Raw genomic sequence first — 103,301 nt, forward strand, 5'->3', positions numbered from 1 at the left:
AGGTGTAAAATTTTACTCTGCCATAAGCGTCATTATTGCTGGTGTGCATTTCTGGATAGTCTCATGTTGCCTTCTCTTTCAAGGAGAAGACTTTGCTCCCATATATTTCTCCTTCTTTTTCTTGCTGGCCTGCTGTTTGCTTCAGGCCTGTTCCTCTCTCTTGATGTGGACACATGTGTCCCGCAGGTTACGCCACAGTTTCTTCACTGCTCTTTGTTCAAACAACTCTCTAAAGGCTTTTCATAAAAAAGAAACTTGTTCAGGAAACTTAGACAATGGACAAAAGTTTCGGAGTTGGTGTGCAAAGGCCTTAAATCTCTGCAGCCAGGTTCTACCATCTGGTGGACAGACTGTGAGTGGAGGTTGCTATAGCAGCACATTAATGCCTGACGCTTTGGAATGACATGTTCAGCTTTCACACACAGGTGGAGTGTTAATGTGTCCACATACTTATGGCCAAGTTGTGTCTCTGGAACATCCGCCTCATTTTCCTGTTAGAAACCAGAGCAGTGACAGCTCAGTGACAGTGATTCATCCATGCAGGCAGGTGCAGGAAAGGTTCATGATGATGTCTCAGTAAGAGAGAGACCTGTCAATCATCCAGTGTGGAGTCAGTGTGGAGTGACGGCTGTCTCGGGTGAATTCGTACACAGTCCCGCTGAGCAGAAATAGCAGGAAAGCTTTTCCCTGCTGTAACTTCAGTTGTGTTGTACATCACAGTGTCACCTCTCCACAGAAAGCAAAAATAAGAATCAAGCCCAAGATATAAACCAGATCATAAATTCATGATCATGATAACTCTTTGTTATGGAAAGCCATAGAAAGAACATACATGGTGTGACAGGATGGAAAATGAACTCATGCTTGAGATGCTCATAAATGCAGAACATTTGATTCTGGCAGCCATGATACAAAATTTTACTTTTATCCCTGTCTTTATTCAAGAGTGTGGTGTTTCAATTTGAAAGCAAGATTCAGTAATTTAACTTTCAAGTTTTTTTTTCCCTCCCTCAAACCCCTGCCCTCACACTCAAACAGCTCCTGCTCTGCTCCTGTTCAGACTGTCTGCTTTCACTCAGACATATTGTTGCCGTCACAGATTTCCTGCGCTCCAGGATATTTTAAAGAAAAGGTGCCAGGCAGTTGATGGATTTCGCACATTTTAGGTGTTTAAATGTTAAAAGATTTGTATAGAGGTTTCACATTTTTACAATTGGAAGATTGTCAGCATTGACACTGGAGAGGGGCTGAAGAGCCACATGTGGCTCCGGAATCACAGGTTGCCTCCTTCTGTCGTAAAGCGTCTCATGCAGGTGGTTGCTCTTTAACCAGGTTCATTCACTTTATTAAATGTACTTCCCTTGTTTTTTTCAGCTTTTGACATTAAGGACAGTGAATAAACATGCTAGCGCCCCTTACTTTTTTACTATAATAGTTAGCTATGTTCAGCACACTGACGGGAGGCTGACATGCTCTACAGCTACTGTTATACTGGAGGACAAAATGTCATGTGATCTGAGAGCAGACACTTCACAAGTGCACAGAAAGACCTTGAGAACGAGGAGTAAAGCTCAAGCTGGAGCACAGGAAATCTGTGAAAGCAACACTGAGTGATAGCAGAGCAAACATAAGTGCAACAGAGGGTGTTTGAGAGAAAGAAAACACAATTTGAAGGTTGAATTAATAAATCTTGCTCTCAAATTTAAAAAAAACAAGCTCTTAGACAAAGATAGAGATAAAACCCTGTAAGAATTTCCACAAATGAAAGCCTCAGTCGTCCCTTTCTTTAATTATTGCTCCACCTGACCATCAGACTCAGAGTTAAACAGTCCGGAGTCAAACTAGTAAAACCTGATTTAAGGTCTGTGAGGTGGAGAAGCGGTTAGTATCCTTAAATGACCGTGAAGGTTTTTTATTCTCAGGAGCAGTGCAGCCGAGCAGCACCACAGGGAATCCAGTATGGCAGCAGTTGAATGATGTCTCTTCATGTTGTCTGTGGATGTAACGGCCTAGTGATGAAATATCAGCCTGATTTCACTGACAGGCCTCACGTCAGCAGCACTCAGCTTCACACAGGTGTCACACGCTGTATGTGCGATACCTCTGTGTGTGTGTGTGTGTGTGTGTAAATGTTTGATTGTCCACCTTCTACAGGTAAAATGTAAATGTATTCCCAAGTACACATCCTCTGTTTACCTTTTTTTTGCTGATATACTGCACTTTTTTTTATCATTTCACATTACTGTTATTGTCAGACATAATGTATGGAAATGAATATGTCACTTTGTTTCTTCAACGCTCACAGTTTGAAATGTATTCAGAAAGCGTCTCACTTGTCCGTGGTCACCTTGTTTTCAGGGTGAAAAGTTTCACCTGTCAGCAGTCTGTCATGCGCAAATGTTGCTGCTGCTTGTCTCTGCAACTCGAGCAGTCACATCACAATTCTTCGGCACCGGCGTCTGTTGCAGTCGTGGGTTTGCTGTGGTGGATTAGGGTCTCATTTATAATTGCGTACGCACAAAACAAGGCCTGAACGAGACGTGCGCCACCTCCCACAGAAAAGTTGCGATCTATAAAAACAGACTTGATGGGAGAAACGCTGCTTACAAACATTTTGGAGACAGGAAATTGGCAATGCAGATGGTGAGGTGGAAGCCTGATTGTAGACATTGTCACATATTCTTTTGGTGCACGCCATCAGGTAGAACCAGTCAGCCAATGTCAACCATAAAGGGATAGTTCAGATTTTTTGAAGTGTTGTTGCGTGGGTTACATGTGCATAGACAGTATATTTCATACAGTAGATGTCAGTCGGTACAGTGCCAAGGGGTTGGTTCGAAACCAGGGGTGGAGGAGCATGTTCTCCCTGTGTCAGCGTGGGTTTCCTCCAGGTGCTCCAGCTTCCTCCCACAGTCCAAAGACATGCAGGTTAACTGGTGACTCTAAATTGTCCGTAGGTGTGAATCTGAGTGTGAATGGTTGTCTGCTGTATGTAATACACTGGATATGAATAAGTACCCCATACGACCCCACTTAAATAATCCGAACTCTCCCTTAAAGTCACGGTGTGTTCTGACCTGGGTGTGATTTTTCTTTTTTAGTTGTCAAACTTTAGTTTTCTTTGCAAAATCCAAATGAAAAGTCAGTGTCAGACAGCTGACGGTATTGTAATGCCCTTTAATTTTGAATGTTTACATGAAGGTAAATAGGAAAGAGAATCTGACTGCAGCGGACGACACAGGGTGAGTTAGTTAGTGTTAGTCTTTCTGTGGAGCCGGATCCACAACTGTAAACTGCTGTAGTGAATGTAACGCCAAACAACCAAGGACTATTTACATTTCATTGTTCTGTTTTTTTTTTTTTTTTTTTTCATTTAATTGATTATTTAACCCATTAAATGTTTTTTTTTAATGTGGAAATGTCCCTCAGAAAGTCACAGAGCCAAAGGTTACATCTCAGCTAAACAATATTGGATTTTCGGTGATGTAACAGAAAGAAAAGCAGCAAATAATTTCATTTCTGAACCTGAACCAGTGATGTTTTTGTTTTTTTGCCCAACTATCGATTATCAAAATTGTTGCTGATATATTTATTATTAATTGAGTTATGGTTGTTGCAGTATTCACTGGTTTCCTGCAGCCTCTAAAGTGTGAATGCAGACGTCACCAGACTGCACCAACAGGCCACTGAATGCATTTTCCCAACATAATTTAAAAATGTTTCATATGCTTCCATTGTGTTAACCACGAGCTTTGGCTTTGCTTTACAATCATACATTTATTTTAAAGAGAGCTTGCCTCCATTATTCCATGTTCACACTCTGTATGTGATGAACTTGATCTGGATCATAATAATGCTTCCGGGGAGCAGGGTGACAGTTTTCACTCGTAGTTAGTGTTCACAGTAATCCATAGTAAAGCCAGTGCAGGCTGCTTGTTGACTGTAAATGAACTATAGATGCTGGTGTGCTACAGTACAAGGCTGAAATGTATTCAGAGTGAGATAAAGCTTTAAATATCCATTGCCAAGTATTTCTGTACCATATCCACTCGCTGATTGATGGTAAAGCATTATGATTTCTATGGATGCCATATCTTTCTGTTACCATATTCAGTTTTGTCTTTTTAATTGGCAACAAGCCGACTAATTTAAATATGCAGCAGGACAATCTTGCAGCAGGCTGTTGTATGAATGATGATGTAATGTTTGCAGGACTTGCACTAAATGTTGGTTAGACTGATGTGTTCGAACTTTGAATACAGGAAATGATATCTGCCTCCGTCTGTGCTCTGTGTGATTTTTATTTTGTATTTATTTGGGAGGGGACGGGCTTTTATTTGTGAGTCACAAGTGGCTGCAGCTACCATATGAAGTGCTACCCATGATGCACCAGTGGAACAGCCATCAGGAGCCATATGGGGTTCAGTATCTTGTCCAAGGGTACTTCAACATGTGGACTGGAGGAGCTGGGGATCAAAGCCCTGATCTACCTCTGAGCCACAGGAATGTCAACATGCTAACCAGCTAACAAAGGCTAATTTTGATTTCTGATGTTGTTGGCATTGCTCGCGTTTCATGAAAAAAACTTGCTGGAAAGTCTACATCACAGCAGATTGAAAGTGCCGTTTCCTGCTGTAGAGTGAGTGACAAATAGAATATTAATTGACAGACAGCAAACTAGCTTTACGACATGGCCAAACACAAGTATGAGGCTGAATGTATTTAACTGTGTGGACCTTGAACTAATGACTGAGGAGAAATCTGGACCCCGGGGCTGGACCAGTTGGGAACCACTGACCTATAAAGTATGACACATTACTGCACATTAAAACACACAATAAGTGATAAAAAGTTTCTCCTGAACATTTTCTGTCCACAGTGGAAAAAAATCCTGAAGTTTAAAGATAATATTTGCCTTTTAATAACAAGAGAAGGACTGAACAGATTAAACTAATATCCGTCAGCTTCTCTGCAATCTGCTGCCATAAACACTCAGTAAGTTGATAGTCTTTCTTCTTTATTCTATGTATATAGTACAGTCAGTAGTGTAACAAATGCTTTCCTTTGTAGATGTCATTCAGACGACCTATGAGATGGTAACTGGTGTCAGCCTCTGTGATGTAGGAACCAGCCAGGAAGGTGTTTTTTCTCACAACCTAGTTCAAACTGTGGGCATCAAGCCTTAAAGTAAATGTAATATTCTGTGGATATTTGAAATAAATTATATGTGAAGTACATTAAAGAAATTTAACAAAAATAACAAAAAAAATACTATCGACAATGAAGAAAGCAAACTTCTTTAAAGTACAAAAGTCTTATTGTCATGTTATTAAAAACAAACATAAGTCAGTCTTTATACATACATTTGTGACAGATGGAGAAATATTTGAGATCTTAATAATCCATTGATGATTTGTAAAAATGTAGTTTTGTAGATTTATTTGGTTCCGGTGGTACAAATTTAAAATATTATTTTATATAACTTAAATACAAGGCCAGAGTCAAAATCAGCAACAGAATTTTCAATCTTCAGATTAAAATAAAACATCCCTAAAAAACTGATCTCTAAAATCTAATCAAAAAATTCCAGTTTATGTGATATTTTCCTCGAGAAAGTGTCAGAGCTCCTCAAACTTAAGTACTATGACTTCTTTAATACATTTTTTAAATGATATCTTATACTATTATATTTTATGACTTTTCCCAACATACTATACTATCACCTTTTTTTTTCAACACACTATAGTTTGATGTTTTTCCAATTTTTCAACATAGTATACTATGACTTTTTTCCCCCACTTTTTTCGACATACTATACTATGACTTTTTTTCCCACTTTTTTCAACATACTATACTATGACTTTTTTCAACATACTATACTATGACTTTTTTTCCCACTTTTTTCAACATACTATACTATGACTTTTTTTTCCACTTTTTTCGACATACTATACTATGACTTTTTTTCCCCACTTTTTTCAACATACTATACTATGACTTTTTTTGCCCACTTTTTTCGGCATACTATACTATGACTTTTTTCAACATACTATACTATGATTTTTTTTCCCACTTTTTTCAACATACTATACTATGACTTTTTTCCCACTTTTTTCGACATACTATACTATGACTTTTTTCAACATACTATACTATGACTTTTTTTCACACTTTTTTCGACATACTATACTATGACTTTTTTTCCACTTTTTTCGACATACAATACTATGACTTTTTTCAACATACTATACTATGACTTTTTCCCACTTTTTTCGACATACTATACTATGACTTTTTTCCCCGCTTTTTTCGACATGCTATACTATGACTTTTTTTTCCACTTTTTTCGACATACTATACTATGATTTTTTTTCCCCACTTTTTTCGACATACTATACTATGACTTTTTCCCCCCAATTTTTTCGACATACTATGACTTTTTTTCACTTTTTTCAACATACTATACTATGACTTTTTTCCCCACTTTTTTCAACATACTATACTATGACTTTTTTCCCCACTTTTTTCAACATACTATACTATGACTTTTTTCCCCCCACTTTTTTCTACATACTATACTATGACTTTTTTCCCCACTTTTTTCTACATACTACACTATGATTTTTTTCCCATTTTTTTCGACATACTATACTATGACTTTTTTCCCCCAATTTTTTCAACATACTATACTATGACTTTTTTCCCACTTTTTCCAATAAACTATACTATGATATTTTCTCCCACTTTTTTCAACATACTATACTATGACTTTTTTTCCCAATTTTTTCAACATATTATACTATGACTTTTTTCCACACTTTTTTCAACATACTATACTATGACTTTTTTCCCCACTTTTTTCAACATACTATACTATGACTTTTTTCCCCCCACTTTTTTCTACATACTATACTATGACTTTTTTCCCCACTTTTTTCAACATACTATACTATGACTTTTTTCCCCCCACTTTTTTCTACATACTATACTATGACTTTTTTCCCCACTTTTTTCAACATACTATACTATGACTTTTTCCCCCCCACTTTTTTCTACATACTATACTGACTTTTTTCCCCCACTTTTTTCTACATACTACACTATGACTTTTTTCCCATTTTTTTCGACATACTATACTATGACTTTTTCCCCCCAATTTTTTCGACATACTATGACTTTTTTCACTTTTTTCAACATACTATACTATGACTTTTTTTCCCCACTTTTTTCGACATACTATACTATGACTTTTTTTTCCCCACTTTTTTCAACATACTATAGTATGACTTTTTTCCCCACTTTTTTCAACATACTATACTATGATTTTTTTTCCCACTTTTTTAAAAATACTATAGTATGACTTTTTTCCCACTTTTTTTGACATACTGTACTATGACTTTTTTTACCACTTTTTTCAACATACTATACTATGACTTTTTTCCCACTTTTTCCAATATACTATACTATGACTTTTCCCCCCACTTTTTCAACATACTATACTATGACTTTTTTTCCCACTTTTTTCAACATACTATACTATGACTTTTTTCCCCCCACTTTTTTCGACATACTATACTATGACTTTTTTCCCCCACTTTTTTCTACATACTACACTATGACTTTTTTCCCCCAACTTTTTCGACATACTATGACTTTTTTCACTTTTTTCAACATACTATACTATGACTTTTTTCCCACTTTTTTCAACATACTATACTAGGACTTTTTTTTCCACTTTTTTCAACATACTATACTATGACTTTTTTCCCCCCACTTTTTTCTACATACTATACTATGACTTTTTTCTACATACTACACTATGACTTTTTTCCCCCAACTTTTTCGACATACTATGACTTTTTTCACTTTTTTCAACATACTATACTATGACTTTTTTCCCACTTTTTTCAACATACTATACTATAACGTTTCTTTTTTGCACTTTTTTCAACATACTATACTATGACTTTTTTCCCACTTTTTTCGACATATTATACTATGGCTTTTTTTCCCACTTTTTTCAAAATACTATACTATACTATGACTTTTTTCCCACTTTTTTCAACATACTATACTATACTATGACTTTTTTCCTACTTTTTTCAACATAGTATACTATGACTTTTTTACCCCAATTTTTTCGACATACTATACTATGACTTTTTTACCCCACTTTTTTCGACATACTATACTATGACTTTTTTTCCACTTTTTTCGACATACTATACTATGACTATTTTTTCACTTTTTTCAACATACTATACTATGACTTCTTTCCCCCACTTTTTTCAACATACTATACTATGACTTTTTTTTCACTTTTTTCAACATACTATACTATGACTTTTTTCCCACTTTTTTCAACATACTATACTATGACTTTTTTCCCACTGTTTTCAACATACTATACTATGACTTTTTCCCCCCACTTTTTTTGACATACTATACTATGACTTTTTTTTTGCACTTTTTTCAACATACTATACTATGACTTTTTTTTCCACTTTTTTTCGACATACTATACTATGACTTTTTTCCCACTTTTTCCAATATACTATACTGACTTTTTTCCCCACTTTTTTCAACATACTATACTGACTTTTTTTCCCCACTTTTTTCAACATACTATTCTATGACTGTTTTTTTCCCACTTTTTTCAACATACTATACTATGACTTTTTCCCCCACTTTTTTCAACATACTATACTATGACTTTTTTTCCCAATCTTTTTCGATATACTATACTATGACTTTTTTCCAATTTCTTTTGACATACTATACTGACTTTATTTGATATACTATACTGTACTATGACTTTTTTCACTTATTTGGACATGCTATACTATAACCTTTTTTCCCATTTTTTCCAACATACTATATTATGTCCTTTTTTTCCTTCACTTTTTTGACATATTATACCATGACTTAATTTTCACTTTTTTCGACATACTGTGCTATGACTTTTTTTTTTCCGACATACTATACTATTACTTTTTTTCATACATACTATAATATGACTTTTTTGAAACATTTTTCGACATACCATGACTTTGTTCTTCACTTTTTTTGACATACTATGAGTTTGTATGACATACTATACTGTGATTTTTTAAAGATGTTTTATTGCTCACCGTACTATGACATTAAAACCTGTATGATGAGCATATGCGATATCTTCACATTAAAGCTGATCTAGTGACTTTCAATGAATCAGCCTGACAATGAAGTGAACATCCGTTTATTTTACTCTTAGTCTGAAAAACAGGCACATTAGCTGCTTCGAGATGATGCAGAGGACTGAACATCCACTGCACACACAGCTATGAGAGGGCAGACTGGTCAGCGGTTCATATCCCAAATTCCACATCAAAAAGTGACACAGATATACGAATATATACAGATATCACATTTTGTTCTCACACATAATACACACACTGAACAAAGATAGCGGGAGGCAAAAGGCTGCAAACTACTACTTCATTTACCACCTTTTTTTCCCCACAGCTTTACTCTAATGCTGATGAGGCAGATGTTGACCATTTTGTAAAATCTCGGCCTTCCATTCACATTTTCTGTAGGGACTAATGAGCTTGGAGCTGAGTGCCACAGACAGAGTAGGCAAGTCAGAAAGTTTTGAGAGACAGACCAACATGTTGTTGGTTTGTTTTTTTAATTTGTTGGCGATAACAAAAATACAGATTATTGCCGCCTCATCCTTTAATCTTAGGAGGAAATAACTATTTTCAGGACACAAGTTAATATTGGGATCTGAACTTCTCTCATAATATGGCACCTGAATAATCGAGAAAAACAAGTTACATTTTTTTTCCAATTATTCCTTTAAAATACATCCCTCACACACTTAACCCCAACCTGTAGTTCATTTAGCTTTAAATTATAAATCTATCTCCAACAACACAATCCAGCGTTGGTTTTCAGAAGCACACAAACTACATTGCTTGCTCTTTCATTTATATCTAAAAACTCCTGGTTTCACTGTTAGCATCCATCAGGAAATGTTCCAGAGTTGAGTCCTCTTTTTGCTTTGTCTTTAATAGTTTTTAGGTGGAAGGAGTTTTTAGGGAAAATATACTCCAGTACAGAGCCCTGAGGGACACACCAGGAGGCTAAACATACTGTCTCAATGTCTGAAGGCTCAAAAATGTCAACCCACATAGCAGCATAGATAAATTATAAAACAGGGTGCAGAGAAGGAAATTAAATTCTTGGTGGTTCAGTTTTCCCTCTCAGTTTGTGATCCACCTCCCCACATAGTTGTACAAGTAGTTGTGCTACTAGATTGTGACTTGGCTATGTCCCTGGGTTTATGATGGGGCTGTTGGCGATGTAGATACAGAAGCCAAATTCAGTCATTTTTTTTTACCCTAGTTTTGTGTTTTCATTTTTTTGCCAAAAATGATGGAAGTGGAAGTGGTGGAAGCTGTCAATACAATAAGCAAAGATTTTTGTTCCGTTTTTGGATTCGTCGTTCACCATGAAGGCATGCAAATTAAAAAAAAGTTTTCGTTGAGAATTTTACATAACGCAGGGTGAGTGTATTTTATCTTATAAATGAAAAGTTAAATTTGTAAGAAATGTGTTATTTCTACATTCTGCAATTACATCACCTTTCTTTAAACCACAGGAGGCAGTAAAACACTTCAGCTTCATGTTGAGTCACTCTCAGTATGCAGCTGGGTGTATGCATTTATTATCTTGTCTGCAACAAGACTGTTATTTTATCGACACATTTTGTGTTTACCTGAACCTGCGCTGGATGTGCACCAGGTAGACTTAAATGTAAAACACAATCGTCATGGTGGCAAAAGCTAAAACTTAACCAGAATTATAGCTTTATTTTGAAAACAAAAAGCTTTTTAACATTGGAGGGTCCACAGTGCCTAAACCAGAACATTTACATATATAACCTCGGAAAACAAATCATACCTCAAATACTGGAGCATATAGCAGATTAAGACACTATTTATTTATTTATTGAACATCTTCACGTGACTTTAATTCCTTTAACTGTTGACTGTTAAGGACATAACCCCTGCATGGTTTACAGTATGCAAAGTGTCATTTAATAGTAATAAATTCTCAATTTCAATGAACAGTTATATCAACTATTATCAGAAAGTCAAAGCTTGCTTTTACACCTTTTAGTGGAAAAATAAAAATTAACAACATGAGTAATTTCTAAACATCTTTTTCTTCCATCACCCTCATCCAGCACATTTCAACATAACAGTGCTCTTTATTTCTCAGGCATGAGAGTCCAAAAGTGCAATGTCCTTTGTAAAGGAGGTGGGAGTAACAACACTGCCATAATGTACAAGAAACCTTATATACACCAACGATGACATTTAAAGTCTCTCTTTGACCATGGAGTTTCTAAATGGAGTGCAGTTGTGGCAGGTAGCTTATAAACAGCTCAGTTTCAGAGTTTGAGTCAATATCTCTCCAACATATTCTCTTCTTTTGTCCTCAGACTCCTTTGACCAGAACCACAGTCTGCCCAGCCTCAGCCTTCTGGGAACTGTTGTCCGTGTTTTTGGCGTTGTCGGTGCGGGGGCGACGCAGGTTCAGAAAGCTGAAGCGTGCCTCCAGACTGAAGCTCTTCTTGGTGTTGGAGGTTGAGCTGTTGTTGTTGGAGGCTGGCGCATTGTCGAGATCTCCCTCTGCACCTTCTGCCCGGTCACCTGCAGCACAGGAGGAGGTCAGTGATGGTTAATGAGTACAAACATCAGCATGATGGGTAAAAAAAAAGTCATAGTATAGAATGTAAAAAAAAAAACCCAACAACCATAGCATAGTATGTCGAAAAAGTGGGGGGAAAAAAGTCATAGTAAAGTACGTATGTCCAAAAAAAAAAAAGTCACAGTACAATGTATGTATGTATGTATGTATGTATGTATATATATATATCTATATATGAAAAAGTGGGGGGAAAAAGCAGTAATAATATAGTATGTCGTAAAAAGTGGGGGGGGAAAGTCATAGTATAGTATGTCGAAAAAAGTCATTGTATAGTATGTCAAAAAAAGTGGGAAAAAAGTCATAGTATAGTATGTCAAAAAAAGCGTGAAAAAAGCCATAGTATAATGTCGAAAAAAGTCATAGTATAGTATGTCAAAAAAATGGGAAAAAAGTCATAGTATAGTATGTCGAAAAAAGTCATAGTATAGTATGTCAAAAAAATGGGAAAAAAGTCATAGTATAGTATGTCAAAAAAAATGGGAAAAAAGTCATAGTATAGTATGTCGAAAAAAGTGGGAAAAAAGTCATAGTATAAAAAAAGTGGGAAAAAAGTCATAGTATAGTATGTCGAAAAAAGTGGGAAAATAGTCATAGTACAGTATGTGGAAAAAGTGGGGGAAAAGGTCATAGTATAGTATGTCGAAAAAAGTGGGGGAAAAAGTCATAGTATAGTATGTCGAAAAAAGTGGGAAAAAAGTCATACTATAGTATGTCGAAAAAAGTGGGAAAAAAAGTCATAGTATAGTATGTCGAAAAAATGGGAAAAAAGTCATAGTATAGTATGTCGAAAAAAGCGGGAAAAAAGCCATAGTATAATATGTCGAAAAAAGTCATAGTATAGTATGTCGAAAAAAATGGGAAAAAAGTCATAGTATAAAAAAAGTGGGAAAAAAAGTCATAGTATAGTATGTCGAAAAAAGTCACAGTATAGTATGCCGAAAAAAGCGGGAAAAAAATCATAGTATAGTATGTCGAAAAAAGCGGGAAAAAAGTCATAGTATAGTATGTCGAAAAAAGTGGGAAAAAAAGTCATAGTATAGTATGTCGAAAAAAGCGGGAAAAAAGTCATAGTATAGTATGTTGAAAAAAGTGGGAAAAAAGTCATAGTATAGTATGTTGAAAAAAGTGGTGGAAAAAGTCATAGTATAGTATGTCGAAAAAAGTGGGAAAAAAGTCATAGTATAGTATGTTGAAAAAAGCGGTGGAAAAAGTCATAGTATAGTATGTCGAAAAAAGTGGGAAAAAAGTCATAGTACAGTATGTCGAAAAAAGTGGGAAAAAGTCATAGTATAGTATGTCAAAAAAAGTGGGAAAAAAGTCAGTATAGCATGTCGAAAAAAGCGGGAAAAAAGCCATAGTATAATATGTCGAAAAAAGTCATAGTATAGTATGTCCAAAAAAATGGGAAAAAAGTCATAGTATAGTATGTCAAAAAAATGGGAAAAAAGTCATAGTATAAAAAAAGTGGGGAAAAAAGTCATAGTATAGTATGTCGAAAAAAGTCATAGTATAGTAAGTCAAAAAAAAATGGGAAAAAAGTCATAGTATAAAAAAAGTGGGGAAAAAAGTCATAGTATAATATGTCGAAAAAAGTCACAGTATAGTATGCCGAAAAAAGCGGGGAAAAAAATCATAGTATAGCATGTCGAAAAAAGCGGGAAAAAAGTCATAGTATAGTATGTCGAAAAAAGCGGGAAAAAAGTCATAGTATAGTATGTTGAAAAAAGTGGGAAAAAAAGTCATAGTATAGTATGTCGAAAAAAGTGGTGGAAAAAAGTCATAGTATAGTATGTCGAAAAAAGTCATAGTATAGTATGTGGAAAAAAGTCATAGTATAGTATGTTGGAAAAAGTGGAGGAAAAAGTCATAGTATAGTATGTCGAAAAAGTGGTGGAAAAAAGTCATAGTATAGTATGTGGAAAAAAGTCATAGTATAGTATGTCGGAAAAAGTGGGGGGAAAAGTCATAGTATAGTATGTCGAAAAAAGTGGGAAAAAAGTCATAGTATAGTATGTTGAAAAAAGGGAAAAAAGTCATAGTACAGTATGTGGAAAAAGTGGGGGAAAAGGTCATAGTATAGTATGTCAAAAAAAATGGGAAAAAAGCCATAGTATAGTATGTTGAAAAAAGCGTGAAAAAAGTCATAGTATAGTATGTCAAAAAAAATGGGAAAAAAGTGATAGTACAGTATGTCGAAAAAAGTGGGAAAAAAGTCATAGTATAGTATGTTGAAAAAAATGGGAAAAAAGTCATAGTATAATATGTCGAAAAAAGTCATAGTATAGTATGTCAAAAAAATGGGAAAAAAGTCATAGTATAGTATGTTGAAAAAAGTGGGAAAAAAGTCATAGTATAGTATGTTGAAAAAAGTGGGGGAAAAAAGTCATAGTATAGTATGTCGAAAAAAGCGGGAAAAAAGTCATAGTATAGTATGTTGAAAAAAGTGGGGAAAAAAAGTCATAGTATAGTATGTTGAAAAAAATGGGAAAAAAAGTCATAATACAGTATGTTGAAAAAAGTGGAAAAAAGTCATAGTATAGTATGTCGAAAAATGGGGAAAAAAGTCATAGTATGTTGAAAAAAGTGGAAAAATGTCATAGTATAGTATGTTGAAAAAAATGGGAAAAAAGCCATAGTATAGTATGTTGAAAAAAGCGTGAAAAAAGTCATAGTATAGTATGTCAAAAAAAATGGGAAAAAAGTGATAGTACAGTATGTCGAAAAAAGTGGGAAAAAAGTCATAGTATAGTATGTTGAAAAAAATGGGAAAAAAGTCATAGTATAATATGTCGAAAAAAGTCATAGTATAGTATGTCAAAAAAAATGGGAAAAAAGTCATAGTATAGTATGTTGAAAAAAGCGGGAAAAAAGTCATAGTATAGTATGTTGAAAAAAGTGGGGGAAAAAAGTCATAGTATAGTATGTCGAAAAAAGCGGGAAAAAAGTCATAGTATAGTATGTTGAAAAAAGTGGGGAAAAAAAGTCAGTATAGTATGTTGAAAAAAATGGGAAAAAAAAGTCATAATACAGTATGTTGAAAAAAGTGGAAAAAAGTCATAGTATAGTATGTCGAAAAATGGGGAAAAAAGTCATAGTATGTTGAAAAAAGTGGAAAAAAGTCATAGTATGTTGAAAAAAATGGGAAAAAAGTCCTAGTATAGTATGTTGAAAAAAGTGGGAAAAAAGTCATAGTATAGTATGTTGAAAAAAGTGAAAAAAAGTCATAGTATAGTATGTTGAAAAAATGGGAAAAAAAGTCATAGTATAGTATGTTGAAAAAAGTGGAAAAAAGTCATAGTATAGTATGTCGAAAAATGGGGAAAAAAGTCATAGTATGTTGAAAAAAGTGGAAAAAAGTCATAGTATAGTATGTTGAAAAAAATGGGAAAAAAGTCATAGTATAGTATGTTGAAAAAAGTGGAAAAAAGTCCTAGTATAGTATGTTGAAAAAAGTGGGAAAAAAGTCATAGTATAGTATGTTGAAAAAAGTGAAAAAAAGTCATAGTATAGTATGTTGAAAAAATGGGAAAAAAAGTCATAGTATAGTATGTTGAAAAAAGTGGAAAAAAGTCATAGTATATGATGTTGAAAAAACTCAAACAAGAAATACTATAGTATATTAAAAATGGAAAAAAAAGTCAGTATAGTATGTCGGAAAAAGTGAAAAAAGAAAAAGTATAGTATAAAAGTATAGTATAACGAAAAAAGTCATAGTACAGTATGTCAAATTTTTTTTTAAAAAAAAAAAGCTTGTCAAATTTCAAAATAAGACATTTGTATTGTTTGTTGAGAAACCTCTTAAGTGAATTTTCAAGTGGACACGGACACACACACACACACACACACACACACACACAGCTCTCAGTTATTCATTAAGGCTGTCTGAAGTGTGGTGAACCACTTCCTCTATCTGCACGTGTTTTGTCTCCCTGTCACTTTGACTAATAGGCTGCTCTCATGGAGCAGGTGTGAGTCGAGCAGGTAGCAGCACATCGTACGTCTTTACCCAAAATAGATTCTCAGACATCATCCATCTCACTTCCTGTTTCTTTTTCTGTTCTTTTTTCTTCCTGTGTAACCGCTCATGTGTTGCACAATAAATAGAGCCATTTACAGCTGATGGTGAGGGGCTCTCAGCACATTCATTCACACCAACATCTCTTTATTTTTTTCTTCCGTGTTTTATTTTTATATCTAAATTACAGCAGGGCTGCACCTTACAATTATTTTCAGAATGGATTCATCTGAGGATTACATTCCTGATTAATGTTTATTCTACAAAATATGAGGAAATAGTGACACACACACACACACACACACACACCATCACCCACCTCTCTCCAGGTCGCATTCTGGTGATGATGCTCCGCTGCACTCGCTACGTGGCCCGAGCACCGGCGAGATGAGTCCAAAGTCGGACAGCGACACGGTGCTGGGAAGGTCCAGACTGCAGGGCCTGGACAGAGGAGCCGGGGAGGAGGAGGAGGAGGAGGGAGTGGGTGATGATGAGGCGGAGGAGGACGTGCAGGAGGAGGAAGAGGAGGAGCTGGCAAAGGGGCAGGGTGACAGGAGCTCCTGAGGACTGCTGGGAGACGAACCCAGGCTGCAGGTGGAGCGAGTCTCGGAGTCTTCCTCCGACATGATGCTGCTGCCGCCACACGCCTCATCGTCGAAACACACCGACGCCACTGCAGCAGGAGGGAGGGAGGGAGGGAGGAGAGGAGGGGAAGATGGAAAAGGAGAAAGGGAGACAAGGATAAAATATTTTTAGAGATGACAGAAAAGGGGGAAAGAATTGAGGGTGAAAGGAGGATGTAAAAAGTGACCATGAGGTAGGAGACAAGAGGAAACAGAGGAGATGGAGTGATGAGAGTGGAGGGAGAAGGCAGAGAGAGGATAAATGAGACGAGGGAGCATGAACAGTAAAGGGAAAGAGAAGGAACAGAGAAAAGGAGGGAAACAGTAAAGTAAGAGGTGAAAAAGTGCAAGTGTAGGAGGGAAACAGATCAGAGGAGGAAGAGAGGTGGAGGGAGGATGATGAGGAGAGAATAAGTGAGGAGAAAGGAGGGATGGAGGAATAACGAACAAACACAAAAGAGAAAAAGATGTGATGAAGATAAAAAAGTGTGAGTGTGCAAACAGCGAACAGAAATAGAACTGAGACGACTTTAAAGTGACACATCGCTCCCTGCGGAGGTGTTTCATTTTCCCCGACATTAATCAAAGCACACGAACGCACCGTCACTGTCTGTTGTTAAATTCAGCCACAGCGGCACTGTCAGGTTCACTCCGTATCACAGCATCGGCTACGGGATTAGACGCCTCCTATGCTTTTCTGTTACCATGGTAACACCACCCGATTGACTCCAAGCCAGCAGGACGCAGAGGGCACAACTCTATTTTATATCCTTCAACTGCTGCATGTACAGCCCTTCAAGTGATGTTAAAGTCAAAGTGGACGTTGGGCTGAGCAACATGAAGGTATTATAGTGTTTGAGATATAAGACTACATATCGTCTTGGAATTTGGATATCGTTGTATCGTGATAAATGGTGTTTTCTCCCTCATTTTAAAGGCTGAATTACTGTAAAATTCTGTAAATTTATCAACTTACCAGACTTTTCTATTTGATTAACGTTCATCTTAACGGACGGTCGTTATAGCCACATTATTGATGATTATTAATCAAAATCTCATTGTGTTAATATTTGCTGAAACAAAACAAAAAAACAATAGTCATCCCCACAACTTTGTTGCATCAAAGAGTATTCAGTCAGAAATAAATGGTCCTTGCATTCATGAAATGCTTTTGAAGAGATTTAAAAATATCAAGATATATATTGTATATTGAGATATAAGCACTGTTGAGATATATTGCTTCATATCCTTATAATCTGTACAACCTAAGCTAAAAGGTCCTGTAGTTCAATAAACCATAATAACTGAAAATATACTGAACATATTTTGTCATCAGATTTTCTAAAATAAAAATACAAAACATATTGATCCAAAAGATTTTTAAAATGTAGAAACTTAAATAAAATATGTCCTAACACTCCATAAGTTATTTGAACTCTATACGTTATTTGGTTTTTGAGTTATGCTCATTTTTATGAGCAGAGTGCAAAGATGTTGCAATGGATTCATCATTCATTCCTCTGGCACCACCGCACATTCTCGTGTGGTTCGCAATAACGTTGTGCATTAACGACAAGCTGAAGACAAAGGCCTTAGCTTCTACTGCAAAAAGAATGAATTTCCTGGCTTTTATGATTTATATTTTAGTTCTATATTTACAGGATTATGTAAACAACAGTGTCCTGTGGCCATTACAGGGAAATTCTGTACGTTTGCATCACACGTAAGGTCAGGTAGCATAAGGTGATGATGGGATGACGAGGAAGACAGAAGCCTTAAGCCTCATTCACATCGCAAGCGATACGTTCTCGAAGCGGTCCCCAAGTGCAGCGGCAGAACATGTGTATTCACACCAAAACCGAACCCACACGTCGCACAGCGGCCGCTGCTGTCCCGTCAAAATACAAACCACACCTGAACAGTTGGTGGCAAATCTCCAATAAACCCCAAAGAAGAAGAAGTGAGTTCGGACCCAAAGCCTAGGTTGGACAAGTTTGCGCGCCAGTGATTATTCCAACTCTTGGAGAATTAATATTTAGCACTACAAATGGGTCTTTGTCTGCTTTGTATTACTACTAAAGTTTACATGTTATGACCTCTCTTGGCAACCGTAGGTGTCGATTTTTTGTTGAATACAGCGACCATTCACTCGCAACTTGCGCAAAAAAATCAGCATCTCTTCTATTTTCGAGCTTGCTCGCGAAAGCAGCGCAACTCGAGCAGTGCGTAGAACGGATGCAGTGTGAATGCTCTGACCTGTTAACATGCTCGCCGAAATGAAAACGCGAGTGAACAGCGACCATTCATGAGCATTACGTGAACGCATCGCTTGCAGTGTAAATGAAGCCTTAGCTTTCTGCTGCTAAAAGAATAAATACTTGAGCTGTAACAGTTCTTATCTTAGATCTATTTTTACAGGATAATGCGAACAACAACCTCCTGCAGCCGTCAGCAGGATGTCTGTTTTTAAATGGTTAAAGATTTTCACGTTTTCAGGAGACTTTGAGGGTTAAAATTTCAACAAGGGTGAAGGAGGTCAGAATTAGGTCAAGTTTAGAGAAGGAGCTAAAGTTAGGCATGTAGTTGTGAGGGTTAATTTGGAGATGAAGGTCAGGAACTGCAATTCATTTGTACTTTCAAAGTGTCTCCTGTCTTCACAGCATGTTTGGAGTAAATTGCTCGAAACTCAATTCTGCATTTAAACTAATTTGGAGTTAAGTTGTTTACGTCCTCAGCTTGCTGCCGCCCTGCAGTCGTTGTTTCTTTTCTCTGAAGTCCTTTAAAGCTTTGACCCTTATCAGACTTTCCAAGAATCACAAACCCAACTAGGAATTCACTGAAACAGACAAGAGCTTTGTGTTTCCTCAAGAGTCTGTCTCTACGTCACCAGGCTTCTTGGTGGAAGAGCGGCTGTACAAGTGCTTATCGTTTCATCACCACAGCGCCAAGAGACCGTTTCAACAATCTGTTTCTGATGAAGGAAAAAAAAGTGCTGTGTCACATGTAACATGTTCTGTGTGTGTTATTTGAAAAATGACCTTACTGGCCTCATTGAACACTAACAGGAGGCTGAATGACAACAGAACGGCGACTAAATCTGATTCCAGCCAGGCCTGACATTTAGACCGTCACCAGGTGAGCAGCTGTTAGCGTGGAGGTCGAGAGCAGAGCAGCAGGATGGGAAGGTTTAACATTTACTAATCAACCTTTAATCTCATTAGAACAAACATCAGAGTCACGCTGGCGACCATAAAGACAGTCCTATGATACATTTTAATGTTTGTCGTGAGAGAATCTGAGAATACAGGAGGATGGGTAACTGTGCTGCTCAGTACTCACTGGATATTCCGTCTGACTCCATCTTAAAGTTGGAGATGTCATCCCCAGAAACACTGTCGCCCTCGGCGCCCACACCACGCCCCCGGGGGCCCATGGCGGAGCTCCGCCGTCGCTCATGGATCTCGTCGGAGATCATCTCCAGGTTCCTGAGGGCCGTCTTATACTCGCCTTTGGCCTGGGACAGCTTGGCCTGCCGCTCGTCCACATTCTTCTTCAGGTTCTGGAGGGGAGATGATCAGTGAGAGAGGAGGACGACAGACAGATACTCATCAACATGCAGCGACTGTGATCAGACTGCCTCATGGGTGACAAATTAAAAGAAAAGCTGACGTCCAGAACAGCTTTAATACTGTTTTCATAAATACGTATCGTCTGCACATTTCTGCTGTGATCCTCCTCATTCTACTAACGCTGTATTGGTGTAAAATGATTACTCAGGTTAAACCCTAAACTGCTGGGACTTTCCAGCGCAAAATATTGACAAATTATTGTAATTTTACTGAAGGCACACAGCGTACAATTCTTTGAGTACCAAATATGGACGATCTGCAGGCCTGAAATGTGACTCTGTAACATTTTTAGTTTCTCCGTGGAGGACCACAGCTGAGGTCATCTTAGGTTTACGACTGAGTCAAACACAGCTTTAAAACATAATTAAAAACATGGAATTACCACATTAGGCAGAAACTTTTTTTTTTTTTGCTTGCTTGCTTAAAGGGATAGTGCACCCAAAAATGAAAATTCAGCCATTATCTACTCACCCATATGCCGAGGGAGGCTCAGGTGAAGTTTTAGAGTCCTCACATCACTTGCAGAGATCCAAGGGGAGAGGAGGTAGCAACACAACTCCACCTAACGGAGGCTGACGGCGCCCCAGATTCAAACGTCCAAAAACACATAATTGAACCCACAAAATATCTCCATACTGCTCGTCCGTAGTGATCCAAGTGTCCTGAAGCCCCGACATAAAAAGTTGTTTGGAACCTCCTCTCCCCTCGGATCTCCGTAAGTGTTGTGAAGACTCTAAAACTTCACCAGAGCCTCCCTCGGCATATGGGTGAGTAGATAATGGCTGAATTTTCATTTGTGGGTGCACTATCCCTTTAATAAAGAAATGTTCTAATAAAGAACCGTGGATCGTCTGAGAGCATCAGAGCAGAAACAAGGATGACGAGTGCAAACTTGGCACCTTTCAGCAAAAATCTGCATTTTGAATCCAAAATGGGGCCTCTGTGTTAATCATGATGGAATTGAACTATTTGCTTTTTTGGAACATGAGACAACGGTGCAGACATTTAGCTAAAATGGATCTTTGTTACTTTAGATTTCTTCTTCTTAAAGTAGGCTCGTTATAAGCTGAACACTGCAGCCTGCCGTTCTCTTTTTCTGTGTAAAATGATGCAGTGAAAAGAAGGCAGATAACTGACTGAAAACATGATGGCAGCATCGACTCTTCTAAATATGTTTCTTAGTGACATGGAGGCTGTGTGTATCAGCTCTGCGTTTGGAACATATTGAACATGAGGATCACGCTGCATAGAAACTGTTTTTGGAATTAGAATCTACTTTAACTGTTGTAAAACAAGGTGACTACAGATACGAGGAGCCAGATGCAGACTTCTCAGAGTCACCTTGAAGTTAAGTTTAATCCACTTGCTGGTGGATTTTTCCTTCAGCTCGCTATGAAAACAGAAGCGGAGGAGGCAGAAAAAAATCAAAGCAGTGCTGCCTTTGTTGCTCATTAGCTGATGCTAATTAGATAACAAACTTTGTGTTGCACAGCGCCCACGCTGATGTTAACAGCCGCGGTGCTCTTTGTTTCTCACAGCTGCAGTTTGTGCTCGAATCAAACAAAAACAATCTGCCTGAAGCACAAAGACTTAACTGCAGCGTGTAAAAACAAAAATCAACACTGCAGCCGTGACATGGCGATACGAGCGTTTGGGTCGAGGAATTTGACCCTTGACGGAGCTCGAGCACAGCTACATAAACAGTGACAACGATAACAGCAAGCTCATAACCAAAGGGGTGATCAACAAGGTCGAGAGTGAAGTGAAACACAGCTGAGCCGGCGTCACGTACCTCCAGCTGCAGATAGTACTTCGCCTTCATCTCAAAGTAGGGCCTGCGGAGGAGGAGGAGGAGGAGAGGTCAGGAGAGAGAGGGAGAGGAGACGATTAGATCAGAGGGGAAAAATACAGAGTAACCCAGAAAAAGAGCAGTACCCACATCGTCACCATGGCAACCTGGAGGAGGAGAGGCAGATAAAGGGGCTGTGATGTTGGGATGAGCGAACGATGCAGAACGGATTAACATCCTGCTGAGGCAACGCACAGCAAGGCTGCAGCTCGTTATTCACTCCGAGCTATTATTCACTCAGAAAAATAACCACACACCAACAAACCCACTGAGACTCAGGTTATAAATAAGAAACATGTGTTTATACTTTATTCAATGTGTTTTCAGTGTTGACAGAATCGACATTGACAACTGTGGAGTCGGTGGAGGAAGAACTCAGGAGCCAGCTGCACAAAACACCTTAAGATTCTCATTAAAGTCCTGGTTAAGGTCCCCTCAAAATAAAATCAGTTGCACAAAACGTCCTTAAGTCTTCTCCTTAAGGTTGGCTTAAAATGGTCACTCAAGTATTTATGGTTCTCTCCTTGTCTTGGTCTTACACTTAAGGAATCTTTGGAGTAGTGCACTAAAGACCTTAGCAACCAAAGCAGCGTAAAAAAACTTAAGGTACTTCTGACTGAGAAGAGTGCTCTGTCCCCAGGAGAACTCAATGGATACACTTCTGATTTTACACTATAAATTTGACTGAATTATTTTCATTGCTTCTTCTTACAATTGTCTTCTGGTATTTAAGATCAAATTTAATTTGTAGTTTGTGCTTTCTATGATCATACTCCTCCAGACGTATAATCTTTTCCTCCTCTGACCAACATGGTTTTCTTATCTTCTTTTCTTCTGACATCAGGCGTCACAGGTCTGAGTCAGAGCAAACAAACAATCTCCATGGAAACTTTTACTGCTGTGAAATCTCTTCCAGTGCAGTAAATGAGTTAGCGTTTTTCCTTAACTGAGGAAACCTTTTAAGGGATTCTGTGCAACTGTGTATGTCACTCACCTAAGGAGAAATTGAGCCTTAGGTGTCATACTTAAGGAAAACACTTGAGGTGTTTTGTGCAACCAGTCGCATATTCTTTATTTAAATTTACAAAAATAATCCACTACGAGTAAAAGTCAGTGCAGATCAAGTTTTTTCAAGATCAACAAAGTTGCCGAAACAATAGTCAATGTTATGTCAACGATGCCTGATGTCCAGTGTAGTCAATGGATGATTAATTTCCTCCCAGTATAAAAACAATACTTGGACATTTTAACGACTGCATTACTCCCTAGATGTTACTTGATGTGACCACATTTTATTCACCTTCCTCCTGTTTAAGGAGGACTGGTAAGATATTCCTGAGCTGCACATTTGGTTTTAAGAGATTTGTGTTGCACTTCCAATTACTAACCAGTGGGTGGCAGTGTGTGGCATGACACGCTACATTATAGTAGCTGACATGCAACTCTAGCATCATAACCCATGCATATACAAGAAAATGGCTTTTAAATAGCTGTGCATTGTAGTGACCTTCACCACTTCCTGCTGCGTGGCGATACAGCTGGCAGCAGTAGTTTGGTAGAAAGAAAATAGTTCCAACATGAAACTGCTTGCAACAAGGTCCGTGGATTATCTTGAGTAACCGGGTCATGATTTCAGCAGAGAGACATCGATGTCAAGTTTTTCAAGTGCCGTCTAGTTCCATTATATTTGAGAGAAGACAGACATCTCTACGGCTGATATCTCCAACACTTGGCAACTCACACCAAAGTAATCTAGACGGACAAATAACATCACAGATCAGAGGAAAAATAGGGATTCTTGATTTTCGGGTGAACTGTCCCTTTAAACTCTCCATAAACAAAACCAAACCTCAGGATTAACTTTGACTGCTGCTCACTAAATCATGATTATGTAAATGTTATGTATAAGATTTCAGACACTTTAGGGGTTTGAATGACTGTTTTTATGCTGCTGAAGATTAAAGTTAAAGGGATAGTGCACCCAAAAATGTAAATTCAGCCATTATCTACTCACCCATATGCCGAGGGAGGCTCAGGTGAAGTTTTAGAGTCCTCACATCACTTGCAGAGATCCAAGGGGAGAGGAGGTAGCAACACAACTCCACCTAATGGAGGCTGACGGCGCCCCAGATTCAAATGTCCAAAAACACATAATTGAAACCACAAAATATCTCCATACTGCTCGTCCGTAGTGATCCAAGTGTCCTGAAGCCCCGACATAAAAAGTTGTTTGGAAAAAACGTCATTTAAATGCTGTTTTTAGCCTCATTGTAGCCTGTAGCTCTAACTGCGCCTCTGTGCACTGTGCTGACGTGTCTGCGCTTGTGCGAGACATGGGCACCACCTTCATGTGTGTTCATGTGCTTTTGCTGGTCTCACACGTGGGCGCAGTGCACAGAGAGGCAGTTGGAGCTACAGGCTACAATGAGGCTAAAAACAGAGTTCATATGATGTTTTTCCAAAAGAACGGACGAGCAGTATGGAGATATTTTGTGGGTTCAATTATGTGTTTTTGGACGTTTGAATCTGGGGCGCCGTCAGCCTCCATTAGGTGGAGTTGTGTTGCTACCTCCTCTCCCCTTGGATCTCTGCAAGTGATGTGAGGACTCTAAAACTTCACCTGAGCCTCCCTCAGCATATGGGTGAGTAGATAATGGCTTAATTTCCATTTTTGGGTGTTCCTGATTTAAGATAAAATAAAGCTCTGACACTGTAAATGATCACAATTGGAATAACAGCCTTGGAAATTTAATGTAAAGTATATTCTGTTCAGTGAGACACAGCGAGCCCTGTTCTGGATTATCACTTTACCTTTTAAATACTTTTTAGATACTGTTAATGTGTCACTGTCTGTACAGAGATGCACTTCTGCCTGAAATCATCAGTAACAGTCGGAGGCTGACACGGCGTCCACAGGCTCTGATTGATGACGTACAGACGTGAGGACTGAGGGAGGGTGTTATGTAACGTCTCGTTATTTAAACTATGTTTCACTGAAGGTTCAGTTCAGACACTGAACCCTGAGCTCCAAACACACTCTGAACTGTGAAGGGAGAGAGAGAGAGATGTGATGTCATCCTCACTGCAGGTCTGCACCTTCATTAACTGAGCTCACACTGGCTCCATCTGTGCGCAGTTAATGAGGGTTTGAGTGTTTGTGGTTTCAATTTACAGCAGATGATTTACAGTTTTTAGTTTGTGATGATAAACGGTTCAAATACAAAATATCCTGCCGTGCAAACTGTGTTGTTTCTTTTCTGCTTCTTTGAGGAAGGAACCAGGCTGCTCATTTGCATTTCCAACACCAGAATCATTTCCTGAGCTTCATTTACTCCAAACTGTGCCGATCAGTTTCTTTTTCCAGCAACAGAAAACAAAATTTGTATGCTTGCAAAACACAATCACCAAATGAATAGTACTTTTATATCTATTCACATTTTTAAAATGTGTTTAAAAATGTATCTTAGTGACAAATCAGTGAAGGACTCAAACATGTTTTACACAACAAACATATTTTAATCAGTGCAGCTGCTCTGTGAAGGGCAGCAGTCGACTTTGGGTATTTTTTAATATGAATAAATGGTAGTTTTGTTTCCCTCAGTGTTAAATACAAGTTGGAAATGAGCCCAGTCTTGTGCGGAAACACTGAAAGGCAAGGAGGAATATCACAGAGGAGAATTTGAGTTTTTATTCACTATATTTTCATCTTAAAGACATCACCTGGAACTATTCGGAAGTTTCGCCAAATAATTTTGGTAAACTTGTGATTCTGCAGGTGGGCATCACCTCGTGACAGACTCAGATTCAACCAGACTTCCCTTTAACACCTGACTGCTTCAAATAAAGAGACGTTTGGGGGAAGTTCCAGAGAGAAGTCACTTTCAGCTGAAAAGAGAAGAGCAACCTACTTTTGAAAAAGCGCTCAGGTACAAAAACCACATCACGTGGAACGGCTGGATCTGCTGCTTGGAAAACCAGAGACCACATCCTCTGGTTACAGATGGTTTCATTTCTTGAGACTGATTCATTCAGGTCTGAAGAACAGAGAGTGACTGTCTGGAATCTCCAGGGTCTAACAATTAATCCTGAGGGACTAGAGCTGATGACATCATGGTGATGGGGGATTTATTTCTTTGTCTGCAGCTCAACATCTGGCTGACGTCACCCAGCAGCAGTCAGCCGTGCACTGACAGTCTGGTTTAGAGGCTCTGCAGCTCGGTACCTCGCTGTGACCACATACCAGTCCAGCAAAGAACAAAGAGAAGGCCCAGCTGGAAACTGGAGCTGTGTGACTGCAGCGTGGCTCCAATCGCTCATTAACAGTTTGATTTTTTTCTTCTAAATACACTAAATAGTCTGCGGTTTTCTTTTGGGGGTGATAGAAAACTGAAGATCATTTAGACGTCAGTGCATTTTGACATGAGTTTGGATTAGAATTTCGACAAATTTGTATGCATTTATTTCCTGTTAAATGAACGATTGTTTTATAGACGTGCCTCATGATTGTTTTGCAACGTGGCCTGAACCTGAACGTATGACAACTTAATAAATTAGGGTTGATTGTTGTCATGTCCCAAGGAATGTATTTTGCGTAATGATCAATGTGCTTTGGTATTTTTATGGACATATCTTTAACAATCACCAAAACAATGTACGTCCAAAATATTCTGTTAATCCCAAACCATTCCCAGGCCTGGAAACCCCTTTTTCTAATTTCACAACTTTTCCAGGAATTTCATGACTGTGGAAAGAACAAGTCATATAATTGTCAAACATTTAGCCATGTGTGTCAAAGTAGGGAAAGTTTTTTTTTCTTTTGGTAAAATTGCATCTTCATTGTTGACTTTTTCTTGAAATATTTCAACTTCCTTCTCATAATCTCGTCAGGTTTTACAAGTGAAAATGCCAAAATGGCTGCCAGAGCTCATGTTAGTCCACTTTATTTTCCTCTCTGTCACAACATTAACTGGAGGGGCAGTCAGAGAGCACAGACCTCCAACAAGGTCAAATGTCTGATCTCACAATATTAATGAAAGGAAACAACTTGTGTATCGCCCCATGATTTGGATGCACTCCAGAATGGGTTCTCCCTTGACCAATGCTTCACCTCTCCACCAACTTTCATGAAAACCGGAGACCTGAGGACTCATTCATAAACATTGCGCACGCACAAAACGAGGCGTGAAAGACGTGTCCGCCACCTCACGTGGAAAAGATGTGATCGATAAAATGATGGGAGAATATTTGACCCATGCTTACCAATGTTTTGGAGACGGGAAATTGGCGACACAGATGGTGAGGTGCAGTGTGACTCTTACTTGGACTTGTTGATGGTGCGTTTGAGTTTCTTCTCCAGCTGCTTCATGCGGCCGATTGCTGCCGTATATTTGGCCGCCGTCTCCTTGTGCACCAGCTCGCTTCTCGTCTTCGTGTGCTCCGCTTCCATCACCTGTAACAGCCAATCAGAGCTCAGCGTCAGCCACACTAGCCTCACACTGAGGTTAGAATATGTTTTATTATCTGCAGCCCTTCAAAAGTGCCATCAACTGCATGTTGCATTTTGTTAAATAAATGAGCAGCAAGACCAAGAGGTTACACAGACTGTCCCATAAATGCATGTGTTCATTCAAACAATGTCAGATAAATCAGTCTCCAGATGTACAGCAGTTGCTACAGTCAACCAGCACCTCTGAAGATGGAAGGTTGATATTAAAAACCTATGAATATGTCAAAATAAAATGCTAAAAGATGCACACAAAAATGCAGCTACAATATTCTGCAAAGAAAACTAAAACAATCTTCTTCTGTTTTTCATGTCCGCTTCCACTTTCCCCCCTTCTCACCCGCTGGGTGGCGTGGTTCAGCATCTCTTGCCAGGCAGAGTCAAACTGCCTGTTGTCCTCCTCCAGGAGTCTCTGCTCGGCCAGGGAGATGGTCTCCTTCGCCGCCCGCAGGACCTCGGTGGCTCTCTGGAAGTCCTGAGTGGCCTTCTGGGCCTCCAGCTGGGCCTGGACACACACAGGGAGGTCATCCATCATCATCACCGTCAGTTCAGTGACGAATCATTGGACGACTGTGGTAAAGAGCATCACAGAGCAGTTGTGCTGTTGCATTTCTCTGCAGGATTTCTCTGGATTTAAATTTTAAAGTCATTCTGGGTCATTTCTGAGTGACGTTACCTGGAGAAACTTTTATTATTTGAAAATCCAATGGATCCTTTTCAATTGCTGTAATAACCTGTTTGTTGGTGCCTGAAGAAAACACATCGTCTCCATTATTAAGCCTGCAGGCCTCTTTTTCATCTACTGTATACTGGGGATATTCAGTCTTCATCTTGATTCATGGAGCACTGGAGAAAACCTCTTTCTACATGTTACATCAGTGATTCAGCTGCAATAATAAAGAAACATCATGTGGTTATGAAACCAGCTTAATGTTCACAGCTCAGCTGTAAATTCACTCCCACAGGCCTCCTCTAACATTCACACCCAACTCTCCAACAAACCCATGAATCCACTGTGGAGCTGCACACCATCAGCTCTTCATCCACAGAGCTGCTTTTATTTTTTGTACAACACATAACTTTACATAATCTCTTTGTTTTGGGAAAATACATCTTAAGTTCACTTTTGAATTATTGATTATTCTGTCGATTATTTTCTAGAATCATTGATCAATCCTTTAAATGTCTGAAAGTGGTGAGTTTTTTCAGTAAAGCTGCTCATTTATTACTGAGAGATAAAGGAAAAAGAGACCTTGGTAAAAATGAAACTGTAAAATCACCATCTGAAACATTTCTATCTCTCGTGGGATCATCATAAGGCCCAGCTGTCTGTCATGTGATCGTACAGAGGGCTGTAAATAAAACAGTGACAGATGAAGTGAGTGTAGAAAGACAATGACAGAAATAGTAAAAACTGTTTCCTGTGTATCACGTTAGCTCATGTTCAACATGAGCTGCAGCGCTCGGAACCAAACGCCACAGGCCGATGAAAACCACAGAGAGGCCGTGAGGGTTCAGTGCTGCTGCAGCCTCCAGTCTGAAACACTCACACTGACATTCAGTCCAGCTGGTACAGCTGCAAACTGAGGGCTCACACTGTCTGTCTGTGAGTCTGTGTGGAAGAGATACAGAGACACAAACTGTGTCCCAGTTCAGGGACACAGATGTTGTGACGAGGTCGGAGAACTTTTGAAGGACACACTGTTGTTTCCTCCTCTGGTTCACTCATGCTCATGCTGTTCTGTTGCAAATTAAATGACAATTTTCTGTTTCTATCAATCAGAGATGTTTTCCATTTTTATAAAATTTGGGGTATGTGATTAATAATGGTTCTTACTTGAGCCCTTTCATAGTCCTTAATCTACTTTGGTTTTGAGATGTGTGTTTTATAGATTTGTGGATCTCAGATTAGCGATGTCTTCAGCCTGATGCCTCTCAAAGCCCCATTTACTATGGGATGAAATTGTGATTGTCTGACACTGTTATAAGGTGCTTTGTGATTTTATATGGTTTTCTGTATTCAGTGTGTTGCAACCCTTGTTTGATTTGTAACAGCTTTGCACGTTAGCTACTGGAGGTAGCGTTAGCTCACAGACAAAACTGAACCTAAACTAAACCTGACATCAACCTTTGATTAACTAAATCCCACCAATTCACTGTTGAGTCTAAGTGGACGTTTGTGCCAAATTTGAAAAAAAAACATCCCCAGGTGTGCTTGAGATATCACATTCACAAGAATGAGACATACAAGGTCACAGTGATCTTGACCTTTGACCTCCAAAAACTAATCAGTTCTGTGTTGAGTCTAAGTTGACGTTTGTGCTAAATTTGATGAAATTCCCTCAAGGCTCTTCTTGAGATATCATGCTCACGACAGTGAGGCAGACAAGGTCACAGTGACCTTGACCTTTAACCACCAAAATCTTAAAGTTCATTGTTGAGTCCAAGTGAACGTTTGTGCCATATATGAAGAAATTCCCTCAAGGCTTTCTTGAGATATTGCATTCACAAGGATGGGACGTATGTATGATGTATGTTTGATTTAATAACAAGTTTATATGCTATTCACACTACACGAACACGGTAACAACCTCGAGCTGCAAATAAATAACTGCAGCAAACCTTATTTGCTTGTGTTGATTTGTGTCCCTTTGTATCATTCTATGTCCCCTCTCTAAACTCGGAGGTTTCTGCAGGTCAGTGAACGCAGCTCTGGCTGAAGTCTTCATGAGTTCATTTGTGAACAGCAGCAGTTTGGGAGTCGCTGCGTGGATATTTAGCGTATTTATCAAGCATGAAACCAGCAACAACCAACTTTTTTTCGTAAAAAATTACTAAAGTAATATTACATTTTCAGTATTGTTGCCACTTAATATTGTGTCAATCAACCAGCCGACTGTCGGACTATTCGTTGCAGCTTAAACTCTTTTACACACTCTATGATGGAGAAATGGAAGTTAACAGGCTGTATTTCACATCAACCAGGACATTTTTTGTCACTTGTCACAACTCATGTCACAAAGACAAGACCTGCCAGAGCGCACAAATTAGATTTTGTTTCCTACAGCTGAGGGCAGGAAGAGTTAATGATGCTGTGCTGAATCATCTGTACTGCAGATATTCATGAGCCTTCAGTCCTACTGTATTCAGGACATTCCATCACACAAAACCCGAGCATGTGTGTGTGTGTGTGTGTGTGTGTGTGTGTGTGTGTGCAGGATGGTGTCAGCAGCATTAAGATAATCCTCTCCTTTCCTCCTCTGATGTGTAAGCTGCAGCTGACTCTCACCCAGAATAAGTTGTTTCTGTGTGACTGACACACTGAGAGAGGATGAGTGAGTATGTAAATGTAACGTACAGTACAGGAAGTCAAACTTCTCTAAAAGCATCATGTAAATATGATGAATCATCAGCGATGTGCTGCGGTAATTCCCAGCTCACCTCTCTCTCTCAAAGTCTGACAACTTTTCTGAAGTTTTGAAGCGAAAGGCTCGACTCAGGAAGAACTCAGCGAGAAGTGGAGAAATAAATAAACCAGAGTGCAAAGAATTGCACAGAGAGACAGAATAACATGAATTTGAAGCAGCTGAAAACAGGCGACTGAATATTAAATCAGGAGTTGATGTTACTGACCCACTTTATGCCGGCTGAATAAACTTTGCTGTTTGTTTCTGTGTCTCCGTCTCTACAGGAGTTCAGCAGGGACTCAGACAGAGTCGACACAGCAACTCTACAGATTAAATGAATAACCATGAGGTGAGTATACAGGTGTGCATTAGTCACACTGAAAAAGTCTTGCATACAAATTTGGGTTCATGTGAGGTACCAGTTAACATCTAAATTCCAAAGTTTTATAACAGTATTTATTTCTCAAGTTTTCAAATTTTGTGACATAAAATTACAGGTTTGCAATGATTATTACCAAAGGTTTATGACAAAATCACTTGACGACACAGACACCTGTGTGCACGGCGATAGAGGAGAGGGAGAGACGCTGTGCTGCTGCCAGAGGAGCCGCTGAATGAGTTCCCTCTGAGCTGTAAGTCACTAAAAGAGTCTGAGAAGTCCGGGGCTGCTCATAAAACATTCAGGACGCCACAGTTTATTCCACACTACTGAAGCTGCTCCTCTTTTTGAAACCACCACAGAGTCGATAACAATTCGGCTTTCAGCCATGCTTGTCGTTGCCGTGGGTAACAGTGTGACGTCAAATGTCAGCAAGTGGAAATATTGCGAGTATCACAATATGAATTTTTCACATGATATTAAAAGTTACACCAGTGTTATCATGAAGGAGATGAAATGACACACTCCTAATATGAGACAATATGTGTTTTTTAAAAACACTTATTCTGGTGTGAGACCACTTTGAAGTTTATTTATTAAAATCAGTGGTGTCGGAAGTATCAGAGTATACTAGACTCCTGTACTCGCCGATACCTGAGCTAGCACCTGATCAGCAATATACTGGTTTTAAGGTATACTGTGATATAAAAGTTGATGGTTATCACACTTTGTACATTTGTGGAGACTTTTTCCACAAACATAACCCTAACCCTGAAACTGAAATATCTTCCAAGACGGTTATCATACTGTGAGAATCCACACTGCTGCAACCCTAATGGCAACAACTCTACACTAAACTGATGCAGTCGATGCAACATGAACTATGAACACATAAATGTGTCAGTCATGAGCAGCCTTAGTCCACAGATCCTGAATCTGTCCACCCCCAGTCTGTAGACGCTCTGACATCACCACATGCTCTGTGTAATGTCATTATCAATGGTCGTCAACATGCCAGCGCAGCAAGACACAAACAACCTCTGCCTTGTTGCCGTCATGTGTTCATCTTTGTGTTCCATGCTGACTGAATGTGTTACCTACCCTGATGTCTCCTGTCCTCTGTGTTACTGTCCGTTCACTTCAGCCTTTTTAACAGCGTAACATTTAACAGTATATCTGTGGCTCAAATTTAACAACGATAAAATGAGCTGCTTAATTTGTGAAATGTACAGCAGGTGTGACATGTCACTGATCAGATGGTGTTTTTCATAGAACGGGAAAATAATAAAGCATGGAGCAAAGAGAAGAGCCACAAAAAGAAAGACTGAGGTCAACGATGCAGCTCAAAGAGATGACCACGAGAGAGGGTGTCTTTAGTTCAGAGAATCCTGAAGACAAAATGCAATGTGAGGTAAGAAGAGGACGAGGTAGTTAGCGTAGTTAAAACAGGTCAACAAAACAGACCTGCACAATATTAAAGTGACAGCCTCCCTCTCCCTCTTGTCTAAAGAGGAAACGATGAGGCTGCTGTGGCGACTGTCTGTCTGATTAAAGTTGTGAAAAAAGATCTGAGTTGTTTTTCAGTTTGTCACCCGTCTCATCATTACAGCCTCACAAGGCCACTCGTGCTGCACAGTTTCACTCTTGTTTTCCTTCTCTACCTCCTCTTCTTCTCTTGTCACATTGCCCACGAGAAACCCATCAAGCACGTGCTCACCCACCGCCCAGCCTCCCTCACTCTGTCAGCACTAACATTCAAACGCTCTGCTTGGTCACATTAATGTCTCCCAAATAAACAATTTCCAATTTAAAATTCCATCCTTCACCAGACTTCATTAAAAACCACTCACATTAGCTTTGACTGGTGACCATGTTTATTCTTTAAAAGCAAAACTTTGTCTATCTTCCTCAAGTTTTATAAGTGACACCGACATGCACAAAATAAAAGCACGTTTGAAGCACAGCATCTTATTTTCAGACACTACAGAACAAATAGAGCACAACAACAAACAGCTAAATACTGCCTGAGAATAAAGCTTCAGCTTTTTTCTCTTCGTCCTAGTTTTTCACTGCAGCGTCAACATGTCCGCAACAGGCAAGTAAAACATCAATGCAGTCATCATTCAAAGCCGACAGCGCAGGAGGAGAGAGAAGATGGAGAGGATGAAAGGAGGGAGAGAGACGAAAGATGCAGGAAGTCAGAAAAGAATTATAAAGTTTGTCGCATTGTCAGCTCGCAGTTTAATTAGGTACGATTTATGTTCACGTCACTGAACAGTTACACTATGTGGCCAAAACTATGTGGACACCTGAACATTAAACCCATGTGTTTGATATAGTCAAATATGTGATTCCAAAGCCATGAGCTTTAATCTGCTGCTACGACAGCCTCCACTCTTCTGGTTTCTAGGGGACTCCAGGGAGACGCAAGAACGTAAACTAGCCTTGGTTCTTCTTTACTGTGAAAAGAAGGAGAAACTGGTGGAGTTGTGGAGTTGGTGCTTAATTTGGCGTGTGTCTGATTGACCAATCACTTATTGTGGTGAGAACGCCTAATTTCTTTAAAAGGTTCTTTTCTCATTCCCACAGTCGCCTCCCACTGAAATAGCACAGCTAACCAACATAGGCTGGCAGAGAGCAAAACATCAGTTCAGTCAGGAACATTTTAGTCAGAGGAAACTTTATTTCCATTTGCAGTATTATATTTGGCGATATGGCTCTGTTCTGGGGCCTCTCTGCCCTTCCACGCACAAACTAGGAAAGCCTGAGGAAGAGACAGCACACCTCTTTGCCCTTCCATGTGCAAATGAGGAAAGACATAGGCAGAGAGAGCATACCTTCCTCCCCTTCCACACGCAAACAAGCAAAGCCTGAGGTAGAGAGAGCACACCTCTCTGCCCTTCCATGCACAAACGAGGAAAGCCTGAGGCAGAGATAGCACACCTCTCTGCTCTTCCATGTGCCTACATTGAAAGCCTGAGGCAGAGTGAGCACACATCCCTGCCCTTCCATGTGCCTAAATGGAAAGCCTAAAGCAAGAAGAGCAGCAGCAAAGACCCCCAGGAACAGAACAGAGCAGCATCAATGACAAACAGAAATGACATTGATAAGTCAGACACAGCATGAAAAGGAGGAGCTGGGGTGGAGGCCGGTTGCAGAGCAGCTTGCAGAGGAAGCAGCAACAGTAGGCAGGTCAGAGCAGTTTAAATAGGGCGCCTTGAATGTGATCTGCCAATTGGTTGCAAAGAAAGGAATCATGTGATCTATCAGCTGACGCCCTTCCATCAATCAGCTGCTCCATCAGTTGATTGTGCTGTTTGAGATCAGCTGATGTAGCCGGGATGTGAGCTGAGCTTGACATCGTGTCCTGACTGAACTAACGCCATGCTCAATTTTTGGCCCAGAATTTCAACATCAGTGTATCCTCAAAAATAAAAGTATTAAAAACCTACAAAAACTAGACAGTCAACAACAATAACTGTTCCCAAGAACATACATTTGTTTTCATCCTGGCAGTCAGACAGGAGCACATATTAAACATCTGAGTAAATACAGAGACAACAGAGGGAACTTTGTACTAAAAAGACAAATTTTGGAAGGAATTCATTTTACTAAAACCGCTGAAGCCTCATTTTAGCTTTGGATACATTTTGGAATAAAATTTTACACAGAAGGAGGACTGTAGGTTTTGCTCCCCATAAATAGCAAGCAAAGACAGTTTACTGCTAATCTGGGAACAAGCAAACAATAAGAATCCTTCAACACTGCACATACTGTGACTTCATCTCCTCATCTGTCAATACCGACCGAACCAGACTCAGACAGTGTTCTTCAAACTTTCTGGCAACAGTTAAGGAAACTATTGCCTAAAACATGGCATACTGTGCCGTTAAGATGTGCCTTAACTGTCCACACTAACAAAACCAAAAGTACAATAAAGTTTGTGTACATGGCAGTTTCTCTAAATCTTGGTGTGATCTTTTAATCTCAGTGTGGCTTCACAGTTCACAGCGGACGTCACTGCTGCTTCTCTGTGGCCTGAATTTAGTGCAGAAAGGTGTCAAAACCACAGCAGGTCAGTTCTGCTTTAACAGGGTGTGAATGCTGCATCACACTTTGATGTGAAAAAATACCTTCAAGTCTCTCATTTCTCCATTTCTGGTCTTATAGTTCCTGTTTTTTTTTTCTTCCTCTCTGTCCCTCTTCCATCCATCAAACTGTTTTTCTGACCATCTCTCAATCGTGTGTTTCCATCAGTGTCTCTCTCTGCGGCCCTTTAATCTCTCATGCTGTCTCTTCGGCTTTCTCTCCCCTCCGTTTCTAACTTTATCCACCCGTCTCATTCCATCCATCTCCGTCGCTCGCTGCCATCTCTCCCTCTATCACATTCTCTCTCTTCTCTTCACCCGTCACTTTCTGTATCCCACTCAATTTCTTTTGCTCGTCACATTTCTGCCTTTCTGTCTGCCTCTTTTACATCTCTTTCCCTCCGTTTCTTGCTTAATTGTTCCCTCTCCATCTCTTGTTCTCAGCATCGTCTCCCTCCCTCTTTTTCCTCTCATTTGCTACTTCATATTTTAATCACTCTGCACGTGGCCCATGAAATTTTCAGAACGACGATCCTCCAGAGGGAAGTCTATGTGTAAGTAATGCACAGCTTCAGACACTGAGCTGCAGCTCCCTCTCTGTCCTTTGGTCTGTCTCTGGGAAAAAAGGCAGTTTGGCTCCAGAGGCACTTTAATTATTCAAGAGAGCCTCAAAGAGAGAAAACATGCTTTGTTAACTTATTAACTGAAAGAGAAGAATGGTAAAAGGATGGAAGAAGACAAAGGACTTAACACACTGTTGTTAGATTTTACCAACCATGATATCCACCTGCCTCATCCATTCTTCAGTTACCATTCTTGTCATCCTATTTTGGTGAGAAAAGAAACTGGAATATATGAAAACAATCCTCATTGGTAGAACATTAATTGTGCAAGAGGAGGTGGGTGATGAAATTGAATATTTGTTCTACTATTTGTTCACAAACTCATCCAGGACATCATTTAAGAAAAAGCCTCACCGGCAGGCAAATCAACTCATAAAATTAAATTTCAATAAAAATGTCAAATAACAGAAATCTTATTTTGCAGAAATTTATCAACATTAAAATAACCAAACTACTGTTGACTTGTACTGATTTATCGGCAGTGCTCGGAATCGGGCCGGTTTTCACATGATCGGCCATGACCTGCGACCGACCGGTCAGTTTAAAATATGCCGATTTAAAACGCCGGTCAAATTCCTGCCGCCCCGTATAATTGACATTGTGTAACATCAGCAGCACACACACACGCACATGTGCAACTCACGGCTTGGGCGATGTGAGGAAGTGAAACATGAGCGGCTTCTCACCTTAATCATTCACGCACACACATCAAAACAAAGCAGAGCATGTGAGCGGAGCGGGGAGCGGAAGGATTTTGTGTTGAGCGAGGAGCGGCTATTTTTTTTTTTAAAAGGTGGAGCAGAGCCTTATTTCTTGCTCCAATTTCGCTCCGGTCGCTCATGCCCCACCCAGAATGCATCTTTACACCTGCGCACACCCACACTATTTTCTTTCAAAACTATGGAGTTTACTGTGTACTTCAGAAAAGAAACTGACAAGAGAAGCAGCGGTACCGTGGAGAACGGTCCCTAACTGCGGGGAGAGGTGAGAGGGCTTCCCCGGGGAATCTACCAAGCTAATGTTTTATTTGTGAAAAGAAGTTTACAGGTTAGGGTAGTACGACGCAGTTTTTTTGAGCGGAGTGGTGAGCGAGTGGAGCGGGATAAAATTTCTGATGGAGCGGAGCAGAGCAAAGAATGCGCAGAACCAAGCGGAGCGAACAAGCGGCGCAAAGTGACAGGTCTGCGAGCGAGGAGTGGAAATTTTCACCCGCTTCGCTCCGCTCACATACTCTGAAAGAGAGAAGGAGAAAGTTGTCAATTGTCCATGTTAAACTGAACTGTAGGGCTCTCACTGCTGCACGGTGCCGTTTGAAACTGACGAGGTGTGTGTCCGCGTGCCGAAGATGCGCATGTCCACGTGCTTACTGGCGGGCGCGTCCCGAAGACCTGTGTGAATTTTCCACAGGAGATATTTTTACTTTTGTGTCTATTCAAGAAATTACTCACAAATGCTATACACCAAGAATTATTATTTTATTTACCTGTTTTTATTTATGTATGCCTTTTTTACTTATTTATTTTAATACTGCACCTGAAGTTATATTTGAGCAAAAAGGAAAATGTTTCTTAACCTGTTTGTTTGTTTGAGATGATTATTGAAAAGCTGGTTGTATCTTGGTTAAAATGTTCTAATAAAGTAAAGATAGAAAATATTGCAATATCTCGTGTGCTGTAAAGTGGTTTGAAAAAAATGAAATCGGCCCAAGTGCAAGTCTAAACTACTGGATATTAATCAGGATGTTTTTGTATATTTGTTTGTTTGTATACAATGGCGAGGCTTCTCTTTCAACAGAAGATCAGACAATCAGACAATTTCCTGCATTCTGGTTAAAGTTGAAGCACCAAGTTGTTCCTTTTCTGCATCAGTTTCTGGTGTAATTGTCTTTAACATTGTCAAAATAAAAGTCCTCTGTTACTTTCATCTTGAAGTTCTGTTATATTTGCAAGTCGTACTGGTGCTCCATGGTCGCAAAATGTGACTAAACAATCTCAGTCTGGAGCCCTGCAGGTACAAAAATACACGCCTCACTTGCTCAAACTATCACCCAGGAGAGAGCGGTCTGGACACGCAGAGGAATGTATCTGATGCATCATCTTTGTGAGTCTTTTTTTTCTTTCTTCTTTTTGTGTCTGTGAGAAGAAGAGGGCCGTAAGAGAGAGCGCGAGAACTGAAACAACAAAACCAGTCTCATGCCAGAGCCTTAAAAAATGACAGTTTATACTCGATGTTCACAATACAGTCATCTTATACACCCACCTGGAACTACCTCAGTGTACAATCGAAACACGCCCACCCAAGTATGTAAAGCAGAGTATAACGGCTTTAAGGACATAAAAATAGAATCTATATTATCTGTGCCTTCAGTGGAACGCTCATAACAGCCACAGCAGACAGAGGAAGACAAAGGAAGAGAGATGGGAGGACAGACAGAGAGGACAGTTAGAAGGGTCATCATCAGTCAGAGCTGTCATTCTGGGGAAAATGGGCCTTTAGATCATAAAAGATTTTCCATCGACCTTCACATCATCCCAGTGATGATAACAGGCTCACTCAGACTTCAATGTGTGTAAACGAAACATAGCATCATGGACACGTTTGTCCTTCATTCACTCAGAGGAAACCCTTTACATTCAAGATAAGCATCAGGATCAAGACAGACATCCATTTGTCCAGCGAGTGCAGGGATTCAGACAAAAACTCAAATCTGTTTGTCTCACAATCAACAAGAGGAGGAAGAAGGTTTGGAGGAGACGCCATCTGTTTTCAAAGCGACCTGATTCGGCCAATTTTCAGGAAATCTGATTATTTTTATCTCGGCTCCTCGAACAAGTCCGGCAATTAATTTCCTCCAAAGATGCAGCACAATCCGGGACAATATAGTCTATTACAGACGCCATCCTTTCTGTCCCAGCATGCCCCACTAACCCAAGCCTTCAGCAAACCCACATTCGATGTCGCTGTTTATTCCAGGAGAGAGGTGAACGAACCGTGGCTGGCCTAGATATGCGAGAGAGCTTCAGGGTTGAACGAACCGCACATGACTTCACCAGCAGGGAGGCAGCCTCAGCCTCTGATGTCCGCTTCACGCTCTTTAATAGGGAAATTAACCCAGATACTTCCAGGCTCAGAAGTAGGACTGCTGAGTTAAAGGAAAAGTTACAGCAAGGACTCAGTTTCTGTTCAGGTTCAGTCGGCTCTGAATATTTCATTGGTGACAAAGAAAACTTTTTAACACCAGAAACTACACTTAACATTCGCAGCTTTTACACGAGGACTGTTAGTGAATGTGACTAATCACAGAGAGAGGAGAGACTTTGTATATATGTGTGTGAACAGACGGTGAGGGCCGAGTTATGCCAGAATAGAAATATCAAACTTCATTTCACAAGTTGCCTGATGGCATCAGAAGGCCACAGTGTTTACAGCTGTTCCAAACTGCCACACTTTAACGGTGGGGTGAAAAGCCAGTCATCACATCGAGAGTCGAAATACAATAATCGTGAAAAATCTGGGGACAGACAGTCAGAAAATATTTGTGACAAGGATAAAAAAATCAAACTAGAAGAAGTAGGATCATTTCACACCTCCACACAGCTGATCAATCACAGCGTGCCAGTTTTGGAGGTCAAAACTCTGAAGATGTGCTGAGTGCATGTGGGCGGTTGGCTGGATGGATAGTAGTGCTCCCTGATACAGTCAATCTGTGTTCATTGCCTGTATGGCACAGGGAACAAAGGACAGACTGACTGGTTCTTGGGACCCATGTAGTAAACCTGCACTCAGGCAGCTGATTTCGGCTCTGCATGTTACCGTCATCCAAATTCCCTGCGCTACAGGAAGCAGCAACAACAACAACAACAAGCATCAAGCTACGTCTTACACGCTGAAAACAGCATGTCTTGACAAAGATTTGGATCCTGCAATAAGACATGCTGCTTTGTTGTTTCGGTGAATTGTTAAAGATTTACAACTTGTGAACGCACTCCGGAAAAGCCCAGACTCCCTCTCACAGGACTCTTATAACCGATGCTGATCCGTTTTCTGGCACGGCCACTCGCAGTTGATTTGCGACGTCTTTAAACTCTGGAAGTGGCACGTGCCAGTGACTGCAAATTCACTTATAATCCGATCCATTCCACTTCACACAAGCTTCTGTGATATCGTCATAATCATGTTCTGCTCATACAGCAAATCATCTGTGGTTTTAACGGGTCCAATGAGTTCTTCCAGAGCTAAAGTATAGTCAGGCTTCACGTCTGGGGCTTCGGCTATCAAATTATGTTTGTCTTTTTAATCTCTAAAAGCTGAATCACACAGTGACACAAGACTGGTTTGGTGGCGTTTTCTTTTGTGACGCCAGTTTCACTCATCAGGAGTGAAAAAGGTGACAAAGATGCGATAACGGAAATATAATCAGTGATTTAAGACTTTCTTCAGTGCTGACACAGCGCTGTGGAGACAGGTCTGACTACGCAAGACTAATGCCACATTCACATGGAATCAGGCACACGGCAGGCGGCAGACGGCAGACGGGAGACATCTGCTGGATGGAACGGGAGAAATAAACAAGCGGTCCGACGGAACAGCAAAATGAGACACACGTGACTTGTGACACGTGATTGTTGCTATGGCGATGTTTTTGGGCTACAGAGAGCTAACGTTAGCCAGATAGCTCGCTAAGCTAATAAAGCAATTCATAATGTTACGTTTCATATTACGTACCTGGTATTCCACCCAGCTCTGCTCTAATCGCGTCCCATATGTACGCCTTCTTGGAAGCATCATGGTAGGCTTTTAAAGTTTGGTCATATAATTCTGGGTGCTGCTGCACCAAAAGCACTAGCTTTTCGTTGTCGAGTTCATACATGTTTTCTTTTCTGTTTTGGAACTACGTCACATCCGGGTGAGTATTCCGTGGCCGGTGAATGGTAAAAGTTAAAATATTTTAACTTTGGACGGCACTGCCGTCTACCATTGCCGTGGACGGTATTCTCTGCCGGCCTCGCCCAAGTTTCACTGTCCTTCTCTCGTCCACTAACATGACATCTGGTTTGCCGTCTGCCGTTTGCTTGATTCCATGTGAATGCAGCATAATGTTCACGTGGCTTCAAGCCAATCGATCACATTCCCAAACTGGCAGTGAAGTGTCCAATAATGGACACAGGTGATACCATATTTTGTCCATAAACGGGAGAAGTGCGTCTAAGGTGCAGTTCTCAAGCCTGTTTACAAACAACACATTCTCACTCCCACCTCGTTACAGTTCGACGTTTGGTCATGGACTTACCACGTCAACATGTAATGTGCAAGGTACCCTGGGTGTGTTGGTTGTTGACGTTCTGGGACGCCGTGTCAACTTCAGCCTGTTACATGTATTGTCTATTTTCAAAATACACTTCTGTTTCCACAGGAAATGTACAGTTTGCATACAGTCTCTTTCAAAATAAACACAATACGTCGGTACAACAGCATGCATTGACTTTTTTTTCCTTCAACAACAAACACATGTGGTTACATTTAGCCAACACACGCACTCGGTAGGGTTTAGGCAACAGCAGCATGTAATTGGATTTAGGAAAAAAGAACGGGGTTTGGTTATACAATCTGACAAGAAGAGAACACCGGCCTCCTGGGTCGGTGGTTGTTGAACCACCACTCCAGCTATCCTCAGTCGACTTCTACCACCTTATCTTTCATTGCTGTCAGGTGACGTCAAACAGTAACTGCGACCGGCCACGTGTTGTGCCGGCGGAAAGGACAGCTTTATCATTAGTGTCTTACGTTCATAGAAAAGGTATTTTCTTTTCAAAAATGTGCCTATACATCAAAAGTATCAAAATACATAAAGTATGTAAATGAAATCAATAAAGAGAGGACAGATAAGAAACCTTTTAAAACCTCATAAATAAGTGATATGGAAACACTTACACACAAAACACCACTATAAAACTGTTGGTTTTGTGAAGTCACAGAAGCTTTTTTCATGTTAAATTTGTGCCGACGTTTAGGCCACATGATGGATTAAAGCTGGAGTCCTGCACAGTAACATTTGTGTGTGAAGAGCTCAGAGGAACTTTAAAATCCACTGGACACATAAATGATGTCAATTTTAAATCAAAGCCAAGAGAACAAAAGTTGTCTTTCTATTCATACACACAACATTACACACACAGTTAAATCCCCTTATTGAGTCAGAGTAAAAAGTACAAAAGGAAACTCGCAACCAACCACAAAACAGTCAGAGCTGCTGCAATGATGTTTCTGCCAGAGCTATTACACAACAACTGACAGGCCGGTGGCATCATGATACACAACACACAGACACACACACACTCCCAGGTGGTCAAAGCCAAGCCACATGGCTTTGACCTTGCAGCACTTTCCTCTACCTCTCTCTCTCCCCTAAACCTCCAAATCCCTCCATCTTTCACTCCATCCATCAGCAGCAGCGCTCCCTGTAGCTAATGTCTGATGTGACGTGCACTGCCTGCCAAAAACGCCTCACTGCAGGGGGGAAGGGAGATAAACAGAGAGAGGGAGACAGAAAATAGCTTGAGAGGGAGAAGAAATGACTAAGAGAAGACATGATGAGAAGGTAAATAGGACTGAAAGTGAGAAGAAGACTTTACAGAAGGAGGAGTGCTGTGTGTCTTAATGTTTGGACACATTCATACTACATAATAAAGTGACTAAAATCACTCCTGTCTCAGATCAGCGTGTATAAATCTTTATCCCAGGACAGGATGTGACTACACTGATTTCCTTTTTGATGCTGAAGAATTAACACAAGTTTTATTCTATAATTTTACAGTGCAGTGTGAATGAGGGCAGTTTTATATCAAGTTAAAATGCTCCAGTGCAGCAAAGATGGATTCATGTTTTAAAAAGTAATCCTGATTTTAATGCTGAGCAGGATAATCAAAAATGTTCCTGCTCAACAGAGAGATGACAATTTTAACTTTAGTTTGGAGGGTGAACTTATATATTGGACGTTGAAATTCTTTTTCATGCTGTGAAGTAAATGATGTCTCAAACAGAAACTTTTATTCAACACTATGTAGCTGTACATTTGTATATTTTGTGCTCTGGTGTTTTTGGGATCATTTTGAATTCCATCATGTATTTATTTTTGCTTTAAACTAGAAAAGCAAATCTTTGAAACAAAAGATCTTGTCGGTCATTTATTGTTTTATCAGCAGGCTCTATACTGTAGCGGAGGGGAAATTAAAAAAATTGATACAGCATAGTATCGCGATATTTTGCATGGCAATATCGTATCAATACACAGATGCCAAGTATTGATCTTTCATAAATGCATCATTCAGTTTTGCAAGTACACATTTTAATACAACTTTTGTTGCTAGAATAATAAAATCAATTGCTTTTTCAGGCCACTAGATGGTGCTGATGTTTCCTTTATTTCCTGGTGAGGTCAACAGAGGACTCAGTCAGGGCCATCTGGCAGGAAGTTCATCAAAACAAAGATGGATGCACATTCCGTTTTTAGTGATTGACAGTCAGAAAAGCTGTGTGAGATAATCTTTGTTAATCAAGATGTACGTAACCGAAATAAAAATAATTCATTCATTCAATTCTAATGAGTTCATCGTTGAGTCCAAGTGGACGTGACGGCTATCGCCAGTGCAGACGCACAAAAAGATTGATGTAATCATTTCAAACACAATATTCTGCTTTAATCCGGATTTGTTGCCGCTTCAAATTTCAGAAAACATGGCTCTGTAGCACCCACTAGTGGCAGGCGGCTGCATGACAGTTAAGCGGCTTTGTACATGAATAAAACACTAATTGGTTTAAACAACTCTGGTGCCAACTAGCGAGGGGGAGGACGTTTAATCGTTAAGATGGCTAATTTACAAATATGCTCATTGCAGTTGGGCTTCTTGTTACCATGGCTGACATGCAAACATGAATGTCCCCACCTAGAGCCAGTGTTTGATTTGTCCGTTCTGGGCTACTGTAGAAACATGGTGGTGCAAAATGGTGATCTCCGTAGATGAGGACCCGCTCCCTATGTAGATATAAAGTAGTATAGTATGTATATGTATAGGTATATTTATCTCATATTGACTTTGTTGGCCAAGCCATCCACAGTGCCACACCTTAACCCCACCCATCTCCTCATCAGCTCAGCACCCTGCCCCCCAACCTCACCCCTCCATTCACCCACAGCCCCATCTGCCTAATGTGAGAGGATGGACACGACACAGAGTCTGGTGTTCACCACTGACACAGAGCCAAAACAATCACATCCTCTAAGTGAAGCTTGTCTTTGTCGCTCTCTCAATCTCTGCATCTTTCCTCTCCTCCTCTCCCCACTTGCAGCTTTCTGTTCCAGCTGCATCAAATCTTCCTCTCCAAATCTAGCGTGTCATCGTCTAAACAGCCTGGATTTGCTCCTCGCCCCCCCCCCCCCCCCCCCCCCCGACTCTCCCCTCTTGTCCTGACTAATCCCCCGACATCTGTTCAAACTCAAGCCACCGTCACGGTCACTGAGGACGTCCTCACATCTGACATATCATCCAACATCTGAGGATGATGAGCAGGAGGAGGTCGGGTTTAATGTCAGCCCAAAGGAGCACGCGTTGTTCACAATATGATATGAGCCCAGGGATTAAGAAAAACTATATTAACATGCTTTGTGTTTTCAACCAATCACTGATCTTCTTTAGGGCATCAGATATTTTTTATCACCACAATGTACCATCTTCTCCTCTCTTTTAACGACCTGTGGATTACCACAACCTGTTATTTTCAACATTTAAGCACACCACTGCACCAAGGTCACAATGACTACATTTACATGCACACTAACATCCCACTGTTATTACGAATATGATCATTTTCCAAACTTGAAACAGATCATGTAAACAGCATATTCCATTTGCATAATCTGAATAGTATCAGCTTATTCTGAGTGTGGGATATGACAGTATTAGTCAGGTTTTAGGAGCATTCTTTGGACATGTACACAGCGCATTCAGAATATGTGAACATCAACTCCAACATCATCATGTCCAAAAGAAAAGCCCACATTTCATTTCATATAAAGCATGATCCAATCACTTATGCCGGCTGTTGTTTTTCCTCGCAAAGCTTTTATGTACAACAGCACACCAAGTGCAGCCGATGTCAACCCTCCTCCACTCCGCTGAGCTCTCACACAGCGAAACACCACACACCAAGGCCATAAATGATAGTAAAGTGCAGTATAAGGCTATTTTTTGTGAATTACCAAAATTATGAGCACTTGCTGTCATCTGTGGCGCATGGTGTTTAATGGCGGCCACCGACAGCAGTGTGAAAATCACACTCACCACACAACGCAACAAAAACCCTGCGAGCAAAAGGCCAATAAGAGTAATATATTTATCATGACACGGAGCGCTCTTCCGCTCTGAGCTGCTTTTAAACTCAAGAAGTTCAAAAATGGCAGGCGCTTAGAGCACAGAAACTTGAACCGGTAGCAACACAAAAACAGCGAGCAAAAAGCTTCATGCTTATTCAACACAGTTGCAAAAAGGCGCCTCCAGCTGCTAAAATGCTTTCTGTGTGATCGAAGCCTACTGGGACAGAGACATTCCCTTAAGACAGCCACAAGGCCAAAAAGGTTTGTTTTTTAGATTTTATTTTGTAAAAAAAAAAATTATATCAATTAATTTATAATTAATATATTAACTTAAAGGAACTGCTCAGATGAAGGGAATCTTTTACTTAATGTATTGCATATCTATGCAATTGTCAAACATAGGCTATAGCCTACACCGGACTGACATTAATTACTTTAACCTACTGAAAGTGTGCACTGTGCAGCTGTATTATCCAGGAAAATAGAAGTATTGGATCGGGACTCAGTATCTGCAGATACTCTGCTAGTGATGTCATGAGAACCCATACTCGCGCTACCTTTCGATTCTATGATGAAAAAAAAAACGCGGCGATACTCATTTTTTTAAAACCAGAAGATACTGATACCAGCGCAAGAATCGGTGCTATGACTCTTCCGGAACTGATGGGCGCAGTATACGCCATATAGCGCTACAGGCCATGCCTACATTCAGAGCGAGGGGGTGACGAGAAAGAGGAGAGAGAAGCTGCCTGCTAAAGCCCACATTCAGAACCAGTCATGGCCGCACTTTAGGCCAGAGAATAGATCTGCTATCAATACGTGCAGTTTTAAACACCATTTTGTCTGTTTATTTATTGCTTTTAACTCGTTCCGAATTGCTGTGCAGAGCTTCGTCTGGATTCCGGACATCTCCCTCTCTCCCCCAGCCCCTCCCCTGGGAGAGAGTCCGGTGGTCTCCTATGAGCCCACGAGACGTGCAACACTCCGTTTGGGGGCAAAAAAGACTCGATCAGGATATCCCTACACTTCTCTATATTTTGACCTGATAAATGACATGATAGGACACAGTAATCAAGAGTATTCACAGCTGCATGTGAACAGGAATATAAGTGGAATATTCAATTCCATGAGCCATGTAAACAGCTTATTGTTTTTTCAGAATAAGAGCAAAAAACTGAATATTTTATGCGTGTAAATGCAGTCGATGTTATTGTTTACTGGGTCTGACGCCCACAAAGAGAAGCTGCTGGATTTGCTTGCATTTTTCTTCTGCCTCTGGGAAGCAGACTTGTCTTGCATCTCTGCATCAGCCTTATCACAGAAATTCTCCCATCTGCAGATTAACTCCACGCTGCCTTCATCCTCCATCCAAATCATGCGCATTCTTATCCTGAACTCAATCTGCCTAACTGTCGTTCAGACTCAAATTTCTCTCCTCTCTCACCAGCAGCCTCACAGTGCGCTGCTGCCGGCTGACTGGGCTGCTGGCTTCAATCAGCTTCTGCAGCCGCCGCATTGATGTGGAGGGGCTGAGTCATCCACTTTCACTTTAATGCTCCATTATCATACAAAACCAGCGGTATTCAGAGTACTCACTGCAGCTCTGCTCAATCGCCTGACCCACATACTAACAGAACAATCAGCAAGGACGAGTTCTTCAGCTTCAAAATATAAAAACAGATGCAACTGAAGAAAAGGGACAAACAGCATAACACCACTTTCACCACGTGGACTCAAGAAAAAGCTTCAACTGTTTGTGGCTCTTTAAACCTCCAACACAAGTGTGAATAAATATACCGAAGGCTTTGACTTCCTCATATACTTTTCTCGCAGTGAGATGCAAACACACATATCCTGACTGCTTTATTTCCATTTCCAGCCTTGAGTCTTGGGAGGTGAGGTGGAATGAAGAGTGATGCATATTTCATTACGTTAAAAAAACAATTCTGCTGAAGGTTTAACTTTGGATACGGCAGCGGCGCTCCGTCCCACCGGAGTCAGCACATAAAGACATGCCTCTTTCAAACGATGTGCGCTCAAGCGATCACTCCACAGACTTTTCAGCATCATCACGCCGACCCACTTCTTCCACTCGTGTCCAGGTCATCAGTGAGTGCACCTCTTCTGTTTTTTCTATCTGGACCACCTGACAACCCTTCACCAGGGAGATCAAAGGGCTATTTTATTTTAATGGTCACTGTGTTTACGTGCACAAAATATTCCAGTTTATTTTAAAAAAAGTCAATATTCCTACCAAGCCGTTTATCACTGATGAAAATAAATAGTCCACTAATATTCCTGTTTACAAGCAGCTGTGCATACTCTGATTAACATGTCGTTCATCACATCGAAATATAGAGAAGTGGAACAGCTGGAGCTGCTCGTGTCATTTTGCTTTTTTGCACCAAAATAGAATTTTGTACCGATGGTGGACCTGCTGGACGGTGTGAACACAGCCTCCCTCTTTCATTCCTTCAACGACCTTCTTGAAAAGGTCAGTGTTGTGATATTTGCACATATCCAAACGCCTGTTGATATCCAAGTCTTTCATAATGCTTAGAAGTTGCTGTGTTTCTACTTCAGACCAGAATGTGGGCTTTTCTGTTGGGCATGCATCTCTACCCCAGCCTTCAAACCGTTGGCGAGTTGGTTTGTGTACAACATACAGAGCTGACCGTGAACAGACAGGAGGCTGTGTGTTGCAAACTGTGGTTAAAACCTGAACTGAGACGCACTTTCCAAACTAGAGATGGGCACTTTAAGTACCTTCAATATTTGAGTCCTAGCATTCAATATTATAGAGTACTTGCAAAAAAAAAAAAAAAGAAAAATAAATAAATAAATAAATAAAAGAGAATAAAACAAAAAGTAAGAATAGGGATGTAAAATGGCCGACAATGGAAAACATGTGCAATCTAAAATGAATTTATTGAAAAACCAGGCTTCAATTAGCCTTAATAACCACAAAATAATGTTAGCTGCATGATGCTAAAAGTTAGCCACAACACTGTGTGTGTCCATGTGTATGAAGGCAGACTCTCACCAACTGTTCCTGGCCATTGCAGAGCTCACACTACTGCAGCAGTTGATGATGATAAACAGAGAGGGATGCAGAGAAAGAGATTTTACCCATTTTAGAAAGTATATAAATATATATATAGTAGGGCTTCCTTCGACTAAGAATTTTCCTAGTTGACCAATAGTCATCATTTAGGGCCATTAGTCAACTAGTCGCCTGCATGTTTCTGATATGAATGTAATGATTAAATGATATATTTTGGTGGTTTGAGTTGAAGGTGTGAGAAAGAATAGTATCAGTAACATTGTTAACACTGTGCTACATTACAGAGAAATACAAACCGTACTAATGAACCTTCATTAATATAGGCCTATATTTTATCTCCAAGTGCACGTCACACACTGAGCGAGCCGCCTGTTAATGACGCTGTGGGCTAATGGGCATGTAGCTACTTCCATGTTTCACATGATACGTCATGTTTGTAGTCGACCAATGAAGATGAGTTTACATATCACCTTGGGTTCGTCCTTCACCTTCTCAAAATGATCCCACACTTTGGATTTCCTGCCCGACATGTTATTAACTAGCCTGTGGAATAACCGCAGGTACCAGCCCTGGAAATTAACCTGACTCCTGTCTGACTGGAGTCCAAGACCAGTGAAATCTTGCCAACTAGTGACCTTTCTAGTCGACTAACATTTGGTCGACCGTTAGGGGGCAGCACTAATAAAAAATAAAAATTTACATACAAAAGTTATGTTCACATGTGGGAGGGGCAGCGGCAAGTGCTCTGTACGTTGAAGTATACTGACATCGAAACGAGTGCTCATGCCCATCCCCATTCCAAATGGGCTGTACACACGTCCAAAGAATGTTTTTAAATCCTGAATACGGGCAAATCGTTTGTGTCTTAATCAGAAAATGCTAATGTCAGCAAAAGGCCGGAATGTTCAGAATAATGTCATATTTGGAATAACAGTGGAATAAAAGAGTGCATGTAAACATGTCAACTTTTAGTGTCCTTTTGCAAAAAATCTCATCTGATCACAAATTCTTACAAACTTTAAGACCACATCACTGGTTGACACAGTACTTTTGTGTAGTGATTTTTAAAGTTAACCACCTTTAAAGCCACAAAATTCCAAACTCTGTTTTCAAATTTATAAAACTGTCAGTGGTTATTTAGGGCCCTGAGTGAGCTCAGAGGGGAACCCCTTCATGTCCTCCTACATAATGACTCACTTATGAACCATCAGCTGCCAGTAAGATGCCCGATATGCAAATGTAGATAATCGCACGCTCTGAGAGTAATAGGTCTGTATTTTATCTCCTAACTGGAGTCAAGGTCAAACCGAGTCTCCGCCCGCCGCTGTCACCGCTCCCTGGGCGCTGCCTGCTGCTTATCCGCAACCACAAATAATGTGTTTCTTATCAAAATGAGTGGGAGAGCGAGGGAGGGAGCGCAGAGGGAGAGAGGAGGAACGGGCGAACAAAACAGTGAGTCAGGATAAATGCTGTGTGTACACTGTGATGATGGAGAGAGGAGAACAACACTGAACGGAGACTGAGAAATGTAGAAGTGGAGGAAAGCAAGTGAAAAAAAAGAATGGGAGAAGGAACCAAAGAAACAACATATTTATAGATAATAAAGTATGTTATAGAATATAAAAGATAAAGGCAGGAGGGAGGTGTTCGGAGAGGGTGAGGAAATGAACCAAAGGAAAGGCTGAAGGAACAAATAAAAGGACAGAGAAAGGAGGAAATAAGTGAAAAGAGAACAAGACAAAACAAAGTGAGAGTTGCCAGATTTCCTCCCCTCCCTCCTCAACAGATTTAAAAGTCAATAACAAAGTCAAATTTAAACACCACTTACATAATCAAACCTCTGCTGAAGTTAATCTTGGACTCTGCAGTGTTGTGAACTGGGTGCACCACAGTACAAAGACACAGACAAAGAGCCGTCTTTAACTTGAGATATTTTTAGCTGCTAAATCATTAAAGCAATAGACATGAAGGCAATTTGTGCGAGTTCTGCCTGACGGTGTCAGGGGCCATTTACAAGATTTTCCAGAGATGATAACAGCTTTAGCACAAACATTGGACGCCCACAGCCTCCAATAAGCAACTGTTTTCACTCCAGCTCTTCTTCCAACAGCCTTTTTCACCATCTGTTCAGAAAATCTGAATTTGAATCATAGAAGTATTCTCATACATGTCCACAGTACTGCGGGGAGTTTAAGGATTGCGGCGTCTTGTTAAAGATCTGAACGCCCTGGAGGGGCAGCGGCTCATTTAGAGATAGATAAGATATAAACAACAAGGAGAACAAATGAGATGGATGGATAGTGAATCCTTGCGAGGAGTTCGGGGCTAATTTGTTTGCTCTGCTACAAAAGATGCTGCTCTGTCTTCTGAATCTGATCTGAAAACTGCACCAAATTAGCAACAACTTTCATGGCAGCGTAAATACACAAATACAGGGTTACCTGTCAGACATAGGTGATTACTATTTTTACTAATACCCTTCTTTCTAAAAATTAGCATGTGTATGTTGGGTTTTTAAAGACGAGAAAACCTGCTAAAAATAGGCCATAAGGCTGAAACACTGCATGCCCCTTTTAATTTCAATGCATGCCTCCTCCTGCTGTGCTCACTTCCCTCCCCTCCTCCACAGGTAATGACATCACTACCGTAATGTACTGTATATCACTGGAAAGCTCCATTTATCAGCTTTCAGAATCCATTGGAATTACGTCGATAGCGCAAATGGACAAGGAGTTACGGTAATTTGAAAAAAAATATAAAAATAAAATTAAAATCGATTATGAGTTTTCCACATCGATGCTCGTATCGTTCAAGACAGAATCTCGATGCATTTAAAAATCGATTTTTTTCCCCCCACCCCTACATGTGTTGCGTTCAACGTCACGAATTGTCCAGAAAACAGGTTAGTAAATAGCAGCAGGCAGCATGTACGCCAGTGGAGGCCTTCCTCCCGAGGTTAACGTAAATATCTGTACTAACGTTTGAGGCAATCCATCCAGAAGTCAGTAAGCTTCATCCTCTGGGGGTCATGAATGTCTGAATCAAATTTCATGGCATTGCACTCAACAGTTTGTAACATATTTCAATCTGGACCAAATCGACCAACACTGGCGTCTCTGCTAACACCACTAAAAATCCAAATGTCCTTGCTCTGGTTTTAAAGCTTTTTCAACATTTATTAAATCTTGCTCAGCACACTTATTTTGTTTTGCTGTCACCCTCATAATGAGATACTAAATTTTCACTCGCTGTTTTCCGCATCAAGACAAAAGTGCAGGATCAGCTTAAAAACACTGTCACTAGAGTTTCCTCAAGGACGTGACAAAACAGAGTTACTGCAAAATAACAGGGAGTTGATTCCCGTCTCTAAAACCACAAACCTGCTCAACTCTGCTTTCACAGCTGGATTATGATGCCAGAATAAACAAAGATAATCATGAGATCAATTAATTAATAATCAATAGCCCTGAAGGGGAACCATGAGCAAAAAGTCTCATCCAGAATGTTCCTTCCCAGACTTATTGTTAGCAGAAGCTGGGCTCTAAATGCTTGTGTGGTGCTGGAATAGTGCTGTGAATTACTGCAAAGATCTGATAAAAACTCACTGCAGTCTGAAGCCATCAGAGAGAGGCAAAGACAAAGACAGTGAGTATGGGGGGAGGACAGAGAGAGACGAGTGATAAAAAGATTTGAGAGCAGAACAAGGCCGGCTTACAAAATCTGACGTTTATCTCTCTCTGTTGATACGAAGCGTAACAAAGGCTGAATCTGCCCAGAGGGGCATTTTGGAGAGCAAGCACAGATAAATACCCCAGATGGAAAATATTTAAATAGGCCAGTGGATTCAGTTATGGTGAGGATAGAGAAGCTGGCTGAGATTTCAAAGTCACTGGTTTCAAACGTCAGACCTGCTGAGACAAACTGGATGTGGAAGATGAAAGAGCAAAGTGTTCCTGCAATAAAAATACACGTTCAGGTAGAAACATTAGCAGACTGTTTAATGGTACATTATTACTGCTGTAGTTCTCCATACAGAGCATCTGATTATTTATTTGCCAAGTTCATTTTGATGAATTATTAAGTAAGGCAGCAGTCTTCAGACTGATAACAGAAAATGACTCTGCTTAATAGAGTATTCATCTGTGGCCTGCAAAAACTGCGCAGAGAAAACAGTGGGGTGCATATGGCAGTGATGTGAGATGAGCTCCAAGTTTCTAATTTCAAGCACAGACACAATGAAGCCTTCCTTCATCTGGCTGCTCACAATGTTACATGGCAACACAGCAACAGCAGCCCAGCTCAGACCCCAAACATCACAGCGTTACAACACAACAAGACAATGGGACTGTGCTGGTGAGACTGTGTCCTTTGGCAGGTGACATCTTTTGTTTCTGTCGTGGAAATCACAAGGTAAACTATAGAATTTATGCAAAAACCTACCCGAATTCAGTCAGGACCACTTTAGTCAAAGAAAACTTTATTTGCGTTTGCAATTTGATATTTGGCTGTATGGCTCTGTTTTGGGACCTCTTCTCCCTTCCATGAGCCTACATGGAAAGCTGAAGGTGGAGAGAGCAAACCTCTCTGCCCTTCCATGTGCCTACATTGAAAGCGTAAGGCAGGAAGAGCAGCAGCAAAGACCCCCTGGAACAGAACACAGCAGCTCCAATGACAAACAGAAATGACATTGATAAGTCAGAAACAGCATGAAAAGGAGGAGATGGGGTGGAGGCAGGTTGCAAAGCAGCTTGCAGAGGAAGCAGCAGCAACAGTAGGCAGGACAGAGCAGTTTAAAATGGGGCACCCTGACTGAGATTTGCGAATTGGTTGTGTGGAAAGGAATCATGTGATCTATCAGCAACGAGCTGATCAGGCTGCTTGAGATCAGCTGATGTAGCTGGGATGTGAGCTGAGCTTGTTACCGCGTAATGCTATGCTCAATTGATGTTTTGGTGGAAGACATCACACTGCAGTGTGTCAACAGTTGAGCCAGATCTAAAACATTTTGAGCCTCCAATGTAAACAAGGTAAACACTGTGGTAGAGACTGTATATGCTCCACACACTCACCTCCAAACCCAATTCAGGTGGGTGACTCCACAGTCCAGAGAGACAATGGAAAGAAACCGTATCCTAAGCTGCCCTATCTATCACTTGTCAATGTAGTGTGTCAAAGCTCATGGCCAAAGGTTGAGGTTTGGGACGTAATCAAAAGCTTTCTCTTCCAGCTCAACTCCCTCTTTATCACGACAGTCCAGTGCAGCGCCTGCATCACTGTAGACCCTGCACCAAGCCACCTGTCCATCTAACGCTCCCTTTGTGAACAAGTGAGGGTAAAATGGAGCGTGAGATGGAGCAGCAACTCTCTCCCAACCCAGAGGCGGCAGAGAACTATGGCCTCAGACTTGGAGGTGCTGAGTCTCATCCCATCCACTTTATTCTCAGCGATAAACCCTCCCGCTGCATGCTGGAGGTCATGGTGTGATGACACCAACAGAACATCATCATCTGCAAAAAGCAGAGATGCAATTCTGAGGACCCCAAACCAGACCCCTTCCTCCCCTCTACTGCACCTTGAGATCGCCTTGATCACAGCTTGAGGCGTAGGTGCAAATGATTAATGTCTAAATCCAATCAAATATTCCAAGTTATGGAGACTAAATCCAGACACCCTGAGGCAGGGTGTAAAATTAACTTTTTACCTCATCTGCCATTGGCTAGTGACCTCCAAAAATTTAGCGGCCAAACATATTTTTCACCAACCAAATAAAAAAAAAATCGTGCCTTGTTTGACTAAAAATAATTACCTTACATTTTTCATATGAAAATCCAACTTTAGGATAATACAACCCTGGCAAAGGCTGCAGCTCATCGTGTTGGTGTGGGGGTCGTAGGTCAGCCATGACCGCGGCTGGTTGTCTGGTTTCCATTTTTCAATAAAATGCCGTGCGACATTTGTACTCCATTTAACTGTCTGTTCTTCCTGTCCAAATCCAACATGTTCATCTTCGTTTTTCCTCTTCTGGAGGTGGCTTCGTGGCAGAAATGTGTCGCCACATCTTGCCCAGAAGTTACCATAGAATGCCCAGGGTTCCGGTAGCTGACGTCATGCGTTCCTGGCACATGTACAATAAGCTGCGAGGGTCAAAATGGTCTGACACAGCTGGCAGAAATGGTCAAAGCACATAAAAAAACCCACATGCAATTCAAAATTTTCCATCGGCCACTGGCGGGTGTGTGTTTTTGTTTTACATGCCAAACTCATTTTTTACCCGCCATTGGTGCTTGGCAGGTGTTAATTTTACGCCCTGCCCTGAGGACAAGGACAAGGTCCGAAATCCGATTCCTTTTACCATCAAAACAAAGCATTTTTGCACACCGCCCACAATTACCAAAACCCACAGATATGTTTGGATCTCAGGGTTGTTCCATACCAGGGGCGTTTCTCTTATTGTGAGGACAATGACAAAAAGCAAAGTAGGATTGGACCCTGCCTGGAACAGGTCGAGTCAGACACCGCATGGTTTTGGGCTGTAAATAGAAAGCCATTGTCAGACTGAAGGTTAACCACTAAATTACAGGACAACAGAATGCTTCGCAACACAAGGGCTTCTTTCCTTCTGTTGTTCCTTCAAGTTACAGGAAAGTCTCTCTAACTTGGCAAAGAGAGCAAAAGTGGGTCATCTGCAGGAGGAGACGAGCCCAAAATCTTCCCCTGAACTTCAACTGATTATTTTTGTCAGAGTGATGCTGAGCTAAATTAGCCTGTCTGGTCATGCAGAGGAGGATGCTGCAGTATAACTGACAGCAAAGTCTAAACTGTGTTTGTGAAGAACTTGGTCTCCCTAACAGAGCAGAGGAGTATGGAGGGTGAAAATGATGGTGAATTTAAAATGTTTTGCCACCCTGGAGGAAACCCTGCCTTAACCTTCATCTTCTGCATTTCTAATTCTCCTCCCTCACATGCTTGTCTTCCTGTTATTATAAACACAATTACAGTTAGTTATCATTTTCCTGCTTTTATTTTTGGCTCTAGCACTTTAAAGTATTTCTGCACTTCTCCATGAAATGTGACCTTTCTAAGGACACGAAAACAGTCATAATACCTCTGCTGTCTGAGGCCTGCAACCAGCTCCTCACAAAATGTTCAATCTAGGTCTTGTGGCATATTTTACAGCTGAAGTTCAGCTGTTCCAGATACGTGCTTAACAAGAGTCAGTTAATGTGGAGAAGAGACAGAAATAAACCTGGCCAGCAGGTGAGCCGACAGGTAGCAGGAACTGCAACGATCACATGCTGTGCATCCTCATCTCAGTTCCTCAAGGGCCATGGCTCAGTACACCACAACCACAGGGGGAAATTCTGTTGTATTATATTTTCACAAACAATCACTGAAGCAGATGATTTGTAGAGGTGTCTGAATTTTAAAGCAGCACTTTTTGCATGACAGGTTTGACACAAACAAAAGAGGGACAAATTAATGGATTGTCTGCTGACCTCAGTGCCTCGTCCTAAATAATTCATGAGAACTAGAATTGTGACCATCTACTTGGGCTGCCCCCAATAGTCGACCAAACCGTAGTCGAGCAGAAAGGTCATTAGTCCGCAAGATTTCATTGGTTGCTTAGTCACAGAACAAAAAAACAACAACAAAAAAACAAAAAACAAATGAGAAACTGTATAAGGAGCTGCGCCTTGTCAAAATAAATCCAAACCTTTATGACTGGACCATGTGGGAATTTAATTTGAAAGTGTCCACGCTCAGCAGTCAGACAGGAGTCAGGTTAATTTCCAGGGCTGGTACCTGCGGTTATTCCACAGGCTAGTTAATAACATGTCGGGCAGGAAATCCAAAGTGTGGGATCATTTTGAGAAGGTGAAGGACCAACCCAAGGTGATATGTAAACTCATCTTCATTGGTCGACTACACGTATCATCTGAAACATGGAAGTAGCTACATGCCCATTAGCCCACAGCGTCATTAACAGGCGGCTCGCTCAGAGTGTGACGTGCACAAACCACCAAAATATATGATTTAATAATGAAATTAATATCAGAAACACACAGGAGACTAGTCGACTAATGGCCCTAAATGACGACTATTGGTCGACTAGGAAAATTCTCAGCCCTACCTTCAACCATCCAGTCAGGTTATCCTTGACTCAAAGGTTATGTTTGTGCCAAATTTGAGGAAATTTTCTCTCTGTGTTCCGGTGTCACTACGTTCACAAGAATGAGATGGATGCAAGGTCACAATGACCTTGACTTTTGACCACCAAAATCTAATTAGTTCATTCTGAGTCCGAGGGAACGTTTGTGCCAATTTGAAAAAATTGCCTCAAGGCATTCTTGAGACATCACATTCACAAGAATGAGACAGATGAGTCACAACAACCTCAACCTTCGACCTATTACCCCCAAATCTAATCAGTTCGTCCCTGATCAACGTGAACGTTTGTGCCATATTTAAAGAAATTGTCTCAAAGTGTTCTTGAGATATCACGTTCATGAGAATGAGACAGATGAGGCCACAACAAACTTGATCTTCAACCTATTACCCCCAAAATCTAATCAGTATGTCCCTGCGTCATAGCGAACGTTTGTGGCAAATTTGAAGACATTCCCTCAAGGCACTGCGCTATCACGTTCACAAGAATAGGGCATACAGATATTGGTACAAACGGATGGACAACCTGAAAACATAGTGCCTTGGGTCGCAGCTATTGCTGGCGTGGAGGCATAAAAAGTTCAAATTCACATGAGAAGCCCAGATGCTAAAGACAAAGCTACAAATGTTTCTGGATAAAATCATCAACTAATCTCAAGGCCTTTGTGCCAAATTTTAGATCAAATACAAACACATGTGAGTGATGCCCAAAGAACAAGAAAAACCACAGTATGACGTCTTCATGGCTTCAAGATATTTGACAGCAAATGTGATGTATCTCCACGATCTCACATTTCAATGTGATCCTTAAAAGTGTAATAATAGAAGCAGTGGCATCAGAGGACTTAGTCTAAATGGGTCAAAAAAGGACATAAAGCTGAAAAAGGGGAAGACCAACAGCAGCGTCACTTCGCAGGAACTCTTTCACCATTACCATCATCTCAGCACACTGTGGAAAATAATCCCTCCGTACCACCGAGAACTGTTTGATATGAGCCACATCAGAAGGTGGGGAGGCAAGAAAACAACATAATGAAGCCTTTTAGAGTCTCAGTCGATCCCTGCGCTTCCTGCCTGAGCTCTACAGCTGTGTGGGCGCTTATCGAGACGTGCAGGTGGCTGCTTCCCCCTTTATTTACAACAAACACACACACACACAGTGCTGAGGCTGAAAAGGGAACTGAGATCGTGGTCTGAAATGATTGTGAAGTTCCCCCTTGTCACCAGTGTTAAGCTGTGTCCAATTGCTGCATTTTACTGATCAGCTACACCAGGCACGTTCATAGTTCAGCCCCGGGGGCCAACTGTGGCTCGTGGACCAATTTTAAACGGCCTGCAGCTTGTGCAAAATATACCATATATCACCCACCACACAATATTGATTACTCAAGCAAGATTACTCTGCATTTTTTTCATTTGCCTCACAACGACAGGACAATCATACAGGTTGTGGACATACACCAAACAGAACTACACAGGTGGAGCTGACAGGTTGTCATAGAAGCATGTCGTCTGTTGGAAAGTTAAGTACCTTTTCACTGAGAAATGAAACAATGCCGTTTGTCTCATTTGTACGGGATTTGTTTGTTTTTTTTGTTTTTTTAAAGATATTTTTTGGGGCATTTTTAACTTTATTTGATAGGACAGACAAGTGTGAAAGGGGGAGAGAGAGGGAGTGACATGCAGCAAAGGGCCACAGGCTGGAGTCGAACCCGGGCCGCTGCGGCAACAGCCTTGTACATGGGGCGCCTGCTCTACCACTAAGCCACCGACGCCCCGGGATTTGTTTTTAATAGCTGATATGAAGCGAGAAGCAGCTGGCTCCCACGCATTTTCACATCATCTACTTTGGGCCCCATCAGAAAAAGTTTTGACCCCCTTAGCTATACTGAAAGTGACTGAAGTTCGTGCATGAAAATTCTCCTCAACAATGTCATCAAAGGGCTGGACGAATGTTATTCAACAGGAAGGCAAATTATGAAATGTAAGAGAATACTTCACTTGCAAAATGTTACATTGAAATCCTGGAGAAAATATTTCCCCTTATGCCTCCAAACGGAGAATCAAAAAAGGCAAACAATCCACATTTAACAGCAAAACTATATCAAAACATCAGTTTACAAACTCTAGTTAGTAATCAATCAAGTCTCACCTTCTGACCAGGTAAAATCCCAAAACAATTAAAACTCAATGAGACAACAACCTGGACATACACAACTGAACACTGTGAATATGTTGGCAATAGGCCTGCAGACATTGTGTTGGCTATGTGGAAAAAATAAATAAATATATAACACAGCTTTGAAAGCAAAATGATCAAACAAGTTATTTTACTTGTCAGCAATTAAGATCTGCAACAAAGTCGACTCAATTAACAAGCAAGACCGTTTTTACCATCCGTCTCTCCCTTCATGCACTACTGACTGACCTGTCTGGCCAACCTGCGGGCCTCCCAGTAAGGCTTGGACTCCTCCACAGCTTTGCCGATCTTCTTCACCAGTTCGTCCAGCTTCACCGTCGCTTCAACCAGAACTGAGCGGAACTTCTGCCTCGCATCCTGACAGAGAGAAAGACAGAGAAGAGTAAGTAATTCAGGTTGACACAACAAAGGCAGCATTCTGCCAAAATAAGACATGGCGCCAACACAACTTGTTGAATGTTTGAGGACTCAGCTGAACTTTGAAATTTTCACCAATGACTAGAAGTTGTGTGCAAATGTTGCCTGAGAAATATGAGCCTAATCAGCCAGATGGTGACGCGATAATTTAAGCCCCAAAATTTCATTTTTGGAAACGCCACGCCCGTCACACCATGTGTCAGACTGACTTGAAATTTGACACCCATGTCCAGCTCAATGTGCTCTACAAAAAATCCTCAAGAACCATTAAGGTCCGCCTGACAAGATTTTCCACCATTTTTAATTTGCTGACATCTCCACTTAAACCGTACGTCCAATTTGTACCAGATTTCAACTCAGGCAAAAAAACAATGGGTGTGGCATGACACAAATTAGACTATAAATCAGAAATTGTTTATCCAATCATCAGAAAACTTGCAGGGTATGTAAAATATCAATGCTGAACCATGTGTGTAAAATTATTTTTGAAATGTCTCAATAGGGGGCGCCAAACTCAATTTTGATTTTTTTGAAAAACACATTTTTGACATCTGCTCCTAAACGGTAGGTCCGATTTCAACAAAATTTTCTGTGGATCATCATTGGACCAACTCCATCAAAAGTTATCACAAACTTGTTGATATCTTATTGCAATTTGAAAATATTGAGCAATAAACTTTAAAAGAGCCGTGGCTCAGCACATAAATTAGTAGATCATCAAGTAGATCATCATCAAACTTGCAGGAAATGTCCAGATATGTACCAGAAACATATCCTGAAAGGTTCTCAAATCAAGCACTAGAGGGTGCTACAAATACAAAAAATGGGCATTGCATCGACACAAATCGGACTGTAAATCAGTAAGTACATCTAGTCATTACAAAACTCGCAGTATATTGAACCACATGTGTAAAATTATTTTGAATTATTGAGAGCGCCACCAGTTCAAAACAAGTGCATACGCCTTGTGTAAAATTTGTCTGTAAATCACCGAACTGACTGGATATTTTTAATCAAACCACTGAAGCATGTCCCCAAAATGTTTCTGCTATTGCCCAAAAGGTGTGGATGGTGTTGCCAAAAAAAGAGAGTGGCCCAGCAGAGATTTGGATAATTAGATGAATGGTCATCAAATAACCTTATAATTATCTTAAATGCAGATGTAGTAAACTGTCAAAGGTCATGATCCTTTGCAGTTTCTAATTTCTTGTGGTCCTTGCTGACATGAACACCAGAGTTGCCACTTGTGGCTTTATTTTCACCTAAAACTGCTGAATGAACACTTCTTAAGGCGTTGTAGTTCTTGACCCTTGACCTCCATCTTATGAGCTGCTTGTAAACTTGGATCATTAAGGAAATGAAACTTGCTTTATTGTTGCCTCTTCTGTGAGTCACAACTTCTAAGAACTCAAGTAAATATAACCCCAGAGCTCTGAGATAAAACTAAGAAAAGTAGGTCTAAATTATGGATAAGAAACATTTCCCACCAACTAATAAACTTAATCTAATCTGAGGAAAGTATTCACAACACATGGCAGATAAAGCTGACACAGTTTTGCTGAGAACAAGAGCGTCCTAACAGACTTGTGCCGATCTAATGACATTCATCCGTGAAAAATAATTGTTTGATATAATTCAGTTAACTGGTACGAAGCAAACTGTTTGTTTCAGCTAAAGGAGCTTTGTTCGTTTGTTGGTACTCTTCAAGGGGAGTCTCTCAGACTGATAAGCATTCAGCTGGGAAATTTCATCATGGTTGTGTAACTGGCATGAAGGGCACAGAGTTTTCTAAGTGCAAAAACAGGAGGAAAAACAGGTCAGAAACTTCACCGATTCCTGCAGGGAAATCTTCTCTTTAATTTCCCATCTCCTTCAGCAGGGGCAATTATGCATGTGGCATCAGGGGGAAGGATGTTGTGGCAGCGCTGGGCTCAATCTGAGTTCTTTCTTTTAAAAAAACAAGCTCCACCTCGCTGTCCGCAAACGTACCCTTCAGTTTAAGAATAAGCTGTTTGCAGGGTTTCCTTTTTTAGATGCTAAACACACACTTGTCCTCAGACAGTCCCTTAATCTGGAGCAGGGCAAGGAATAAACCTGTAAACATCCTTGAAACTGCAGCCATTATCCTTGCAGCAATTGATAAATGTGTGTGTCACCGTGTTCGTCCAAAAGGCTGCATGTGATGTGACTGTCCAGCTGAGATACAGCCTATTAAGTATATAATGGCTCCAAATAACACAAAAAAGCGTAAAACTACAGGTTTCTGCAACTGATTTCAATCAGACAAAAACTCATAACACAAGGTTTGATAGGTTTATGGTGTCTAAACAGATTCTCAGTGAGGCACATAAACTGTAGCATGACATCTAGAAGTACAACGTCAACAGCAATTCAATTTGCACGTCCGTTTTAGATGCCTTGAGGTTTCTAGTCCAAGAAGTTTCTTCAGGACTCCAGACTGGTCCAGACATTTTAACCTCTTAGGTGTCAGGAAATAAGTGTTGGCATGTCACAACGGGACGAGGTCAAAGTCCTCCATACCCATAAAATCTCCACCATGTGGCTGGAAAAATTATCAAATCACTGTCTGGGAAACAAGCTACTTGTGAGATAAAAGAACAGAGGCCAACAAGGTCAGGTTTCCCGACCTGGTTCAAATCAAAGATAACAAACTTTCTCACAGTTTTCAAACCCATGAACCACAAACCATACATTAAAGCACTGATGGTGTTCTAACAGTCTGGTTCATGTCCTCTGAATCAGTACCCAGTTGTTCAGAAGTAATCTGATCAGATTTCGGCTATCAGGTTGAATCAAATCTTGAAATTTGATTGTTGAAAAGACAAAAAGGATTCTGAAATTGGATTAGATTATGTAATCCAGTCTGGGTTTTGATCTGGATCAAACCTTTAGTTTGTGTTGTTCAAAACTTTTTTGCAGGATTGGGTTACCCTTGATTAAAATAAATACATGAATAAATCAGGATTATCCTGATCCCAGCAGAAAGCTTGATTCAGAGTGGATTTCAGGAACAAAATGTAATCTATCTTTTCAAGTGGTCAAATATGTGTACATGAGGTGGGGGAAAAAACTGATTCGGCATAGTATCGCGATATTTTTGTGTGGCAATCTTCCATCATCACAAAGTGCCGAGTATCGATTGTTTTATTATATTAATTATTAATATTACAAATACAAATTAGACATTAGGCAGTCTGCACATACATTTGTCTTTGGGGACAAAATTTGCAATTGAAAACAGGTCTGATTATTCCCACGCCTATTTATTTATATTTTGCACTTGGTTTGATTAACAGCTACAATGATAAAGTAGATAAAGAAGACACAGGGCTGCCGAGAGAGACAGAGTGCAACACGTCATAATCTGAAAGCCACGCCCCCACAGGGGAAACGAGGCCCGCTTTCCCCTCACACTTTCCCCCTCCGTTTCCAGTCCAAATGCCGAAAAGTTGCGGTGTGGTGGGCTGCACGGCCAATAAAAACCCAGAGCTTAGCTTTTATCAGCTGCTGAGCAGAAAAACGGAACCTTGTAGAGGACAAAAGTGGATACAGGCAATAAAACGTGAGGCTTCAACAGGGAAGAAATTGTGGGATCCTGACACTCGGTATGCCCATGTGTGCAGCAAACACTTTGTCAAACCCTCCAAATGTATTTTTTAGAGGAACAGTTAACTGTATTTATGTATGATAAGCTAAAGCATTGACAGTATGAATGCAACTTCTGTTATAATTGTGCCCAGCGCTCCGCGATTCAAGCGCTCCATTCCAGCGGTCCGCTCTAGCACTTCTATCAATCTACCAGCGTGTAGAGGCATGTCTCAAAACAACGTGTGCCTGTAGTAGGAGCAGGCTGACGGCTGAGCATGCCGAAATGCTCATCTTCTTAAAAAAGAATCTCCACTTCATGTTTTTCCAAGATGAGCAAGGTAAGGAGAAGGGACACTGAGGTAGACCAGCAATATTAAGCTTATCAATAAGCTTAATATTGCCGGTTGATCTCTGGTAGGCATAGCATGCTAAAATAATCCTTTGCCATCCTATTATTAGCTAATTATTAGCTAGCTATAGCTAATCATTTTAGCTAGCTAGCTAGCAATTCAGTCGTGGAGACTTGAAGGCGCGGCTGCAGAGGCAAAATGACGGTGAACGAGCGAAGAAGCAGAGGAGAAAGCAGACCTCGTTTCCTCTTTGGGGGCGTGGCTTTCAGATTATGACGCATTGCGCTCTGTCTCTATTGAGCCTATAGGAGCCAAGTATGTTATTGGGAGGTTTGGTTCTAACTGTGTAATTCACTGTGTGGGCATTGGGGGCGCTGTACAGTCACCTGCTGAGTTCAGGTATTTTAGGATGTGACCCCACTATGGTCATCAGGTGTTTGGCCCGGAAGGGCAAATGGTTTTTGACCGCAATGGCGCGGACCGCTACAGTTTTGTTTGTACTGTACTGAGCGTCAAATGTGGATGTAACAGATGGACTTTGCAATGCACACATGGAATAAATGTTAGGGTGATGCAACGCAAGAAGCTTCATGGACTCTCATTCAACATTTGAATAAAGAAGGTAGCGTAGCATGTCCAGCAACAGGCGCGTCAACCCTGGTCAAATACCTCAGTGGCTAGTAATAGACTTGGCTCCTTTAACAGAGCCTTTAAGTAGAGTAAAATAAAAAAAGGATGTTGTCCCTGTAAAATAATCCCCCAAATAGCTGTTAATATCTTTTTTTTCACATTTGATGATAAATGGTAACTGCAGTGTGTTTGTTGGCAGACTGCCTACATTGTGATATGTAGTGCCACTCAGAGCGCTGGTTATCTGGATTTAGTAATCTTAGTAATCAAAAGTTTGTATCTGGATCAGGACGATACATTCCAATGATGTTTTGAAAACTGGATTGGCTGATCCTGGACAGCAAAACATGGGATTTTGAAACCCTGATCATTCTGAACAAGACTCAATTTTTTGAATGACAGTGCCCAGATCTCAGATACGTTCAGTGTTTCAAACAGGTCTGAAGATGTGATCATGGACGAACATGTTCCCGGGTAGAGAAACAACTGAGCGATCAGAGCTCTGTAAGCATCTTCCTACATAGTTAAACAGGGCCAGAAAAATGGCCACAAACTGAAATAACAGTCAGAATGGGGCCAGTTTCACTCAGTGGCACGGCATGTTTTACAAATGACTGTTGCTTGTAAAATGCAGATAAACTTGTGAAACCTTTGGTGCTCTCTAAAGCATGGCTTCCAAACATGGAGTTTTTTTTCTGACTCTTGAAAAATGTCAAAATGAGCGAGAGGAAATCTCATGTTGCAAACTGCAGCTTGTATGTTGCAAATGACGCTGCAGGCTATGGGGCTGGTGTTGCCCTTTAGTTGGTCCACAAAGTCACACTTGAGTCTGACTTCCCCAAAATGGAGAGCACAACTGATAGTACATTTACATTAGCATTTCCTGCATGTATGTGACTCAGCAGCTTAAAGAAAGTAGACCAAAGGTTCAGATCCCAAACAGAAAGCAATAAAAAGTAACGGGGTGAAAGGTGAGAAACAAAGTGATCTCCAAACAGATGCAGCAGCAGAAATTTCTGTATACTGTAAAAACAGCTCATGCATAATGGAGAGGTGCGAGGTGGATAAAGAAAAGTCAGAGTGTGAAGGTACATTTTTTAATAAGGCAGCAACTTGGTGTGAAGGAGGGAGAGTAACGAGACTTGTGTGCTGCAGTATTTTATATTCACCCTGAGCTCAATAAGCCTGTTTATGGTTCCATGTTAATTAGTAATTCTACGGACATTCGGCGTGCCTGAGAGACGGCTGTTACCTTTAGCTGAACTTTAAAACTCAGAGCAGAGAAACTCTCTGAGGCCAGCGATGGGGGATCTCATTAGAACAGGCTGTAGAGAAACTGCAGCTGTTTGTGTCTGAAGAAAGGGTACAGGGGTTTTTCTCTGGGTAAGAATGATGCATGTGTTCACCAATGGACTGGAGATATGTTGCCATTAGGGCTGCAGGCCATCAGGAAAATATGAGATGTTGTTAAATATCATGATAACATCATTAGTTACGATAAAAACAGATATTAAGATGTACTGATGGAACAAATTGGTTATTCAGTCTTACTATGATGAAAACTGTGTGTGTGTATGTCTGTTCCACGTTTTTCTCCTCACTGACTTGGTCAATCCATGTGAAATTTGGCACAGTGGTAGAGGGTCATGGGAGGATGCCAATGAAGCAATATTACATCAATTGGCCAAAGGGGGGCGCTATAGCAACCAACTGAAATGTCAAACTTTGAATGGGCATATCTCATGCCCCGTATATCGTAGAGACATGAAACTTTGCACAGAGATGCCTCTCCTCATGAGGAACACATTTGCCTCAAGAGCCCATAACTTCTGCTTATATAGATTTTCCACCATTTTGAATTTTTTGAAAAACACTTCAAATGGATCTCTTCCTAGGAAGTTTGAGCGATCTGCATGAAACTGGGTGAACATAATCTAGGGACCAATATCTAAAGTTCCCTCTTGGCAAAAGTTGGAAAACTTACTAAAACTGAGCTTCTATAAGGCAATGAATATTGCGGAGGGCGTGGCTCATCACATAAAGGTGTATAACATCTCAAGGGTTTCACCCATCACCACGCAACTTTGTAGGCATATGACCACACATAATCTGAGGGGACCCCTCCATTATTGACCCCAAACAAACAAACAAAATGGGGGCGCTAGAGAGCTCATTTCTTATCTAAGCCTAGATATGTAGAACAGGACGCCTCAAGGTGACTGGAGAAATTTAACTCTCATTGGCAACTGGGTGGCGCTATGAAATGGCTAAAATGCGACCGATCGCTGTGGCTCCCCCTGTGACCCAATGTTGTTGTTTTTTCTTATAATTTTTGGTATGACTAAGTCATGGTATGGTATGCTGTACTCAACGGGTTTGGACTAGTTTAAAAATTAAATTTTTTTTTTACAGATTTCTTTTATTGAACAAACTAAACACAAATGGTGCCAAAAATAAATAAATCAGATTATAAAGTGCAGTTTTCCACTGATACTCTAAAGGGGTGGGACAGTGATGTAGCCCACATGGCTCAGATACATGAAATTGATCTAAAGCTGTTTGTCTCGGTTTATCTTCGGTCATTGACGGCAGAGTCGAGCTGTTTCGTTGTCAGTGTGAGATTATATGAGATCATGTTGTGCTGTATCAGCTCGTGCTAACCAGGCAGAGAGAGCAGAAGGAAAGCTTCTCACGGAGACGGTCCTTCAGCGCTGCGTCAAATGGCAGCAACAGCTGATCGTCGGCGATCAGCCGTTGCTGCCTCCACCCACACCTACAAACATTCCAACATGCATCACAGTTTATTAAGAAAATCTGCTGTGACATCAGACATTTCAGGCTTAAACAATCACAAAAACATCCTGCTAAATTCTGGAGGGTGCATCTTGGCAGAGCATTAATAACTACTGTGATACATTGTGCCATGTTTATCTCTCTGTGAATAAGTCATCGAGGTAACTGGGGCTGATGGTGAAGGTCCAATTACTGTGACTTTTACATGCAAACGTTAACATCATCAGCCGTCTGCTAATACACTTTGGATCTGGATTAAAGGCTGAATTCAATTTCAACAGAAAAACAACTTTTCACAGATAATTTGTTGAACTTTAAAGAATGAGGCCGAAAAAGGAAACTCATGACACTTGATGCCAAAGTCCCAAAATAAAGCTCTTCCTCATTTGTTCTACTGGAGCCAAAAACCCACTTGATAGAAAATCGTATTAGTGTTTGATCGGGTCAACAGCGGGCAGAAACTTAGAGGCTCTCCAACAAGAAAACACAACAGGAAGAGTGCTGATCTCTCCATCAGACACATCAGCAGAGTTTCATCTCGATTTATTCAAACACACAGAAACAACAGCAGTAACTCTGCATCCTGGCAAAATACATGTCGGCCGGCGTCACTGTACAGTTTGTTGTCACTGATATCTGGAGTTTTAAATCATGACTCCAGGCTCTCACACATCACTCACTCCTCTCTCTCCCTCTACAGTTTGACTTTTAGCTCATGTTCTGTCAGTCTGACGTTTCAATCAATCCCTCATCCAACCTTTTTATCCCCATCACTTCTTCAGAGAGTCTCTCTGTTCCACCCAGTCGTCTTCTCCCGACCTTCATATCCCTCACCTTGATTTCTGTGCTAACTGATGCATTAAGAGACTTCACTGACACAGAGATGTGTTCCTTCGCACTGATGCAACATCACTGCAGTTTCTGACATCATTTTTAGTCATGCTGGTGTCTCTGGGGACGGCAACGCTGCTCTGTCAACAAACCAGACTAAAACCTCTCAACAGCTACTGGACAGGCTGTGATGAATCCTGCTGACTCTAATCACCGCCTGACTTTTCCTTAAAGGAAATGTCCACTTTAGAATGAAAATACAGACAGTACTTACTGACGCTCATGCCGACAAGAAGTCCAGTGTAGTTTTTTAATCCACAAAACTCATTCGGGGTATCGGAGGATAACAGCCAGCCTGAATAACAGCTATACTTGCGCAACTCACACGAGACTCGAGAACTAGCACCACCACTAGCCATCGGCCAGTCTCGCGCGATGCTGTAAAAGTGGAGTAAATTATGTCTTTTCAAGTCAATTTTGCATGCCACGGCTTCAAGGCACTTGGATTACGACGGACGAGAGGTTCTGACCTTTCTGAAACGCATTAGCTGAGTTTTATTACATTTTCAAAATGTGGGTTCCATGCACTTCAAGTGTAGCTGTTATCCTCCGATACCCCGAACAAGTTTTGTGGATTAAAAAACTACACTGGACTTCTTGTCGGCATGAGGGTCAGTAAGTACTGTCTGTATTTTCATTCTAAAGTGGCCATTTCCTTTAAGCCCCATTGTGAGACTGCAGTTGAAGAAACTTGGTCCAACAGGTGTGCAATGGCAGCAGGGTCACAAACTCTCATTTTACAGCCAAACAGTCACTAAAATATGTTTCAGAAAACATCTGAGATGAGAGACAGACAAGGCAGGAACAGAGTCTTGATTCATATTTGATCAGCGCTGCTTATTTTGACAGTTTGACCGCAGTTTACAAGCAGTAATTAACGTGAGTGACAGCTGCATTACAGACTCCTCGGCTCTGATTGGTTGTCTGATTCCAGTGAATGCAGTTAGAGGCAGTAAGAAGAGAAGGAATAACATGATTTATTTCACTGGGTGTGGTTACATGATGGCTTCTCATTCAGAATGAAATGAATCTGAATGAAATCATTCGGAATTAAAGTCTTTCCAGGTAGTTTACATGGGAAATATTCATTCTGAATGAGGGTTTACACGGAGATCTGTTTAATCGCTTTTATTCGGGTCAGTGCAAGGTTTGGGGCAGGGAAGGTTTCTGATTGGATAGGGGGCGGGGCGGATGTTACATGTTCACGTTTACCGGAGGAAAACACTGTAGTCCTCGCTCCGGATAACAAGATGCTTGACAACGCCGTTCTTAGTGCCTTTTTCGGGCTTGTTTTGCTTATATTCTTGAAGCAGCAGTACGACAACAACCTTGTTCTGCTAATGCTTCGTCTGTTGAGGAGGAGAAGGGAGGTAGAAGGTCGAAGAAGGGAGATAGAAGACCGTGCTGTGGCGAATGGAAACTGGTGAGTGCAACAAGTCGCGCGTGCGTCATCGCGCCAGAAGGGCAAGGAAACGAGCACGCGCAGAAAGACCAGAATGAACTTAAAGAGGAATGAGTGTATACGTAAATGTATAAGTGCGAGAAATTCTTTCATTCGGAATTAGAAACTGAATATTCCAGCTCCTTACATCGGATTGAATTTTCAATCGCATTGGCCATTTTCATTCCGAATTAGGTGTTTACAAGATCACTTTTAATAGGAATGAACTTTCATTCTGAATGAAAAGGGAATTAAACTGTCCATGTAAACGTACTCACTGTCTATCTGTCTCATGTACTCGTTTCAGAATACAGTGACAGTTTCACCAAAGTTATTCATATTAAAGTTACCAACTGTAACTTTAATCAACAGTTTCAGCACCAAGAAACACAAACTCCCTCACAGACACAGAAGAGGACGGCAGACTGTTCACAGCTCAGTTGTTTTGGCTCTGTAGTCCAGCTCACTGGATTTCAAGTCAAACAACGACTGCGGGGGTTAAAGTGCTGACTTACAGCTTTAGGGGAAGGAAGGAATCATGACCCTTCTTAGCCTCTGTTATGTTCTATAAAAAAAGGGACACAGTTTCCACACAGTTTGTAAAATGTGGACGTAACCGCCCTCAAATTTAAGCTGAAAGTCAGCAGTTTAACCTCAATGTCATTGTTTCCTTTCAAACCAACACAAAACAAACTGTAGATAACACATGAAATATAACAGAGGTCATAAAGCCAGCAGCCGTGAGAGAGAAAGCTCATAAAAATTAACTTAAACAGACACGTCTCTGTCCTCTCCTCTGTAATAACACTGGTGTGGATGCAGACTGCAGTGCAGAGTGTCTGTCCTCCCACGCTCACACTCTGACACACTTCACCTTCTCAACACGTTAGAGCCCTGAGGCGTTACGTCTCCAACTTGTCGTTATCTGCTAATTTTAACATCATTTGCGTCGCCGCTATGAGAGAGCGTGAGCGTCACACTCGGCTCATTATGACTCCGGTCACTCTGCCTGTTCCTCTCATCAGCAGTGTGGAGGCTTCACATCAAACGCTTCCTCAGGACAAATCATATGATGATGTCACACTAATGCTGCTGCTGGAGAATTCAATACAAACACTAAGCTACAGGGAAACCTGTCGAGGTGGGAACTGGGAAATCTGGGACGATTTTAGAGGAAGAGATTTATCCTGGCGGAGAATCAGCAAAGAGTTTAAGTGGTCAGCTGATGAGACGCTGGACTGTAACAGTTATATCTGGGTTCAAGCTGCTGGGATTATAAGCACCTTGTCTGAGATGTTGTGTCCATCTTTTTCTGTTTCTTTATATTCTGGAACAAATCCTTCTTTAAGCAAAGCCCTAAGACTGTTGTTGTTGTTGTTGTTAGAGTTTGACATCATTTGAACTGATCTTATTTATCTGCCCAGATTTTTAACACTGAATCAGAAAAAGCCCAAGAAAACTTCCAGTAGGTATTGTGACTGTTTTTCCCCCTCTGACAGCAGACGGTCACGGTCCTGAACAACAGACGTCTTTGTTAATTATAAAAACAACTTGACTTTGTACCTTGTGGAGCCATAAAAACCATAAATCAGTCGAGTTCAACGATCAACGCAGTGCTGCTACATCAGACGCACTTTCAACCACAAAACTGTAATCAGTTTATTCTCCAGTCCAAGTGGACGTTTGTGTCAAAATTAAAGAAATTCCTATGAGGTGTTCTTGAGATATCATTTCACAAGAATGAGACAGATGCAAGGTCACAGTGACCTTGATCTTTGACCATCGAAATCCAATCAGTTCATTGTTGAGTTCAAGTGAATGTTTAGAAATTTGCTCACCTTGTGATCCCTCCCAAGTTTCTGATGAGGTGGACATGATAACCCTTAATACACATAACGTTATAACAGGAAATAACAGTCCTTTGGTCTTATCACATTTAACCATCTTTGTTTTTGTTGACGGGCAGTGGCGGCTGGTTTTGAGCCATGACTCCTTCTATTCTGGCTCCCAATAACACAACAAGACAAACACATTTTGACACTCCTATGGAGCCTACAGCCCTGTGGGGGAGAGGCAGCTTTACCTACCAGCTAAAAAAAATGATCGCATTGTGAAGTCAGCCTTAAAAGGGTGTATACAAAGCCCTACATGGGCTGGGGCTGAGCTACATCGCTAACTCCCTTGTTAACTATTTGCCTCCAAGAACACTGCGGTCATCTGCTGCTGGTTTATTAGGGGTTCCCAGCAACCGCCGGAAGAAGATCAGGGATGCAGCTTTTGTCAATGACGCCTCAAAGCTATGGAACACACTACCTCTAGATATCACAGAAGCTAGCTCCCTAAATAATTTAAAAAGAAAGCTAAAAATGTATCTGTTCACTTTAGCCTTTAACTGGCTCTGACCTCCTCATATAGTTCTATAATTATTAATATTATTATTGTTATTAGCAGTGGTGGAAGTCTTTGTCACCAGTTGTCGCCCTCCATCTGGATAGTGCACCGATGTATGACGTCATAAGCAAAGAAGCTATAAATCAAGAAATTATTAGAAGAATAATCGATAATAAAATAAGCTGCAGCAACATTTCATATTTCCTGCTGCTCGTCTCATTTTCAAGTTGTTCACATTGATTTAACTTTAGTTTGATCTTTCTAAGCCAACAACATGTGATTACAGACACAAGCTGAAGCTGATATCAAACTGAATCCTAATCATGTTTAGTTTCTTGCCAAGTTGTCACATGTCAAAGGGCAAATTCTTAGTGCGCCAACATGTTGGAGCCAGATCACAGAAAAATGAGCAGAGCAGCAAAGGCAGGCAGCAAATGAAGCCCAAAACCAGGGCGCTATTGTTACAGCTACATGATGGATGATGCTGCACTACCACTAACCACGGAGAAGCTTCTGGAAGAGCTTGAAAAACTGAGGAGAAGTATGACCAGTGAACTCACAGCTCTACTGAATAGTTGCTTAGAACCAATACGGCCCTTGGTTGACTCGCGTCAACGAGGGCAAGGAGGGCACGCGATTCCTTGTCTCCCCAGTTGCTCATCTTTACAGTGTCTGTCAGGTTTGTGTTTCCCTCTTGCTACTAGCTGCTCGCTAATCCCTGCTATCAGCTATTTCCTGTTTATCCACCGCCAGTGGCTCGCACGTGCGGAGTCATCAACAGCTCCTCCCACAAGTCCTCAACAGCCCCTCCCATTGCGGAAGGCCGCCTCGTTCTGTTTAAACTAAAAAGGTTCCACCAATATCCTCAGATCAACTCGCCAATCCGCCTCCGTGTGTCTAAACGCTCGCACCTTGCTGGCAAAACGGCCCAACATTCGCTGAAAATCTGGCAGTGTAAAAGGGGCTATAGAGACAGACAACCATTCACACTCACATTCACACCTACGGACAATTTAGAGTCACCAATTAACCTGCATGTCTTTGGACTGTGGGAGGAAGCTGGAGCACCTGGAGGAAACCCACGCTGACACAGGGAGAACATGCAAACTCCACACAGAAGGGCCCCCTCCTGGGATTGAACCAATGTCTAAATGCACATCTTGCTTGAAAATATATCTACATATTGCACAGTCATTACATCACCCAGCCCTAATTAACGCCATGTTCTCAAACTGAACAGGATGACAAGACTTTGGACTTTGACCTCTGTGTAGCTTCACACTGCTGACCCACATGAATGCAAGTCATCACACTTAACTGGTTTTAATGGGAGTCAAAGATCAGTGATGCAGGTTGAGCCCTGTTGGCAGAGGAAACTGTCATGACTGTGCAGCGCAGACTCTGACCTGCCAGTAAAATCACTTTAAATGCCCAAATGAGTTTATTAGAACACGACATGTCTCATGAGACCAGATACAGACCGGCTCCTTGTATGTTTAACCCGCTGACACAAAACATAAAGTGAGCTTTTACAAACGGTTTGGCCTGACGACGGAGCAAAGGTCCGGCGTAACTCAGAGAAAATCTGCTGGATCTGCACAGTGAGCAAAACAACACTGTTCTGAGGAGGGAAAGTGACAGGCTGTCAGTCAGCACGCCGTCAGAGCAGAGGTGAACTCTGTATCTGCTGACAGTGGTTACGCGTGTGTGTGATTACAGGCTCTATCAGTCAGACCGGTAAAAACCAACATACAGCCATGTGTGTGTGTGTGTGTGTGTGTGTGTGTGTGTGTGTGTATCCACAGACTGACCTCCAGCTCCGTCTCACATCGGTTGATGTCGTCGGTGGACTGGTTGAGTTTCTCCAGCTCCCCCTGGAAGAGAGGGAACCACAGAGAGATGAAGACAGAAACAGAAAGAGGAGGAGGAGAGAGGAGTGTAATATCTTTAATACAGGAGAGAGAACCACAAACATCTGGAATGATTCAAGAGCAACACAATCAAATGTATAAATATTCACAATACACTGAGACAACCGACTGAAGTTCACGTTAGTTCATCTTCTTTAAGAATAAAACTTAACATATGAATCAAACATCACCTCAAATATCAGATATTAAATAAACTCTGATCCATGCGCAGTTACTGCTCAATCAGTCCACTAAAAGCTGAATCCGTATCGACCTCGATACCAATTCAGCAAATCAAGTCTGTGCATCCCCAAATCCATTTTAAATCACTGTAAACCCGACACTTTGAACTGAAATATGAATTTACTTGTCAGTGGTTTCTAACCTGGCGGAGGAGCAGAAGATAAATCATTCATCTGCTGCACCAAACTAGAGCCTCACCGATGTATCAGTCGGCCCATAAAATCAGACGACATTGTCCTGTCAGAGATATATCTGTATCGGTATAAATTCTTAATATTACAAATACAAATTAAACTTTAGGCAGCCGATTAGAATAATACAATCAATTGCTTTTTCAGTTCACTCGATACAATTTGCTGCTACAAACAGGTAAATGCACCTGCACTTGTACAGCCCCTTTCTAGTCTTCCAACCACTCAAAGTGCTGTTTACACTCACACACATACACACACACACACATGTGGCCAAGGCTACCATACAAGTTGCCACCTGCTACTCAGTAACCCTTCACACACCGATGGATCAGCCATCAGGAGCAATTTGGGGTTCAGTATCTTGCCCAAGGATCCTTCGACATGAGGAGCGGAGGAGCCGGGGATTGAACCACTGATCTTCTGATTAGTGGACGACCCGCTCTACCTCTGAGCCACAGCCACCCAAACACATAATGGAAACCACAAAATATCTGAGTAGTGATCCAAGTGTCCTGAAACCCCGACATAAAAAGTTGTTTGGAAAAACGTCATTTGAACTCTGTTTTTAGCCTCATTGTAGCCTGTAGCTCTGACTGCCTCTCTGTGCACCGCGCTCACTTGTGCGTGCGAGACCAGCGAAAGCATGTGAACACACATGAACGCGGTGCCCATGTCTCACGGTCTCACGCAAGCACGTACAAGTGAGCACGGTGCAGAGAGACAGTTAGAGCTACAGGCTACAATGAGGCTAAAAACAGAGTTCAAAAACAACTTTTTATGTCGGGGCTTCAGGACACTTGGATCACTACGGACGAGCAGTATGGAGATATTTTGTGGTTTCAATTATGTGTTTTTGGACGTTTGAATCTGGGGCGCCGTCAGCCTCCATTAGGTGGAGTTGTGTTGCTACCTCCTCTCCCCTTGGATCTCTGCAAGTGTTGTGAGGACTCTAAAACTTCACCTGAGCCTCCCTCGGCATATGGGTGAGTAGATAATGGCTGAATTTTCATTTCTGGGTGCACTATCCCTTTAAGTATTGTGAACATTTCACTCCATAAGTAAATTTTTTACGGCTGTAAGATTCCATTATTAGTCACGTTCAATAGGTTTTATGTAGGAATATGATTATTAGGTCAAGTTCAATTAATCTAGATTCTGCCAACAGGCAAATATACGTTAACGCATTAGGTTTGGCAGAAGGTTTACAGATTTGTAACTTCACACACGTGGACATTCACGCAGAAGAGCTCGACTCATTATCACAAAAACAACAATGACAAATGACAATTAATACCTCACAAATTCAAATTTAAGACAAGTTAATGACTTTAAACATCTAATCTTTATAAAATTGAATTCTAGAGTGTGTACATTAAGCGAAAAAATTGAAAACGCTCTGCTCCCTGTTCACAAAACACGTTTTTGTGGGCACGTACAGAGTTTGACAAGCAAGCATTTCTATATGTAGCTCCTTACATGTGCAATATTTTGCAGAACCACTTGAAGTTGCACTCAGTGTTTCCTCTCAGTCATTTCACAGCAGTGTTGCAGGATATTCGTATGCAATCATATAAACGCCCATGTCACAGTGCGTCTTAGCTGGTCTTTGTATTCAGATGTATTTGCTGTTTTCTTGCATTTGTATGGTTAATTTCTAGTAGATATATTAACATACTTTTTGGTTTTTCTCTGATTTAATCTAATTCTAAGTTTTTTTTATTGTTTGTTTTAGAGCTTTACATTTTTATGCTGTATTTTTGTCCTATGTTGTCTGTCTGTGACTGATGCTGCTGCCTGCCTCGCTCAGGACACTCTTAAAAAGAGACTTTTAATCTCTAAGGGTTTTTATGGTGAAATAAATAAAAGGAGGAGATTTCAAGACTTTTTTTTAGGAGCTGCAGAAAACCTGTAGTTTTATTATTTAAGACCTCTGACCATGAGTCGTTTTAACAGCCAGTTTCATTTGTACTCCTGAGTCTTTGTCATGTATGCTCTGGAAACACTGATTTTTATAATGTTACTTATTATATCTCATTATTTTCTGTACTTCAATGAAAGGTTGTCACTTTATTTTGAAAAGCTCTGCATAAACATTGATTTATAATTAATATTTAATATTGTATTTACAAATGTTTTCACTCATGTTTCTGTGTGTTTCTCTGTTTAACAATGACCAGCCTGCAGTCTCTGACACATTTACATCAGGATCAGATTCATGGATCAAACTGTCTCAGCTGCAGGATCGATTTAAGATTAATGTTTCTCACATTAAAAACAAAGAGCAGGTGAAGCAGCTGCAGGATGCTAACATCTGGACTTTGTTCTCTGAGCTGTTAACGGTTAGCTAACATGAACTCCAGCAGACAGACACACAGACAGACAGACACACACACACCCAGACAGACGAGCGGTCTGAACTCGATTAAAACTCCCTGATCGATACAATCCTGATCAGTTACCTGGATTCTGGGGTCCACTTCCTCGTCTTCATATTCGGTCTCGTCGTCCGTGCGGACCTCCTTCTCTGAATGATCCATGCTGGAGCTGAAGGACAGATGGAACCGAACAAAGAGACGTTTCCCCGGGACGCACAGGGACCAAACACCCGTCTGTCTCTGCCGGTCACCACACGTCGGATTCCCGAGCTCGACTTTATCTCCCCGGTTTAAATTACTTTATTTCTAAAAGGCGGGTTTTTCGGAGAGGAACATCTCGGCGTGTATCCAGCAGGAGCCGAGCGGCGGCTGTGTGTCTCCTCCTCAGCTCTCTCCTCCACACTGAGCTCGGTGCTGAAATGTCCTGAGCTGATTCAGACCGGGAACGCCCCCTTCTGAGAGTGTGCTGTATGAGGGGTGATTAGTGCCCGACAGTGACCAGGCACGTCCGCCACTATTCTTGATCATAAGACCCACCGCATGATTTGTTCTATGAATATGTAAACAGAATATACATCAAACTAAAGAAATGACCAAGCTGTTTTTAAACACAAAAAACTTTTCCATTCCATTTCTCTTTTTATCAACACTTGAATTTGTGCATTTGTGGAAAAAAAACAACAAAAAGCTGCAAAAAAATTTCAATTTCACATTAACATTTTTTGTATTTCTAATTTCCTTACGTCAGGCTGAATTGTGTAAATGAAAAAAAAAATATTATGAAAATAATCTTCTCTTTGAGGTATAGCAGAACACGTTGCCACGTTCAGTGTTGTTCAGTGTTCTGTTGTCGCCGTCTCCTCTGTGGTCGTCGTGTCCGTGCGTCACTGTCACCATCATGGAGATCCTGTTTCGTCCCACCAGACTCGTTTGCTTCTTTGCCCAAATCTGATTCAGAATGTTGATTAAAACAGGAATTGTCAGAGTCCAAGTCCATCATCATCTCCATGGCTTGTGCAACTGCAAAGGTTTCCGTTGGCACTGCCAAATTCATGCTACATCTTCTTCTGGTTTCCAGTGGATCTTCTTCTTGGTTTGTTTTTGGACGCGGCAGTGCTGTCCTATTTCACAAGATGTTAGTCTATATCTATCTTAAACACATCTATCTTATAACAACCAAAGCACAGATAGCAAATCTCATCAATAGTGGGGAAAGAGTTAAATACTTCTTCAAAAAACAGTTCCACTGACATTTTTCTTCAACTGTAACCATACACAGGGTGTCTACAGGTATCAGACAGTCAGATTCAATGTTTATTAAAACCCATTCAAGACACCCTTTAACCAAATTTAGGGAATCAAATCATGTTTTACTGAATTAAGCATTGCAGGCAGGTAGCATATCCTCCTGAGACCCTGTGTCCTCTTATAAGGATTCACATTTTTGGTTTCCTGCACCTTATTCTTCATTCTGTTTAACTCAGACCTGTTGTCTTTGTTTGTGGATACTTCTTGTGCCATCTAGTGGTAGTTAGAGCACAATACATCAGTCCATGTAGAAACAAGATGGCAGCCATCTCTGCCAAGTCAGTCTGCAGCCGATATCGACAATAAAGTGGACAAAACCTTATAACATTTATGGTTGAAACTTGTTTATTAATACAATTAGATAAAATGTTTGTAGTAGTTCAGACTTCACAAATTCAAATTTAAGACTAATGACGTTAAGACCTTATTGTTGTAACATTGAATTTAAGACATTTTAGGACTTTTCAAGGACGTGTAGACACCCTGCATACGTGTCAACATGTTAACATCTTTAGCCAAGTTAGCCAATACTCAAGTACTGTACTTGAGGTCATGTTTAAGGAACTTGTAGGCCTACTTTACTGGCGTCTTTTTTTTCATGGCACATTTTGTTTTCTTTAGTGTGAAATCACCTGAAAATAAGAATCTCTGTGTTTTGTAACCTTAGAATGAGTCGTTTATATCAGTGGTTCCCAACTGGTGGGTCGCAGTTCAAAAGTTGGTCATGGATTCATTCTGAATGGGCCGCAAGTGACTCACAAATGTGTCAGGTTTGTAAAAAACACACTTTATTTTTAAGTACAGTGAATTTCCAGCACAGAGCTTTTACTTTGAAGTGCCATTTCCTGCTGTAGATTGGGTGACTAATGGACAGCTACTTGATAGAGACAGCAAACTACCTTGACAATATGACCAAACACAAGTATGACGCTTAATGTATTTAAACGTGTGGACCATGATATCTTTATGGATATCGTGTGGACCTTTATATCTACATAGGGAGTGGGTCCTCATCTACGGAGATCGCCATGCTGCGCCGCCATGTTTCTACAGTAACCCAGAACCGACAACATGTGACAACTTGTAAGGTACCCCTGCTCTGTCAGTGGCCTTTCAAGTCTAATTATGATGTGCTAGGTGACCTCCTGCATCTGTTGTTGACATTCTAAGACTGCATGTGAGTTTACGCCTGTTACATGCAGTGTGTCTTTTCAAAATACATTTCCTGTGAAAGTGTATTTTTAAAAATACGATTGGTAAAACACCTCAAACAGCGGGCTCCTGGGTGAAAGTCCAGGGTTTGTTGGACCCATCCACCTCCCCCTCTACCCAGGACATTACACACAGAAAATCACTCATTTGTAACATGACACTACTTTATTCAGTGTTTTTAAATCACTTGTCTGTTAGTTTTGGAGAGGAAGAGACCTCTGTGGATAATTCAGCTCCCTGTAAAAAACCTCCTGAACACCGAAGGAATTCTAACCAGAAGTTTCAGCTGGTTGCAATCTGCAGTTCTCACCACTAGATGCCACTAAATCCCCCTCAATCTTACACACTGCCCCTTTAACGTGCATCTCATTTTTCCTGCGAAGATCTATCAGCCTGTGTGTGTTAAAGCTGGAGTCTGAAACTGAACCACTGCTGTGTTTAATCAATCTCTTCTGCTACATTTATCAATAAAGGTGTATACAAGTCTTCACTGTGTCCCCAGAAGAATACCCCAGATATATTTTTAATACAGCCATGCCAGTTAATTTTCTGAAGACAGATCTTCCTGTCTGGAAGTAGCAATAAATCACGATGACAGCAAACTAACACACACACACACACACACACACAGCGGTCAGTAAGTCAGGGTTGTGACCGAGGTTTGGGAGCAGTGAGAGGACACTGCAGACTGTTTCCTCCTCTTTTCAAAGGGTTTGACGTATCCTGTTATTCAGATAAATCACCTGCAGCCCAAGGAGACACAGAACATGCTGACGTGACTCTGGATATCCTTCAGGCTCCGCAGGGCGTCAATGCGTATTTTCAGCTGACATATTGGGTTGAAACCCTGCAGGGAGAAGCAGGTCTGAAAAATGTGACGTGTCAGAATATCTGCACCTCCAGTGTTTCTATAAGGAGGAATGAAATGAACAAGAGGATGAGGATGAAATCAAGAAAAGATGATTGGCTGGAAATCCTTTAGATGATTGGCTGTATTTGAATTTACTATGTTTGCATGAACGCTAATATTTCCCTATTATTTTAATATATTTTTGCCTTTTATTGCAGTGCAGCTAGAGAGTGACAGAATCGGGGAAAGAGAATAGGGATGACATGCAGTAAGGGGCTGTAAGTTTTAATTGAACTCGGGCCGCTGCATCAGACTCAAGGCCTTTGCACACTGAGTCTGATTTTTTTGTCCGAAATTGTAGATGTCTAAAAATAAATATGACTTCACGTTGTATCAATCATGTTTGCACTCTGAGACTCTGTTCTTTGCCTTCGTCAGAGCCTTTAGAGACGTTTGACCAAGAATCAGACACAGCTGACGTGAGGCAGTTATTCATACAGAATCCCTTCATAGCTCAGACAGCTCACGTTCAACAGGTCAGATACCAATATTCAGGTGGATGATGAGGAGGAGGAGGAGGAGGAGGATGTGGACCACACACAGAATGTGAACGACAGCTCAGCCCCTTCATACAGCTGCGGGAGGGTCCAGTTTAGTGGACAGATGATTAATTGTAATTTTCTCCCAAACATAAAATGAATACTTGGAAATTCTAACAACTGTCTCACTTCTTAGATGTTACTTGATGTTAACAGATTGTATTTACCTGCAAGGTTCTCCTGTTATAGTAGGTTTGGCAATAAATTCTTGAGCTGCACGACATTTCTTGTATTCCGTCGGCCATCTTGGTTTTCAGAGATTTGTGTTGCACTTACAACACCTGGCCAGTGGGTGGCAGTGTACGGCAAGACGCATTGGGATCCACTGTAGTGGTTTAGGCTAGTTCACATTACATGATTTTCACCCTGATTTTGCTTCGTGGAGACAATCACAATCTTTTGAGTGTTCATACCTGACGATGTGTGTTTCTGTCATCGGGAATCTCGCCAACTGCGTTACGACCTGTGTGTGCACACCACAAGATTTCTCCACCGAGCCCTCACCGACACAGCCCCAGATAACGTGGTGACGTCACCAAACTTGGAGACAACAGATCGTAAAGGCATGGATATTCTTCATTATCCTGGATCCAAACACAACGTGCTCCCCGTGATCCTGTGGACGCCACCATTGTTGTTGTTGCTTGCCAGCTGGCTTGTCAGTGTTGCCAGATCTTGGGAGAGAAACAAGCAACCAGGGCTATGGAAACAAACCCAAAAGAAGCGACTATCATGCATTCAAATAACTTATTAGTCGGATATATATAGAGGAAGGTGACGTTTAGAGAGCAAGCCCAAATAAGCAACTGCACTTTAGAAACAAGCCCAAAGTCGCGGCTAATAAGCGGACCTAGCAAGTGGCAACCCTGCGGCTTGTCCTCCTCACATTTCTTCCGTCCTCCTGTGTGCTGACGAGGGACGTATCCCACCTCTCATTGGCTGATGCTCTTTGTCAGTCGTGTCACACTTCTCCAGTTTTCTAGCATGCCAGATATCCAGTCCCAGTCACAGACGAGGGGGCGACTTGCTCGTAGGCTTGTTTACACATGAGGACTCGTTGTAGTAGACTATCTGCTGACTCACCTCCGACCCAGGGTGGCTCTCAAGATCCTCTCAAAACTATGCATATACTAGAAAATGGCTTTAAATAATTGTTCGCCTGACCACTGTGCATGAAAGGGTTAAAGGTCATAGTTTTATTCACTTTTTATATTTTGTTTTATTCTGCTTGCTTCTATGTTTTCTTTTTTGTTTCTTCCTAAAAGCACTGAGTTGTACTTTTGAATTAAGATGTAAAGTTTACGACTCCATTCTCCATCTTTGTCCTCATGTGCTCTTTGGGGGAAGCAGCAGAAAAGTCACCTGAGGTTTTGTCTCCTTTCCTCCTCAGCTGAGTGTCTCTTCTTTCCTTCGTGCTGAAGCATCTAAATGCTTTCTGTCGGAGACGCTCCATCAGCCTCCTTCCTTGAGGTAAGCAGGCACATAATGGTGGTTATGCAACCTGTGTAATGTCACCTCGGGCCTCCGTCTTTTTAATCTGTGTGCTTTCAGTACGTTCTCCTCTGGTGAGCAGGAGGAATGAAAACAAAAGATGTGATGGGTGATGCTGACAGAGAGTATGCAGAAACCCTGTGTCCCTCCACATATCTGAAGTCTTGTGAAAGTGATATGAATGTTTTGTGTTCCATTTCACAGCAGATAAAAGGTCCTGAAGGCTCCATTATATCTAGTCTGAAGATAAATGTGGTCTCAGTGGTTGTTGAATATGTTGCAGGATGGAAATTCCTATAATAACAATAATAATAATAACAATAATAAACTACAAGAAATGCAGCACAAAGTGTTTTACAATAAGGGCAGTATAATCACTGAGCGCTTCACATGAAAATATACATAATGGACATAAAACAGACAAACAAGGCAATTCAATATAAAAGTACATTTAAAACAGTTTAAAACATGGATTAACTGATTCATAAAATCATAGCGTTGTAAAACTATAAATCAAAACATCAAGTAAGATTTTAAAAGAGTTGCAGCAGTGTGAAGCATAAAAAGTTTCCTGTATGAGGAAAGTCAGAGACTGTCAATATGGAAACTAAATGAAAACTTATCATCAATACAAATTCTAAGGTATTTGTAGACAGAAACTCATGACAGTTTGATAAAACTGAAAATACATTGTAACATAAATTGTGAAATGGACAGGGCCCAACATTGAACCCTGGGGCACGCCTTTAGTAATACTCAAGGGATTTGATTGTATGGGACCAAGTAAATCTAAGTATACAAGGAAGAGGAGCTTAAAATCAATTGTAAATGTAACAGGAAGTCAGTGCAGAGCAGCTCAGACTGGCCTGATGTGCTCTAGCTGAGCTGCAGAGTTTTGAATGAGCTGATGTCTCCCAGTGGTGTTTTTTGGGAGGCCAGTAAAAAGTGCGTTACAGTAGTCGAGTTGGTTTGAAATACAGCAGTGAATCAATTTCTCAGCATCTTTTTCATTTAGAAATGGTTGTACCTTAGCAATGTCTCTGAGGTGGAAAATGGTGTTTTGTTAACCTTGTTAAGTTGGTACTTGAAGCTTAGATCTGAACACAGGATCACACCAAGACTTGTCACCTCAGATTTAATCCAGGGAGTTCAATTCCTCAGATTATTATGTAGCATTTCTCTTTTTGTTTTTGTAAACTTGCTATAGCTCGAGCTCCGTCTCTCAACATTAGAATATAGTTCTAGTCATGCAAAGAGTTTTCATTTTATGTGCCCAGATTGTGTAGTAATGTGTCCTTTAAAGGAATTGTGTGTAAGATTTAGGAAGATTTAGTGGTGTCTAACGGTGATGATTGCAAATTGAAACTTCTCCCATCAGACGTCTCTTCCTCTCCAAAACAAACAAACCAGGTGATTTAAATCATTAAAAATACTGAATAAAGCAGTTTCATGTTAAAGAATCTCAGCTTGGGCATCCAGAGCTTGGAGTGGACAGTTAAGGTGGTTCAGCATCTGATCAGAATCCTCCGCGCCCGTCCAACTGGTGGGGCAGATCCAGAGCATGCTGGAGAGATTATATATCTTGTCTAGGTGTCACTGGGGAGAGGGACGTCTGGAGTACTTTGCTCAGCCCCTGTAACCTGGCCCCAGGTAAGAGGATGGAAATGGATGGATGGATGGATGACACAGCAGTATATAAAGTAGCTGAAATCAGCATATCACTATTAGATTTTCTTAAAACTCTAAAATCTCAATATCAGCCTCAAATCAATCTTGTCTTGGTCGGGATAGTAAATTCCATACAACTGATCGATGAGTTCTTGTTAAATCTTTTTATAAAGTGATTGATACTGAAAGTAAAAATGATGCCAATAGAGAGATAAATTAGTCTACAAAGTAAAAGTAAATGTGACATATGACAGTTGTATCACAGAATCAGATTCACAGATGCAATTCTCCAGATATTTGAAATATTCCAGCCCTCATGTGGACTCGCCAGGACGGGACGCTGTCAGCAGATTCCTGATATCCACTGAGAACATGGAGGTTTATCCTGATAAAGGACACGCTTTTTGAATTCTAGGAAAACGATGCCTCTGTCTCTCTTCGTCTGTCTCCTCACTCTGATGTCTGCCTGCTGTGATGTTAGTGATCTAAGAATTAAAAATTACTCCTGCTCCGGCCCTCACTGTGAGTAACTCTGGATAAAAGTGTCAGTTAAAAGGCTGAAGAACGAAAGTAACTCAGTGTTGGCTGCTGACAATGTGCTGAGTGTAGTCTGTAGCAGCCAGACAGTAGTTGTATTCACAGCAGAAGAGAAGCAGATTGTGGCTGTTGTGAATGTATTAAGCTTACACTCCTGTGAGTGGCTGTGGAGGAGTGTCAGCTAAATGCCTGGAGAGTTAAGGACAGTGCCAAGTGTGGTAGTAGAGGAGGACAGACAGAGAATTTAACCCAGAGAATTTGGTGTCATCTGGTGAATAATCCAGTTAAAAACACAAATAATTAATATTTCTATCACATTTTTGGTATAAAAATTCCAAACATTCAGTTAAATTGATGGTTTTCTTGTCTGTCCAACAAAATTGATTTCAGCATAAATTCTCACCAACGACCGGCCACATTAGTGTTGGTTGACTGCCATCAATATTCTTGATCTCCAAATGGTGATTCTTCGTAATTCCTTTCAATGACTTTTTGACAAGCTCTCGGAAGTGCACCGGATTTAAAGCCAATTTTCATTGTTCCCAAAATGTAAAACTACAACTTTGGTTCTGTCATGTGATGCCATTGGACCCAAAAGGACTTTTTCCTATAGGCTCACATTGCATGAAAAGGACATCTTTAAATGAGAGCATCACAGCCCCCGCAGGATGACTCGTTTTACTAAAAGGATTTGATTATTTCAGTCCAAGTCCAGTCTTTATGGTCTAGAAGCACCGCACGATTAAATCATTTTAGTAGAGGGATAAACCAGAAGTTAAGCCTCGGTTGTAAGTGAGTCAACTGGAAGACCATTCACTCCTACTAGTCCATACCCACTGAGTGCACAGTTACCCACATACAGTTTCACATGGTGTATGTTTGGGATACAGGTCATAGGAAATTGCAGATTAAATAGTCAACTGAACCCATTAAGAAGAGCAATGTATTCAGACATTGTTTTTGTGGATTTGATAGTACGATTGCTTTATTGAAAGTACAGTAGTACCATTGCCAATAGTGGGATAGTTAGTGGGCTAAAACTGTACATTAGTAGTTGAGGTAGCACGTTGAAAGGCAGATAGTTAAAGTGTTGATATGTTGTATTGACTTAAAAGTGGGGCGCACTGGTAGAATGACTGACACTGACAGTTTCCGTGATTAGCATACCATACCATGACTTCGCCATACCAAATATTAGAAAAAACACCAACATTGGTCCACAGGGGGAGCCACAGCGATCGGTCACATTTTAGCCATTTTGAAGCATTTTTCTGTTGTTATAGCGCCACCCAGTTGCCAATTAGAGTTAAATTTCTCCAGTCACCTTGAGGCGTCCTGTTCTACATATCTACCAAGTCTAGTAAAAATCCATATGGCGGTTAGGCCTAGATAAGAAATGAGCTCTCTAGCGCCCCCATTTTGTTTGATGGGGTCAATAATGGAGGGGTCCCCTCAGATTATGTGTGGTCATATGCCTACAAAGTTGCGTGGTGATGGGTGAAACCCTTGAGATGTTATACACCTTTATGTGATGAGCCACGCCCTCCGCAATATTCATTGCCTTATAGAAGCTCAGTTTTAGTAAGTTTTCCAACTTTTGCCAAGAGGGAACTTTAGATATTGGTTCATAGATTATGTTCACCCAGTTTCATGCAGATCGCTCAAACTTCCTAGGAAGAGATCCATTTGAAGTGTTTTTCAAAAAATTCAAAATGGTGGAAAATCTATATAAGCGGAAGTTATGGGTTCTTGAAGCAAATGTGTTCCTCATGAGGAGAGGCATCTCTGTGCAAAGTTTCATGTCTCTACGACATACGGGGCATGAGATATGCCCATTCAAAGTTTGCAATTTTAATCGGTTGCTATAGCGCCCCCCTTTGGCCAATTGATGTAATATTGCTTCATTGGCATCCTCCCATGACCCTCTACCACTGTGCCAAATTTCACATGGATTGACCAAGTCAGTGAGGAGAAAAAAGTGGAACAGACACACACACACAGTTTTCGTCATTATATAGTAAGATAGTAAGATGAGAACCTTCATGATGTGTTTTTTTATCGATCTGGAATTCGCCTTTTAGCAACTTTTGTGGCAGATTTCAGACAGACGTTATGCACTGTGCCACAGGAAGTTAGAGTATAGATGAACCTTAATTGATTTAAATGAATAAGGCACTACATAGTGAAACAGGCAGCACAGTTATTCGTGCATTTCTGATTTTCTCTCAGTTTTCATATTGTGTGACAGCATGGACTCAAACATCACGATCTACAATCAGACACCTTTCATTTTTATACAATCGGGCACTGAAAATAATGGACAAAAAGCCTGTTTGGTGGCATCACTATCGCATATTAGAGCGATACAATCTTATTTATCAATATATTTTTTATTGAGACAATATATTTGTGAGCTGTTTATAAAGATGTACATCTTCATCACAAACCAATGGGCTCAGGGCTGACACCCGCAGACAACCAGGGGAAGTCAGAAAGTAACACATGATTGCATTTGGTCTTTTATCATTAGTCATATCTTTTAAGCTGAAGGAAACACTGTTAACAGTGAGAGTTGTGATGTGATACAGAACGGTGTGTACCACAGATTGTATACATTGATGGGGGTGTGTGCTGCTCAGGATGTTACATAACAGTGTGGAGGCAGACGATGATGAGGGGGACCTTGATGCGAGGCTGGACACCTGACCTCTCTGTCCCTGTCTCTTAACTTCCTCTCTGCTTCCTGATGGCAGGATGAGCAACTGGGACGTGCTGTTCTTTTCAGGGACAGCTCACGAACAGACGCTCAGGATGCAGCAATGCCCAAATAAATTTACATCATGTGTTTTAGTCACTTAGCTACAGGAGCAACATACAGCACACCGAGGGCAACAACAGGTCGAGCTCTGCTTTACTGGAGGTGTGAATAGATATTTAAAAAGAAAGCAGTGTCAATATTATTACTTCAGACCTTCAGCTTTTGAGATATCTGCTGCCAAAACCACAACACCGTGTACAGAAGGAATTTCATAAGTGGTGCATTGGTTATATGAGGTATTTATCCATAGTCAGTGTATTACTTACAGTAGATGTCAGCTGGCACGCCCCCAGTTTGGAGAAGCAGCAGGAGTACTGACACAGAAGCAATGTACTGCTGTGAAAAGGAGCAGCGGGACAAATGTATTTTACCCTCCTAAATCAGTATCAATATAAGTGTACGCTACATTTACAATATTTCTACTGCTTTACTGCCATCATATTACTCTCTTTAAAGCCAGATTCCATTGGAAAGAGAACCCCTGCCATTTAAGCTGAACACAGGAGCTGCTGAACTATTGCCACCTCCATCGGTTTGTTTGTGTTATTGTGTAACTTTGGTGTTTTAAATGGTTTGCTTGGATTCACCAAACTCACACAATAACACTAACTAGATGAGAGAAAATGAATTATAGGATTACCAGTCCATACCCATTGGTAGCTTTGTCACCTTCTACCTATGCCAATCCTCAATGCCTATGTGCAGTTTCACATAGATTGACCACGTCAGTGAGTAGAAAAACGTGGGACAGACAGAATGACACACTGACAGTTTCCGTGATTATGTACAGCATACCATACCATGACTTAGTCATACCAAAAATTAGAAAAAACACCAACATTGGTCCACAGGGGGAGCCACAGCGATCGGTCGCATTTTAGCCATTTTTAAGCATTTTTCTGTTGTTATAGCACCACCCAGTTGCCAATTAGAGTTAAATTTCTCCAGTCACCTTGAGGCGTCCTGTTCTACATATCTACCAAGTTCAGTAAAAATCCATATGGCGGTTAGGCCTAGATAAGAAATGAGCTCTCTAGCGCCCCCATTTTGTTTGATGGGGTCAATAATGGAGGGGTCCCCTCAGATTATGTGTGGTCATATGCCTACAAAGTTGCGTGGTGATGAGTGAAACCCTTGAGATGTTATACACCTTTATGTGATGAGCTACGCCCTCCGCAATATTCATTGCCTTATAGAAGCTCAGTTTTAGTACGTTTTCCAACTTTTGCCAAGAGGGAACTTTAGATATTGGTCCCTAGATTATGTTCACCCAGTTTCATGCAGATCGCTCAAACTTCCTAGGAAGAGATCCATTTGAAGTGTTTTTCAAAAAATTCAGAATGGCGGAAAATCTACATAAGCGGAAGTTATGGGTTCTTGAGGCAAATGTGTTCCTCATGAGGAGAGGCATCTCTGTGCAAAGTTTCATGTCTCTACGACATATGGGGTATGAGATATGCCCATTCAAAGTTTGACATTTCAATCGGTTGCTATAGCGCCCCCCTTTGGCCAATTGATGTAATATTAGAGTATGAGTAGGTGGGGATATATGTCATGATAATTACATGCAAATATTAAATCAATCTGACGCTTTGAAGGTACAACAATTGCGCTGCATATAAGATTTTGGGAAATTTGCAACACTACAGCAGCAAAGGGATGGAGTGCAAACAGGAAGCATCAGTAGAAAAAAATACAGAGCAATATATAAGTATGTAAAATAAGTACAATGTACAGAAACAAAGAGCAGTATAATAAGGAAGCATCAGAGAGAAGCAGAACATTATAAAGAGACAGACTGATTTCACATTATTGAACGATGGAAGTAAAGATATTGCACAGTTTGACAAAAGTGATACTGCACCTGAGTGATTGTAAGCAGTAAAGAATAAAAGCAAGATATAGTAAATAAACAGACAGGCTGAGTGGCAGAATTTACGTTACTGCACGTATCATGTGCAGATATATTTCACAGTTGGTATAAACAGATACAGATAATGCACATGAGTGATGATTGTCCTGTGGTGTGCTCGTTAAGTCTCACAGCAGCAAGGAGGAAGGACCTGCAGTATCTCCGTTGCCATGGTTACGGAGACTCAGGGGGCGGTAGTTAGAAAGTCTGCCTGTAATACAAAAGAGGCTGTCCAGATACAGATATGTATGGTTGATCACGAATGGATAAGTCTCCTCAGTCTCACACACACACACACACACACACACACACAAAATGGTATTTATGAACTTATTTTAGACTTGCTTTTTGAATGATGGGTGTGTAAGTAGGCAGCTCTAATATTAGCCACAGCTACTTTATAAAATGTGTTTTCAAACTGCTCTGCTGAAAACAAGCGGACAAAAACTCAACTAATGCAGCTTTAACTTTCAACGACAAAAATGACACTACATGTTCAGTATTTATTGAAAAATGTTTATTTCTGACTTACTTTACATTGGGTTGCTCTGCATTATGTATAATCCACATTTATTTTAACTCAGCCGTAAGATGCCCCTTTATTTTCTCTTTAATGTTGCCATAACTTCTGATTTTAATGGATGGATTTCTTGTAGAGATAAACTCTCCCGCTAATGTATCGCTCCTCCTGCTGCAGGTCCTTGACTCTCTCAGCATTCAGATGTGGGTTTTCCATGTATTTGTCCGTCTCTTTGACTCCTACTGGACTCCACAGTCCCTCGTCCTCCATCAGCTGCAGCTCTCTCTCCAGTTCCTTCCTGTATTCGATTGATGGTGTTGTTGTGTGGTCACCTCTCGAAATGCAGACAAAACCTCCTGTAGACAAACAATGTATTTAGTTATAGTTAGTTTTATACTGGAGGAAGCATATTATTTGTAAAACCCTTCTAAATACTCACACATGAGATTAACACAACCATTTAAAAAACACAGATTCCAACTCTAACAGACTGTTAGAGCTCCAAGAGCATCAGAAGCTTTACTTTGTCTTATCTACAGTAAATCTGGTGCTTTATGTACCTCATCAGGTCACTTCACCATCTATTGACTGACTGAACACTGACAAGATGAGACGAGACGAGACAACACAAGACTTTGTCTCCTAGAAATTATATCTATATTCTACAAATTTACAGCTTCTAGCTGTAATAATGTTTCTTTATCAACATAATGAATAAATGATTTTTCAGCAATGTCATGAAATGTTCTGTCTGAACATACTTGTAAAATGTTCACCAGTGATTTTTTTTGTTATATCTGCAATATTTGCTCGTGGTATTTATAGTGTACTGGATGTTTTTCATGGCTCTGTTTGGACACTCAGTTTCTAAACCCAACCCTGAAGGATTGGTGGTCTTGGTCTAATATTGGAAAAGTCATCAGTGACCTGAGGAAAGACACTGGTTTGAATTTGCTTTTTCAGCCCTGAGTTCTGTCTGCAGGTCTTCCCTTCAGGCTCCATATGGCCCCAACAACCTCAGTGTCCCCCTCAACTCCTGTGGTCATCACAGTCTTGGTGGTTGTTGATTCAGAGGTCTGAAACCAGACTAAAATGCTACATCTGCTTATCTGGAGCTAGTTACCTGGTTTGGCAGCATCGCAGAACTCCCTGACAGCACTGACCGGTATGAAACCAGCATCCATACCACCGGTGACGATAACCACATCAAACGTATCTGAAACCAGGAAAAAGAAGGAGGAAGAAGAGCCAGGTTTAGTTTCCAGAAGTCATTGTTTTAACACTCAAAGATGAGCAGTGAGTGTATGCATTGTGAGTGTAGTGTACCAGTCGGTGCAGGCAGTGGTTCTGGTCCCAGTAGGGCCAGTTTGAGGTCCTGATAGAGGCCAGTTTTTGCAGCTTGTTCCAGCATGCCTTTACTGCCATCCACTCCCACAAAATGCCTGAAGCCCCGTTTAACCATCTATAAACACAAGAAGAAGAATGCAGTCAACATTAACACTGAATCATAAAAACTGATCAGAACTTACAGGTGAATACATTCAGGATCACACTTTATTTCACTGGTCCATAATTCCCTCATGATTCCATACACACTGTCCTGGAAGGAATTCTGTAATTTAATATCAGTGCAGTGAAACTTAATGGTGGGCTGTATGACTAAGAATTTTTTGAAGATTTTGGCAGTTTGACGGTATATCTGGGGGTTTTTTTCCCTTCTTTTTTATGGCTTTATAGTTGCTTTTTCTACTTTCAAGAGTCAGGCTGCGCTCACAAACTGTTCATGTGTTTTCCTACTAAAAGTTGTGCACCCAAATTCATACAAAGCCCATGTAATTTAAAAAGCTGCGATCACGTGACCAATGCACTGAGTGGAGTAAACAAGGAAGCAGTCCCGGGCGGCCTAGTAAGAAGGCAGGTTGGTTCAATTTTGAGGTCAAAATTTGATTGGATTTTTTATTTGAACATCTTTTCAGTAGTGTTGGGATTCACAGGACCACAGATGATTTATCATTTGGTAAAATCATCACTGGACAATTTAAAGGCTTTTTCCTCTGCATGCTCTTTGTCTTCAAACAAAGAGCTATGCGACACCCATCTCCACAGGAGATCTCACCTCACACCTCAGTGAGACTCAAGTCCCAAAACTTGATTGGACCTTTACAGTGACATGTGACTCTGATGTCACAGGCATCTGTAGATCTGTGCTCCCTTCCACAGATCTCTTCCTCTTCTTGCCCTGGAGCTTCAACAGCTCCCATCTCTCTCTGGTTGGGCCTGGAACAGCCCAGAAGCCTAGACCCTGGTTCCATAGCCCCAAACCACTAAAGGGAGGGCAACTGATCACAGACTCTCTTGCAAACACAAGGTTTTGCAACTAGCTTTCCAGCAACAAGGAACTAAGTGAGTTAGCACCCAGTGTCTAATTCTGCAAGGACCCCGAGCGACTGGCTTCCTCGGATCAGTACCTCTGGAACAAAGGACCCAAAAAGACTGCACCTGGAACCATCTTCCCAGCCTTCTTCTGCCGGCTAACAAAGCAGCACACCACCAAGTGACTCTTTCTTCCATCCACTCAAGGATCGGTAACATAACAACTGGGCATAGCTTCATCACAGCTTTACAGGCTAAGCAAGACTGTTTAACTTGTTGTATGTGATTTGATGCTGTTCATTGAGTTATTGTTGTGATAGTTTGCAGTGAGGTCATTGATTAGTTGGCTTCGCCAAAGCTAAGTGTTTAGTTTGCTAATACTGTTCACAAACAGATTCTTGCACCCAACTAAACAATCTCTGCACTAATCCAGACCGTTTGCAACACACGTCACATTGACATAGACTCATTAACAAATAGGCTTTCAACAGAGCTACACCCAAACAGGCATCTCAAAGTTCCTGCTTCTTTTCCTTTGTCTTTGTCCTGACCACACAGTCAGACAAATACCCAAGGCTATTCAAGAGAAGGCTGAGACACGGGGTCAAACATGGGGGGATTGCACATGCGCAGTGTAACTTGAGCTGCGATGTTGGAGGGTGACAGCAGGGGCGCTAGATAAAAAACGCAGGATCCGCTCAGGCGATCAAGGAGTGCGCTTGGTGCGGTCTGCTTGGACATTTGGACGGCGGCTGCCTGAAGTTGTCCGAATTGCATCTCTGTCATTCTCACCCACAATGCAGGCCACCAGTGACAGTCCAGTAATAAGCTGTGAAAATGACATGCATGCACATCCCCCTTATTCCGTGGTCTCACGCCATCTACTGAGCCTTTGAGGAAGTGCAGACCAGATTTTACTGCGCATGTGCAGTCCCCCCATGTTTGACCCCGTGTCTCAGCCTTCTCTTGAATAGCCTTGCAAATACCTCCCCCTGAAGCCAGCCTTGATTCGGCCATTTTGGTAGTTCTCTGTTGTCAGCCATTTTGTTTTGTAGGCCAAACGGCTCTTTGATCACCACACCCGCCTTTGTCTTTCTCTTCTTTCTCTTCTTTCTCTCTCTCGCTCTCACACACACACACACACACACACACACACCAAGCTTGTATATAGTTAGTTAAAATTTGTGTGTTTTGGTTTGCTTTGCTAGTTTGTGAATAAATATAATTCTTTGGAATCATGCCTGCTGTCTGTTTAATGTTGCACAAGAGGGAATGAATAGTCAACCTCTGCTGCGTCAAGAACTCCGAAATCCTTCAGGCATTACTGTTAATTTTGATTGTTGTCATTAATTTAATTATTAATCAAACTCCAAATTACTAGTTTAGCCTGTTTTATGAGACTGATATCTTTAACTCGCTATCATTTTTCCCTTCACAGGAATGGTGCCCCACGAGGTGATTTAATGTTAATTAAGTCACATTATTTAACATAATTAATAATTATTAATAATAATTATTAATTATTTACGATAGCCAATTAAACCCCAACATATTTGGTGCCTCCATGTGAAGCCTAGTGTGTTGACCCCAACATTTATGGTGCCGCCGAGTGAGGTAAATATCAGAATCAGAATCAGAATCAGAAATACTTTATTGATCCCCGAGGGGAAATTATTTAAATTATTTAAATTATTTAAATATATGTTGACCCCAACAATAGTGACAGCTACGCTCTCTTTTCTGATCTTGGATGTACTGTAGTGACGGAGCCTCTCCAAGCTGTCAACAGACTGTTCTACTAACTGGCTAGCTGGTGAGCTGTACCCAGCCTGCCGTTCAGCAGTGTAATTTTGTAAATGTACAATTCTCCCAGCGGGCCACCCTCACTGTTCGATGGTGATATTTGGTTGAATTTAGGGTGTGATGTTGGGTGACTAATTTCACAGACATAGATTACAGACGACAGATGACGTTTTTTTGGTTTTAAGTTGTGTTGCTCAGTATCCAAAATCTTTGTCTTCCAAATGTCTCATGCTCTTTTGACGTAGAGTAACAACATTTAGTCGTAAGGTGTGGAGAACAAACCCAACATCTGCGAAACTTTCATAATGTTAACATCCACACAACCTGAGATTCTAATGTCATTGGACATGTAAAATATCGTCAACCCAACTTTCATTCCAACCAAAATTTGACATCTGTCCATCATAAAAGTCCAATGTCTTTCTGAATATCATACTGACGTCTGGTGCCTGATTGGCTTAGTGTTACAAACTGTGTAGAAAGTGAGATAGTTGTGGGTTATTTTTTCTTGTTTTATGAAGTTAAATGTTCGTAAGAAGGGTTCGTTCTTAATATGGGTCTCCTCTCAATGCACTTATCACAGGTTGTCCTGACCATATTGCTCTTCACAGCGAAGATTATAATATATTTTGCTACCTGCTGAAGAGTTGCAGCAGCTGATTCATCTGTGCACCAGTATGGCGGTGTATGACAAATGCATATTGTACAGGAAATCACAGCCGCTTTAAGCAGATCAATCAGTGTGATTTTCTGCTGTTGTATCACCTGAAACTCAGACTTTCCTGTCTGCTTGGTTTAATCGATTACCACTGTTGGACTTTCAAAATGATCAGATCTTTGATTCTAAAGCCACAGTCTCACCAGTTTAGTGACCAATCCGGTCCCACAGGCGACGTCCAGAATCTGAGCTTCTTCAGGACTCCCAGAGAAGTTTTCAGACAGGAAGTCTACTGCCAGCTGTGGTGCTCTGTAGCTCAACAGGGTGACATCCTGTTTTTTAAAAAGTGAAATTCTCCAGTTGGAAGTGGTTTTTGCTGCAGGGTTGAATATTTTCAGGACCTTTACTTGCAACAGAGTATATTTACTCTGTGGTACTTTCAGTTAAGAGAAATATCTGAATAGCCCCCCCGGTTAATAATATCTTCTCTTGTTTAATATTTTAATGGATGGATTTATCATCTGAACAACAAATGAGCCTCTTGCCTAGCAAACACTATTATTTACAGTGATGTTTAGTGCTGTACATTGTCCTTGTAAAAACAAACAAACAAACAAACAAACAAACAAGCTCAGTTTTTTAGCTCTGTTTTTGGTCTCCACCAGCAAAAGCAAAACTAGGAGTTCAAAGAGGCCAAAAAGCTCCATAGAGCTGCAGTGATGAATAAACAAATATTGATTTCACAGCTCTATTAAGTCCTCATCAGACCTGAGCAGAGAGCGGCTCATTGAAACTGACCTTTTCATAGTTTTCTACCCAGTTGTCGTAGAACTCAACTCGATCTTTTGGATCAGAACTTTTACAGGATTGAAAAGCAACCCTCGCATCAGTCTGAGTTCTGCAAGGGACCGACATGATGAGGTGATGAACCTGCCACAAAGAGACAGACCATGGACATGATTACATGAGATTTTATAGTCAGACAAAAAAACACTGTGACAGGAGTCAATGTTAAGTCACTTCACAGGAGCTCTCTGACACACTAAAGATGTTGTTCCTCACATGGTTTTACCTTTCTGTTCAGCGTCATAGATGATTTTATCCAGCAGCAGTTATCCAATCAAGAGTTCAAAATATTCTCTCAGCAGAAAACACTTTTAGGCTCCACTGCTTTGCAGTTCTGAAAATGGGGAAGTTGGATTCAGCCAACTGGAGTACCAAGCCCCGCCCACCGGCCGAGTCACAAAAGGTCTCATTTCACAGCGCCATCACAGCACTGAGACTGCACTCATAGAGGTAATAAATGACAATCGCCTGAACACTGACTCAGGCAAAGTCTCTGTTTTAGTGCTGTTGGATTTAAGTGCTGCTTTTGACACAGTGGAGCGAACCATTTGTTATAAAGACTAGAAAAGTGGGTCAGACTCACTGGAACTGTCCTTAATTGATTCAAGTCATATCTTCATGAGAGGAAGTACTTTGTCTCGATTCATAATTATAGTCAGAGCAGATGGCTGTGACATGTGGCGTCCCACAGGGCTCCATTTTGGGAACCCCCTTGTTTTATCTCTATATGCTTCTGTTAGGCCAAATCATACAAAATATTAAATTAGCCGACCATAATTATGCAGATAACACGCAAATATACATATCCCTTTCACCAGGTGATTATAGACCTGTAGAATAAACCAGTGTCACTGTATTGAGCAAATCAATGATTGGATGTATCAAAATTTTCTCCAACTCAACCGAGATAAGACTGACATAATTGTCTTTGGGCACAGAAAGAAAGACCTAGTGTCAGCTCTCACCTTGAATCCCCCTCTCTTATAACTAAGAGTCAAGCAAGAAACTTTGGTGGTCAGGAACGCATACCTCTAGTCACCTCTCTGTCAGCCTCACTAAATCTTTGCTACATTTGGGGGGGATCGGCAGGAGGGTGCAGGGAACTGTCAACCACCGGTTTTAGGAGCGAGACGTGGAATACGGGGTGAACCTTGAGTGCTGCGGGAAGCTTTAGTCAGACGGCACTGGGATTGATGATGCGATCCACAGGGTAGGGTCAGATTAACCTGGGAGCCATTTTCCGGGAATCCGCCAGTTCCGGACCGTAGTCCTCTCCAGAGCGGCTCTGGCTTCCTGCCAGACCCAGCGGGCTCAACGGAACTGGGCCTGGACCAAGGGACTGCCACCTCGAGTTCCTGGCTGGGGAATAGGGGAGGTTGAAAACTGTGGGTCACCATGAAAGGTGGCATCCCTGTCGCAGAGCTAACCATGGAGTTGTGGGAATATTCCACCCATGGTAGGTGAGAGCACCAGGAGGCTGGGAGACGGGAAGCCACGCACCGCAATGCGGACTCCAGGTCCTGGTTGGCTCGCGCCGTCTGACCGTTGGACTGTGGGTGGTACCCTGACGAGAGGCTGATTGTGGTGCCCAAGGTGCAACAGAAGGCCTTCCATACCTGGGAGGTGAACTGGGGGCCTCTGTCAGACACGATGTCCTGGGGGATGCCATGGAGGCAGAAAACATGTTGCACAAGCAGGTTGGCTGTTTCCAAGGCTGACAGGAGCTTGGGGAGAGGGACAAAATGAACCGCCTTGGAAAAACGGTCCACTGTGGTGAGTATCGTGGTGTTTCCCTCTGAAGGTGGAAGTCCGGTGACGAAGTCGACTGCTACGTGGGACCAGGGACGATGAGGAACAGGTGAAGGCAACAGGAGACCAGCAGGTTTTGTTTTACAGATCTCTCAACACATCATTTACCAGAGCCTGAAATACTGCAGGTGCATTAGTTAAACCAAAAGGCATGACTAAATACTCAAAATGTCCCAGATGTGTGTTGAACGCAGTTTTCCACTCGTCCCCCTCTCTGATTCTGACCAGATGGTAGGCGTTTCTCAAGTTCAGTTTTGAGAAAATGGTTGCTTCATGGAGAGGACCAAAAGCTGAGTCTATGAGGGGGAGCGGATATTTGTTTTTCACAGTGATTTCATTCAAACCTGTGTAGTCGATGCAGGGCCGTAGAGTCTTTTTCTCCATGAAGAAGAAACCGGCTCCCACCGGAGATGAAGAGGAGCGGATGAGACCTGCAGCTAAAGAGTCGTTAATATATTTTTCCATGGATTCTTTTTCAGGTTTTGAGATGTTGTAAAGTCTTTTTTTGTGGGGAGAGGTGCACCTGGGAGCAAGTCTATGCCACAATTGTAAGGTCGGTGAGGAGGGAGTGACAGGGCTCGGTCCTTACTGAAAACTTCCCGTAAGTCATGATATTCACTGGGGACCGAGGTCAAGTCAGTGTTCTCAGGTGCACTTACACCACTGGGGTTTCTCTCCGGAATGGCGGAGTGTAGGCAGTGAGCATGGCAAGCTACTCCAACTACGAATGGTGGCTGTGGCCCAGTCTATGTGTGGGTTGTGTCTTTTTAGCCAAGGTAACCCGAGCACAATGGAAGTCAGAGGAGAAGAAATTACATATAGCTCAGTAAATTCATGGTGGTTACCAGAAAAAGTCAGCTTCATGAGTTCAGTCTTGTGAGTGATGACCACCAGTAACTTGCCATCAATGGCCCGGACCTCCCTAGGTGAATCTAGCTTTATCAGTGGAAGGCTATTGCATGTAACAAAGTCTGTGTCAATTAAGTTGTCGTCCGCCCCTGAATCCACCAAAATCTGCACTGGAGTAGTCTGTTGAGCATGGTGCAACATACACCTTAACTTGTAGGCGGCCTGAGGAGGTTGTGGAAGTGGTGGTTTGGCTCATCAGCGCCCCCTCGCCTACTGATGAGCCCGGTCTTTTGGCAACTCTGAACACTGAGCCAAGAAATGGCCCTCCCGACCACAGTAGATGCAGAGCTGGTTGCGCAGGCGCCGTTGTCTTTCCGCCGGAGTCAGACATGCTCCTTCCAACTGCATCGGCTCTTCTTCGGACCCTGGGGCTGCAACGCTGGGGCGAGAAGCGCTGGAGGTCGGCAGGGGTGGTGAGTAAGAGGAACTAGCGGATGCATGGCTGAATGGAGTGGGGGTGAAAGCACGGGGCCTCTGCCTATCTGTTCTCTCCCTGTCTCTTTCCCTCATTCTGTTATCCAGACGAATAGCTAAATCAATGAGCTTGTTTAATGACGCAGTTTCATCTCGTACCGCCAACTCGTCTTTTACATCCCCCGATAACCCCTTACAAAGGGGGAATGTGCAGGGCTGTCAACACTCAGACTCAAGCGATATGTGAGTTCAATCGCAAGCTGGATGCGACTCCTGAACTCCTTCGCAAGATGGATGCCAACTTGGAGAAGTTGTCAGCTCGGCTTGGCTGAAACTGGCCACCAATTCGGACATATTGGAAGCAAGCCACCGGGAGACTCAGAGAGACTCAAAGGCAGACGAAAAAATTGCAGTGTCGGCCTGACCCAAAACAATTGTTATCTTCATTGGCTCCCCGAGATAACCAGCTCTCCCAAGGCCGTTTACCTCTCCTGGATGTTCCAGACAAGATGCCCCCCCCCCCCCCCCCCCCCCCCAGTGAACTTTGTTTCTGGATCAGAACTCTCCGAGGTCGTCTCCACGGCAACGGCCGTGTCTTCGTCATCAGTTATCAGACGGCAGAGACAATGGGTTGGGACTGAGTGGAGATGAAGTACATGGACTTACACACACACACATGAAGACACATATAACATGCACACCCCCTCCAACTCAACGCCTTCTTGCCCCCCCCCCCCTTCGTCGCAATGTAGCATGGGAGGGTGATGCGATGCGCCCAAATGTGGCTGCGTGCGCGCCCCCCAGTGTCTGTGCTGCGACACCTCCCCTTCCCAACGAACGCGACAGAATTATCTGGCACCGAAGTGAAGTCAGAGCCGGCTTTATAGTGAGGTAGATGAGGTAAAATGGAAACCAGGTGTGCCTCGCCGCCCGTGGTGGAAAGGTTGGTCAGCCCCACCTCCGCCCCACACCAGCCCTGCAGCTCATGGAAGGACAGGAGAACAGAAAGAAAACACAACACAAGAGCAGCCACAAAACATGCATTAAAAACTCAACCCATAACAGCTGCCTTGCCTTGAACTGTAATAATGAAACAGCTGGATATGGGGTGCCGTTTGTAAAGTGTCTCACGCTGAAAATAACATCAACATTTTGCCACATTTAGCTTCAAACAATGTTTAAAAAAGTGTTGTGAATTTTTTAACATCACCTTTTACCACATTTACAGCAATATTTGTTAACTTAGAAATATATTAAATAGTTAAATCTAGATATTAAAAGTGGCACCTAAATGTTAAATGTTAAATCTAAATATTAAATCTAAATCTAAATGTTAAATCTAAATATTAAATCTAAATCTAAATGTTAAATCTAAATGCTAATATAAATCTATATCTAAATGTTAAATCTAAATATTAAATCTAAATCTAAATGTTAAATCTAAATCTAAATCTAAATGTTAAATCTAAATGCTAAATATAAATCTAAATGTTAAATGTTAAATCTAAATGTTCTGGGTGAAACTAAAAATTTAGCTAATATGCAAATTCACACTGCCGGTCACCGGAAGTACCAAAATAAAAGCTTGAGATGGTCAGACTGTGTTTATAGAATCAAATAACGAATTAAAACCAACTTATCGGGGGAAATGAACACTTGAACATACATTAGCGTGATAATAACTACCTAAAATAACAAGAAACATGTTTGGAGAAATTTTATTTGACGTGTACTTTGAGTTGTAATGTTTGTTCAATCATTGTGTTTATAGACTTTACAAACACCAGATTAGTCTAAACGGTGATATAGTGACGTGAAAAATGTGAGATATGCATATATACATGTAGCTAAACTCCGCTGGTTTTCTACCCGGAAGTATTTGTAAACAACAAGGTGATTCCCTCCGAAGGGACACTAACAACTCAAAGTACACGTCAAATAAAATTTCTCCAAACATGTTTTTTTGTTATTTTAGGTAGTTATTATCACGCTAATGTATGTTCAAGTGTTCATTTCCCCCGATAAGTTGGTTTTAATTCATTATTTGTTTCTATAAACACAGTCTGACCATCTCGAGCTTTTATTTTAGTACTTCTGGTGACCGGCAGTGTGAATTTGCATATTAGCTAAATTTTTAGTTTCACCCAGAACATTTAGATTTAACATTTAACATTTAGATTTATATTTAGCATTTAGATTTAACATTTAGATTTAGATTTAGATTTAATATTTAGATTTAACATTTAGATTTAACATTTATATTTAGCATTTAGATTTAACATTTAGATTTAGATTTAATATTTAGATTTAACATTTAGATTTAGATTTAGCATTTAGATTTAACATTTAGATTTAGATTTAATATTTAGAGTTAACATTTAACATTTAGGTGCCACATTTAATATTTAGATTTAACTATTTAATATATTTCTAAGTTAACAAATATTGCTGTAAATGTGGTAAAAGGTGACGTTAAAAAATTCACAATACTTTTTTAAACATTGTTTGAAGCTAAATGTGGCAAAACGGCACCCCATAACTGTGTGACTACTTGAGACAAAAATTAAACCAGCTGCTTCCGTCTGTTGGCAGAGAAATGTCTTGTACCTGGGAGTGCCACTTGCAGTTTTATTAGTAGTTTTAATTCCTATAAGTAAAAACATGAGTACATGAATCCAACCTGAATATTAAAACAGCATTAAAACAGCTTCTACTCACCTGCAGATGAATCCAAACCAATGTGTAGTTTCAGACAGAGATTCAACAGTTAGATCTGGAGGAGGAGAACTGAGCTGCTGACCAGCTGAAGCGGTGCACACAGGAACATGTATGGTCCTCTTCTCTCTCTTACTCTTATAACCCTCAGGGTTGGCCCCTATAATGACCTGACTTGGTTTTCTGGTTTGTTTAGTTTCGGATAACCAATAAATGCTTCAGACATACTTTTTATATGTTTTACATTACTATTATTATTGTTATTTGCATTCAGATTTTATATTTAATTGCTTATAGTATTTCCTTTTTATACACATGCTCCTAATTACTCTATATTTTTCATATATTTTATATTCTTTGTTATGCACCAATGCACCAAGCCAAATTCCTTGTATGTGAAAACCTACTTGGCAATAAAACGGATTCTGATTCTGATTCTGAGATGTTTGCTCATCTGTGGTCATTGCTCAGATGTGTCGTTTTATAACTCCTTTATTACTGCAGGTTAACAGTTCACCATCAGTGTGAATTAGGACATCAGCTTCCACTGAGAGATCAGTAATAGTTGTTCTGCGATCAGTCTAAATATTTATCATCTCTGTCTCAGTAGGAGGAATATTTATTTAACATCATCCCTCATTTCTGTCTCCACTGACTGAATCAGGAATAGTTCCAAACCTTTGTTTGTAAATGTCTCCATTTGATCAGGAATATCCTGTCAGACAGGTGAGATCTGATGTCACAGTAAGATAAGATAATGGCTGCATTTCCCAGATCGCTCTTAGCTCTAAGAGCTTCTTAAGAACGCTCTTAAGTGTCATATCCACGCCTGTGTTTCTCCGCTCCCTCCCTTGTGTGTCTCACTCTCTTCTAGGGGCGGGTCCCTGGCGCAGGCAGCGGCTGCAGGGCGCACACCTGGAACTCATCACCTCATCACCACTCAGCTCTAATACTCCGGCTCTCCGGTCATTCTCCGCCAGATCGTTACAGTTCACCAAGCGGTAACTCACGTCAGGCCGACTTCCAGTTTGTGTAGATTTCAGTGTGTATCGCTCGTGCTTCCCTTGTGTTTCTCGTGTCCCAGGAATCATCCAGCTCCTGCTCAGCCGCTGCCTCCCCGGACCCGCTCTGGGTCTGTGTCCTGGTCCTGAAAAACTTGTGTGAAGTTTCAGACAGAGATTCAACAGTTAGATCTGGAGGACGAGAACTGAGCTGCTGACTTTTGATTGGCTGAAGCTGCGCACACAGGAAAATGTATGGTCCTCTTCTCTTACTCTTGTAACCCTCAGGGTTGGCCCCTATAATGACCTGACTTGGTTGTTTGGCTTATTTGGTTTTGGGTGATCAATAAATGCTTCAGATGTTTGCTCCTCTGTGTGCAAGACTGCTTTATTACTGCAGATTAACAGTTCACCATAAGTGCAATTTAGGACATCAGCTTCCACTGAGAGATCAGTCTAAACATTTATCATCTCTGACTCAGTAGGAGGAATATTTATTTAACATCATCCTTTATTTTTCTCTCCTTTCACATGACTGGATCAGGAACTGGTTCAAACCTGTTTTTGTTAATCTCTCCATTTGATGAGGAACATTCTGTCTGACAGGTGAGCTCTGAGTCACAGTGCCAAATTTGAGTTTAGGGAGAGTAATGATACACACATCATGCAGGGGCAAGGCAATCAAAAACAGCGTACATTAAAAACACATAGCATCTGGCACACTGGGCAGGTGGGCCAAGGAGCCTTTTGGGCCGACACAACCGTCTCTTTCTACCTCTTTTTTGGTCCAACCAAACAAAAATACAGGTAGTCCAGCCTAATGGTATGTTTTCTTAATTGACACTGGGCTGGCCCAATCACATTTTGTGCTGTCTGCTTTGAGTGTTCTTGTACTGTAAATTCTGTTACGATGCAGGTAAGTCTCTTTCTTCCTCCTCGGTCTAGATATCTTTGGATAATTCGTAATTCGTTTCTAATTGACAAATAAAAAAACGTTATTTTGATATTTCTTTCAAAACGAAGAACGGAAAAAACATTTTTATGTCAGAAAACCGTTTTTGATGTCAGAATCAAAAAACGAAAAATCAATCAAAACCGAGCCGTTTTTTCGTTATTGAATATTCCTTTTCTCCTTATTCGTTTTGGAATTAAGAATGAAACAACCCATGGAGTCACATGTTTTTTTTGTTTCTCAATTTAAAACCAAAAACGAAAAACGAAGTCACGTGATCTATTCCTTGTTTGTTTCCACACGAAAAAACAGAAAAACAATTTTGGTTTTTGCAAATTCCTTTTTTCATTTCTCATTTGGGACAGACAGTAGCGCGGTGGGCAGACAGGAAGCGGAAGTGAAGTGTAAAAACGTCAAAATAAAATCCAAGAGGGTAGAATCATATATATATATATATATATATATATATATATATATATATATATATATACATATGATATTCATGGGTAGAATGGCCGTTCTATTAAAAATGTAACACCCAAAATTATGCAAGCACAGAATCTAATAAAATAAATGAATAGGCCTATATGAAGTATATTTTATCCAAAAAATGTGTGATATACTATTTAGTTGCGTAGTGTGAATTAATAGCCTAATTAATTACATATGTGGAAATAGCCTGTGTCGTCCTTTGTTAACCATTTCACATACAGATGTGACTCATTTCAATGCCGCAGCCACAGTGAAGCGGGTGAAATAATTGATCCAGGAGTAGCTGCAGTGCGCAACAACAACCAGCAGGTGGCACATGTGAGCAGTTGAGATGTAGCGTCCAACTGAAACTGTTTGAGAATTAGCAGTACTGTTATATTTTCTGCCGGACCTGTACAGTATACTTACTCGTTACACAGTCTTAATTTCATAAAGGACATTTATACTATGATATTTACAAAAGGGTAAGTGTCAGGTCCTCTATTATTTAGCCT

The 103,301-nt window shown here is 41.0% G+C and overlaps 2 protein-coding genes across 2 annotated transcripts; both read right to left on the reverse strand.

Annotated features, from left to right (window-relative positions):
• Positions 1-10,830: 10,830 nt before the first annotated feature.
• Positions 10,831-76,324, reverse strand: sh3bp5b (SH3-domain binding protein 5b (BTK-associated)). The gene is made up of 9 exons (XM_033640870.2): positions 76,005-76,324; positions 73,010-73,072; positions 58,905-59,033; positions 27,720-27,884; positions 27,195-27,325; positions 21,820-21,862; positions 19,738-19,957; positions 16,095-16,448; positions 10,831-11,702 (listed from the first exon to the last, which is right to left on the reverse strand). The coding sequence occupies exons 1-9, from the start codon at positions 76,080-76,082 to the stop codon at positions 11,488-11,490; spliced, it is 1,398 nt and encodes a 465-aa protein (XP_033496761.1). The 5' UTR covers positions 76,083-76,324; the 3' UTR covers positions 10,831-11,487.
• A 12,486-nt stretch (positions 76,325-88,810) lies between these two features.
• Positions 88,811-100,387, reverse strand: LOC117266469 (methyltransferase-like protein 27). The gene is made up of 6 exons (XM_078171355.1): positions 100,366-100,387; positions 94,468-94,599; positions 93,873-94,001; positions 90,162-90,297; positions 89,959-90,051; positions 88,811-89,191 (listed from the first exon to the last, which is right to left on the reverse strand). Exons 2-6 carry the CDS (start codon positions 94,582-94,584, stop codon positions 88,950-88,952), a joined length of 717 nt encoding a protein of 238 aa, XP_078027481.1. The 5' UTR covers positions 94,585-94,599; positions 100,366-100,387; the 3' UTR covers positions 88,811-88,949.
• Between the last annotated feature and the right edge of the window lie 2,914 nt (positions 100,388-103,301).

Source organism: Epinephelus lanceolatus, chromosome 10 (assembly GCF_041903045.1).
Source record: "Epinephelus lanceolatus isolate andai-2023 chromosome 10, ASM4190304v1, whole genome shotgun sequence".
NCBI classification, from domain to species: Eukaryota; Metazoa; Chordata; class Actinopteri; order Perciformes; family Serranidae; genus Epinephelus; species Epinephelus lanceolatus.

Excerpts from the sequence above, each read along its gene's own strand:
- sh3bp5b (XM_033640870.2), bottom strand. The coding sequence starts at position 76,082 with ATGGATCATTCAGAGAAGGAGGTCCGCACGGACGACGAGACCGAATAT. Across the intron at positions 73,073-76,004 it reads AAGTGGACCCCAGAATCCAG|GGGGAGCTGGAGAAACTCAA; the intron begins GTAACTGATCAG and ends CCTCTCTTCCAG. Across the intron at positions 19,958-21,819 it reads AGTACTATCTGCAGCTGGAG|AACCTGAAGAAGAATGTGGA; the intron begins GTACGTGACGCC and ends TCTCCCCTCCAG.
- LOC117266469 (XM_078171355.1), bottom strand. The coding sequence starts at position 94,584 with ATGTCGGTCCCTTGCAGAACTCAGACTGATGCGAGGGTTGCTTTTCAA. Across the intron at positions 94,002-94,467 it reads GGGTAGAAAACTATGAAAAG|GATGTCACCCTGTTGAGCTA; the intron begins GTCAGTTTCAAT and ends TTTAAAAAACAG. Across the intron at positions 89,192-89,958 it reads CTGCGATGCTGCCAAACCAG|GAGGTTTTGTCTGCATTTCG; the intron begins GTAACTAGCTCC and ends GTTTGTCTACAG.